The 144179-nt window shown below is 43.0% G+C and overlaps 3 protein-coding genes across 3 annotated transcripts in view; 1 reads left to right on the top strand and 2 right to left on the bottom strand.

The window, feature by feature from the left end:
* LMCD1 (LIM and cysteine rich domains 1) overlaps window positions 1–44372 on the top strand; it is a 57604-nt gene extending 13232 nt beyond the window's left edge. The window contains exons 2-6 of the mRNA XM_082210435.1: window positions 14545–14633; window positions 22975–23230; window positions 33293–33628; window positions 42632–42847; window positions 44213–44372. Of these exons, the coding sequence (XP_082066561.1) occupies window positions 14545–14633; window positions 22975–23230; window positions 33293–33628; window positions 42632–42847; window positions 44213–44371 (1056 nt within the window). The 3' untranslated portion in view covers window position 44372. The remainder of the gene's footprint in view (window positions 1–14544; window positions 14634–22974; window positions 23231–33292; window positions 33629–42631; window positions 42848–44212) is intronic.
* A 29939-nt stretch (window positions 44373–74311) lies between these two features.
* LOC309525039 (protein SSUH2 homolog) lies at window positions 74312–105763 on the bottom strand. The gene is made up of 12 exons (XM_082210383.1): window positions 105621–105763; window positions 98514–98612; window positions 96956–97037; window positions 95427–95556; window positions 93128–93188; window positions 89280–89404; window positions 88847–88909; window positions 87940–88040; window positions 84310–84402; window positions 83102–83207; window positions 81343–81450; window positions 74312–77153 (listed from the first exon to the last, which is right to left on the bottom strand). Exons 1-12 carry the CDS (start codon window positions 105700–105702, stop codon window positions 77007–77009), a joined length of 1197 nt encoding a protein of 398 aa, XP_082066509.1. The 5' UTR covers window positions 105703–105763; the 3' UTR covers window positions 74312–77006.
* Window positions 105764–111592: 5829 nt separating this feature from the next.
* LOC309525043 (protein SSUH2 homolog) lies at window positions 111593–137906 on the bottom strand. The gene is given in 14 exon segments (XM_082210391.1): window positions 111593–113697; window positions 115292–115405; window positions 117218–117323; window positions 119855–119947; window positions 120678–120760; window positions 121245–121307; window positions 123227–123351; window positions 125319–125379; window positions 128451–128580; window positions 129507–129588; window positions 130489–130590; window positions 135591–135607; window positions 135609–135641; window positions 137726–137906. Coding segments are annotated over 14 exon segments (1173 nt in total). The 5' UTR covers window positions 137749–137906; the 3' UTR covers window positions 111593–113556.
* Window positions 137907–144179: the final 6273 nt, after the last annotated feature.

Genomic DNA, 144179 nt, shown 5'->3' with positions numbered 1-144179 from the left:
TCAATTATTTCTGGCTGAACAAGAAATCAGCAAGAATGTCTTACCATTTTGTGAACTTGCTGCCTTTGCATGCCTTTTCCAGTTTCCCCCCACTCTCCAATGATATTTCCAATATTTTCCTTTTCTTTAATTCATGGGAAATTGGAATCGAAATCTCTACTGCATAAGAGAAGAATAAGAAACAGTGCATGAACAGGATAGTATGTTGGTTGGAAGTGGATTTTGTGCAAGGATTTTCTTGTGCAACAGAATGTTATCCCTCTTTCATTCTTCCCATGCACCTCCTAAATCTCTTCCAGGGGTTTCCCCAATCGTTTAGACCAGATTTGGGGGGTGTTGTTTTTTTGGGGGGACAGGGCAGTGAAAGCTGCATTGTGCTAGCACTAATCCTTTAGTGGAATACTGCCCCTGGCTCCATATTGGAGCAGTGCAACATTAAGAGTGGTATAGTGTTAATCTGGATTGGCCACTAATTCTAGCTGATGCCTGTTAACCTTATGACTGCAAACCTAATGACTTGTTTGGAGGAGGAAAGAGACTGGATGTCATGTGTGTGAGGGTGTTGATCCCTACATAGTTCACCAGCAGCTCCTATCTCTGGTTTTAGAAGAAGAGGAGCATCAGTTACTAGTACGGACACATGGTTGGGTGCGGAAATGCTGGATGACCTGACAATTGCTCGCTAGTCATAACAAGGAGAGCCCTGATAAACAATGCAGAACTGATACACCCTTGTTTCCCGCTTTAAAGAAATATTATATACAAGAAACCATGGGAATATTTATATTCTCTTTAAAGCAATGAGGAGAGAACCTGAAAGCCCATTCTGTGTTTATTTTGTATACTCATAACTGTTGGGCTCTTCTGGGGTTTGCCTAGTGGAATATACGAAGCAAGCTCTAATTCCTTCAGGCTTTGAATTCTGCCCCACTGCAGAGCATTTAGCAACTCGTTTTTCCCAAGAAGGCTATCTACAGCAGTGAACTGCAAAGAGAGAGAATGTAAATGCGCTGTAACTTAGAATAAAACTACACAGCATCCAATGCATTCCATAATAGTAATAACAGTAACCCTGAGTTTTTAATCCATTGCAATTCACTGCCCTGTCCACAAAGGTCAAAACACCCTGGAGATTTGCAAAGGTCCCACCAAGAACCTGGTTGTGTCTGGACATAGTAATAGCATGCTAAATTTTGGCCCGTATAAGATATGCTTTACACTGCTTGCAACAAATGTTGTGGTGCTTGAATGCTATTTCACAATTATTATTTTTTTTAAAAAACAACAACCCAGTAAATTTTCAGTTTCAAAATTTTGAATATTAATGTCCTGAAATTTAACCTCAAAACTTTTGACAGTATTTTGTGACCAGTCCTGAAATCTGTATCTGTGGATTTGCTAGAATGCTGTTAGTAGAACATGAACGTGCAACAGAATTTACTTATCTGTTGGATCCTAGCCGATGTTGTCCACTCCTGTCACATGCTACAAAATGTTGAACTCTATTGTAAACAATGCTGACATGTGGAAATAAAGCTAATGTGCCATTAGGATGTTTTTCACAGGCAGCTGATGCTTCTAAGTTTACTTCTGAGTAGGAATGGGCAATACATTTGATTTGGTTCACATTTAAAGGTGAATCTCTCTTATTCGCACTTTCCGAAATAATATGTGAACCGAGACACAGACATCCTTTGAAATTTGCACTTCTTCAAATTTTGCAGCCCTGTTCTGTGGTCAAATACTGTGTGCAATGCATATACAGTGGTACCTCAGGTTACGTACTTAATTCGTTCCGGAGGTCCGTTCTTAACCTGAAACTGTTCTTAACCTGAAGCACCACTTTAGCTAATGGGGCCTCCCGCTGCTGCCGCGCCGCTGCCGCATGATTTCTGTTCTCATCCTGAAGCAAATTTCTTAACCCAAGGTACTATTTCTGGGTTAGCGGAGTCTGTAACCTGAAGTGTATGTAACCTGAAGCGTATGTAACCCAAGGTACCACTGTACTGTACGAGGTGAAAGTGTGGCTGAAAACGCAGGCATTGGTGAAAATGACATACAGGAAAGCAGTATATACGTATGGGGAAATAGCTTTCCAAAAATTCACACTACAATGCTGAATAATTTTCATGAGGACTTTTTAGAAAACATTGCAAACCGACGCAAAGAACTGACTGGAAAAATTAGGGACCGAAATTGACAAATTTACCCATCTCTACACTTGCTGTTCAGAAGGTCGGCAGTTCGAATCCCTGCGACGGGGTGAGCTCCCGTTGCTCTGTCCCAGCTCCTGCCAACCTAGCAGTTCGAAAGCACAAAGTGCAAGTAGATAAATAGGTACCGCTCCAGCGGGAAGGTAAACGGCGTTTCCGTGTGCTGCTCTGGTTCGCCAGAAATGGCTTAGTCATGCTGGCCACATGACCTGGAAGCTGTATGCCGGCTCCCTTGGCCAATAAAGCGAGATGAGCACCGCAACCCCAGAGTCGGTCATGACTGGACCTAATGGTCAGAGGTCCCTTTACCTTTACCTTTACACCTGAGCAGACGTGTCAGCTCCAGAGCACTTAGCCTCCTTCAGATGACGTGATTTGCATGTGTGTGATGTCCCCCCCACACACACACTCTGGGCCCCCTCAAACTTGGGGGCAACTTGGTGCCTCTGCACCTGAGCAAGCATGGGTAGGATTGGACTGCATGGATAGCTTTTCCATAGGTCCTGAGAGCTCCAAAAGGGTGTTGAGTCACTCCACATCTTGACACATGATGGAACCAGTCCTGCTTCTTTCACACAACCCCAGAAGCGTGGAGAGAGAGAAGTGTTTATGACTTTACGATCTAAAAGTTCTCAGGGCAGGAGCCTGTTGGCTTGCATGCTGAAGACGAATCCTTTAGTAGTGGCTTAAATGAAATCTTGCAGTGTTTTCAGCTCTTCTCACACTATCCCCAGTCTTGGCCCAGCTGAGGAAATGCAGGAGTGAATGGGATTATTATGCATTGAAACAATTTGAACCTCAAATATTTGCCTTGGTTTTGTTCCTAGGAGCGGGTGAAGCCTTGAACCTAGTCCTTGGTTATTTTACCCAGACCGTTTTTGCCATACTTGTCACCTTAGACTCAAAGTAAACTTCGGTACAGCACACTCTTTGCATTCATGAATAGGTGCAGAAGTTCAAACAAGGATAAAAACCTCTGTAGACAAGGCTCTCCTGTTGCTTGTAGAAGGCAGCGGACACAGCCCTGACAGGAATGTCCTGATGTGTATTGGATTAAGGGCAAGTCTAGCAACTTCATTTGCCTGCGTCCCGCCCCGCCCCCCGCCCAATAGATTTGGGCTTGGCAAGCCTCCTAGTCCTGCCAACTCATCAGTGTTCTGTATGAATGTAACTGATCCACTATAGAGAAAACAAACTGATTCATTAAGGCTACTAATGGTTGCCAAATGCAATCCATGGTGGTTTTTACCATGGATGCTGCCTTGTTTACATTTATGCACAAACACTTGATAGCTCTCTGCTTGAAAGATCCTTTTTCTCCCTCCTTCCTCCATCCCCCCAAGTTGTAACAACCCTATCCAACAGTGTGGTACTGAGCCAAAAAGCAAGGCTTTGTTTATCTTTGATGCCTCAGAGTGATTCTGTAGTAAAGAGAGAGAGTTCATTATTTTAGATGTCTGCAAAAGACTCTTTTGTCCACATAATGTAGCAACTCTGAAGGTGAATGTTGAAAGAATCCTGGAAACTACTTTTGTTAAGATATTACAACTGGTATATAATGATGGATAAGCCTCTTAATAACCTGCTTATTGTATTTATTAAATTTATGTCCCACCCTTCCTCCCAGGGGAGCCCAGGTTTCTACATTCATTTCTTCTTTTTCTGAATGCAGTGGAACAGCTGCACAATTTCTCCAGCAGTAGATGATTTGTCACACAGCTTTTCTGGCCGGCCATTGCCTATATAGACTGTGGCAGCCATTTTATTCTTTATGGTCCATCGTTCCTTTCTATGAACATTCTATCGCAATTGTGTCTTTGTACATCTATTTTCTTCCCCTTAAATTACAATTATTGGGAGTACAGCAAGGTGGGGGGAGGAAGTATTGAACCCCCTCCCTGGTCTCAAAACACCACAGTCCCAATGAAAATTACCTTTATCTCCCACAACAAACCATTTGTGGCTAGGTGGACGTTATTTAGATTCCCGAAATCTGGCACCAGAGCTGCTATTCCACTTGCAGCTTAAAGTGGAACAAACGGTGGGGGGGGGGGGGTTTCAGCCGGAACTCAGTTCTGGCACATCTCTGGTAGGTGTCATTGCCATTCTAAGAAAACAAGTTGAGTTCTGGCACCTCTTTTTCTAGAAAAATAGCTCCAAGAACAGCAATAACTGGGTGCTGGTGATACAGTCCATGCACTGCCTGTGCAGTAGTCTCTTGCCCAAAACATAATTCTGTAAAAATGTGAAGTCACTTTTCTCTTGGGCTACTGCTCCTGAGTCCTGGCTGAGTGATATTTCTTAGCTCATTTCAACGGCCAAAAGATTCTCTGTGTTGTATATCTTCAGATATGTATACCTTTTAAAAACGTGCTTTACCTGACTTTCCAGATTATTGGAAATAAACATGGCTTGGGTGGATTATAGCCAGGAGTTCTATTTGTTCTGTGCCATTATTGTGCTTCTAAAGCCTCTTTATTCTCAGCTTCTTTGTTGTCAACCTTTCTTTCGTGTTTGTCTGTTTGTTTTGCTTGCTGGTAACTGTAGTCACTGACTTAAAGCTTCTTCTTTTTTTTAGGACAGTGTCTTATCAAAACATCTCACAAACATAATATGTTTCTTAGAATCCCCAGCCCTATATAGACCTGAAACTTGGAAATGCCCCAACCCACATCGGGACAATATCTTTTATTCCGCCAACCAAACTGTGGCAAAATAGCACAAAAGCTTTTGAATTCTCTGGAGCTCTTCATCGTCCTAGATGAGAAGCAAAGCAACACTAGACCTTTAATACAAATTGGTATATGTAATAAACAATGGAAGCAACTTGCTTTGCAAACCATTAAGGATGAGTGGGGAGTGCACGACGATAATGACTATGTCTTCTGGACATCACTTGTTCTCAACTAGTATCACTTGCTAGGAAGTTTGGCAGCTGTTGGCGTCTTGACCGACTCATGTGTAGGCTGACTTTAACTCCACTTGGAAACCCTGAGCTCCAGCTGCATTGCACTAATGATTGCCAGACAGAATATTTTTGGTCTGTATGGGACTGCTGTGATGTGGTTGAGATTTTTATACTAAGGGACGAGACCCATTCAGCTTTCTATGAACTGAGCACTTCTAAATAACTTCCTGAAAGAAGCAAGTGTGTGTGTGTGTGTGTGTGTGTGTGTGTGTGTGTGTGTGTAATAGTGGCACCAGCAGCTAGGAGCATGATACTTAAAGGGACAAGAGAAAGATTAAAGTGAAGGATGTCACTGTGTGACTAACGGGATTCATTTTCTAATGCCGTAGAATTGCTTCAAAAAGCAACTCAAAATTCTTTATAAATGTGTCTACTGCCTAGTACAGTTAGTTGGAAACTGGTGTACATGAGGATAAAAACTCATTAACATAATAAACTCATGATATAATGAACAAAGTACAGCTGATAAGCCAAAGGGACACCTTGAATAAACTCAGAATTAAACAGAGGGCAGTAGTATAGATCTGCCTGGATTCTAAATTGCTGCCAATATATGACTGTCCATTTATTGCACGTTTCCCAAAAGCTGTGTTTCTCTTCCCTCGTAGGCGAAGGCGGGACTTGAGTGGACAGATTGGCTTGCGGGATCTGCTTTTGGTTTTGTTTTGTTTTTAGTGATAACTTGAAGGCCAGCCATCAAGAGGCTGGTGCAAAAGATGTAAGCCCAGACATGATCAGCCCCCAAATCATTATTGTTTCCTCCCAATCATTCTTCATTTCCATTTCTTCAGTCACAAGATAATTAAGGAGAGGGTTTTTTTGTCGCTGCCATGGTTAAACAGATAGGGGCTGGGAATCACCAGTAGATCCAGATCTGTCTTCTTCCCACTTGGGGCTTTTCCAAGTGCTTCAGCAGGCTTCCAGGTTGGCTCTTGTGCAGTCCTGATCTCACTGCCGCCCTGACCAGCCCCATCCAGGTATGCTGCAGTGACCCTGGGGTCAAGAGGACAGCTTTGCAGTTCCACTTCGCCACACGGGCCACCACTGCTATGGAGAATTGACTTTCAATGATTCCCTATGCCCTTCTTTGTATTTTATGCCTAGGCCCTCTTAGTATGTCTTCAGGATGTTTGGGAAGGGCAGTGCATCCATTTGTATCATGACCGCTGAAATAAACCATTGGCTAAGGTGCACAGTCTGTAGCGCTTGCTAGCCACCATTTGCATGAGGCTTACACGAAGAAGAAGAAGAAGAAGAGTTTGGATTTGATATCCCGCCTTTCACTCCCCTTCAGGAGTCTCAAAGCGGCTAACAATCTCCTTTCCCTTCCTCCCCCACAACAAACACTCTGTGAGGTGAGTGGGGCTGAGAGACTTCACAGAAGTGTGACTGGCCCAAGGTCACCCAGCAGCTGCATGTGGAGGAGCGGAGACGCGAACCCGGTTACCCAGATTACGTGACTACCGCTCTTAACCACTACACCACACTGGCTCTCCTTTGGCATCTCTGCAGTCGACAGGGTCAGTGATTGTATCTGGCGGTGCCTTGGAGCCATTCATCAACAGAATACTCTGCTGGATGCATGCATGCCACACCACAAGATCCTGACTAGTAACTAGCCTCAAATCCATTGCAAGCCAATTGCTTAATATTGGGAAGAATGTCTCAGTTCATTCTGATTCTCCATAAGGGTGGAATAACTTTCTCGGAGGGGTCCTTCTTGGCTCCGGTTAGTACATGTGTTTAGCAGCGGGAGGTGCCCGAGTTCAGAATACTCGGTTGATCTGCCTGTAATCCACTTGGCCATTTCCCTCTCCCCCTCCAAAAGTTAACTCAATTGTTCTTAACACCACTTCTAAAAGTGCCAGCCAATTCTGGATTTGCTGTGCTAGCAACTAAGCACAATGGATTCAAAGTAATAACAGCTGCACCACAACACAGCATCGCAGACCAAGATGCTTGTACCTAGGGATGAAAAAAGCGTTGCCAAAAGGCATGTTGAGGCTAGATGCAGTCACTCGAAGGCTGTTTTGACAAGCAAGACTTACCAAGTCAATGGATTCTTTTCGCATTCCCCCACGTGTAACTAGGAAGTGACCTTCTACCAAGCAGGTGCATCTACTCAGTATTGGCAATATTCACTGGCAGTGACTCTCTCCAGGGTTTCAGGCAGGGGTGTCTCCCAGCCCCAGCTGCAGATATCAAGATGGAACATGGAATCTCCATGCAAAGCCAATTCTCTCCTCCTGAGCGACATCCATTTGTCTCTTAAATGAAAAACCTACATCGATGAGACTAGTCTTGCTCAACCTGATGTGCTCCAGATGTTTCAAATTGAAACTCCCATCATCCCTGACCATTAGCCATGCTAACTGAGTATTGAGTATTGAGAAGGCCCCTGGGATGACTGCCCCACTTCAGATGGTAGGAATACCTGCAGGACGTCCTCCACTGAAGTTCTTCATGATGATGATGATGATTTATTTATACCCCGCCCATCTGGCTGGGTTTCCCCAGCTACTCTGGGCAGCTCCCAACAAAATATTAAATACACGATAAAGCATCAAAATTAAAAATTTTCCTAAACAGGGCTGCCTTCAGATGTCTTCTAATAGTCAGATAGTTGTTTATTTCCTTGACATCTGGTGGGAGGGTGTTCCACAGGGCAGGCGCCACTACCGAGAAGGCCCTCTGCCTTGTTCTCTGCAGCTTCACTTCTCACAGTGAGGGAACTGCCAGAAGACCCTCAGAGCTGGACCTCAGTGCTTGGGCTGAATGATGGGGGTGGAGACTCTCCTTCAGGTACACCGGGTTGAAGCCATTTAGGGCTTTCAAGGTCAGCGCCAACACTTTGAATTGTGCTCGGAAATGGACTGGGAGCCAATGTAGGTCTTTCAGGACCGGTGTTATGTGGTCTCGGCGGCCGCTCCCAGTCACCAGTCTAGCTGCCGCTAGACTGTACATATGGAGGTATAGGTGGTCTTTCAAGTACTACAATCTTAGCTGTGAAGGACCTGAAAAGGTTAAATGCAGCACTTCTGAATTGTAGAGTTGGAAAGGGCCCCCAAGGGCCATCTAGTCCAACCCTCTGCAATGCAGGTCCAATGCAATCGGCATGGCAAAGGCTATGATCTTAATAGTTTCTGTATCCTTCAGTAACCCTTAGTAACAGCCTTCAAAGGCACTCCTATGTATAATACATTGCAGTAGTCTAACTTGGAGGTTCCCAGAGCAAATGAGGCCGAGCTATCTCTGTCCTAACATACCAGCTGGTGAAAATTACTTTGTGCTACGGAAGCAGATTGCGCCTAGAGTGTCAAAGACGAAGGAAGGAAGACTGCCTTTTTATTATTGTTATTATTTCAAAAACCTGCAAAACCCATTTGGCTCGGAGCCAAAAATGGACAAAGGGAATGAATACATACACCATGAGAGAAGGCAGTTTTCCGCTCCCATCTGTGTCCTGCTGTAGGATTGTGGTGATGATTGCCAGCTAAGGTTGCCACCCCCAGACCAGTCTTCCTTGGAACAAATTGTCTTGGCCCTCTTCTCCTCTTGTGAAGCCAGTCACCGCTACGTTGTCAAGCACCATTTCAAATATGAATTTCTAAGAAAAGATCTTAAAAATAAATGTTATCTCTCATCCGGATAAGTAGAGCTTATTTTTCTTCTGTTTTATCCACCAGACACCCAGACATCTAAATTTATCTAGCAGGATTATGCCTTTTTACAGTCATCTCTCATTTTCAGCCTATGAAACTTCACCTCATATTTCACTGCATCATTCTTTCAAGAACATTTGCACATGGGTGGAGCTGGAGAAACTCAAACCAGGATAACAATCCAGGCTTCTTCCTTATTTATCTCCCACAATGTGCTTTCCCCTGTGCCTAATTTGTCTTTTTCAGTTACTCCCTCATTTTCCCAAAGCTTGCCAGCAACTATTATGAGACTTTGGAACACGAACTAAAGAGACCCATATTTCTGGATAGAAGGCTCTTTAAAAAAAAACAAAAAACACCCTAAGTACAGTGAAAGTCTTGTCGTACAGAGAATCATTTTTGGCAGGGGCATTACGAGTGATGTTCTATAATCTACGGCTTGCAATTGTTGCCAGCTTTTTAGCCAGCCTCTCTAGCTATTCCTTTTTTTGTGCAGGCATTCGAAGGAGATAAGTGATAATGGTTGATCAGTAAAAAGGCACAGGGACAAAGTTTTTCTTGGTTAGTTGGCAACCCTAAGTTCTAGAGAACCATAAAATGCCGTGATTACTTTATAGGAAGATTGAGGCCCCTCCAGAGATATTTTGTGTGTGCATTCATGATGATTTGTGCTCATGGCGCTATTGGGGCAGTCACACTCAATCCAGCTTTCAGTACTGTTGGCTCCTGCAAAAGTTTTGGGGTAGTCACACTGCTTGTTTTTCCAATCAGTATGTATCCCATAATGACCTGCTGAAATCCCATAACTAACTTGTTTGTTTGTTTGTTGAATTTATATACCGCCCTATACCCGGAGGTCTCAGGGCAGTTCACAGAACAAAATCAAAATATAAAATCATAAAATATATAATCAAAATAAAAACAACCCAATAACCCCACCCCCAAAACCCCATAAAGTGGTACCTGGTTACAAACTTAATTCGTTCCGGAGGTCCGTTCTTAACCTGAAACTGTTCTTAACCTGAGGTACCACTTTAGCTAATGGGGCCTCTTGCTGCCACTGCACCGCCAACACACAATTTCTGTTCTCATCCTGAGGTAAAGTTCTTAACCCAAGGTACTACTTCCGGGTTAGCAGAGTCTGTAGCCCAAGGTGTTTGTAACCTGAGGTACCATTGTACAGTATTTTAAAAGGGCGTAGGATGTCAATCAAATCAACTCAAGGCCTGGTAAAAAAGGAACATTTTACCTTGTGCCCAAAGGTGTGTAGTGAAGGCACCAGGTGAACTTTCCTGGGGAGAGCATTCCACAGACAGGGAGCCACTGCAGAAAAGGCCCATTCTCATGTTGCCACCCTCCGGTTCTCTGGAGGATTTTATAACACAAACGTTCCGGTTTATATTTGTTCTGCTATTATTATTATTATTATTATTATTATTATTATTAATACCTCGCCCATCTGGCTGGGTTTTCCCAGCCACTCTGGGCAGCTTCCAAAAGAATATTAAAATACTGTGATACATCAAACATTAAAAGCTTCCCTAAACAGGGCTGCCTTCAGATGTCTTCTAAAAGTCTGGTGGTAGTTGTTCTCTTTGACATCTGGTGGGAGGGCGTTCCACAGGGAGGGCGCCACTACCGAGAAGGCCCTCTGCCTGGTTCCCTGTAATTTGGCTTCTCGCAGTGAGGGAACCGCCAGAAGGCCCTCGGAGCTGGACCTCAGTGTCCGGGCAGATCGATGGGGGTGGAGACGCTCCTTCAGATATACTGGACCGAGGCCGTTTAAGGCTTTAAAGGTCAGCACCAACACTTTGAATTGTGCTCGGAAACGTACTGGGAGCCAATGTAGGTCTTTCAAGACCGGTGTTATATGGTCTCGGCGGCCGCTCCCAGTCACCAGTCTGGCTGCTGCATTCTGGATTAGTTGTAGTTTCCGGGTCACCTTCAAAGGTAGCCCCACGTAGAGCGCATTGCAGTAATCCAAGCGGGAGATAACCAGAGCATGCACCACTCTGGCGAGGCAGTCCGCGGGCAAATAGGGTCTCAGCCTACGTACCAGATGGAGCTGGTACACAGCTGCCCTGGACACAGATTTAACCTGTGCCTCCATGGACAGCTGTGAGTCCAAAATGACTCCCAGGCTGCGCACCTGGTCCTTCAGGGGCACAGTTACCCCATTCAGGACCAGGGAATCCTCCACACCTGCCTGCCTCCTGTCCCCCCAAAACAGTACTTCTGTCTTGTCAGGATTCAACCTCAATCTGTTAGCCACCATCCATCCTCCAACCGCCTCCAGACACGCACACAGGACCTTCACCACCTTCACTGGTTCTGATTTGAAAGAGAGGTAGAGCTGGGTATCATCCGCATACTGATGAACACCCAGCCCAAACCCCCTGATGATCTCTCCCAGCGGCTGCATGTAGATGTTGAAAAGCATGGGGGAGAGGACAGAACCCTGAGGCTGTCCTATTCTTATGTTTGTTGTTTGTTTGTTTATTCTATCTGCAATTATTTTAATTAAATAATTATTTTAACTAAATAAAGCACAAACATGCATTAAAACCAGCATTTTTAAAAATCTAATTTTAAAAACTTGATGAAAACACCCCACTCACATAAAAAAGCCATAGATAATTAAAAGCCAAAGGGATGTTTTTGCCTGGCACCTAAAGGTATGTAATGATGGCACCAGGTGAGAGCCTTCCATAAGCAGGGAGCTACATCAAAGAGAGTGGCATTGCAAAGGAGCAGATGAGATTCAGAGCTTTCGCAAAGGAAAAGGGAACATTAAATGCAACTTGTTGCTGTGGCATCAAAGTAAAACTGATGCAGTGGGTGGCCTGGCATTCACTGGTGAGGATTAGCTTTGCGTAATTGATATTGTATGAGGGACAGAGTAGGGTAGCGCCCCACCCCCCGCCCCACCACCCATGTGCTGGAAAGATCTGAAGCAAGGGACATGTTGCGTATGTGTATGTAGGGCCCTGCAGGACCAGGGTTCAAAAATGCTTGGGGAGTTGATACAGAAGGTCCTCCCCATCGCCTGTCCCATTCCCCCACACTTTCAGGTTTTGTATTGATAGCAAGGTGTGAGGGTCAGCAGGAATGAGAGCAGTGAATACAGGCTTGCTCTCTCCTTCATGTGAGGGTAAATCACACGAGCGAATAAGCTGCTTGGATACAGAAGGGCTGTGCGATGTCTGTACCAAAATGCACTGTACTTCTGCCAGCTTGCTCCCTCTACACATCCATAGACACACACAAATATATTTCCTGTTAAGGGGGGGGGCGAGGAGAGAGAAAAGGCTGCACTGCTTTCAAGGGCAGACTGGCACCTCTGTGTATAATCTTTGACATGCAGAAGAATTTCTGCCAGGTCTGAGGAAATGGATTTTGGAGCCTGGAAAAATTCCTTGGGGGTGGGGGAGAGGGACAATGACAAGGCCGATTATGAAGTCGGCATTCCATGGTATCCATTTCTCTAGAATATTTCCTTTTAGGACAACTTCATTTTTGGCGCCACCAGTACATTTTTCCCCTTCTTTAAATACAGAGTCACACTGGATCATTTTCTGAAGATTAAAGGCAGGAATTTGTTAGGTTTTTGAGCACAATTACCAGAGTATTTGTGCCATGTCAACTTGGAAGTGTTCTTTGTTCTTCACCTTTTTAAAAGACCAACATTACATTTGAATTAATTTTATAGGCCCTTTTCTCAATGGGCCTGCCCTCTCATGAATGAACAGCAGAACAAGATTGCAGCGATCTCTCCCCCCCCCCCCCACCTTTCCTTCCTCCTAGGACACTTTTTATTTTTCACCATGGAAACCATCTACAAAGTATAGCAGCAAAGATGTGGAAACTAGGACCACATTCTCAAAATAACTCTTAGGTCTTTCTGGGTACAGAGCGCCTATAAAAATGAGCTTGGATATCAAGTCACCAGTGTATTGCAATCTCATGAATGCTCAGTTTATGTTTCCTTGTTTATCTTGCAGCAAAACAAATTCTTCAACAACCAGAACTAAGACAGCACTGTGTTTCTTTATCTTAACCTCTTACCAAGATAATATAGCTTTAAATGTGTCATTTATCATCGCATACTTTAAGCAAGTATCTTATCACAGTGAAAGATGGCTGCTCAGTTCCCTTCTAAGTATAAATGCGCTTTGGACACTTGGCTAGCTTACGGTCTTGATCTATCCAATTAATCTTTACATTTTAGAACCAGAAATGAGAACATGGGTATGAGAACATCTAGGAAAAGTGCTGGCCATTGTTTAGAGAGCACCAATCAGCATTCTTAATGCCATTCCTCTTCTGGAATAATCCCGGTTGTTTGCCATTATCATAACTGAGTTGTTCCTTGTTGGTTGACCCATCCTAGCTGCTTCTCATTCTACGGAGCTGTGATCACTGGTTTGCCAAGGTTAACACATTCATGTGGTTACAGAGCTTAATATGATACAGGGCTTAGTCTCTGGGATCTATTTTCAATGCTTGAAACAAGCTGTGTTGTTTTTATTAATAGCAAATGAAGAGCACCTTCCCTTTCCTAGCACTTGCCCACATATTTTGGAAGAGATGTTCAAATCGCAAAGCATGACTTCCAAGAAAATCTGGGCCTCTGCGCCCATAACTATGTGAAGACATATGGCATGAGCACTGCAGAATTAAAACCTTAACACAAGCTACTCACTTTAAGCCTCTGCATTCTGTATATCTGTGTTTCCTTTTCTGCACATTCAATCTGGCAAAGTCTATAGAACAGTAGCATAGGAAGCTGCCTTACACGGAATCAGACCATTGGTCCACCTAACATGGGATTATCAACTGACGTCACTTATCTGTCATTTCAGGCAGGGGTTTCTCTCATTCCTATCTGGAAATGCCAAGGATTGAACCTGGGACCTTGCAAATGCAGAGCTGAGCTACAGAATGCTATGCTGGAGTATAGTCCACCTCTTTCCATTTGTGACATGTAAACATCTGCCTTGTAGTTAGTGGCATTCTAACAAATATTTCAATGCAGTTAATGTATGGCCCTAACGGAACAAAGTTTTATCTCCTGTCACACATCAAAAGTGGTGAAGAAATTCATGGCAAAACAGCAAATACAGGTACTTGATTGGCCAGGGAATTCCCTGGGTGTAAGAGAATTGGTGGGTTATATGCAAAAGTCGTCTCCATGCTATATGGAGAAGCTGATTCAAGTGTGGTACAGGGATCCGAAAATCAACAATGACTGTTCAAAACTAGCAGATTCCATGCCAAACCGTGTTCAAATGCTGCTTAAAAATAGCAGAGGTCATATCTGTTACTAGTGTGAGATTTATACATGTATATGTGAGTTTTGTACAATAAACTACATTGTTTGTTTCAATTAATTTGCACAAGGGTGTAGGTCAAGAAAAGACAAGTATGGTGGTTCAGTCTGAGGATGTACCCAGAACATCATCTGCTCTGGTTTTGTGGCATGAATTTTGGTTGCTGTAGCCTCAGAAAGTATGGAGGAATATGACCTTAACGTTGGCTCCATTCTTTGTTTTTCATGGAACCATCATGCATCAAAGAAATGCGGATTGCCTGGCCTCATGCTCATTTTCTTATCGATTGATTTTATGCTGCTTGAACTGTTATACTTGTACACCACCCTGGAATCAGCAATGAAAATAACAGCATCTTCTTTGTTTTTCAGGTGTCCATCGGCCAGCAACCATCAGGAAGAGGTGTGCCATGTTTAAGATGCAGAGGGATGTGCAGTGGCTTTGAGCCACATTCTTGGAGGTAGTGCCTTTAATACTTGATTCTGCTTTTCCACTTTGGTTGTTGTTCATGTTCTGACTTGTCTTCTGATTTTGTGCAGCTGTGCCTTTTGTGCTTTGCAGTAGATAGAGAGACCTGCATCCAATAAGATCAATAATGGTTTTTGTAATGGGAATTGGGGTTGCTCGTGCGTAAAGGGTGCTGAAGCTCTAGGCCAGTGTTTCCCAAACGTTTTTGGGCAACGGCATACCTGTTTACCGGAAAAAAATCTCGCGGCACACCACCATTAAAGCCCCGCCCCGTGACGTCAGCGCGCAGCGTCACGCCAGGAGGGACGCACAAAAGTGAACGTTTTTTCCCTTCCCCTTGCCGGGGTGGGAGGAGGCAGCAGAGCGAGGGACTGAGGGACGGCGGCAGCTGTTGTGGTGGTGGCGGCGATAGCGGGCGGAGGAGGAGCCGTCGCCGGGAGTTGCTGCTGCTGCTGTTGCTGCTGCTGCCCGGACATGCCGGCCTCCTCCTCCTCCGCTGTCTCGCGCTCCTCCCTTTTGCACGCGCTGCCCCACCGCTCGGCACCACCACCGCGGAGCCGCCCCCGGCTCGACGCGGATCCTCGCCGCCGCCGCCTCTCGCCGCCCGACTCGCCCGCCTCCCTCCCACGGCACACCAGCCGGTGTCTCACGGCACACTAGTGTGCCGCGGAACACCGGTTGGGAAACACTGCTCTAGGCAACGTTGCCTGGCTAAACCTTTCCCTGGCTGGACAGCCCTTTCTCCATGACTGTGTCAGTCACTGGCAGAATCCGTCAGTGGGCGTTTCCTGAACTTCTTCCAACATAAAAATTCCTTGACGCCCAGTCTCCGCCTAGCCTCCCTGCGCGGAAGTTTCCTGCGCAGAGTAGGCGTAGCCAGCGGAGGTCCTGGACTCTCCCTGCTGGTCTCTGTGGAGGAGTCTTGGCGCCCTCTCTCCGAAGTCCTTCCCTGATCCCCTTCCTCCCCGGTGTCACGCTGATTACCTTCCCCAAAGGGAGTGTTCTCTCTCCCTCTACTGGTCCCTTCTCCTTCATGGTCGGGGAGCCTTACCTCCACTCTTGGCTCCGATGGCAGTTCCCTGGCAGTTTTGTTACTGATTTTCATTGTAATTTTACAGTTAAATTAACATGGAGGTTGCCATGGATACAAAAAAAGATGCAAAGCCCTTTCCCCCCCAAGTACTCAAAAGCAGCCTGACTTTCATTTCACAAGCACTCAAGAGAGTTTTGTATACACTCAGTAATTCTTACAACAACGTTGAAAGGTAGGCCAGCACTGTTCTCTTCCTATATAGATGATGGAGTTAGGATGTTAGAAAGCAGTGGCTCCTCCACATGCAGCTGCTGGGTGACCTTGGGCCAGTCACACTTCTCTGAAGTCTCTCAGCCTCACTCACTTCACAGAGTGTTTGTTGTGGGAGAAGAAGGGAATGGAGATTGTTAGCCGCTTTGAGACTCCTTGGGGTAGTGATAAAGTGGGATACCAAATCCAAACTCCTCTTCTTCTTCTTGAAGCAACCTGCTTAGAAAGCCGTCTTTTGCAGGAAGAAATTTTTTATTGACCTTTAGTAAACCATTGCTAGCACCAAATTAAAACTCAACTGAGTAGACTGTTCAAATATTGCTCAGCTGTTAAAATGAGTTACACTAAAGTTCCTTCAGTTTTTCAGACGTGTAGGATTCAGAGTCTCAACTGGTTAATCTTGAGCTTGCTGCTTTTGTTCTCCATCAAAAGGTCAGCCTATATAATTGTGTCCCTGACTCTTTTGGACCTTCCATTCCAGTCAAAGGACACCATTCTTTCAGCGGTGATGTCATCTTTTAAAAATGCCACATTCCTTGAAGTCTCCACTCTCAAGGGAACAGTTTGGAAAGACTCAAGTGACCCGTTTAAATGCAAATAGTCAGGCTTTTTGATATATCTGCCCGGCCAGCGTTCGCATAAGCTATCAGGCATGTAGTGAATCTGGTCTGTTTTGGTTTTGGTGGGAAAACATTTTCAGACCAGTGATCCAAGACACACATAAAAATACAGCAGTCCTTCCTGCCTGCTTTTTAATCTTACTCAGTCTCAGATAGCCTTTCTCCCACAATTAGGACATCTTTTTGCGGCAGGCTGGCAATGAAAGCATTGCTCAAATCTGGACCCACTTTATGATTCCTCCATCTGTGCATTGTACTTCTCTCTTGTTTATGCAAAAAAAAATATATATATATTGCTGGATTTCTCTCCTCCTTCACCATTTTTTTATATTATTATTGCGCCATAGATATTTATGTCTTGAACTCACACTTCCAGTTCAGCACTAAGGCAAAGAGCTGGGAGAATATTCCTTCTCCTCACATCAAAGATATTCAGGGACTTTTATTTACCATATTTACTCAAATCTAATGCTCATCTTTTTTGGCCCAATTTTGTTGCAAAAATCAAGGTGCACATTAGATTCTAGGGCACATTTACATTCGCCAGGAAATCCTTTTTTTATTTCAAGGTTCTGAAAACTGAGGTGCGCATTAGATTTGATGGCGCATTAGACTTGAGTAAATATGGTATTTATTTTGGTCCTATTTAAGTACTGTCAACCACATTCCACTCTTCTGGGTGGGGAGCAATCTGATTATTCTGTACTGCAGCCAGTGCAAGTAGATAAATAGATACCACTGTGGCTGGAAGTTAAACGGCGTTTCCATGCGCTCTGGTTCCGTCACTGTGTTCCGTTGCACCAGAAGTGGTTTAGTCATGCTGGCCACATGACCCTGAAAGCTGTATGTGGACAAACGCCGGCTCCCTTGGCCTGAAAGCGAGATGAGCACTGCAACCCCATAGTCACCTGTGACTGTACTTAACCATCCAGGGGTCTTTCACCTTTACCTTTTAGTACGATAGAGCATCATAATAGAGTACAAAGAGGTTTTCAAGATGCTAGTCTTCTCTGGCTTTTCCCTTTAGCATCTACTCAGACTTCCTTGAGTATATCTTCCTCCAAATTCTGCTCTGCGCAAGAAACCATAGACAATTCAGTGCCAAATATTTGCATTACCTACAAGTGATATATCATTGAAAAAAGATGAACCTCATTTAATCAAAAATCTCCCCCCCCCATGTGTACTACTTTTGAGATGTGGTTTCAGAAAAAGCTTTTAAAAGGAGTGATCTGGATTAGAGCTGTTGGGATATTGGTTCCATTTGCTACAAGCAACAGTGCCAATATATCATCCTACCCACAAAAAAACACATGCTCTGCTTCCCTTACATTAAGGCTACTGTGAAGCCAGGAAACACTTTTTAAGAACCATGATGGTGTTACCTGCTGTTAATGCAATGGTCTGCAAATATATAAAATCTGAAAGAATATAGTCTCTGGCTTATGATCTGCAAAGCAAAGGAATATAAAATTTTAAGACAGCTTGGATCCAAGTTCCCATGCCAAGTATGCTATAAATCTGCTGCTGTCTGGGTTGCATCTTTTCTTCCCAAACGCTTTAGCTACTTGGGGATAATCATAGTATTGTGACTAGGGCAGAGTGGGAGAACACATGCACAAGGTTCCCAGGGGTCAGTCCCTGTCATTTCCTGCGATCCATTCCACCCTTTGACCCAAGGCAATCTATTAAAATACACAGATCAAGATACAAAGCTAGCAATCTATACAACCAATACATGAAAGCGCTCTCTAACCAATAGGCTTGCAAAGAACCCAGCCTGAGACCATTGCCAGTCAGGTTAGAGATCACTGGCCTAGATCTTATAATATTTGCAGTACTATATTCTGTAATATCTGGTCTGGTAATCCGTTAGTCAAGCTTCAAAATGATTGCCACCAGCATAACAGGCTGTGCATTAAATGATATCTCAATATTTAGGTCTGTGCATTTCTAGAGACATTGCTAAGAGCGAAGAGCCCAACTCCTCAAGCAGATTGATTTTAGTGAGGTTCAGTAAGTTGGGTGGTGGTGAAGCATCTGCTCTTCTTTCCCCTGCTACTTGCCAGGATGACAATAGGACAAGGTAAGATGGCAATGTGGACATGGAAGCTCCAGCGGCACCTGCATCATGCCATCACAGATCTGGAGCTCCTCTAAGCTTATCACCCTTTCACCCTCCATATCCCTACCTTGGCAAATATCAGCACCACCAGCCCTGTTCATTCTTTTCATGTTCTGCTCTGCTAAGGTCAGAACTGGAGACAACGATTTCCAGGGAGAGCTGCCTGCAGATAGGGATATCTATGCTTTTAAACAGTCTGCCTCAGACTCTTTGCCTTTTTAAAGAACCTATTTAGGACAAAGAATGACTTTTGTAGACTGGAATTTGTAGAAAGACATTGAAATAGTTTCTCAGTTCTCTGCAGTGGTTCCCCCTCACCCAAGCCTCCGCATGCTTTTTATAATTTAAAATTCTTTCTTTCTTTTTTTTCATAAATGACATGTAATCACACTGACTTAATGCTCCTTGGGGAGTAGAAGAGATCAGGGATCCTAAAAAGAAAGCATTTGCCCCTCACTCTGTAATCCTAGTACTCCTTCTGAATTGAACTTTGGCAAGGCCAGTTGAAAACAGACATTCTTCTGTGGCATCAGCCAATTGGAGAAGAGCAACCACATGACTGGTTTTTATGTGCACAACAGGGGGAAGAGGGCAAGATGCCAAAGTAATTATACTTGACTTACCATCCAGCATCCTTTTATGCTGCATGTGGATTTATGCACTGTAATACCTTTCCCTACATCTGCGAGAGACTGGCTTCCAGATCTAATTATTTCAACACAGTTTAATAAACCCTGTTCTCCTTATTTGCTATCAAGATGGGGGCTCTTTAGCAAACTATTAAGTATATTCCATTCACTTTCCTCCTACTGGGCACAGCAATGTCATTTGTTGTTTGGCTCTGGAAAGGCTCTTGAAATTATTTTCTGAAAATTACTCTTTTATCAGTGCCGAAAATCTATTTGTGCGTTCACTGTCTGTTTTGTTTGAAATCTGAGCTGGGTTCATATTTTTATTGTGGTTCCACACAAAGCATAGCCTTTGAAGAATCTCTTCAAATGGACTTGCATCTAACTCATTAGTGGATAATTGTGGACATCAACTGTAAATGTTCCTCTAGAGGCTAGAATGACCTTGGTTTGTATAATTCCAAAGGGAGAAATGGATGCTTACAAAAACTAGGTGGCAGGGCTGGGCCAATACTTTTTGGTGCCTCAGGAAACCCCCCAAAATGATGCCTCCCCCACCAGGGAATAAGGGGTGAGTGAAGAACTACATCATGAACAAGTACAGAATAAAGACTGATGTCAAGATCTGCTGCCCCTGTTGATCCTTCTGTCTGAGGCAGTCATCTCACCTTGCCTCATGGGTGGGGCAGTCCTGCTAGGAGGAAGTCATTGGGTATCTTGCAAATAATGGATGAAAATTCAACACCGCCTTTCTACTTGCAGAGCGGTTCTTGATACAACAAATGTGTCCAGTAGCATAAGAGGTGACATTTGCTGATTTTACACCTCCCCATCTCATGCAACTCCCTACAGTTCAATAATTTCCCTCAGTTAGTGTTGAATAGTGGGTAGACATGGCAGACGACACAGCGATTTCTCCAAAGCAGCTCTTTATTTTGTAAGCTGGAACAGAACTGAACAGCAAACAGCTCAGCTGGCCTGCTTTTATAGGCAGCCGGCTGTCAACATTGTAGCAACAACAACCCAGGGTTTCCCGCCTAAAATAACTGACGTGGACCTGAGTGAAAACTATCTACAGTATCCCCCTGCTGGCCCAGGGTGAGAACTTCAGTACATAACAGTTAGTATGTATTTTGCATACATATAGATTTGAAAGCATTTCTGTTGCATTGCCCTTAAATCTCTTTTCACCCTTACTTTAAGATCTCGAGTATCTGATTGAATATATGTTTATGTGTGTGCACTCACCCTTCCTACCACTTTGCATTCCAGCTTCTTCCATTGCCCGGAGCTCCCTAGTAAATGAAGGGATTGTTTAAACTTCAAGGAAACAAAGGGAGCACTTGGGTGCAATTGTGTCAATGGCCCACCATGCTTCTCTATTCCATAGGAAGACTTGGGCTTCAGAATTGCCAGCACTGGCTATTGGCAAATCCCCCAGAGCTTTCAGAATCCCTTAGACCCCATAGGTCTCTGGGGTTGGACCCCCAACCCTACAGCAGCTTACTGGTACTGCTTTACCAGGGTATTAAGAATAAGAATATTTTAGAGAAGAGAAGGAAATAAAACAAAGACTTTGAATACAATGCCAGAAGTGTAGAAAGAAGATATGTGTGTTATTGTACTACAGGCGTTCTTGTCTTATTTTTATGTCAAGGCAACTGAGAGATTCTAGCTGAACTGCCTCACTGTAAAGAGGAAAGCACACACAATGCATCTTGTGGAACTTGTGCCCCAAACTCCATTCCTGTATCAAGGTTCTCCTTTCTCCACAATGTGTAGTGTTACTAGCCATGTGACCTCACTGTGTGACCTCACTGACTATGGCATATTGCTCCGCCACTTCTAGTGTCAGCCAATGATAAGCAGCAGAGAAACCTATTTATGTGACCACATCACTGTGAGGGATCAGAAATGCTGCTATCGCAGAGACGGGAACTAACTTAAAATGGAGAAGGTCTGTTGGTGGCAGACACATGACATGATTCTAGAATATGTGATTCGTTGCCCAGATTATGCAGTACTATGCCACAGAGCATACCCTCGACAGAGCTACAAGTCCCTGGCATGTGTATTTGTATGCTTAGACATATTGTAGATGACTGTTTTATATTGTGGGGATGGTGGTTTGCCTCTGTTTTAGAATCAGCCGTGTACTGTGAATGCAAACATGTTGCTGTTTTTATTTCTTATGTCCCAATACTTCATACCACAAGAGCCCAGAGCAGCTAAAAACAAATATACAGCCTTTAAAGCAAAGTTAAGGCATGGTACAAAGCACAGCAGGCATTAAATTATAGAAATGCATGTACAAAAGCAAGTGAGTTAATTTTTTATTTAAAAGTATTTCTAAGCCTCTTCATGCTTTCAAAGAGTCTCAGCTGCATACAGTGGACCAATGGTACAAGGCCCAGTCACATAGATCAAGGGAAGTCTGTGATGTTCTTCTTATTGTGCCCCAAAGGCCTGTGGGAACAAATAAGAGTTCTATCCAATAGGGCCAGTTGCCATGTGAATACTCCCAAATATAACCCTGCTCCCAAATATAACAATTTCCATGCTTTATATTCTTAAGAAACTGGGGCAAGGGGAAATAGCACAGAGACTCAAGAGGCCTATAGATATCACAACAGGATGTATTGGGGGGGTCTTTGTTTGACATAACCTACACTGACTAAACATTCAAGTCTGTATGTTTTGATCTTACCTCATCCTAGGATGTGTTGCAGTGATACACTAATGACAAACCCATTCATGCCATAGAGCTCTGAACTACCCTCATTCTCCCATTGTAGTCTTCCAGTAAAGGAGGAGAAATATTTAAGAGCAGGGTAACAATACTATTATATTTTCCTCAATTAGTAATTTACAGCTTAATCTTATCAATTTGCAGCCAAGACTCTCGTATGTTCTGTTTCCCCCACCCCATCTTATAAACTGAAATTTCCACAATCTTTTTATTATTATTTTATTTAGTCTTGACTTCAAAGAATCTTACACCCATATTTCCTGTGCAACTCTGCAATAAACTATTTACATATATCAGATGCCTTTAAACCTAGCTGCCAAGGCAATGCACTCAAAAATGACTTTGCTGCTTGAATCCTAATCCCTTGAAATCATATATTTAGCTTTGGAATCAGGACGGGGGGGGGGGGATGTGAATGTGTTCTTATATAAAATATTAGAAAATAATGCACCTTGCATGATAACACTGGGTTTGTACATGGATATTGAAGACTCGGGTGTTCTTTTCCAGTTTGGAAAAAAGGAGGGATATAAATACATTAAATAAACAAAGCAGTGAGACTCATGTCCTCATCTCTCAGGTGATTCTTTCCAAAATTGTGTAACTGACTAGCTGCATTCACAGCAGCTTAGAAGTAACACTTGGTCATTGTGCCCTGAGGCTTATTCTCCAGGGTCTCTGCAGTGTGGGTTTTTACAGTTTTATATTCCACACCATGGCAAATTCCATTAGTCTGCAGCTTACAAATTGAGTTCTTGCCAACAAAGGTCTTTTGTCCTACGCCATGATCCATTTCAATCTTTAACCTTCAGTGTTTTTGAAAGTTAATTCCTGAGCCTCCAAAAGAGCACATGCCTGTTTGGGGTTCAGCTTATATCAAAGGGTGATCTCATTTTGTCTCCCACAGGAAAATATGCAAGTCATGTAAATGCAGCCAGGAAGATCACAGTCTGAGCTCCGATGCAGAAGATGATCGGAAAATTGGCCGCTTGCTCTCCGATTCGAAATACTCTTCGCTAACTGCCCGGGTGAAAGGAGGTGATGGTGTTCGCATCTATAAAAGGAACCGTATGATTATCACTAATCCCATCGTGTCTCGGAAAGATCCAACATTTAACACTATTACATACGAATGGGCTCCACCTGGACTGACTCAGAAGCTGGTAAGATCACACACCTAATTGTATGTAAGGACTACTTGAAACTTTCCAAAACACACAGGGTTTCAGTAGCTGCTAAAGAATCTAGCATCTCCACTATGTGTCCCTTTCCCCTGACCCTGAACCCCCTTTCTCACATCTTCTTAACTTACTTATTTTATATCCTGCCTTTCTCTCAGTGCAGCACACAAGGTGGGTTTGCAACCTACATTAAAACAGATACACCTGAAAACACACCATGCAGGTAACCCTATTAAAACAGCACTGAAAATGCTTAAAACCATTAAAAACACACACACATGCACACAGTGCAATACCCACCCTCAGGAGACCCTGTCACAACAATCAGTCAGTGTCCAAAGGCTGTCAGAACAAAAACGTATTTGCCTGTCAGTGAAAGGAAAGTAAGAGAGGAGGTCAGCCTAGCCTTCTGTGGGAGTTCCTTTATCTGGGAGAAGCCACCTAGAAGGTACTCTCTCATTTTCTCACCCGATATGCCTGTGAAGGTGGTGGGACTGAGAGAAAGGCCTCCCTAGAAGATCTCAAAGGCCAGGCAGGTTCATATAGGGAGATATGGTCCTTCAGATAGTCAGGACCCAAACCATGTAGGGTTTTGTAGGTCATAACCAAGACTTTTGAAGCAGCTGCTGTGAGAAACTTGAAGACAGATGAATTTTGAATCAAGACCAGAAGATCCTTGTCTTGGACTGTTTTTAATCACGGTTAATACATGGAACTAGAAGCTCAGATCTAGTATCAATCTATGGTATTTCAAAATCTCCTGCATAGAGGATGAGTTGCAGTGATATCTCACTCTAAGCAATTTATTTTTCTTGCCTCCTGGGACCATTTCTGCTGTTGTAAAGGAGGGAAAACTTGAGAAAGCACCAAATAGTTATTTTTTTTACCAGAAAGATATGTCTGCTACTTGTTTCTTGATTAGTAAATAATGTTGAGGCAGCACATTCGCTTGAAATGTTTAGTGCTGAAAAATCTAGTAGGAATGAATAGATCTTTATTGGCTATGTGTGTTGTGCATTCTGGGGAAAAAACCTGAAGAATGGTGTGCTTTTCCTCTTTATATACGGCGTGAGGCCTTTGAATTTTCCCTCCCAAATTAAATCGGCTGAACAATACGGAATTCAGTACTGTATAAATTTCAAAGCCCATGTGATTAATATGTGATGTTTGGTTCAGCCGGCTATTTGAGGGAGTAAGATACAAGAGGAGGAGTTTTCCCCTTCGGTGGTCTAGTTTTCAAGAGGTTGGGAGTAAATACTAACTCGATGCTCTTGCTGACACAATGGGGTATTCTCCCCTCTCCTCCAGCACATGCCCTACACTAGCTCTGGAAGGTCAGAAGACCCCACAAAATAGCACCTTGGAGGAAGAGGAGAGGGATCGCCCTTCACCTTGCAGATCACCCAAACCCCACGTTTCTTGCCCTCCTTAAGCCCCACTGCACTGCCACTGCTGTAGGAAGCCAGAAATTGTAGGCTATTTTCTCCAGTAGCAGTGGGAGATGGGGTGGTGGATAAAGAGGAGAAATATTTTCTCCCCTTCATTCCCCATCCCAATGCCAGTTGAGGCAGCAACAGGAGACGCGCAGGGCAGGTTGAAAATTCCACACCACACTGATCCGATCCTGCCCACCTGCCCAACTCCGTCCAGCTCCACTTTAGCTCTTTCTCACAGCTTTGGCAGCTCACTTGTTCACCCGCTCAGGCAAACCTTCCTCCGCTTACAGCTCAGCCAAACCACGGCTGAGGCAGCTCACAGAGGAACAGGCCGGACTTGCCTGACTGCACTGCCCACCTGCTGTCCAGTAGGTGGCCACATGAACCGCAGCTTGATGACAGCTTTACAGTTTTATTATATAGTAAGATACACAACATTTATTTATTTATTTATTGCATTTATATCTCACTCTTTCCTCCAAGGAGCTCAGTGTGGTGTAGATTGTTCTTCCCACTCCTCATTTAATCCCCACAACAATCCTATCATGTAGACTAGGTTGAGAGTTCCAAGGTCAGCCAATGAGCTTCATGGCCAAGTGGGAATTTGAACCCTGGTCTCCTAGGTTCTGGTCTGACAATCTAACCACTGCATACATAACAGAGTAGATGTTTATCAATCTGTACACTTAGAAGTTTATAAGACATTAGTTGCTTTCTCCGCTAAACCATTCATATAAATGGCCCGGACTTCCAAGGCCAGACGTTTTCACCATGGCCCAGTATGTTGTCTATCCTTGACTAGCACGAAGAGATGGAGATGCTCAAGAACAGACAGAGGGCAATAAGAAGTGCCTTATGTAAGCAAGTATCCTAGAGTTGCCTTGGGTGACCTTCTAAAGTTACAGTTCACCTCAAACCTCCCTGTTTGTAAAAGTTCTTTGTCACAGGAAAGGAATGAAACTGGAATTCTTGGGAAACCTGTCAATCTCCTGCAGCATGCCTCAGTCCCAAAATATATCTGTTGCTCTTGAAAAGGGGGCAAGACACATGGACAAAGTGGTCTGGGATTGGCCCAGTCCTCTTGGTAACCAATACGGTGCTCTGGGACTGACTGTGTAATGCGTAAGATGGTTCAGTGGATAATGACAGCTGAGGTAGGTAGCCCAAGAATCTAGAATAATAAATCACAAATGTCCCCCACCTGGCAGTAGTCGATAGCTGCTTACTCATTGCGTATTATGAGAATCTTATTTGGGGTAATTGGTGGCTAGTTCTGTGAGGTGGAAAGTAAAAGATTATTTTCCCAAATACTGCAAATGTGAACCTGTTGTTCAGGTTCTGCCTGTAGGCTTCCTATGGGCACCTGGTTGGCAACTGTGAGAATGGAGTGCTTGGCTAGATGAGCCTTTCGCCTGATCTAGCAGGGCTGCTCTTATGTTCTGAAACCCCTTCAGTTTTGACACAACCCTCAGTTTCCAAATGCACAAACAGTTTACATTTCTCGGTAGCACAGTTGGATGGACTGAGAGAGTTTGGGATAAGAATTCTACTTTGAAGGTTCGTAATATGGATTGCTGCAACACGGGCATGCATCCTCAGATATGGGTATGGATTTATATATGTTTCTAAAAATGAACAAGAGCAAGTCTTGCATTCTTCAATATTTTGATGGATCAACTACTTCACTACTTCTCTTCCCTTAAAATTTCATAGATTTGCTTCAGGTGGTCATTAGGCATGTTTGCGCATGGTCATTTCGAACCCAATCTCCAATCCTTCCTCAAGTGGGGGGCAGTGGCCAAGACATAGGATTGGAACTAATGCTAGTTCTCTTCAGAGTAGACCCATTGAAGTTAACGGACATAGCTGACAGGTACGTTAATTTTACTCTAAGTAAAACCTAGTTGGCTGCCACCCTTAGGGCTGTATTCAACAGCACTAAGGCAGAAGTTCTGTCAGTTGCAAGGATTTTTCTTCTGCAGTGGAACCTTCTCCCCCTCTCCTCCCCCCATGCACCGCCTAAATGTGTAATGGGGGTTCCCCCAGCCCTCCAGAGCAGATTTGGAGCTGGCGCAGGGCATGTACAGGAAGAGGAGGAGACTGGGAAAGTCCCATTAAGGTAGCAGGAATTCTTCCAAAGGCTTCCACTAGCGTAGCAATTTAGTTGAATACAGCACTAAAGTTTTCTTCATGTCACTAGGAACAAGTTTTAATTACTGTATTTTTCGCTTCATAGGGCGCACCGGACCATAGGGCGCACCTAGTTTTTATGGGGGGGAAATCAAGAAACAAAATATTATTTCCTCCCCCCCCCCCGCCCCAAAGAGCAGCGTGCAGGCTGCACGACCTCTGCCTTCTGGAGGGGTTGCGCAGGGCTATGGCACAAGCCAAGGCAGCGAGCGGGATGGATCCCGCTCACTGTTTTGGCTTCCTTTTTAGCCCCACTTTAGCCCTGCCGGGAGAGGCTGCACAGCACTAAAGAAGCCATAGCCCCGTGCAGCCTCTCCCTGCCGGAGGGGCTGCGCGCGGCTATCCCTGAAGCCTGGAGAGCAAGAGGGGTCGGTGCGCAACGACGCCTCTCACTCTTCAGGCTACAGCGAAAGCAATGCGAAGCCTCCAGAGCGCGGAGGGAGAGCTCCCTCTGCGCTTTGGAAGCTTAGCGTTGCTATCGCTGAATCCAAGGAGCCTGCATTCGCTCCATAGGACACACACACATTTCCCCTCAATTTTTGGAGGGGGGAAAGTGTGTCCTGTAGAGCGAAAAATACGGTACTTATTTGAGTTGATGAAGTTATTTAAGCCCTCAATAAAGTTTCTGCGACCAGAATAAATACCTTTGTTATTCTCCTTCTATATATAGGCACGTGAAGCTCAGGAATTTGATATCCTATCGTTGTGAAAACAAGTAGTGCCCTTTAACTCAAGTACATTTATTTAATGCTTACAGTTTACATGTTTTGTTTAGAGTTTTATCTGTCTTTTGATTGTGTTTTCCTGTGATCCTTAAAGTTTTGGGTTCTTGTTGACTGTTTAGATGTTTTTAGTTTCCATAGGAGGGAATAACTTTTGTCACACAGAGAGAATCGGTCTCATTTATTCAGTCAAGTGCTCTACTCTATCCCTCATGCATAGCGATGAAACCTTTCATATCCAGCACTTCTGAATGATGTCATGTAACCCAAAGTATAATGCTTCATAAGGAATGTGCCAGATCTAGCCCCCAACTGCATTTAAATCACTATAGCGCCACTTGAAGCAGTCATGGATTCCCCCAAATAATCCTGTAAAGTATTGTTTCTTAAAAGAAACTTTCCCTACCTTTCCCCTTAAAGAACTTCCCACAGTTCCCTGGGGAAAACGAGTGATTGTCAAATCACTCTGAGAATGGTAGCTCTGTGGGGGGAATAAGGTCTCCCCACAAACTCTCAGCACCCTTAACAACTTATACTTCCCTTTAAAGAATGACTCTTTAAAGTGGTATAATACTATTTTAAAGCTATTGTACAGATGGGACCATATTGTTTGCAACTTAGAAAAACAAATACTACTATTGAACCTTCGGTGGCTTTGATAGCATAATCTTCTGCAGCATCTGACTGGAGCCTAACAAGTTCCGAAATCAGGTCCAGCATTCCTTTCCATGCCCAGTATTTGGACTTGGCTGACTTGATACAATTGTGAGAACACATGAAAATACATTCAAGATATCTGGAACAGGTTTAGCAAGCGAGATTTGATTTAGCTGCGTGCCGTGATATCTACACTTTAAATAAAAATACTTTTTTCTTCACCTTCAAACTGACTTAAGTTGATTTCTAAGCTGTTTCCCAGAACTCTGTTCTACATGCCAAGAGGGATTTGGAAGTGAAAGTGATACAATTCAACAGCTTAAGAGGCAGAGTACACCAAAAATAAGGACATTTCCTCAATGTGAGGTGATGGATTAAACTCCGGGTGGCCAATTTGGTGCTCTCCTGGTCCTGCAGGGCTGGGAAAGGGAAATAATCTCTGTGAAACAGGCTGGAGACTCCACCTTTAATTTCCTCTGCCGCCTCCTTTTGTGGACTACAGCACCCATTATCCCTGGCCATGCTGAGGGGAGAAAAGGAAATTAGTTCATAAAATAACTGAAGGAACTATTGTGAAATAGCGAAAAGAATTTTCTTTTCATGAGCTTCTCCCCAGCAGCCCAATATGGTAAAAGCAAGTTGTTTCGGCATACATTTAAACTTCTGCATTTTTTCCTCAGTTATGAGAAGATTGTGTTGTGCTGCTGGTTTGGCAGATGTATGGTGGCATTCTGTCTGAGAGGAAGAAGACGCCCATAGTAACCCTTAATGAGGCATGCTGGGTAGCCATTCCCAATTTAGAAGCATTTGCATCCATGTTTGTATGGACAGTTTGTCCAAACAGGGGTAAAGGCCATGAGTTGCCCAAATGTGGATTGGAATGACTGCTGTCGCACCTAATCGATCACTGGTTACAGCATTTCCTTTCTAGGAAGGAAGGAAGGAATGCTTGTGTGGTGTTCACCTTGTTCACTGTGCTCTCTAGTTTCTTTAGGGTTTACTTTCATCAACCTCAGCCAGCGTAGCCAATGGTGGAATTGTAATCCGAAACAACTAGAAGGGCGCCAGTCGGATGGGGAAGGCTGGCATGGACAATGTTGAGCCAGTTGACCATCTGACTTGGGATGAAGCAGCTTTCTTTTTAAAATAAAAAAAACTAACGTTGTTGTTTAGTCGTGTCCGACTCTTCGTGACCCCATGGACCAGAGCACGCCAGGCACTTCTGTCTTCCACTGACTCCTACAGCTTGGTCAAATTCATGCTGGTAGCTTCGAGAACACTGTCCAACCATCTCGTCCTCTGCATAGATAACGGTTAACATTTTAGGGATAATCCAGACATGCATTTGTGCTGTATTTCAGGCACACACCCACACTTTAAAGCTCCCCGTGAATTTGCACAGGCCCAGTTTTATGCAATGAAATGGGCCTGCCTTTATTTTGTGTGCCAGTTGATAGCTGTGCTATACGAACATTGTACTTAATCAGTCACAAGAGGTCTGGCAGATTTTGCTTGTGTAACTGCATTGGGCATATTGTTTAAACATTTGGGGAACAGGTCTTCTATTGCAAAGCACTAGTGGGTTATGTTGCATGTTTCAAACAAGCAGTACTTTAGCCTGCTGAGGTATTTAATATACACCCTAACAGTTGTGCTGTTCATTAGGCAAGTGCTGACCAAGGTGGAAATTAATTGAACTCTCCTGAAAGCTGGTCTCTAAAAAAAACCAACCAGTGAATGTTCAACTTGGCTGCCTATGAACAAGTCACGCTACGAGAGGGAACAGTTCCCTGTCAGAGAATCTCTCTCTCTCTCTCTCTCTCTCTCTCTCTCTCTCTCTCTCTCTCTCTCTCCTAAACTCTGTTCCATAAAGAGATTAACTGCACTGAAAGTTCTCAGCATCCTTTTTGCAAATGTTAATCTTGAATGGGACCAGCCTTTTGTCTCCAGCTATGAATTACAAGCCAATGACTAACTTGATTACAGTACTTACAAACTACTTTGTTTGATTTGAAACATGGGTCTCCAAATAAAGTGCAGACTTTTCTCATTCCCCCCCCCATAGCATTGGACTGTGTGCTTGAGTAATAAAATGAGTTGGCTACTGGCCGCTGAACTTGGTGGCCACCCCCTGCCACCAGCTCTCCTGTTTGGCACTTGAAAAAGCAGTAGAGATTGCAAGGGGTGGTGGTGTTCAAAGGTGTAAACGCAACAAAATACTGATTTATAAATTAGCTTACTTAGGTTAACTAATGGCTTTACAGAAGGGAAAATGGAAGACCTTCCAGACTGTATGCAACCCTGCGTAATTTTTCTTTTTGTTGTTCCCTCCCCCCCCCCAGCACTAAATTAGAATCATTAACATCTCGCCCAAGTGCTGTTTGTGTGCTACATGTGGGTTTATAAGGCATTGCAGCTGGTGGTTAACTGTTAACAAGCTTGCCTTTCCATGGCTTTTAGCCAGCTAAATTTTGGCAACCACTTGAATGTAATCTTTCATAAATAGGAAGCATGTCTCCAGGCACATACTTAATATTTGCTAGACACTAGGGATGCCAAAAAGGTTAAGGGAGATTGAAGTTTTGGACTTGTGCCTTTGGTTTTTGTGACACCTGATGTGTGCTGGGGCTCTTTCTTAATCTGTTGTGTTTCTGGGATGTCAATCAAACTTAGGCTGGAGTGGGGCAGAGATGGGGCATCTGTGTCCTACCCTATCTGGCAGGAGCAAGGTATGTTGTCACCAGGCCAAAAGCAGTGAAAAGGAAACCCTGACTGATAGATAGATAGATAGATGATAGATAGATATATATTGCATATCTATTCTGAGTGGTTCAAGACTAGGCCCAATACTCCTTACAAGTAATCATCCCAAAATCCTCAGGGGGCCTGTTGTGATGACTTTACGAGACACCTTAAAAGATAAAGTTGCTCATATATTTGCTTAGACCTTGATGCCTCATTTGCAGCAGTGTCTGAGAATGTTAACAATATCATCTGGTCTGATTTTATGGGGTGGGTTACAGTTTCTGTGGTCCAAGGATGTAGACAAGACTTGTGTTCAGGCATTCAGCTGAATACAAATGTTTGCATGAGTCACACCCCAATGTCTCTGCCCACTCAGTTCCTGACCTTCCCCATGTCTGCAGGCTGATTATATTCCTGTTTGCTTCATAATCACCTCATGTGACTAGAAATCCCGATAAGGCATAACTGTGCCCCAGTGACCTCTCAGTTGGACCACTGTAATATGTTATACATGGAGCTGCCTTTTGAAGTTAGTCTAGAAGCTTCAGACCTTTGTCAGAGTAAAACTGCTCGAATTTTGACATGTACAGCATAGTTGTATATTTTGCAAGTGTTCAGAATTTTGAGAACCTGTTTTTTCTCCACCAGTCGTCTTGTGTGTGGCTTTTTTGGCAATTTAATTGTATAATACCAGCAATTTTGTTGAAGAACAGTATATAAATACTTGGGGAAATGCTTCAAAAATATTTGAAAATGTGAAAAGCCTTTGACATGATACAGCAAGGATGGAGAACCTGTGGCCTTCTGGTTGTTGTTGGGCTTAGACTCCCATCAGCCCCAGCCAGCATTGCCAAAGTCTCAGGAAAAACAGGACTTGTGAGCCAGCAACACCTGGGAGGCTCCACATTTCCCTCCCCAGTGATACAGTATCTCTGCTGCATGCTCTGTACATGGGTATTGCATCATGAAAGGATGCTCTCTTGACTTGACTAAACCTGACATACAGTTTGGCTGCACAAGACTCACATCAGGTGGCAGTGGTGTAGAGCCACTGGGAAATTCCTTACTGGTTGTCAGGGCAACGTGCTGCCATTTGGGATGCAAGCAGTAGCAGATGACACAGGTAGTGTTGGTGGCATCATTCGCCTGACCCCTCAGCTTTGGGAGTAGTAAGGTAGGGGAGCCAATGCGGTGCTCCTGCCAGCACATTTGCTCACCACTGCCCTCCCCTGCCCTCCACCACCTTGCCCCTTGCGCTCTCCCAGTAAGCAGCAGTGACTCTGCGACCTCCCAACCCCACCTTTGCTACTTTGCTACTGAATGCAAGGGAGAAACTCCTAAGATCTGAGTCATCTGCTGTGTTGCGTGGAGAGTGGCTTCCCTAGGGAAATGGTGGACAAAGTCACAGAGATGGACAGCCTTAGGCATTCTCGTTCCTTCTGGTGTCTATATGCCGCTTGATGCATTCACAGGTGGAGATGAATCAGCGTACAGGGGGGAGGTTCAAAAAGTTTCTACATGGTGCTATGAGAATAACTTGCACCTAAATAGTAGCAAGACAAAGGAGATGGTGTTGGACTTCCGGAGGAAGAGAGGGGAACTAGCCCCATTGTATATTAGGGGGCATTGTATGGAGAGAGTCTCTTCCTTTAAATTTCTGACAGTTTACCTTAGTGAAGACCTCACTTGGAAAAACAATATAACTCAGGTGGTTAGGAAGGCCCAACAGAGACTTTAATTTTCTCAGGGCCTTGCGAAAGAGCAATGTGAAACAACAATTGTTGACCTCCTTCTACCGGTCCACAATAGAAAGTGTCCTCTCATATTGTATCACAGTGTGGTACGTTGGCTTGACAGCCACAAACAGAAAGTCTTTACAGAGGGTGGTGAAGACAGCACATGATATCATGGGCAGTCCCCTGAGCCTGCTAGATGACATCGCAAGGGATCGTTGCCTTAGGAGAGCGAGGAAAATTCTCAGGAACGATTCACACCCCGGCCAGCACCTCTTTAATCTTCTACCCTCGGACAGGAGATATAGAGGTATGATCAGTCGTACCAACAGGCTAAAAAACAGTTTCTATCCGTGGGCTGTTAGGCTGCTGAATGGAAAATAATATAGTTCAACTGACTTTGGGGTTTGGTGTGTTATGCAACAAGCACACAGAGTGCAATGAGATTGAGTGTTTGTGGGGGTGGGGAGGCTCAGTTAATTTCATTGTACACAGGTTGTACATTGACAATAAACGTATCATTATTATCTTGTCTCTCTCTTTTTCTTCCACGTAAATCAGGCTACCCAGTACATGGAACTGATTTCGAAAGAGATGCAGCCAGTGGCTGGTACAGAAGGTGCTTATTATCGTCGCAGGAGGTTGATGAGACAGCTTCCTATTTATGACCAGGATCCTTCCCACTGCCGGGGCCTTTCAGAGAGTGAAATAAAGTTGATGGAGGACTTTGTGAAGAAATACAAAGATGGCGTTCTTGGCGTTGGGGAAGTTGCACTGCCAGGTCATGGAGGAACTGCCAAAGATGATGGGAAACAACATGGTGAAGGCATTCCTGCAAGTAAAGAAGTTGTTTCTACCAATGGAACCCTGGGGGACGTGCCTAAAGGGCAGGAATTGGTAAGTATGCAAAGGCTTCCCTGGAGGCATATAATCGGGATACATAGTGCATGGAGTTGCATAGGAAGGAATGGAGCATATTTCTGTGTTTGGCCAAATGTGGTTTAATGAAAGAAAACAATCTGTCTGCCAGAAGTGCTTAAAACAACTTAAGTGTATTTTTCGGTATAGACTCCCCAGTAATCTTGGAAATCTTAGTCCTTGAGTTCACGAGGCCGTCATGCTCACATACTTACTAATTTCGGAGCTTCTTCTGAAAAACCTTTGTAACAAACTGGTGGCATTGTCTTTTTTAAAATATTTTTATTTTCCAAGGATTTTTTAAAATGACAACACTTTTACATTCAATTATACACCAAATTCCTCCCACTTGCCATGGCTTCCTAATTCAATCATTCATCATCTTGCATATAATTATTTTTCCTTTGTTATTTTCAAATCTTAATTATAAATACGTTGTCCATATTTAACACATCGTAAATGTTACAACAACCCTGCTAATGTTTTAACATATTTACAGTGTTCTTTAACATATTCTATAAATTTTACCCAATCTTGTAAGAATTTCTTCTCGTCTTGTTGCCTGATCCTCATGGTAAGCTTTGCCATTTCGGCATAGTCTATCACAGGCATAGGCAAACTCGGCCCTCCAGGTGTTTTGGGACTACGACTCCCATCATCCCTAGCTAACAGGACCAGTGGTCAGGGATGGTGGGAGTTGTAATCCCAAAACAGCTGGAAGGCCGAGTTTGCCTATGCCTGCTCTATCATCTTGATTATCCATTCTTCCAAATTGGTGGCAATGCCATGGATGTGTGAATTGGGTGAGCTGGTAAGTTGAATAAGTGGAGAGAGGTGGGGGAGAGAGACAGATTGAGGAATGGGTTGGGCAGAAGTGGGTTGAGGACTGCCAAAAGGTGGGCTTGGGGAGTAGAGTTTGCAGGTATGAGCTCCTTTCTTTTTTTCTTTCTTGCCCTATGCTCTGTAGCAGTAGTGGAACGTACATATTGGCTCTGAAAGAGACATATCTGATAGTGTCTCAGTCCCTGCTCTAATTTTTGCTAGAGCAAGGGTAGGTGGGGGATTGTAAAGGGCAAGCTATCAAAAGGGGGAATATTACAAACAGTGAAAACCCTTTGCAAGTTCATTGCTAGACCATTTTGCAGCGACTCAGTCTGGGAATGATTTTTGTTACCCATTCTAGGGGGGAAAAATACACACCACCCTTCCTATCTGAAGGCTAAGACTTCCGCTTAAAGGCATTTGTAAAAACCATCTTGGCAAGGGAGGTTTATTTTGACTGCAAGTTCTTCCCTCCAAGTAAATACATACCTGTGGTGTTTATTCTCCAGAAGAATTTAATGCTTTATTTTTTTCCTTTGGGCACCAGTGGAAAAGCTAAATTCTTTGAAAAGCAATTACAAAAGCTCCATTTGTGCAGATGTCGTGAGACTGCTAAACTATGGGGCTGCTCTGCAAAATTCCATGGAAGGTTCTGACATTCCAAAAAAATGGAACATTTAAGCTTTTGTTTGGATTAGCAAAATGGCACCCGTGTTAAGGGCTGTGGGTGGGTGGTTAGATAGATTGTCCTCAGGCTATTCAATCAACAAGTGTTAGGATGTTGATAAAATCTTGTAGAATTTAAAACAAAGTACAATGCAAAGTGACTGCTTCTCACTTTGGTTTACAACTGCAGGTTCCTGGTGTTCTCTCAAAAAAAGATCTACTTTTTAAAACTTCTTCCATGTTCAAATTGTTTAGAATACATCTCAATACTTGGCAGTAAGCGTACCATCACACTGCTGAAATCCCTATAATTTTTATCTGATTATCTTGATTTTTTAAAAAAATAAATAAATTGGCAATTACACGTCTACTCTATAATTCTCCGGGAAAATTGAATTGTGTGTGATGTGCCAGCACTTTGCTGTGCCAGGCTGCCATTATGAAGCAATAAGTGAGAATCTGCAAAGCCACAAAACATTGTTCACAGACTAGTTTCCTTCAGTGCAATAACAACCCTTTTCTATGACACATTGAGTGTGGTCCCTTTGCACGTACAGAGGTTTTGACCCTCCTGTTAAAAAACTTTTTGCTATTCACACTTGCATGTTCCCTACTTCTCTGAGAGATGAGGGGAAACCCAGGGACGGTGATACAAGTTTGGACAGGGTCTTCTAGCATCCTATACAGTATAACATTTGCTGGCATATTTGTAAATAATTAGGTGCAAAATTGCTAATTCTGCATTGGGTTCTCAAACAAAGAAGCAGTACCCTAAGACTAAATCAGTTTTAGCCATCCCTAGCCCAAACATTTCAGCCCTCTGCCTAACTCAAACTTAGCAGTGACAACTGGTTATGACAATTAAGTTTGTTATGAATAAAAAATCGTTTTAAGTTAGAGCTTAATAATTATTTCACTATAAATATAAAGGTAAAGGGACCCCTGGCCATTAGGTCCAGTCATGGACAACTCTGGGGTTGCGGCTCTCATCTCACTTTATTGGCCGAGGGAGCCGGCGTACAGGCAGGTGGCCAGCATGACTAAGCCGCTTCTAGCGAACCAGAGCAGCGCACAGAAACGCCGTTTACCTTCCCACCGGAGCTGTACCTATTTATCTACTTGCACTTTGACGTGCTTTCAAACTGCTAGGTTGGCAGAAGCTGGGACTGAGCAACAGGAGCTCACCCTGTCACAGGGATTCGAACCACCTTAATTGTATTTCAGTTCAACAATTACTTTGATAAAATACATATTTTGTTATGTGCAAATGGCTTTAGATACCTATTAGGTCCATAAATTACCATATAGCATATATTCAACATGAAAAAACAGCAAGAATTTGTTGTTGACAAAGGACAGCTGGACATATAAAGGGCCCCATTACCTTCAGTAGCTTAGGGCCTCATCAAACCTAAATCCGGCCCTGGTCAGGACCAAGAATGACTCTCTTTTTGCATCCCTTGCAAAACTACAGGACAGGTTTCTTAATGCAAACTCGGCCAGCTTGTAAAAAATACAAAATCCTGCATTTGACAAAGTGAGCTCTGGTCCACAAATATATCTATCAGTCTTTAATGTGACAACATAGCTATGCGTCTAATTTTTGCATCTCTGCAATTTATAAGGATTTTTGTGATTTTAAGAATGCAATTGTTAAGAATACAGTGGTACCTCGGGTTAAGTACTTAATTCGTTCCGAGGTCCGTTCTTAACCTGAAACTGTTCTTAACCTGAAGCACCACTTTAGCTAATGGGGCCTCCCACTGCTGCTGCACTGCCGGAGCCCGATATCTGTTCTCATCCTGAAGCAAAGCTCTTAACCTGAAGCACTATTTCTGGGTTAGCGGAGTCTGTAACCTGAAGCGTATGTAACCCAAGGTACCACTGTACATACTACAGTTTGGATTTTAAAAAAATCATGTTGCTTCGAGTTACAAGTTAACTGCACTGTTGGGTCAATACTGTACTATCTTAGTAAATTAGTCAGATTCACCTGAATGGTTACAGAACATTCTGTGCACTGGTGGAGAAGTCCCTCCTTTGCCCATTTTACCCTGGCTGTGTTAAAAGAAAACAAACTGTGCAAAGAGGAGGCTGAAACATAAAAACCTCCAAGCTTTCCATCCACTACTAATCAGAATTCACCTCTGTTCCAGAGCATTCTTTGAAGCCAACAGCAGTCAAATAAACACTCGCTGAAAACGTACCCACATTTGTTCAACCACAAGGACTTCAGCTTTCAAGACATTAGAGAACACCAGTATTAGTGCCAAACATTGAAACCATTTGGATTTGGGGGGGGGGGGACTGAAGCTTTTTGCTGTTATTCCATAATTTTGGTGGCTCAAGCTTCAAGCATTAAAATCTGAGATAATGGTGAACTAGCACAGTTTATACTGATATTGGCGGGGGGGGGCTTGCCACAGTTCATGGGGGAATTCCTGTTGGGCATCTATACACAGTGCCAGATTTACGTATAAGCTAAACAAGCTATGGCTTAGGCCCCCACTCTCTTGGGGGCCCCAAAAAAATTTAAAGGGGAAAAAACTGGATATACATTTCCAAAATATGATAAAAAACAAAATCATATATTTACAGCTATTATTATTTCATGTTAAAGCAAGTTTCTAGAGACTAGATTATGAGTCTTTGTAAATTGTGTTTCTAAAGGAACTTTTGTTATTGCCAAGTGCCAATGTGTTTGCATTATTAAGTTTGTTATGAATAAAAAATCATTTCAAGTTAGAGCTTAATAATTATTTCACTATTAATATACTTCTTTTAAATTGCATTTCAGTTCAACAATTACTTTGATTAAATACATATTTTGTTATGTGCAAATGGCTTTAGATACCTATTAGGTCCATAAATTACCATATAGCGCATATTCAACACAAAAAACTGGCAATTTGTTGTTGACAAAGGACAGCTGGACATATAAAGGGCCCCATTACCTTCAGTTGCTTAGGGCCTCGTCAAACCTAAATCCGGCCCTGTCTATGCAATTAAATCTAAGGCCAAAGCAATCCAAAATTTCTGCCACTGCAATTGCAGAGCAACATCCCCAGTCCGGTCCCTTGTAGGGTTGCCATACGTACGGAATTTCCCGGACATACAGTCATACCTCTTGTTACATTTGCTTCAGGTTAAATCTTTTCAAGTTGCGTCTTGCGGTGACCTGGAAGTACCGGAAAGGGTTACTTCTGGGTTTTGCCGCATGCGCTGATGCTCAAAATGACATCACGTGCATGCGCAGAAGCGGCCAATCACGACCCATGCACGTGCAGACGCGGGTTGCATTCTGCTCATGTTGCGAATGGGGCTCCAGAACGGATCCTGTTTGCAACCAGAGGTACCACTGTACCTGGAATTCTGCAGTCGGAAGCAGAGTCCGGCAGAAATCATCAAAACGTCCAGGGAAATCCAGGCGTGTAGCAGCCCATGTCGGCATATTTCACTTTTTGAAACATGGCAAACCTAGTTACTTACAGCAGCAGCACCAGGAGGAGGAGGAGATTGATTGTGTCCTGATCTCTGCACCAACTCCATACTGGCACTGTGATCATTTCCAATGCCAGCTGTGACAGCAGCCTGAGCAGCCAATGGGTGCTCAGCCCCTTCCTCAGCTCATCCCCTTCTTCAGAATGCCCTGTGCCAGGGCTTTCCACCCAACCCCACTAGCAGGGATACTGCAAGCAGGCCTTCCACATGCACACTGAGTGGGCAGAAACTGGGAGGTCTGCACAGGCGAAGTGCTGCTTGTGTTACTTGACTGGCAGGAAACTGGCTAAGCTGCCAGAAGCAAGTATATCAATAGGAGTATAGCATCTAGATCAAGGGAAGTAATAGTGCCACTGTATTCTGCTCTGGTCAGACCTCACCTGGAGTACTGTGTCCAGTTCTGGGCACCACAATTCAAGAAGGACACGGACAAACTGGAACGTGTTCAGAGGAGAGCAACCAAAATGGTCAAAGGTCTGGAAACGATGCCTTATGAAGAACGGCTAAGGGAGCTGGGCATGTTTAGCCTGGAGAAGAGGAGGTTAAGGGGTGATATGATAGCCATGTTCAAATATATAAAAGGATGTCACATAGAGGAGGGAGAAAGGTTGTTTTCTGCTGCTCCAGAGAAGCGGACACGGAGCAATGGATCCAAACTACAAGAAAGAAGATTCCACCTAAACATTAGGAAGAACTTCCTGACAGTAAGAGCTGTTTGACAGTGGAATTTGCTGCCAAGGAGTGTGGTGGAGTCTCCTACTTTGGAGGTCTTTAAGCAGAGGCTTGACAACCATATGTCGGGTGTGCTCTGATGGTGTTTCCTGCTTGGCAGGGGGTTGGACTCGATGGCCCTTGTGGTCTCTTCCAACTCTATGATTCTATGAAGTAGAGGCCTCTTCTCAGTCCAAACCTCTCACAACTCGGTGTAAGTGTCTTAAGACTGGACACACAGTAACTACCTCTTGGAGTCTCATTTTAAACCTCCCACATTCAGCAAAGCTCTCCCCACCAGTGCAAAACATCTCTCCGTAGGCCTTCAGTGATGTGGTCAACTTGCATAGCAAGCTCGTAATAAAGGAAGAGGCTAAAGACTGCAGATTTCAAAGAGTTTAGGGAAATCCATGTACAAGTCTTGGCTTTCCGAGTCCTTTTCTTGAGATTCAGCTTGGGGCTGGAACACAAATATTCCACCGATGCCAAAGCTTCCCTTCACAGGAAAAGAGTGGTTTGTGTGCTTAAGGGAGGGATTCTTCGGGGAAGCTGTTTTTGTTTTATTTCATTTCAGTGGAAATGGAAATAAAAAGCTGTCAGTATTAACTAAGGAAATATTCATTGGCATGCAATGTGATAAGCCACATATTGAAAATAAGTTCTCACCGTGGAGACTCAGGGGGCCAACAGCAGCCTTTCCTTATGGTTGCAATAGCAGACTTAAAAGCAAACAAACTAGCCTTATATCAAAAAGAGGCAATTTTTTTTCTTCTGCATGCCTTCTAAGATCAAACTAGAGCACCCTCAACTCTTAACCATATAATGTTTAATTGTATTGTTCTTTGAATGGCTGGGAAATCCCAGCCGGATGGGTGGGGATAAATAATAAATTATTATTATTATTATTTTATTATTTGCATGGCAGGATGGGGGGAAGTTCATAATGGGCAGGGCAAACCAGACCCTGAATCTGCTATGCTAGAGGGGGCTTCAGTGGAGTAGAAGCTGTCCAGTTCCACCAGCAGGGAAGCTCCATTGGTGAGGGGTACCCCAATGAGTCTGGAGTGAGCAGGCAAAAGCTGCCACCACCAGTGTCCGTCCGTTCCTCTCCCCCCGTTCAGTAGCCAATAGAAAACCGGAAATGGTTTTTTGCTGCCATGGCTAGCCAGGAATTAAGATTACAGCCCAAGACTATAAAAGGCTGAAACAAATACAGTGGTACCTTGGGTTACATACACTTCAGGTTACATATGCTTCAGGTTACAGACTCTGCTAACCCGGAAATAGTACCTTGGGTTAAGAACTTGGCTTCAGGATGAGAACAGAAATCATGCTCCGGCGGCGCGGCGGCAGCAGGAGGCCCCAATAGCTAAAGTGGTGCTTCAGGTTAAGAACAGTTTCAGTTTAAGAACGGACCTCCAGAAAGAATTAAGTTCTTAACCCGAGGTACCACTGTAATGTCATAATTCAATAATTTAAGGTGATCGGTAGGATCTATATTTGAATGTCAACGTTATAGCTTGCTGAATCTTTCCCCTTCAACCTGTCATTAAATACTTATGTGAAGCTAAAGAGAAGGGCGGGGGATGTCTTAGGCCACAGTTATCTTGGGAGGTCCCCATGATCACACAAGCCCTGTTGAACAGCAGCCATACAAGACTTCACAAATGCTGCTAAAAATTACTTGGCAATATTTGCTAGGAAACAGGATTAAAAATCCCAGTAACATTTTATTAAAATAAGAACACGAGAAGAGCTATCTAGTCAAGCATCCTCTTCTCATAGTGGCAGCCAAGTGCCTGTGGGGAGCATAATATTAACATGAAATTAAAATGTAACTTAAAAACAAAAAAACCCCTTGAATTTTAGTTTCGCAGGAAGTAACCATTTTCTTTGCCATGTTGTATAAAGTGCAACTATTTTTCTAGAATTTGTTTCTATATTCATTTGCTATTTGCACTCATAAATGAGGTGTTATTTTTGCTGCTTTAGCCAAATCTCAAACTTTATTAAGCCACTGTTTCCAGGGAGGGTATATGTAACTTTCCATTTTCAATCCAATAACATTCTTGCAGCTATTAACAAGTAGAAGTTAATAGGTAAATAAGTTATGATAGGCGAAGAAATACTTTCTTTTGTTTGTCCTGGAACTTCTAACATTCATTGGATATCCCTGAGTTCTGGTGTTATGAGAGAAAGAAAAGCTTTCCACTATCCACTTTCTCTGGCTGATTTTATACACTTGTTTCATGTTTTCTCTAAGCTAAGAAGCCCCAAACGTTGTAAACTTCCCTCAGAGCGGCTCCATCCTGTTTATCACCCGCTTTTCAGAACCTTTTCCAACTCTACAGAATACTGTTTTGATTCATATCCCATCTATTTTTTAAAGCAGACTGTCTGCTATATAGCTTGCCATCTGCGTTGTAATCCATCACGGGAGATCACAATTGAATTAATAAAACAAATAAATATTACAAATATGAATCTAATTTCTGAAGATTGTTCTTGGCGTAAAGAACAATTAGTATTTTATTATTTTAAAATGTATTTCTATGATGCCTTAACATGACCCAGAAGAGAGAGAGACTTCATTGTAGTCTACATTTTGCTCAGTTCGTTGGTTTTTTTTTGTTGTTGTAGTTTTTTGCAATTGAGTTGCAATTGGAATACTTGCTGAAATACCCTTAGGGCACGTCAACACGCTTTGCCCTCCCTCTGTAGCCACGGACCAACATTGTCCCGTTCTCTTGCCAATGCTGGTGGCAGAGCCATGAAGAGTCTCCATGCAGTGGTGCCGATTGATGTGTTGAGCTACAGCATGCAATAAACTTGCACACTGTGGCTGATGTAAATGCTTCCACTTGCAGGGCCTAAGGCAGGAGATCCTAAAAGCTGGCCCTGGGGTTAAGGTGAATGGGAGCTGGCTGACACTAAGCATGAAATTGTACCTTTGGCTGTGAATTGGTTGAGCAGTGCTTAAAAGAGCCAGTGTGGTGTGGTGGTTAAGAGCGGTGGACTCGTAATCTGGGGAACCGGGTTTGCGTCCCCGCTCCTCCACATGCAGCTGCTGGGTGACCTTGGGCTAGTCACACTTCTGTGAAGTCTCTCAGCCCCACTCACCTCACAGAGTGTTTGTTGTGGGGGAGGAAGGGAAAGGAGAATGTTAGCCGCTTTGAGACTCCTGAAGGGGAGTGAAAGGCGGGATATCAAATCCAAACTCTTATTATTATTCCTTGCAAAAGGGTGGATGAATATTCATTACGGCCTTACTTTCTTCTTCAGTTCTGCGACCTCTGCAAGCAGGTGCTGCCCTCAGAATCCCCTGTGGTATATGCCAGCAGAGGAGGCTATGATCGTCAGTGGCATCCCGCATGCTTTGTGTGCTGCAAGTGTTCTGAACCGCTTGTGGACCTGATCTACTTCTGGAACAATGGGGCCATCTGGTGTGGGCGTCATTACTGTGAGAGCGTAAGGCCACGCTGTGCGGCCTGTGACGAGGTATGACAGCTGGGGAAATGGAAGTCTCTTCTCCTGCATAGCTCTGAATTTCTCTGCCTATAAGAAACTATCAGCTCTGAGAGATTGCATTTGGCCGAATGCCTCTGCAAAATGAATACTTGCCTCTAGTATATGAGTGCTTTTTGGGTGGGGGTGGGGATTTTGGTGGATTTGAGGAATAGAAAATGGAACAGGTGAATGGGGGTGGAACCATAACTACTCACGGAGGAACCTGCTTAGCACCAGGTACAGAAATATAGGGAGTGGTGTGCAGCTTTGAAAAAAGTGTGAGTAGAATGACTTCTGCTTGCACAACTGAGCTTTCCTGTCCCACACTGTCCCCAGAGGGTTGGAGGAAACCCTAGAATAGATGTAGGGGTCAGGTGAGGGAAGAGGAGAAGGGGAAAGTCCCATTGCACAGCAGGTCGTTCTGCTTGCACAAAGGACTACTAAGCACCATGTTAAATTCAACTCAGTGGTCTGATCTGCCTAACTTGGTGAACTAAACTATGACTTACCAGGACCATGTCAACATGCAAGCTCTTGGAGATGATCTCTCAGCCACTCTACTCCTCCCTCATCCTTTTTGCTCCAGGGACTTTTGGATTTGTGTTAGCCTTAGCTTGTTATCTGAAACTGGGCTGATAGTTAACCTCTCTCCTCGCTAACCATGAGCTGTTTGAAATATATTTAAATCACGGAAACCAGAAGCATTTTAAGGTGCTCTTTTTTTTGTTTCAGTTTTATTTTAATAAGCAGAGGTTCTATAAAAACCGAAAGCGGAATATAAACATGCCCTACAGCTTTGAACTAGCTAGGCCAGGGGTCTGCAACCTTTAAGACAAAAAGAGCCACTTGGACCCGTTTCCGAAGGAAAAAAAACCTGGGAGCTGCAAAACCATTGCGACATTTAAAACGAATATATCTCCGGAGCCGCGATCTGACAGCGGGCGGGAAGGTGACGTCGGGACGGTGCGTGACTAACGCACGCACCGCCCCCATGCGACATCACAGCCAGTACAGCGCCCGCCACAGTGGGGAGTCTCGGGGCGCACAATGCGCCTCCTCCCCTCGCTAGTATCTGCCCCGGAGCCGCAGCAAAGGTGTAAAAGAGCCACATGCGGCTCTGGAGCCGCGGGTTGCAGACCCCTGAGCTAGGCCAAACTACTTCCATAGTATATGTTGAGAGATATCCTCTTTTGGTGTGTTGCTAAATAGTTATGATGCAAACACTGCTTTGTTTTATATGTGTTTTGGCTTGCCAACTGCTTTGTTTGTGTGTTGCTTCCATAATGAAGCAGTTACAGGACTTGGCTGGCTCTAGGAAGAAAGCGACATGATAAATGGAGTTGTTTACTTCCACAGATAATATTTTCTGAGGACTACCAGCGAGTCGAAGGCCTCACCTGGCACAAGCAACACTTCACCTGCCTGGAGTGCGAGACCTTGCTGACAGGCCAACCATTCATCCTGGATGCAGCCAACCTGCTATGTACAACTTGTAGCAAAAACAAGCATCCTTAGTCGGCATGAAGTTTCTCAAACCAAAGTTTTCATTTTCTGATGCCATCCAGATTTGAATTAATGGGATAAAAACACAAGGAAGGGGGGGGACAAGTGAAGAAAGTCACTTCATAGTGGCTTTGGACTACTATAGCTATTTACAATCATGTTATCCTGGGAAATGAGGTGGGAAATGATGACAGGGTTGCAAACACATCGGGGTGAAATCTAGAGAATGGAATGTTCTAGTTCTTTCTAGAGAGATAAAACTAACGTTCTGGAAACCAATGCCCATAATGTTCAATTACTGATTGCCTGCATGTTACAATAACTAATCAAGGGTCTCTAGAAACATGCAGAATTCTTAATTTTGCTGTCGGGGCTCACTACCTTTCTTGTTATGAAAGTGTTATATTTATAGATCGAAACCACCACACTAACTCCAGCCAAATTAGTGGCTTTAAAGAATGGAACTATGTGGCAAAAGGTATATAACCCCAACGTTCACAAGAACTTTCTCTTCTTTGTTGTAATGACCGACTTCTCAGATGCAAGGGATCTGCTTATTAACTTGTGTTTACAAGTCAAGTACTGTTAAGATTACTATAGTAAACTGTTTGTCTTCATGTTTGTCAAGATATTGGTGTAATAATGGCTTGTACAGGGTGATTGGAACAGATGTATATTGCAACTTGCATTCAAATAATTCTAGCTATAGCTGTTCTTTAAACAAAATGTGTTTGCCTTATGCTTAGCTTTCAGTGGGCTTTATGGCGATGGATAAATAGTTTGTGTTGGTTGTTAGTCTGTCCCGTATATTCTTTTTCTCATCCCAATTAGTTTTTTACCCAGTTTCATACCTATTAAAATCTGCCATGTGGAGCAGTTCTATTGTGACAGCCAAGAGACAGGAAGGAGTGATGAGTAACTGGTTTGTGCTCAACAGTTTCTTGACTCTCTTTTAACTTCACTCCCTCTATTTATTTTCATTGAAACTGGAGGATGAGCTCAAATGTTGGCATAAACACACTTGCTCATATGCTTTGGTGACTTAGAAATAATAATGAACCTGGGCATTATGTCAACTCACTTACTACAGTGGTGCCTCGCAAGACGAAATTAATTCGTTCCGCGAGTTTTTTCGTCTAGCGAATTTTTCGTCTTGCGAAGCACGAAATCCTATAGGAATGCACTGAAATCCAATTAATGCATTCCTATGGTCAAAAAGGTCCAAACAAAGCCAAATTTGGTACAACAAGAGTTTATTAAGTGCTCTTTAAAGTCACACATACTGTAAAGAGCATTTCAAAAATTGAAGGAACAATAAATTAAGTTTCTAAACATGACAGGAAAAACATTTAAAAATCAACAAAGTGTACATTACATTTTCTAAGACTCTGGGGGACCACTCGAAGAAGGTTCCTCTTCCACTCTTTGCTTCTTGCTGAAGAACCTGTCCATGGTCTGCTGCTTCATCCGCCTTTTCAGCACCTCCCTGAAAGGCGACATGACCGTCGTATCAAAAGTGTTTGCAAGGTCATGTGCCACGTGCTTGTTAGGGTGGTTCCGCTCTGCAAAAGCCTGCACATACTTCCACTTCATGCAAATGTCCCTCAGTTCTTTGGAGGACAGCAGTTCCTCAGTTGCTTCCTCCTCTTCCAGCGAGGCCTGCTCCTGCGCAGCCTCTGCCTGCAGTTCGAGCAGCTCCTGGGTGGTCAGCTCGTGGTCGTGCTCCTCCACCAGCTCGCAGACGTCCTCCTCTGTGACCTCCAGGCCCATGGTCCTCCCCAAGGCAACAATGTCCTGCACCACTGTTGACTCTGGTGCATCAGAGTCACTTGGTGCCACACAGTCCGGCCACAGGCTGCGCCAAGCGCAATTCAAATTTCTCTGGCTGATCCCTTTCCAGGCCGTGGTGATCATCTTCAAGCAGGTGACGATGTTGAAGTGGTCCTTCCAGAATTCCCGCAGGGTGATGGTGGTGCAATCAGTCACCTCGAAGCATCGACTGAAAAGCTCCTTGGTGTAGAGTTTTTTGAAATTGGCGATGACCTGCTGATCCATTGGCTGGAGCAGTGGTGTGGTGTTAGGCGGCAGGAACATGATGTTGATGAAGCTGAACTCCTCCAACAAGTCCTCCTCAAGGCCTTTAGGATGAGCAGGAGCATTGTCCATCAGAAGCAATGCCTTCAGCAGCAGGTCGTTGTCCAGCAGGTACTGTTTGACAGCAGGGCCAAAAGCAAGATTGACCCAGTCCACAAACAGCACACGTGTGACCCAAGCCTTACTGTTGGATCGCCACATGACACTCAGCCGCTCCTTGTCGACCTTGTGTTTCTTGAAGGCCCGTGGGTTCTCCGAGTGGTACACCAGCAGGAGCTTGATCTTCAGGTCGCCGCTTGCGTTGGCACAGAAGAGCAGGGTCAGACGGTCCTTCATGGGCTTGTGGCCAGGCAACTTGGACTCCTCCTGAGTGATGAAAGTCCTTTTGGGCATCCTCTTCCAAAACAGCCCAGTCTCGTCGCAGTTGAAGACCTGCTGTGGAACGTAGCCCTCCATCTTCACAGCCTCCAGGAACTCCAATGCAAAGTCTTCAGCCACAGGAACATCAGAACTGGCAGCCTCTCCATGCCTGACCACGCTGTGGATTCCAGATCTTGTCTTGAACCGGTCAAACCAGCCTCTGCTTGCCTTGAAGACTTCTGGCTCACCTGAGGTTCCTGGCTGTTCCTGGACGAGGTCTGCGTGCAAGGCCTTGGCCTTCTCACAAATCACGGCTTCAGTCACTGTGTCCCCTGCACGCTGCTTCTCTTCTAACCAGATGAGCAGCAACTTCTCAACCTCCTCCAGAACAGCTGGGCGGTTCTTCATGATCCTGGTGACTCCCTTGGCTGCATCAGTTGCAAGGATCTTCTCCCTCAGGATGGTGCCGATGGTCGATGGGTTCCTGCCGTACTCCCTGGCGAGGTCTATCACATGCATCCCACCGTCGTGCTTCCGGATGATCTCCTTCTTCATTTCCAGCGTCACCTTCTCCTTCTTCCTCTCGCCGGCCTCTGCAGCAGCAGTCTTCTTGGGTCCCATGGCAGCACAGCTCCTAACTTCGTAAACTCAGAAAGAAAGAAAAAATCAGTGCTTCACACCCAAAAAATTCAAAAGCACCCAGCCACCCACCACACAGGAATTCAAACCCAGAACCAAGTCCTTGAATTCCAAACACCCAACCCAAAATAAAAAAAACCCCAAAAAGTTTTAAAAGTTTAACTTACCAAATGGCTGCAAATCACCAAAGTCTTCCAAATCCTCAAATGGCTGCAAAAGAAGTTTTGGAAAAGCTTTAAAAATCACCAAAGTCTTCAAAAACCTCAACTGTTCCCCCAGCCACCCACCCACCACACAGAAATTGCAAACCCCTCCCCAACTGTTGCAAACCCCTCCCCAACTGTTCCCCCAACCACCCACCACACAGAAATTCAAACCCAGATTTTTTTTAAAAAAAAAACACAGCAGAGTGCCCCAATGGTCACAGAAAATCATAAAAATTCAAAAAAAAACCCCACACAAGCTCCCAGATTCTTGCAAACCCCTCCTCAACTGTTCCCCCAGCCACCCACCACACAGAAATTCAAACCCAGAATTTTTAAAAAAACAAAACAGCAGAGTGCCCCAATGGTCACAAAAAATCATTAAAATGCAGGAAAAACCCACACAAGCTCCCAGATTCTTGCAAACGTCTCCACAACACCAAGTCCTTGAATTCCAAACACCCCAACCCAAAATCCAAAAACCCCCAAAAAGGTTTTAAAAGTTTAGCTTACCAAATGGCTGCAAAAGAAGTTTTGGAAAAGCTTCAAAAATCAGCAAAGTCCTCAAAAACCTCAAAAAAGGCTACTACACCGCATGCAATGTGTTGCTCCGCGAAGTCAAGTCGCAACTGCACCTCTTCAAGCAATGCACCCTGGGTATTAACGGTTTTACGAAAAAGGAAACAAACTTGCAAGACGTTTTCGTCTTGCGAAGCAAGCCCATAGGGAAATTCATCTTGTGAAGCAGCTCAAAAAACGGAAAAACCCTTTCGTCTAGCGAGTTTTCCGTCTTGCGAGGCATTCGTCTTGCGGGGCACCACTGTATTTGGTCTCAGCTACTGGATCCTATTATAGATATGGAGACCTTCAGGTCCTTCTGAATCTTATTCTGCCTAATGTTTATGATGAGACTCTCATCAGCTTAAACTGTACGATGTTAAGAAAACAGCATGTGATCATGAACATTATCCAAGGCACATCCAACAAGATGTGCATTGACTCTTGTGATAAGAGTACATTGGAATATGTAAAGTCTATCTAGTTCCTAATCATTCATTTGCTTGGGCTTAGCAGCAAGGCCAATATTAGTTGCATGTCTTTATGAAGCTGAAACTTTAACTCAGATTAAGCCCTCAGAAGCTATAGAAACTATTTTGTCGTTACTAGTTCTGTAAATATTTGGTTTGGTTGACTAGTCCAGCAACAATCGCCAATGTACTGTGATCACCTGTCAGGATACAGTGGGAGCAGAAGTTACTTGAGGTGAAGAACTGGAAAATAATTTCAATTAATTCTTCTGATTTGAGACATAGCACATATTAGATGCTTGTATTTTGCTTTCAGACATATAATCAGCGTGGCTGTTTAAAGAATTTATGGAAACTAGGTATGCACAAAGCATAAGCTTCTTCAGTAAATTTAGTTTTGGACAACGTTTTTTGGCAGCACAGGAGAACTCCATTCGGCCTGTTATATATGCACAGTGAGTTTCTGGGTTGAAAATAAAAACTTCAATCCGTTGATGCAACTATGCTGGCAAATCACCACCAGTTATGACTGAGAAATGTGTTCCATTGTAGTATCTCCAGTTGACACTCCAAGTAATGTGTAAATAAGACATAATGGCTTGTGGAACACAAATACCTGCTCAAGAGCCATTGCAGTGTGTGCCTCTGAACTTGCTTGGGGTGCACTGATTTCAGTAGTGCTTACCTGTGACACCTACCTGTGGCTGTAAATGTAAATGCACCAGTGAATATATTCATTTATTTACCCTGCCCCTCCAATGGGAGTACTTAAAATCTGAAGCAAAAATAAAATGCACAGCTTGTTTGGCCAATGGTAACTGGTAAAAGAAGGAAAAATCCCCACAATTTTATATATGATTTCACCTGGTATAAAAATAATTACTTTAAAATCAATGCAGGACTCTTAACACTTTTTAAAAAAAATATATTTTAAAGAAGCCTATTGAAGTGTCAATACAGCTCCAATGCAGACATCTATAGGGATGGTATTTGGGTGTTCAGCCAGTATAGCCAGTGTGGTGTCGTGGTTAAGAGGGGTAGACTCGTAATCTGGTGAACCAGGTTTGCGTCTCCACTCCTCCACATGCAGCTGCTGGGTGACCTTGGGCCAGTCACACTTCTCTGAAGTCTCTCAGCCCCACTCACCTCACAGAGTGTTTGTTGTGAGGGAGGAAGGGAAAAGGAGAATGTTAGCCGCTTTGAGACTCCTTCAGGTAGTGATAAAGCGGGATATCAAATCCAAACTCTTCTTCTACTCTTCTTCTCTTCAACACATAAACACATGCACTGAAAACCTGTGACCTTCCAGTTGTTGTTTGATTCTTAGTCCCATCATCATTTTTGACCATTGACAGGGTTGGTTTGGGCTGATGGGAATTGTAGTCAAACAGTATTTGGAAGGCTACAGATTCCCCATCTCTGCTGCAGAGAGATGGACCATGTGGTACATGGGTCAAAGGAGCAATAGCCTCATCAAAAGCAGGCTGGACTTCCTATAATGCCTCAGAATGGATTGTAAAGATGGCGTCCATGGTTTTGTAGCATTCTGCCACATAGCAGTCTGTGAAGTCAGCTGCATCAAGTATGATCAGATTTGCATGTAATCCCATTGCACATGTGTTGCAATGGATGCTACCACAGTCACTGGCATATGAGGGGGGGCAGGGGAGCACACCACCGCGGGCACCATTTGGGAAAAGGTTGCCATCACGGCTGCCCCCCCCTCCCAGACGCACGCTGCGGCCTCCCGGGACACGCACCACACACTGTGCAACCCCAGATGCACATCATGCCCCTGCGCCGCTCGCCCCGCCCCATCATGTCCCTGAGACGCACGCCGGCCACACCCTCGCCTGTTCTTCGCTCCGGGGGCTGCAGCATGTTGCTCCACCATTGACCACAGTGCTAAAAGAAGTAACCCATTGCATAAGTTTGGCAGGATGTCTTCAGGCGAATCACATAGTTCTGATTGGACAGTCTGGGCAGTCGGTTTGATGGGGACAGAATTCACCAAACCCTGACCCCCCCCCATACAATCCATCCCCCTTTTTCTTTTAATGGGGACTGCAGGTGAAATAGCACATGGAGAATTATGCCCATCACCTCAGCGCAGGTAGTTTATATGTGTATAGTGTGAATAATAAAGAAATAGTCATGTTCTTTTAAGTTGTGGGGCTTAGAATATCTAATACCTTCCCCTAGCATTAACTGACAAGACATGGAAAAAATGTTTCTAAATGCTTAAATATAAAGTATTCGAAAAAATAAAATGTAAAGAAATGGAAGCCTTTTGAGACGTGTCTTCATCACTTTTTTATCTTGGCCTTTAAGCAACTCAGATGTTTTTAAAAAGTTTTTCCTGAAAGGAATATACTATGCAGAAGGGGCAGAGTCAGAAAGGGGAGAAGGATAGTGCTGGCAATGCTTTCGCTCTCAGATTTGGAAGGCTGGAGTTCAGGTCTCGGCCCTCACCTTGTCTAACCCTAACCTCATAGTTGAGAGAGAAGAGAAAGCAATAACAGATGAGCGGCATGTGCTTGAAACTCTGTCTTTTGGTCACATTAGAATGTGGAATTCATTTAGAGTCACCTTTAAATGTGAACTTACCTGCTTTGCTCTTTTCAGAACACTGCCATACTTCGAAATTTGCACATCTCTGAATTTTTGCAGCTCTCCAAGCAAGGAATGTGTACAAAAAAAATAAATAGACTTGAGGCAAAGTGTGAATAAAAACGAATTCATTAGTGAAAATAATGTTCAAAAATGCATTATTTGGGGGGAAATTGTTTTCCAAAAATATGTATATTAGGTAGAAATTGCATTGAAATGTTGGTGCATTTTCACAAGGGCTATAAAAGAACCTCACCCCACCCCTGAAAAAAACACCTCAAGGCTGCTGTGGAAATGTGGATAGCTGAACATAAAGCTGGACTAATGAGAAACTGAAACACCACTGCAGCCATATGCCCATCCCATGGAAGATGTGAAACGATGGAGAGAATGCATGGAAAGAGATACACTGCTCAAATAGGAGACTCCCTACCCTCACCTCCATCAGACAGTTGCTGAGGGTTCGTGGTGTATACAGATCAGTTCTGGGACCAACCCTGTTTTTAATAACATCTCACAGCTGGTTCTCTCTGTGTAGTTATACCTAGATTCAAAGATAAGCCGTTTTACTTTAAATTCTACCACAGAACCACTCTAAGAGCTGTGACATAAAACCCAGGCTGTGTATGAATGAGTGAGAGGTGCAAAAATTCTAGCAGACCTGTGCTGGACGCTGCTTCAACTTTGTGAATAAAGTCTCCTTTTCTGTAAAGCAGACATATTTGGTATGTTGCCAGCTATATTCCGAGAGCCAGGCAGAACAAATGGTCTTTATAGTGAAGACAGGAAAAGGCCCTGCAAATTGTTTTCAATCCTCTGAACCTGATTATCCCATTGGGTTTGAAATTCTACTTTTTTTTTTCCTTCTGTGACAATGGAAAATTAAAATTAATGGCCAGTTGTCAGCAACTCTTGTTGATTATTAGTTATATGATGATGAGAATTCTAAATTACTCAGAAGGTGAGCCACTAGACTTTTTTTTTTTTAAGAAGAGAGTAAGCAGCAATATCTGCACAACAAGGCTACTTATCCCTGTGAAGGGGGGCTTTTAATTTTCTCCATTTTTTATGGTCCTCGGGCTACTAAAAAAAGGGACCAATATGACTAACCTTACTGGAAATTAGATTCCTCTTAAGCAATGTTGTGTCAAACAGTTGTTATACCACACTTTCCAGTGCATTTCCCCATAACTTTCTTAAGTCTTTTTTTACTTATAAAGAAATGTTTTCAAATGAAAATCAAGAGGAGGGACTTCCCTTAAATCAAATTAGCAAGTACATCAATCCCAGCCACTTGGTAGCCAACCTCATTGCCTTCTGAACTTCAATTAAAGGCCAGGGGACTGCAGAATGCTGGGAAAACGTTGAAGTTAAAACAGACACAAAACCTGCCACCTCACAGTAATAAGGAAAACTCCATGCTGCATCCAGGAAAAGGCTAAAGGAATTCTAAAGTAACCTGCAAATGAGGGAGAAAAACAGAAGATTTGTTTGCAGGGCAAGAAAACGGAAGGACAGATTTTGCCATAGCCATAATCTCTGTATTTTGTATTTCCCTTACCTGTCTGCTAGCATATCCTTGCTTTCTGCTTAAGTATTGATGGCTGCTAGTCTGAATGGCTCTCTGCCACCTCCAGAATGAGAGACAGCATGCTTCTGAATAATGGCTGCTGGAGACAACAGGAGAGGATTGCCTCTAGTCTAGCTTGTGAACTAGGCTTCCCAAAGGTATCTGGTTAGTCACTGTGGAAAACGGAGTCCTATGGATTTATCCAGGAGAGCTTTCCTTATATACTTATGTTTGATCTGAACCCCATTCCCCCAAGCTTTATTTCTGGCTACCCCCCAAAACTCACTGATTTTGGTACTCTTGCCGCTGCCCCCCCCCCAGCAGGAATGGCGGACACCTCTGCCTGGCTCAACATGCTGACGGGGATAATTATTTATTAAACCACAGAGCCTAGGACTTGCCAATCAGAAGGTCGGCGGTTCGAATCCCCGCGACAGGGTGAGCTCTCGTTGCTTGATCCCTGCTCCTGCCAACCTAGCAGTTCGAAAGCACATCAAAGTGCAAGTAGATAAATAGGTACCACTCCGGTGGGAAGGTAAACTGTTTCTGTGTGCTGCTCTGGTTCGCCAGAAGCAGCTTAGCCATGTTGGCCACATGACCCGGAAGCTGTACGCCGGCTCCCTCGGCCAATAAAGCAAGATGAGTGCCGCAACCCCAGAGTCAGCCATGACTGGACCTAATGATCAGGGGTCCCTTTACCTTTATCTATCTATCATCTATCATCTATCTATCTATCTATCTATCTATCTATCTATCTATCATCTATCTATCCCACCCACTCTGGGCGGCTTCCAACAAAAGATTAAAAATACATCAAAACATCCGTCATTAAAAACTGCCTTCAGGTGTCTTCTAAAAAGTCAGGTAGTTGTTTATCTCCTTGACATCTGATGGGAGGACATTCCACAGGGTGGGCGCCACTACCGAGAATGTAAACTGCCTGGATGTAAACTGCTCCTTCCTCAGCCACCAGGGATAAATCAATAATCTCCCTCCATGGATCACATGAGGAGAGCTGCTTGTGAGAGTAAAGGATGGTCTCACCCACTTTTGGCCAAACCAGCCATGGCAGGTGGTACGTAGAGCTATGACCCAGGAATGAATGCAGCCAAAACCCGTTAGCTACCTCTGTTTTAGAGACCTTTCATGTCAGCGTATAGAGATCTCTATGACCAGTTTAGATATTTGCCAAGGCTTAAAATTGAGGTCATGCCCTAGATGATGTGTATTTCAGTACACATAAGGTTAAAGCATACTCCTATCACGTAGCTGGGTTATTTTGGTTTGTCTAAATTGTTAGGAGGACATACTAAATGAAAACTCTAAACCAAACAACAGATTTATTCAGTAGTGTGGAGCACTCTGGGGCAAATTGTGCTGGGGGGCAGGGAATTAAACTAACTGGCACAGCTAAATTAATCAAAGGAAAGAAATGCAATACCCTCATCTGTTTCATATTGGCCACTGCAGACAGGAATTACAACCAGACTCCTTTTTTTTTCTTTTTTTTGGTGCTGTGTGAGACAGATTCATTGCACAGTAAGAAGAATTGACTGATTGAGAAAAGGCTGGTTTAGGTCTCGCTGCAGGTAATTAAAATGTGTGGAAACAAGGAGGTATTAACAGAAAACCTAGAAGTAGTTTTTTAAAAAATATTATTTTATTAAGCAGCAGAACAGCGCTTGGTTTTCCACCTGATGCCTGATGGTTTTACAAGAAATGATTTATTGCGCTGAGTTGCGATTAACAATGTATTTTGGAGCCACAATATTAAAAAGAGTTCTTCATAGGCTTTTGGTTACAGCCGATCCTCAGTAAAACATGGCTGGCTCTCGAAGTGTCAGTGGGAGAGCTTGATGCCATTGTAAATATACTGGGTTTGAACATAAAGCATAAAATTTCTAGGAAAGTGAACATGGGAAAGTGTGCTGCAGGGAATTGTCATTTAAAAGCAGTGGTTTGGTTTACAAGAATTTTATCAATTTCAAAAAATGCTAGGTGTATCCAGTGCTAGCCCTACGCAGAGCAGACACATTGAAATTCATGAGCAACTTAGGTCCATTAATTTCAGTGGGATTACTCTGCATGTAATCTAGTTGGAGAAAACACTGTATCTTGGAAGATCAGTGTGCTGCCATGCTGCTCCAATAAGAAGAAAAGAGGGGGGACTTGCAAACCAAAGGTTTTTGAGGCCTAAAGTCATGAATAGCCACCTGCGCAGGTGAAGAAAAGGCCCTGCCCTTTCTGGATGCTAATTAGTGGTGGGTGGTGCCGTTGTGATTGGCAGGACAGGAGGCCAACAGCAGGTGGAGACAGAGCCAATGGCAGACAGAGCCAGCTAATTCAGGTTTTGTCCCCACCCACTTCCCCGCTGAGTTCTGCAAGGGCAACATGAGACTAAGGAGGAGAAAAGTGACAGACTGAAATGGATTTAGGTAAAATACAGGCAAGTGGGCAGAGGTCTAGACTACCTGCAATAGGGTTGGGGTTGGAGGGCTGGGCAAAATCTAGGCAAAGAAAAGATGTTGCTAGATGATGCTAACTCCCATCAGCTTAAGCCAACAACAGTCTGCATGGAAACGGCAGTCCAACAGGATCTGAAGGGTTGGTCCCTCATGCATTAGATATGTGACAGGTGATCCTTTCTGAGCAGGTGATATCCAGATCAGACTCCTCCCCTCCTCAGGAGCTGCCTTGTGGATGTGTAGTGGGTGATGGGCATGTCAATGTATGCGGTTTTTCCTATGCAAGAGAAGTAAATAAGCAAATCCCATTGCGTCTGGTTCACTGTTTTGATTCTTAGAAGTAGAGCTAATTATGTTCAGATTTTTGGAAGTTATACTGAAGTTGTAGTAGATATTTATCAGCCAACACTGTTAACCGAAAGCCAGAAACAGTTTTATACTACTTGGTCTAATCCGTCCTTGGCATGCAAAATTGCTAGACTGCAGTACATCTAAGATAGTGATAAAAGTACTCTTTTTTAAAAAAAAAAGTTAGCAAAATTTCAGTGCAATAGTAAATTATTCAAATAAACATGCTACCGCATGAACTACAGTTATGTTTGTAAAGTGTGGCTCCCCAACTCCAAATGGACCAGAAGACTCACAAAATTATTGTTTGCTGGCCTTTTAATTTAGCCAAAGTAAGGCTTCATTTCACAGGCCTGCAGTAGGAGTTGCTCCATTAAAGCCACACTGTTCTTCTCGAGTGTGGATTTTCCATGGTTGTTTTTCCATAACCCATAACTTAAAACCACATCCCTGGAGTAGATTCCAAGAACAAAAATAAATATTATGAAAACTTAGATGTCTTAACTTGGGAGGGGAAAGCATGCTTTCCGTTAATGAAATGAAAAAAAAATTGGGTCAGTTAGGTGTGCCAGCTCGCAGCTTTCGGCCACAGTTTTTAATTCATCTGCAACAGGATCACTCTGCAATCCTGTGGTCTCTGGGAAGGTACCCCAAAGGGGCTTTAGGGCAGAAGAGATCTCCTGCTTCAAGTGGAGAGGGGAGTCTGCCTTTCCAGAAGTAGACCTGTCTTCATTAAGTCCTGCCACCATTGAGAGTTCCATGGCTTTTGTGTCAGCAAAAGTGGAACTTGAATGGTGGCAGAGGATTGGGGGAAGACATGGATCCAAAGGAAAGAAACTAGAACAGCCCTGGAGAATTTTCATCTCACTTCCCACTGGGAGGGAAATTGTTAAAGAGGAGAGAACATACTTAACAATTGAATATGGAAAAGGACAGCTTTGCCTTCTTATTTGTTTTCCTATATTTATATACCATTTAATACCAAAACAGCTTCTAAGCGGTTTACAAAAAATAACCAAAAAGGCAAAACAAAAACCATAAACATATTTCATCTAAAATACAGCTCACTGTATGACACAAAAAAAGAAGAAACCAAAAAACAATGCAGCATACTTTTAAAACGTCTTCCAAGTCAAAGAAGACTACCATTGTTGTTTGAAGCCCATCACCCTGTACTGCAGGAAGGAGGTCTAGAGGGTTCTTAGTACCACAGGGAACTCTCATTTTCATAAAACCATGAAACCTACTGGTATGGTCAGTAGGATGTTCAGTTAGGCATATAATGGGGAAGGTTGTCACCTAGGTACCCAAGCCTCAAGATACAGTGATACCTTGGTTCTCCAATGGAATCCATTCCAGAAGTCCGTTCTACTTCTGAAACGTTCGAAAACCAAGGCGCAGCTTCTGATTGGCGTAGGTACCCCGGAAACAATAGCTGACAACCGCATTGGACGATCAGCTTCCAAAAAAATGTTCAAAAATTGGAGCACTCACTTCTGGGTTTTCGGAGTTCAGGAACTGAAAAGTTTGAGTACCAAGGCGTTCGAGAACCAAGGTTCCTCTGTATATCAATGATAAAACCTTGAACATGATTTGTTAGCTAATTTGAAGCCCATGCAGTTCCTTCAGTGCTGGTGAAAGATGTGCATTGCTGAGTGCTTCACTTAGCACCCTAGCTGCTGAAGTCTGTACATCTGGACCAAGCACAAGAGCAGACGTTGGATGTGGTGGCTTGTCTGCTTTGGTTCTCCCTCATCCCCCTCACCCATGCCTTAAGGCTGCACTCCTCTGCACACTGAGGGCTCCTCCAGAAGATCTGTGTATTCATAATTCTTCCTGATCTGCTTACACAAAGTTTATGTGGTGCTCAGACTGTTTCCGGTCTTTAACGAGCATTTGTTGTATCCGCTGGCTCTGATGCTCAAAGCAGTGGCGGACTTTGGGCACTCAAATTTCAGTGGCACCCTGTGCAACATTAAAATTTGGCACACCCCCACGCACGGCCTCTTGCACTCTGTTCTAAAGCATTGTGTTGTTGCCCCCTACAGTGTAGCAACTTGTGCAAGCACACCAGTCACACTACCCTAGAACTGCCTCTGCTCAAAGTGGTGACAAGCCATCATCTCCAGCACTAGAATAATCAAATTTTAATTTGGACCTGATGAATGGTGGAACAACTGCTTTGCATACAGGAGGTAGCGGGTTTGATTCCTGAATTGCCAGGTAAGAGTATGGGAAACCCTGATCTGGAACTCTGGAGAGCTACTGTCAATCGGTATCAACTGGTGAGTCACAGCAGGAAGAAGAAGAAGAAGAGTTTGGATTTGATATCCCGCTTTATCACTACCTGAAGGAGTCTCAAAATGGCTAACAATCTCCTTTCCCTTCCTCCCCCACAACAAACACTCTGTGAGGTGAGTGGGGCTGAGAGACTTCAAAGAAGTGTGACTGGCCCAAGGTCACCCAGCAGCTGCATGTGGAGGAGCAGGGAAGCGAACCCAGTTCACCAGATTACGAGTCCACCGCTCTTAACCACTACACCACACTGGCTCCACCATGCAAATAGATGATAAAAGAATCATAATTAGGTCCCCAAATGCATGTTTGGGTTAAATACGAGTCCGTAAAGGATGAAGACTATTGGTATAGTCAGTACTGAGCTCTGCAATAAATTCCTGAAGGCAGGTAGTTCTGCCCCACACATGGCAGAAATAATAGAGTACAACTTGTTTTTTTTTTTTTTTTTTTTTTTTTTATGCGTAATTTTTTATTGTTTTTACAAAGGTTACAGTACATAATAAACTTTATCCAAACTCATATCCATTCACTTAAAGAAGATAATTTGACTTCCTTCAGTCATTCCACGAATCGTCCAAAATAACATTAATCAACAAATCCGCAATTCCAAATTTATAAAGCCGTACATCCTTCTCATCCATCCATTTTTTTTTGGCTTTACCCTTTACCTCTTACAGAGCTCCTTGGAAACCTACTAGTGTTGTCTGTTCATCTATTAAACTTTCCAGATATTTCGTAAAACTTTCCCAATTTTCAACAAACCTCTGATCTTTTGTATATCTAATTTTACATGTCATCCTGTCCATCTCCACATATTCTAATAATTTACTTCTCCATTCCTCTATTGTTGGAATACTCTCCTGCTTCCAATTTTTTGCTATTAGGACCCTTGCTGCTGTTGTTGCGTATTGGAACAATTTATAGTCTTTCTTCTTGATTTCCTTTCCTACCATACCTAGCAAGAATGCCTCTGGTCTTTTATTAAAGGTATATCTTAGCATTTTTTTCATCTCATCGTATATACTTTCCCAGAATTCTGTAACCTTTGGGCATTCCCACCACAGGTGGTAGAAGGTACCCTCCCTTACCTTACATTTCCAGCATTTATTGCAGGATCCATACATTTTGGCTAACTTAACCGGGGTTAGATACCAGCGATAAAACATTTTCATTAAGTTCTCCTTGATTAACACACAGGCCGTGAATTTTAAGTGTTGTTTCCAGAGTTTTTCCCACTCTTCAAAGTAGATGTTGCGGCCAAGGTCTTTGGCCCAATGGATCATTACCCCCTTATCCTCTTCGTCAGCTAGGTTCCAATCCAGTAAATATTTATACATTTTTGATAATATTTTTGTATTACTCCCTAGAATCTCTGTTTGAAACCTAGAATTTTTGCCGGCGTAACCTTTCTCTTTTACGTCCTTCCTAAACATATCGTTTATTTGGTGATAGTGTAGCCAATCGTGTACTTGGGATTTTACCTGGTCGTAGGGCCTCATTTTCCATTTTCCTTCCTCCTTCATAAGCAGTTGTTCGTACGTTACCCAGTTAGTACCCATATTAACCTTTTTAATGGCCATTACCTCTAATGGAGATAGCCATTGGGGTGTTCTGGGTTCTAGCAACTCCTTGTATCTTTCCCAGACCTCCAACAGGGGGCCCCTGAATATATGATTCACAAATCCTCTGTGGCTCTTCTTCCGCTCGTGCCATAGGTAAGCGTGCCACCCATATCTATTGTCGTGGCCTTCTAGGTCTAGCACTTCCCCGTCTTCTAGTTTTATCCATGTCTTTATCCAGCATAGACAAGATGCCTCGTAATATATCTTTAGATCCGGGAGGGCAAAGCCTCCCCTTTCTTTCGTATCCGTTAATATTTTGAACTTTACTCTCGGCTTCTTCCCCTGCCATATGAATCTAGAAATGTCTCTGTGCCAGATTTTGAATATCTTGTTGCCTTTAATAATCGGAATGTTTTGGAAGAGAAACAGAACTCTTGGGAATACCGACATTTTGATTGTAGCTATTCTGCCCCAAAATGACAGTTTTAACCTACCCCATGTTTCTATATCTTTCTTAACTCCTTTCCATACTGTTTCATAATTGTTTTTAAAAAGATCTATATTTTTTGGCGTTACCCATATCCCTAGGTATTTCACCTTCTTTGTTACTTCTATTCCTGTTTCTCTTTGTATCTCCTCGATTTCGGCTGCCTGCATGTTTTTAACTATTATTTTTGTTTTCCTTTTGTTTAGTTTGAAACCTGCTACCTCCCCGAATTGGTCAAATTCTCTAAGCACCTTTTTTATTGACTCTGGTGGTTCTTCCAAAGTTACGACCAGGTCGTCTGCAAAGGCTTTAGTTTTATGCTCTTGCTTACCAATCCTGATGCCTTTGATTTCTTTGTTGCCTCTAATGGTTTTTAGTAATACCTCTAATATCGTTATGAATAGTAGTGGGGACAGTGGGCATCCCTGTCTTGTTCCCTTAGTTACTGTTATTTCCTCCGTCTCTACATTGTTTATTATTAATCTTGCTTTTTGTTCCGTGTATATTGCTTTAATGCCGTTGGAGAATTCAGTACCTACTTCCATATATTCCAGTTGTTTCAATAGGAATTCCCAACTCACATTGTCGAACGCTTTTTCAGCGTCCACAAATAGCAATAAGCCTTGTTTGTCACACCTTTCTGATAAATATTCTATAATATTTATAATATTTCTTAAATTGTCCTTCATTTGCCTTCCCGGCAAGAAGCCGGCTTGGTCTCTGTGGATGCTGTTTATCAAAGTGGCTTTAAGCCTACTTGCCATAACTCCGGCAAAGATCTTATAGTCTACATTTAATAGGGAGATCGGCCTGTAGTTTTTGATTTGTTCTAATTCTGAATCTTGCTTTGGTATTAATGTAATCAGTGCCTCCTTCCACGTCTCCGGTATTTCTCTTTCCTTCAAAATGTTATTCATTACTTCTTGTAGAGGATGTAACAGGACCGATTCCATCTCTTTATAGTATCTACTGGTGAACCCGTCTGGGCCCGGGGCTTTCCCATTTTTTAAGTTTTTTATTATTACTTTTATTTCCTCCACCTCAATCGGAGCATTTAGTTTCTCTTTGTCTGTCACGGGGATCTTATTTATATTCTTGGATATTAGATACTTCTCTATTTCCCTCGTTTTATTCTTTTCAGTATTTCTAAAAAGTTCTCCATAGAAGGCCAAAAAGGCTTTCCTGATTTCTTTAGGTTTGTTTATCTCTTCTCCTTCCACCACTACCCTATTTATCGTATTCTGTTCCTTTCTTTTTTTCAATTGCCAAGCTAATATCTTCCCCGTTTTGTTAGCATATTCGAAATTCCTCTGTTTCAATCTTTTGATTTTCCATTCTATCTCTCTGTTTATCAGCATTGTATATTGGGATTGTAAAACTTTAATATTCTCTTTTATTTTCTTATTTTTTGGATTTTCAATTAATTTCTGCTCATTCTCTGCTAATTGTTGTATTATTTCTTTTTTCCCTTTTTCCCTTCTTTTATTCTTGATTGCACTCTGTTGGATAAAAAATCCCCGCATTACCGCTTTTCCTGCATCCCATGCCACCTTAGGCTTTATATTATTTCCCCAATTGTCTTCAAAATATTCTTTTAATCTGTTTTGAGCCTTTTCTATTACCTCTTGGTCATCCAACAGGTAGTCCTTCAATTTCCATCTTAATAGTCTGCTTTCCTGCTCTTTCAATTCCATTTTTATTGGGTTGTGGTCTGTAATAGTTCTGACCTGAATCTCCACCCGTAGAGATCTTGAGACTAACTCCTTCGAGACCCATATCTGATCTAATCTTGAGGAGGAGTTGTTGGGTTCTGAATGGAAGGTATATTGCTTTTCTAGTGGGTGTTCAAACCTCCAGATATCCACTAAATTACAGTTCTGAACCAGAGAGAAAAAAGTTCTGGGTAGTTTCCCTTCTTTGCCTTTAATGTCCCTCAGTCTGTCCCTTTCTAACGACACCACGCCGTTCATATCGCCTAATAGTATGATTTTTTGATCTGCGTAGTCAAATAGCTTTTCTTCCAACCTTTGGTAGAATTCTGCCTTATTTGTATTGGGCGCATATATTCCAACTATAATAATCTTTTCTCCCTGCCAATTTATTTGTATTGCTACTGTCCTTCCTTCTTCGTCTTTGAAGAGGTGTTTCGCTTCAATTTGTTTCTTTATGTAAATAACCACTCCTCTTTTTTTACTCTGATCTGAGGATATAAACTCATTCCCCAATCTTGGATTTATTAGAGTTCTTTTATGTTTCCTTGCTATATGTGTCTCTTGGAGACAGATTATATCTAGTCCTTCCTTCTTCAAGATATGTTCAATTCGGTTCCTTTTCCCCTTATCATTCATCCCATTAACATTCCAACTAAATATCTTTAACACCATTGCGGTTTAATTAAGGGAAAGCGAAGGAAAGCGAGAAACAAAAAAGAAATGGGAAAAGGGAAATAGCTGTTGGTTCTTTTTAAACTTCCTCCTCAGATCCTCCTCCCCCCCCCTCCTCCCCCGTCTCCCCCCCCAAGTCTCCCCCCAAACCCAGCCCCCCCTCCCCCTCTTCTTTTTGCGGTTTCAACTCTTTGTATTTCCTTAAGAATTTGTCTGTTTCTCCTGGGTTTGTCAGTTTTTGTCTTTTGCTCCTGTATGTGAAAGAGACTCCTTCCGGGAACTCCCACTTATACTCGATGTTATTCCTTTTTAATATCTGTACTAATTCTTTGTAAGCGTCTCTGCGTTTTAGAAGCCTGACTGGAACGTCTTTGAAGATTATTATATTGTTTCCTCCAATATTTAACCTTTTCTCTCTGCTCTTATGTAGGATCTTGTCTTTTATCTCCTTATCCTTAAATATAATTAAGCAGTCTCCTATGAATTTTTTATTCTTTGGAGGTTTTGCTTTTAACCTGAAGGCTGTTTGGATTGCCTTTTCTACATCTTCTGTTGGTAATTCCAACCAGAGGGCTAGTTCTACTGTTATTTTCTCTTTTATATTTTCCCCTTGAACGTCAGGTATCCCTCTCATCCTAAGGTTAGCCTCCCTCTGTCTTAATTCATTCATAGCAATCCAATCTTTTAAATCCTCTTGATTTTTGTTTAGACCCAGTATCTCGGCTTTAATTCTTTCTTCCTCACGTCTTACTTCCTTCAATTCTACTTTTGTCTTTTTCAAACCTTCCTCTACTGTCTGTGTCCTCCTGAATACCTCTTTCATTTGACTTTTCAGTTCACTGACTGTTTCCTCTAACTTCTTATCTACTTCACCAATTCTGTGTTCTACTTGTTCTAATTTGCGTTCTACATTTTTTTCGCTCTCTTTTATCTCCGCAAACATTCTCAATATTTCTGCTCTGAAATCCCCTTCTTGCTTTGATCCCTTCCTGTCCCCTGGCGTCCCCCCTTCAGGTCTTTTCCCAATATTTGACATTCTTAAATTGAAGGGTATCTCAACCTTAAAGAAGGACAGTGTACTTGTAATACTCCACAAGCAATTACCTGTATGGTTAGTCAATCTTAACCCTCGATTTTAGCAGTCTTTAAATTGTCAGAATTCGGTTCAATTTACAGTCACTTAACAGTCTCTCGATTCCAGAAGGTCGTCTTATTTCGTTCCGCTGTTCTGTGACCCTAGTATTGTCAGTAGTAGTCTTAAAGTCTCAAACTTCTGGTAGTTCAAAAGGTTGAGCTACAGAAAGTTCAGAAATTGGAGGGCTTGTATTTATGTTAGGCTGCGATGTATTTTCTCCAATCTACACCGTGAGACTTAGAGATTTTCCAGGAGAGTCAATTTTGTAGTTCGTAAGTAGCAGTTTCGGAGTACAACAGTTCCTCATCAGAAGCCTTTATGTTTTTTGCCTGTAAAAAACCATGTTGAATAGAAAAGGAGGAGAAAGGAAAAAAATATGTAAGGGTAGTGGGAGGGGTAAGAGGGGGGACGAGGGGGGCGGAGAGAGAAGAGAGAAGTGGGGGATCGGGAGGGGAGCAGGGGGAAGGGCCGTCCGAATCTAAATAAGACCGAGAGAGAAAAGAGGCTTCAAAATAAAGAGTTCTAATTGCAATAATCGCTCTGGCCACTAGATGTCTCTCTTTCTGCTGCTGCCTGACTCTAGAGGCGGAGCGCGTCACACAAGCAGATCGGGTACTCCAGCAGTCCTACACAGAAGATTTTTGCCTAATCGTTTCCAGTTGTTAAATAGACGGAGAGGAGTACATCCCTCAAGTTTCCAGATCAAATATATCCAAAGAGCAGGTACCTCCGTTTATATATTGTAAATTGTGGTTATGTAAGTTCCGTGTATTCTGCTCTTGCAAATGGCGCCGCTGGCACTTCCCTTCCACTTTTCCGCTTTCCGCTAAGCGTCCTGAGGCAAAGATGGCGTTTTGGCGTCCCTCCGCTTCAATAAATGGGTTTTAGAATAGTAACTGTGACCTCTGTTCCCTGTTTGAACATCTCCTTTTAGGGAGGGTCGTAATTTCCTTTAGAGAGTCTTTCAGGGAAACAAAATCACCACTGGTGGTAGCTCCATATAATTGTCTCTGCTCTGCAGTTTCTATGCGGTTTTGCCGACCCCTGGTAACGGCTGAACCTCAAAGAATTCACTTTCTTCTCACCCTGGGTTTTATTTTCCGGTTTACAGTTTCTCCTTGCTTTTTAAAATTGCAAGACCGACTCTTTGATTCCGCCCCAGGGTTTCTTGCTCTTGGAGTGGAGCGCTAATCTCTAGCGAGGACTGGGCTGTCCGCTGTTCGGGGGGTGGAGTAATGGCTGCCTAGGACCTGTTGCCCGACACCGCTGTTTCCTCACCTCTCTGGGTTACCTTGCAGCGGTGGGGGCCGGTCTCTGCTGGCTCCCTGTAACTCCGGACACCCTCCGGACGTGTTCCTGGGGTGCTGCCGCCCTCTAGCACCCCCCTGGCCCCCCGTTTACCGGACTGGGTTCGTGCTCCTGGCCGAATCCCTTCTCGCCTCGAAGACGCGCACCACCGGAATAGAGTAATAGAGTACAACTTGAAGGTTCCACCCCACAATCTCCTTCATAATGATTGACATTCTATCATGTCAGTGCAGCGTTTGAGAGCAGAAGCCAAGCTATAAGCAGGAAGGCTCCAGTTGAAATCTGAGCATAGCCATGAACTCACTGGGTAGCTTTAGCCTCACTTCCCAATCTGTAATAAGGCAATAACTGATCTCCTTTGCAGAATTGCTGTAAAGGTTATTGACATTCTGTATAGAAGCACTCTGAGAATTGAATATAATGTAAACTGTATTTTGCTTATTATTTTCTATCAGAATCACAAAAGCCTGATGACAGTGCATTAAAAGATCGAACATCCCTAAAGAGCAATCGTCTGTCCTTGCTTAGGTTGCATAACACAGGCAGACAATTAACGAGCTCTGGGCATTGACCCAATTGGCTCACATCAGTCGCACATTATGGCAATCAGCACGCACCCCTTATCATCCTCAAAGCACTCTTGACCTCAGACTCTTAAAGCTACAGCCAGCCTTCATGGCTCTGCAAGAGGTACTGCCCTAACTTTTGCTCACTCCCACTGGGATAGTTCCTTTCATTCAGTCAAATATAGGGTGGAGCACATGAAATGTCCTTCCCTTCCTCCAAACATCTGGCTATCATTACTGCACTGCGCTGCTCTGAATTTAAAAGAAACGGAGACAAGAACTTTTGTTTTTAATCAGGGATGTGGTGGTCCCAGCCATTCAACGTCGAGTATGTCCAAACAATCTGATGTCTAATGGCATACACATCAACTGATACAATCATGATACAGAGAACACTAGCACATGTGCATTAGCATAGCATGCAAAGGAATTCCTATCACCACAAAGATGGAGGGATGAGTTTATGCTTTCACTCACTCGGTCTAGTTTTTAAATGTAGGCACTCTAGAGCTGGATGATATATCAATATCTCATCCAAAACTGGTTTGAAGTCCATATCTTGATATCGGTTTTTATAGTTTTCGACCTTGCAATATATTGTGAATCATGATATGTGTTTTTTTGGGGAAGGGGTGATATTTGTCAAAACCAGTTTCAAGTCCATATCATGGTATTGGTTTCATAATTTTTGACCTGGCAATATACCACAAATCATGATGTGTGTATGTGTGTGCTATGCAAAAATCACCATGTGGGAAAAACTGTGAAGCCAGCCAATGCCTCTATATACAATGGTACCTCGGGTTAAGAACTTAATTCGTTCCGGAGGTCCGTTCTTAACCTGAAACTGTTCATAACCTGAAGCACCAGTTTAGCTAATGTGGCCTCCCACTGCTGCCACGCCTCCGGAGCACAATTTCTGTTCTCACCCTGAAGCAAAGTTCTTAACCCAAGGTACTATTTCTGGGTTAGCAGAGTTTGTAACCTGAAGCATCTGTAACCTGAAGCGTATGTAACCCGAGGTACCACTGTAGTTCCATCCTTATTTCAGACATTGTTCTATACTGGTATTTTGAAATGTTTAGCTAGTGAGGTATCTCAAAGTTGAAAACCAAGTATCGCCCAGCCCTGCTATACAGCAGCCTTCCACTACCGGGCCCCCTCCAGAAATGTTGAACTACAACTCCCATCAGCTTGGTCAGTGGTCAGTGATGATAGGAGTTGGAGTCTAGCATCCTCTACCCCAAGGGGATCCATTCTGATGCACAAGAGTTCTGATCAAGAAGAATTAAGTGAAATACTGTCAGAGTGCTATTTATTTAAGGAACCTGGCAAAATGTGAAATTATGTTGTTTGTGCAGAAAGCCTTCATTCTGCATTTTGCTAGCTTCAAGGACAGCAATATAGTCCCAGATAATAACAGAGCCCTGCAGTTGTGCCTCCACACCAATGAGAAGATAAAGCTTCCAGCAGCAGCTCAAGTAACAGAAAATGCCATCTGCCCTGGGAAACCGAAGAAGGCTAGGAGAAGATGATAAAGCAAAGAAATAAAGCTGGAACACGCACGGTTTCATATCAACTTCCAAAAACATCTGAAATGTGCTTTCATGGCAAAAGAAAAAGAAACATTCTTATGTTCACTTCTAGTAGTCCTTCTTTGAACCAGCACATGTAAGGAAGTGAGGAGAAAAGCTTTTTTTTTATTTACCACATTCCCTTGATCCTCCCCATTTTCTATTTCTACAGATAAGTCAGTTTCAGGCACTAGGGAATCTGCCAGAAAGACAGGACTAAAACAAATATTTTGATAGCTAGAGCTTGGTCTAAACTAGCAAGGTTGTAAATGCTGCTACCATAAATAAGTTATTTTGACTTTATTGCAGTGAAATTTCTGAAGCGTACAACTTCCAGAAAGGTAGCACCAGGGGGGTGGGGCTATGAAGATCAAATTATACTGTGGATTCAGGAGAGAAGGCATTCAAACAGCCAAGATGTGAACTGGTGGTGTGAGATGACAGTTTCCTTCCTTGGTTTGCTAGAGCTTGCCGTTCGCCGGCTCAGAATGGCTAACTGCATAAAACATGAGACTAAACATCTTAAAACAACAATCCAACCATAAAATCCTAATGGTAACAACAGCAGTTGGCATGGCGCATAAATCATATGCCAAATAAAATGTGAACCTCCAAATACCTAGCAGGACAGACCAGCCTTTCAATGCTGCTTATGAAAATTTAACAGTGATATGTACCTATTAGGTCATCCTCCTGACCTGGAGTCTGTAGCCCTGGAACAGTTGCAGAGAAAGAACCTCTGCAGTTTAGGCTGACAATATTACAGCACTATGCTTTGAGAGTGTGATAAAGTGGGAGAATCTCATGTTTCTTCTTTGCCAGAAAATAGCCAGAGAGATAAGGGATTTCCTTTAAAATTCCTTATAGAACAGCATGTTATTAAGGAACACAACTCTCACCATAAATCCTTCCAGGTGCCCGTTTAACATTCTCCCATCTGCAAGGTGACAGCTTAGCCCCCAAGAGATCCCACACAGCTGGGGGAACGTCTAACAATGCAATCCTGTCTTTTTCTATTCTTTGAGACCATGGCACTTATTCAAAGTTTAATGACTATAGGGCTGCACCCTAAATGATCCCAACATGTAGACAGAAACAATTGTGTGGCTCTTCTCCATGGAACGGGCAGTGCCCTCCCCGTGGGGTGCCAATGCTATGGAAAAGACCCATGCAATTGATGGCACTGACATGGCCAAGTTAGGGACCAGGTGGCACTGTGGTCTAAACCACTGAGCCTCTTGGGCTTGCCGATCAGAAGGTTGGCGGTTCAAATCCCTGCAATGGGGTGAGCTCCCATTGCTCTGTCCCAGCTCCTGCCAGCCTAGCAGTTTGAAAGCACACCAGTGCAAGTAGATAAATAGGTACCGCTCCAGCGGGAAGTTAAACGGCGTTTCTGTGCACTGCTCTGGTTTCGGTGTTCCGTTGCACCAGAAGTGGCTTACTTATGCTGGCCACATGACCCAGAAAAACTGTCTCCAGAGAAACGCTGGCTCCCTCGGCCTGTAAAGCAAGATGTGCGCCATAACCCCAGAGTCATCTGCAACTGGACTTAACTGTCAGGTTAACATGGCCGAGTTATTTATTTACTTATTTTAAGTATCTGCACCCTGCCTTTCCACTTTGAGAAGTTCTTGAGGTGGCTCCCAATATAGAATTTAAAATCCCGACAAAACATTTTTTATTTTATTAAATTTTTTTTTTAAAAAAAAACAGCTGAGCCTACATTGCTATCATTGCCCTGAGCCCGGCCTTGGCTGGGGAGGGTGGGGTATAAATAATAATAATAATTATTATTATTATTATTATTATTATTATTATTATTATTACTACTACTACTACTACTACTACTACTACTACTATTATCATTATTGAGGCAGCAGCATCACTACAATAAAACAGGGAAAGCCATTAAAAACTCAGCCAGTGCGGTGCCTAAAATATAATAATGGTGCTATCAGGTTTATCTCCCAGAAACCACAGTGGATGTGCAATACCTACCTAACCTCCAAAGGCTGCAGAAGAAGAAGCCCCCATCACTTTCGATCCACTCACAGATAGATGACTCCCACACAGCTAGGAGAACATTCAAAGGCACTCAAGTCTACCAGTAATTGTGTGACTGTGTTTTTGTGCTGCAATCATAGGAAATAAAACAGGAAGCTGCCTTCTCAAGTCAAATCATTGGTCCATCTAGCACAGTACACCATAGCCTACCTATAAAAACACCGCCGCCACAAACAGCATGTAGCACACAGAATTTGCAAGCAGCATTTGAGGAAAATGGTTGAAAACTGCCGGGACTTATTCTACACTTGCCCTAAGACTGCACTTAGAAAATCCTATACATGTCGGCTCAAAAGTAGGCCCCATTCAATGCCTGAAACAATGAGAAGCTGACTGCTGGTTTCGAAAAAGGAAAGAGGGTTGGATTTTAACGCCTTGTCCAACTCCTTCACAATAAAGATTGTTTCTCGAAACTTCTCTAACACTTTTTCTTTATGATACCCAGAAAGCTGAAGGAGTAATTATGTACTTTATTGGTATCGTTTCCGGATTTTTGTTGAGAAAGCGACATTTGATATCACTCTGTGCTACCACTACAATAAATGAGATGTTTACTGTTCCGACTAACAACCAGCCAGGGTAAAGTAGGTTTCTGAATCAACTGCTTTGTGGATGATGTAACCATGTTTTGTTTCACTAGGAAGAAAATGTGTATCTTCAGAAGGAAAAAGCCAAATATGGCAATAAATTAGACTGAAGCTATGCCCTAAAATGGGATTTTGGACTGAGATTAATTAGGACAATTCAGAAAGGGTAGACCGCATTGTAAATGCAAAATCCCTTAAATGTATTTACTACTGGACAGTTGGAAGTGGGAGGGAACCCACTAGGCTTTGGAAAGGGGAAAAACCAGCCCAAATCAAGGAAATTTTCTCCACAAAAATGAACTATGTCAGGGGGTCAGTATGTGAAGAATTTCAGAGCTAGATGAGTGGATAGACCAATACAGGAGATGTTTCACATGGCTCTTCTTTATATTTGGCATTTCAGGACTGAAAGAAGGAATCCTTTTAACACAGATCTAGGGGCATTTCTGTGTGTTTGAGTTATTTTATTATAATTCTTTTTTATTCAGTATGGGGGTTGTTGTGTAGATACTGCTCCACACAGCAATAAAACAAACATTCCTGTGATCTTCCCACATGATGGTATGGTGTGTTGTTTTTTTAACAGAGATTATCTGTGTGCATGTGTGAATCAGCCCAGGATTAAGGTGTTGCTCTTATTCACTAAACCATTTAGCACAAAACTGTAGTTTTCCCTCAATCTGGAGTCATTCTCGCTCACCTTGAACATGCTGCTTTCGGACCACATTGATCTTGGGTGGATGTGGTTACTTGACAACAATTTAAAATATTCTCCTTGGTTGGATTACCTTTGCCTTTTCCTCCCTGAACATGCCCCAAGTGAAGGAAGAAGGAAATGGTAATGTTGGTTTATTCCTACCCACAATGTCATTGTGCAGATACACCACCCATTGCTGAGACTGCCTGCATCTGTTTCCATACAGACACACTGTGGGGTAATGCCAAATCAGTCTGCAATGAGCTTTTATTTTCAGAACGAAACCCATTGTTCAAAAAGTGCTTATGCAATATATCTAGATTGTTTGTGGGCTATGTAGAAAGAACAAGTACCCAGTTCCCATTGATTCTAAAATAAAATGCTGTGTGTGCACAGCCCAAGAAAAATGAGATAAATCCAGATGTTCAGCGGCAAAGAACGTAGGGTAGGGGAAAATGTTTTTCCCCTCATACACCATCCCTTCCCTCACCAGGCACCTGATTCACCTTTACTTCAGAAGTCACCAACTTGTCTTTTCACATTCATGCTTGATGTTCTTCAAAAGCTACAAGCAGTCTGTGGAACACATTTATTATGGCACAGGTATTCATGGAATACAGTCTTCTTCCCCAGACACATGAAATGTTATTGTGAGTTACAGGCATCGACTTCAGCATTTTGACTTAAAAATTTAATAGATAAATCTGCATGTTCATATTCTTATTGATTAATATTGACTACAAGATGAAATAGGCAAAGGAAAAAGGGGGCAAAAACCCATCTTGAGAATATCTCGTATACCCTGTTAAGGACCAAAATGAAATTATCCATTTCTAGATTCCAGGGAGAAAGTGTTCTGAGAGCACGCAAATATTATTAACCAAGGGGAAATCTTATATCCTTTGCCTGAAAGGCTCCACCTCTGAAAAGAATTTCCTCAGGATCTTAACAATATTTAGCTGCCCAGGCAAGAGGGAGAGTCCCTTGTAGCAATCCAGTCAAAACACCTCAAGAGAAAGGGAATTGGCTTCCTCTCTTTTGGTGATATGTGCATTTTCACTATAGGCTACAGGAGACCATACATGGAAAGCAGAGCTATGGTAATTAATTTATCTTCCTTGTTAAATGAAATCACATCTTTGATGTTTTACTAAAAGATTTAATATTGGAATAAGCCCAAAGGGGGAAGAAATCAGCTGGCCAAAGAAACACATGGTTCTGGCACTTACAAAAAATTAAGTGTGTTATTAATGGATTTGAGAAGAAGGGCTTTCCCTCTTCACCAGTAATAGGATCAGTGGAGGGAGGAATTACAATTCAATTACATACAGCACAGGCTGAAATGCAAAAAAAAGTCATTTTTATTAAATATGATACATTTAGGTAGTAAAACGTTATGCCAATGCATAGAATAGACAGCTTAGATTGTAGGATGGCCTATAAATTGTTATGTAGCAAATACATATATGAAATAATACTTCCTACAGGGAGCCTCATGGATGTGTTCCAGTGGGTTCTAAAGTCCTAGGTCAGGCCTATATAACATGATCCCACAAAAGGAATCCAGCGATAGTGTCCAGATCATAGAATTGTCACAAGGGAATGCACACATCTACAGTGGTGCCCCGCAAGACGAATGCCTCGCAAGACTGAAAACTCGCTAGACGAAAGAGTTTTCCGTTTTGGAGGTGCTTCGCAAAACGAATCTCCTATGGGCTTGCTTCGCAAGACGACAATGTCTTGCGAGTTCCTGCTGGGTTTTTTTTCCTCCCCCCCCCTTTTTCTAAGCCGCTAAGCCACTTATCAGCTGATCCGATCAGCAGATAAGCTGCTAAAAGCAGCTAAAAGCCGCTAATAGTGCTAAGCCACTTATCAGCTGATCCGATCAGCAGATAAGCCGCTAAAAGCCTCTAAAAGCCTCTAATAGCGCTAACAGCGCTAATCCACTAATCCTTCAATGGGCTTGCTTCGCAAGACGGAAAAAAACCGCTAGACGAAGAGAATCACAGAACGGATTCTTTTCGTCTTGCGAGGCACCTCTGTATCAGCCCTTGTATTAACATCCTTCACAGTCCGCATCTCTGTCAGGCATTGCTTTTTTCTGGGGGGATGCAGGGGTACACATGCCCCTAAACATTTTGTGAATCTAACGGCAGAAGAGATTTAAAATTTTTAGTTTCTTCTCTAGCACGGTGAATCATCAGTTCCATTGCCAGTGCCAAATTTAGGTTTGATGAGGCCCTAAGCTACTGAAGGTAATGGGGCCCTTTATATAGCAGGCGGGGCCCATTACTTACATCATAGGAGCCTACACAGCACAAATCACTGTTGCTGTATGTAGGTTTTACTATATTTTATTTGTTTTTTATCTTATATTTTGGAAATGTACATCCAGGTGTGTTTTTTTTTCTTTATTTTTTTGGGGGGCCCCCAAGAGTGTGGGGCCCTAAGCTATAGCTTGTTTAGCTTAGATGTACCGTATTTTTCGCCCTATAGGACGCACTTTTTCCCCTCCAAAAATGAAGGGGAAATGTGTGTGCGTCCTATGGGGTGAATGCAGGCTTTCGCTGAAGCCTGGAGAGCGAGAGGGGTCAGTGCGCACCGACCCCTCTCGCTCTCCAGGCTTCAGGAAGCTCTGCGCAACCCTCGGGAGACCGGCGTGACTTTGCAGAGCTGCCTGCAGTCTCGGGCTTTGCGCAGCTCTGCGCAGCCCTAGAGAGCCCAGCGCAAAGTCGCACCGGGCTCCCGAGAGCTGCGCAGAGCTGCCTGCAGTCCCAGGCTTCGCGCAGCTCTGCGCAGCCCTAGGGAGCCCGGTGTGACTTCGCGCCGGTTTCCCGAGGACTGCACAGAGCTGCCTGCATTCTGAAGCCTGGGGCGCACTGAAGAGCGTGCCCGGGCTTCGCACAACTCTCAGCAAGCCTGGGGAGACTGTCGCGACTTCCCGCTGGGCTCCCTAGGCTTGCGGATAGCAGGCTGTTCTCGGGTCTGGGGTCGGGGGAAGGTCGGGCTTCCCCCGCACCAGCCCCACGGCTGGGGGGGAAATAATTTTTTTTCTTTATTCCCCCCCCCCAAAAAAAACTAGGTGCATCCTATGGGACGGTGCGTCCTATGAGGCGAAAAATACGGTAAATCCAGCACTGTCCATTGCTACCCCCAATGGCGTCCTCATTTCCTGTCACGGTGTTTCCTGAGTCTCAGATGGAAGTGAGCGTTTACTATGTGAAGTAGGAGTTGGAATCTAGCACTTCCAACGTGGAAGTTACTGTGAGCTGTCAGCTGTGTAATATGAGGTAATGCATGTTCTTTGTACTTTTGTCCTTTTATTGTATTTATTTTTCCCAATTTGAACTATAAAATGGTGATTTTCTGGAGTCAAAATGAGAGTACCCCTAAACATTTTTTTTTAATAGAAAAAAAGGCACTTCTGTCAGGAATCTGTCAGGCATGAGCCCCTTTCAGGCATTGGTGACACCAAACTAACAGAAGACACTGAGAAGAGAAGACCACAGTTTTAGTTCTCCCAGGGAAGGACTGTAGCTCCATGGCGCAGCATCTACTTTGGATGCAGAAAGTCCCAAATTCCATTCCTGGCATCTCCAGGTAGAGATGTTAAAGATTCCTGCCTGAAATCCTGAAGGGCCACTAGCAGTCAGTGTAAACAATAGGGAGCTAGATGGATCAATGTCTGACTCAAAATAGTTTCCTGTGTTCCTACGTCCCTTTAACGTCTGCTGCAACTTTTCTAAGAGATAACTTCTTTAGATGTGAGTGACTCTTGCTGTACCTTTTCTCATTGTCTATGAAAGAGCGCAGATCTGCATGGTATCTCATTGCCATGGATTCCAGAGTTGCCTGAGAAGCTGGTAATACCTCACAAGATATTTATTCCCACATCTTATCCTCCAAGATTTCGCAGATGAAAATAGAAACACTCCTGTGTATGTGTAACATCATTACTCCCAGACTCACTGTCTGAATGGCTTCACCCCTCCTGCTATAATATATTGCTAAAGACCTTTTTCTGCCTGCTGTGTGTATTCATTAACTCTGCAATAGCGTGCACTGCTTTGGCTTTTGAAGCCTGGTATCAGAGGATGCCAAATTGAAGGTGCAAGCTGGCTTGAAAAACCGTGTAGGAAGTAAAGATGTGTCATCTTATGATCACAGCATTATTTTTTTCAAAAAAGATATTTAATTTCACAATGCAGCTTCTTTCCAACTCATACATATCGAACAGCATTTAGGACTGTATTTGGTTACACAGTTAAAGGGAGCAGTGAACAAACATTTTGTGTCATGTGCATGATCTTGCCTAATTTTTATTTCTTTCTCACTCCATATGCCCCTTTATTTCAGATAAAAGAAATGTGCTTAATGGCACCTTAAGTCTAACTTATTAGAAGCTTTTTATTATAAAACAGCATACACTTTCATAAATGGCAACATATCATATGTTGAGCTGGAATAGGGAAAATAAGAAAAGTCTGTAAAAAGCTGACTTAGAGAAAACGTTTAGAAGTTCTTAAAGGGACTGTAATAGTGCAAGTTATGAGAAATCTTTATAATGTGCAAGGAAACCCTAATCCAAGATTAATGATGTTCTTTATTTTGGTTCACCACCATATAGTACCTGTTTGAAGTAGCTATTAAATTTACATATATAATAGAACGTTTGATGCTGTTTCTGGATGTATGTCCTTTGAACTTAGCTGGCACCAAATTTATGGTTCATCATTTCTTCATAAAACACACATCTTTCACTCTCTGTATTAAAATTGTGGCTAGATGGTGAAGCAAGGTTTTAAGCCTTTTAGGGAATTGACTTCATACACTGACAAACTGTCTTCGGTTAACAGGTTGCAAATTTAAGAATGGTTATTTGAAAGAACAATTCTTAATAAACCTGATTAGGACCCAAGCGGTATAATTTTAAAAATAACAATGACAAGATAATAATAAATGCAAGAATGATGCCATAAACACACAGACATAAACACACGGACACACTAAATAAAAACAATTCAGGAGGTTGGTTTTTTTGCCACTGCTTCCCTCTAGTGGACAGTCTTCAAAAGGGGAAATTCTCAGTCCTTTCCTAAAATAAGCATTAATAGCAGCAATCCTGCGTAAAGCATTTAACAAAGGTTTGCTGTTAGTGTAAATATGATTAGTACAGTAAACAAGAAACCTAGCAATGAAGCACCCTCTTTTTTTCTTCTGTATCATAAAACAAGATAAAATAGGTAAGCAAGACAAGGGGGATTCACATATTACAAATGTGTACAATACTCAATAAGAGAATTTTGGTAGGTAATTTTGTGACTCATAAAAATAACTACTTGGTGCATGTGCAATACTGGAGATTGTTTTGGTGGTTTCTTGGAATGATTGCTCATAGTTGGCCATGCATTCATGAAGAGTAAACTTGTATCAGAACTGCACTTTAATAGAGTCTCCTAGACCTACCTTTTGAGAATACTTCTTTCTGCAGAGCATACTGGTCTCTGAGATCCAGCATGAAACCTCCATTTGCCTCCTCATCATGGATCCCATCGTCCTTAAAACTATTTTAAAACTAAAACTGCATGCATATACTGTAGACTAGGACTGCCATACGTCCAGAATTTCCTGGACAAAAGCTCAACAACGTTTGTGTCCGAATTTTCCCTTTTTGAAATGTAGACCTAATGATGTTCCCATTCTGCCCAGTCCTGTAGCCCAACCATTAATCCAGTGTGACTTTGAAGCAAAAGAAAAAAATATACTCATACAAAAAATACAAATATACTAATACAAAAATATATTCTACACAGTGTAATACACTCTGCTAACGCAACATCTTTTAAAGTCCAGCTTGCATTTGAGACCCTCCAAGGTAAGTGCTACATATTTCCATATATTTTAATCAGCCTCTGAGCAAGATCTAGCAATCTTCTTTGGCCTTTCCCACTAGCGACCCCAAATCAAATGGAAGAATCTAAATTTCAAATCCTTGCAATCAACATATTGGATGGCATACAGGTCTGAGTAGACACACTGAAATCAGTGGACTTGAGTCCCTTGGTTTCATTGGGCCTATATCGAGTAAGTATGACTTAATTGGACACCACCAAGAATATACAGCCTTCAATGGATACCAGTCATGATGGCTATGGTCTACCTCCATTCCTGCAATATGCCTTTGAATACCAGTTACTGGGAATCACAGATGGAAAGAGTGCTGTGGCACTCAGGTCGTGCTTCCAGGGCCTCTGGTTGGTCATTGTCAACCAGGCCTTTGGCCTGATCCAGCACCCTCTTATATTTTTATCCACTGTATTCCATTTAAGTGCTTTTTCTCCTCCATAGTTTATTCCAACATTTTCTTCCTGGAGTTCTTCCTAGTTCCATCACTCCACCACCCAATTTCTCCATCTATGCAATAAATTTACCAGACACTTAGATCTCAAGAGGAACAGTATTAATAATGGCTGAAACTGTAGCGTAAATACAATTAGGTTATAATAATCACTATGTCTTTTGGTGGCCACTGTGGGCAAGCGAAATAAGACGGGGCTACAGATGGGTAAAAAGATGAATTGATTTGTACCCACAGACACCCGTGGATAATTAAGCAAGATGAACAGCTTGCTTCGTACTAGGAATCCTCCTTGCAAAGTGTCCCACTGTCAGATGATGGTACAGCCACAGCAATACCTCTCTGGATAGTCCAGGGCATGGACCTTGTTCTCCATTCCATAGACGTAATACATGTATGTCTTCTCAGCATACTGGTAGTGGACTTCAGTGACTGGAATTAGCTCTATCGTCTGCCGCTGAGGGACAAAGCCAGAACAAGAATTTATTTGTTTGTTTCTAAAATGTCTTGCTTGCTCTTAACCACAAGGTCTCCGGTCTGCTTATAAAACGTGTTCTCCCTAGCAGAGAGCGCGTGTTGCGGTGGGGGATACAAGCCACCCCATTGTTGCAGGGCGGATTTGTGGAGGGACCCAGGCAGTGAATTGGTTAATCGGGTCGCTGGGGAGAACTGCTTGTTGCCGATTTTGAAGGAGGGGTCAGAGGTTTTAAATACTGGCTGCCCAACTTTGAGCGTTCTCTTGGCTGCTTGCACCGGATCACCTGCCCACCCTCCCTGTATTGGGGGGGGGGTATTCACTTGACCTGGCTATGCCTGTCATGGGGTTGTCTGCTTTGAGGCAGGGGCCTGGTAGGAATTTGCCCATCTGGCTGATTGGCTGGTGCCATTTGCTTTTGTTTTTTGTTTTTTTTTGTTTTTGTTTTTTTAAATAAAATTTTTATTGGGTTTTCACAATTTATATAAACACACACAATACACAATACAGACATACAAACACAAAAACAAACACATATAATTTCCGGTCCTTAATTTCTTAACCACTTTCCCTGACTTCCCCACACCTCCCCTTCTTGCATCCCAATTCCATAATTAAATCAGCAAGTTCTTATCTCCTACTTTTACCTTATTAATATTTTACTTAATTCTTCTTAGTTAACCAGATTTAACTTATAAACCTCCATTAAACAACAATACCCATCTTTTACCTCCTTTTCTAAGTTCGACCCAAGTTCCCTTCCACAAATTTCCCAATTTTTATATTAATTACAAAACAAAATAACAAAAAACAACATATAATTATATACCCTTTGGATTCCAAAACTCTCACCCCCCCTTTCCCGGTTTTGATCCCCAAGGTGCCATTTGCTTTTGCCTACTGTGTAGCAAATCGTCACAACTTGTAAGGTTGGCGGTTAGGCATTGGTTCAAATTGGTTGGTGGAGGGGTAAGTGCCTACCCCTCCAATAGTGGTGCGGAAAGGGAATTCCGTTAAAGGAATCCAGGGGCTTGCCATTCTTTTCGTCCTTGTCCCTGGCATCGGACTTGAGCTGTGCAAGCCACCAGGAGCAGGAGGGTGAGAAGTGAGGGACTGAGGCCCAGCTTCATTTTCTCCCCAAAATTTGTTTCCCGCACGGGCTTTCGCTGGAATCCGGAAGTCAGTTCTGTCCCCTGGGCAAGGACAGATAGTTGGAACCAATGCCTAAGCAACCACTCACTTGGATGTATTTAAATAAAGTTGTGGCCAAAATCGTGCCAAAAACCCAAACCAAAATTGATGTGTGATGTGTGAGTTATTGGGGGGTGGCTTGGGGACCTCGACACGCAAGTAGCAAATATACAATTATAAAAACAGCTAAAAGTGTTGCAGTTATAAAACACATTAAAAACATTTGAGAGGCAACAGAAAAATATGAAATTAATGGAGGATGCAGAAATGGTGAAACTTATCGGAAGAATAAGAAATCAAGACAATAAACTCTTTGGAAAGGAATGGAAATGTTTTATTGAGTATTTACAAACAAACTGTAAACAGATTATTGGCAGGATTGTTGTATAGACCTGCGATTTCAAAAGTGTTTATGAGATAAATATGAGAATAGATAAATAAATAAATAAGATAATTTGAAGTATGCAGGAAATGACAAGAATAAATGCAAAGAACCACAGAAAGAGGGGAAGGGAGTTGAAGTTTGAAATGTTAGAATGTTTGTTGAATAATTGTTGTAATGTATATTAACAAAAATTTTATATGGAGAGAGAGAGAGAGATTTTACATAGGATTGAATCTGCATGGCACGAATCTTTCTCACAGAAAAAACCCATACCAATAATCTGCAGCCATTTACTGGTATCTTTTTTTATCAAAAGCACTTAGGGAAGGTGGGATACTTGATGTAAACATAACTAGTATGTCAGTTCTGGCCTTTGACACCCGAGACATGTGTTTTGGGGAACAACCCTTTTCCTGAGACCCTTTAAACTGTTTTTCATACTGAATTTTAAATTGTTGTCACCCGCCCTAGCATCTGCTGGTGAAGAGTTTGGTGATTAATTTACTTAATAATAACAGCTGGTATTGACTGTACAGACAGTTTTGTGGAGACACACACACACACTTGATTCCTGTGCCTGCAGCCTGAAGGAGGACAGTCTGGCAACAGAGATACCATGTAAAGCTGTAGATCATCCCTCTACCCGCCAAGATGCAGTTGGGAAGGTGAAAATGCCAAATCTGGAAGGAAAGGAGGGAATCCTACTTGATTGACACGCAGAAGTGGACATGGCTGTGAATGTGATTGGAATGGAGGCAGAACATGGCCTGTTTCAGCTTTTACTAGGCCAGCTGCTAAGGATTACCACCAGTGTTATACAATATGCATGTACCTGACCTCTACAAGTGTGCTTCCTAACATCATCATAAGTTAATTTTACCTCACTCCTCAAATGTAGATTTTATTGATGGGGCCCTTATGTGTGGAAGAAAGGTTTATCACAGCAGGCGTGTATTTTGTAATGCACGCATAAAGTGTCCCCTCACAGCATCATTGTCTTGAACATACCGTAGATCATATTTATGCATACAGTGGTACCTCAGGTTACATACGCTTCAGGTTACATACACTTCAGGTTACAGACTCTGCTAACCCAGAAATAGTGCTTCAGGTTAAGAACTTTGCTTCAGGATGAGAACAGAAATTGTGCTCTGGCGGCGTGGCAGCAGCGGGAGGCCCCATTAGCTAAAGAGGTGCTTCAGGTTAAGAACAGTTTCAGGTTAAGAACGGACCTCCGGAACGAATTAAGTACTTAACCCAAGGTACCACTGTATATTCTTTGAGGCAAGTTGCCTGGAGACCTGCTAGGTGACAAGTGACTAATAAGTCTAATAAATAAGTGAAGTTGAAGCAAGCTAGAAAAACGTACGCATGCACTGTTGTGGCTGAATGCAGCCTTCCAGCGCTGCTCCGATCATGTTAGGAGCTCTCTAAGGTTATTGGGAAGAGCCTGCAAGGTGGCTGTGTTTTATACTTGTCTCCCCCAACCCTAAGCTAACATTAGAAGTTTTCTTCCATAGTGGAAGAGGGCGCAAAGACTGGATGGTTATTTCATTCATAAATATGAACTTCATGCCTAAACTCCAGAATTCTCTACCGGGTTATTGCAGGAACTCCTGGGACAATGCATCAAGCTCCTGAACGCTTTATGTGTTAAGGTTTATTATGGTGATTAATGTTTCTCAGACATAGTCTGCTGGTTATATTTTAGCAATGAGAGAGTTTCAGGGACAACAAATTGGTTCAATTGATTCATCAGTTGAAAACATGCTTAAAAACCAAGCATTTAGTCAAAATATTTGACTACATAATTCCTTTACCATTGAGGTTGGGAATGAACCCTTTATGAAGGGTGCAGAAGTTAACTAGCTGCATAGATGATATGTTGTCTCTATGCCACCTGGTGCTAAAATGAAATAGTGCAGCATGCTATTACAATACAATGTGATTCAATACAACAGGTTCACTTTCAGTATTTCAGTATTTCCCCGGAATTGTGGCAAAGGAATGCCTGAGTAACGCTGAGGTCTGTAGCATGGCAGCAACCTTAGTACATTTTTAAAAGAAGTATTAAGAATAATTATCAGATAAGAATTGCCCTTTCACTACAAAGTTTTTCAGCTCAAATCAATTGGCTTGTATAATTGGCTTGTATTCAGAATTCCTGTGAGTGGAACTCTACTCATAGGATGTTCCCACCATTGCAAACAAAATGGGGGAAATGATTTCTGCCTATTCCTCATCCCCCGCCCCCCGTAAACCTGCTCAGAAGTGTTGGGGAGACAGAATGGAGGGCAGCAGAATGGAAATCACCTCCTTCCTTCTGCTCCAGCAGCAGCCTTCTCTGAATCTCGATGCCTCTTGCAAAGAGAAGGCGCCTTTCCATTCACAGATTATGATGAACAACAGATAGATTCATACAGATTCAACAGCATAGAATCAAAAATGAAAAGAAAGTTGACCAAAACAAAAACAAAAAACCACACATATTTGATTCTGTGAAATTTCCTCACAGTTTCAAAGTTCCCAGTATTTAGCTGGGGTTAAATGTTTGTTTAAATAAAAATCAAAGAAACACATGTCTATTGTGAATACCTGTTGCAGAATGCGGGATGTGTTGGTGAATGTGGCCCTGTGCTCTGCAATAGCTCTTTCAGATGCCAGAGAGATCTCAGGGTAAGGGAAGTCAAGAAGGGGATACACCTGCAATTTCAAAAGAAGCAATCAGAGTCATTCTCACCCTCCTTCACCCATCTCCTTTCTGACCATCCCCACCTATCCTCCCAACCCGGGACTCAGCAACATAAGTAAAAGAAAAGAAAAGAAAGTGTGTGTGTTTTAAATGCGTTACAGCATTATGACACCAGATGGCGCTGTAGAGTCTGCTCCTTCAGCAACATGATTTCCCATTATGAACTTTGCAACACGTTTCCTGAAATGTTTTTTTGATGTGTCCAGATCCAGCCCTGGTTTATTAACACACTAGGCAAATGAGTTAAGGTGATGGCTATTTCACTTAGTCTGCTGGAGCATTGTGTATAATGCATTGTCTAGCAAGATGAAATAAGAGCAACCAGCCACTTTTCTAGTCTAAGCCTGTCCATCACTTTCATCAGTTGCAGGGGATTTGCTCAGCATCATGCTCTGTTAGAGCAGCATATCAGGAGCTGTAGAACCAAAGCCGTATCATTTACATACTATGAATATGAATGAGATGAACATGGTGGATGTGAAATTGCTGGATGTGGTGCATTTTATTCTGCCATTCTGGAATTGTTAATACCAATAGGAAGAACACTGAATCTTCATCAACTGCTCTCAAAAGGCAGACACAGAAATCATAATAGATGATCACCTAATAGCTGAGCTGAGCTTTCGTAGTGCCTGAGTCTTTGGTATATAATATTGCCATTATGTTTTCAGATTTATCTCTACCAGCAAGAGGAAGAAAAACATGCATGTAAAAATGGAATGTGACATTATCGGAATATGGGAGAGATGCGGCGTGAATGTTATCTATAGAGAGCAAATGCATTGAACAAATACTTAGTGACATACTGGTGGCTTGCTATCAACATCAAACTGGGGAAGCAGCATGGCTCAGGGGAAAAGCACATGCTCTGCATGTGAAAAGGTCCCAGTTTCAATCCCAGGCATCTCCAAATAGGGCTGGGAGAGAGCCTGCCTGAAATCCGAGACAGCTGCTGCTAGCCAATGTAGACAGTACTAAGCTAGGTAAAGGTAAAGGGACCCCTGACCATTAGGTCCAGTCGTGGCCAACTCTGGGGTTGCGGCACTCATCTCGCTTTATTGGCCGAGGGAGCCGGCGTACAGCTTCCGGGTCATGTGGCCAGCATGACTAAGCCGCTTCAGGAGAACCAGAGCAGCGCACGGAAACACCGTTTACCTTCCTGCCAGAGTGATACCTATTTATCTACTTGCACTTTGACGTGCTTTCGAACTGCTAGGTTGGCAGGAGCAGGGATCGAGCAACGGGAGCTCACCCCGTCGCGGGAATTTGAACCGCCAACCTTCTGATCGGCAAGTCCTAGGCTCTGTGGTTTAAGCTAGAGGTACCCCCAACAGTCTGACTCAATATATAGCAGCTTCCAAACTTCCTAAGTACAAACAGAAACATTAGCTCCAATGTTAAGTAGGTAGTCTGCAATCTTGAGTAGGTAGTCTGCAATCTCATGAGATTTCTGAGCAGATTTCCATTGTCCATGAAGGTAGGGGGCAGAAAGATGTGAGTGAGTTATCGTGTTAAGCAGTTCGGCTGCTTCCAGTAATTTTTCACCAAGGTTTCATATGGCAAATACCAGGAGTCATGTTTGGGGGTGTGTATTTTACTCACAACAGCGTTCTCATCTTTAAATATGTTATCTCCCGTAACTTTATTGAGTAGTTCTCTGGGAAAGTTCAACTGATTCTCATAAATGAATTCATATACATTGTTCTTCCTGCAAGGTAAGAAGGATTCAGAGCACTGTGTCAGTCTATATTGATCAATGTATGGATAAGGCTTTCAGTGTTTACTAGTTATGATTCTACCTCCAATATTGGCAACAGAGGCTTTGGAGAACGGTTGCTGGTGAACACAAACTGGAGGTTGCTGCTCACACATAAACATTCTGAAATCACTTTTGGTCTTCCCTTGACAGACAAATTATTGTTGCCCAGAGGGGGGAAAACATTGAGAAGTTCAGGATTTTAGTGGGTCCACCAAAAATCAAAGATAGCATGAAATCGTTTATGCTCTGTGGTTTCATTTAATCCAAAAAACCTACTTGCTTTCATAGTCTGCAATTAAAAAAATAAGAATACACCACCATTTATCTTGTCAGTTATCATGTTACCTGTGTATAGCCCCTGATTGGTGTGTGTGTGTGTGTGTGTGTACGCTTTCATTCCCCCATCTTATACTTTCAAAGCAAGTAGGTCAAAATGGTTAGACATATTAGATGGACATGTGGAAGGGGGTGTGATAAAAGAACTTCTTTTTAATCTATCTGCCTGAGACAGGTGTCTCTCTGCATCCCATGTTTCCAGTGCCAAGTTCACTACTCCACGTTTCGACACAAAACTGTTGTTTTTGTTGTTTAAAAAAAGTCCTCATGGAAAATCATCAGTGACTCCCTCCCTATACACACACACTTGTATGCAATTTCCCTGATATACCCATATTAGCAAAGGCATCTCCCCTAATTTTATACATACGGTATTTAATATAATTTCCATTACATTCTGCCCTAATATATGCATTTGCGCATACATTATTTGGTTGCAGAACTACATTCCAAAATCTGGAGAAGTGCACATTTTGAAGAATGGCTTTGTTTCAGTTCACAGATTTCAGAAAGTGTGATTTAGGTATATTTGCCTTTAAATTTCTCCCCCACCCCTCCCTATAGGGTCTAGTCTAATTAATGTTGCAAATCACCCACAGAATCTTAGTATTAATAAACACTTCACACATATGAATTTAAGAGGCTTTGGCAGTCAAGGCAATTAATTTCAGAGAATGATGACAAAAAGAGCAACATCACGAAGAAGAGAACATACCAAGTTATTGTTAGCTGGATGTAGTGTAGCAACTTTTTCTCTCCATGGCACGTCGTACAGGTTTTGCTGCCTCTTCCAGAACAGGTGCTGCACCTTTTAGATGTAAAATTGAACTTTGTGCATGTATTGATTTATTCAAAATGTGATCCACCCCATTTTAAGCAGGAGGACAGTATAAAAAAGCACAGCCTAAGAAACTAAATACAAAATATAAGATAAAACCAGTAGGCAGATATATAATGCTTGTGACTTGAATTACCACTAAATTTCATCTGAAGGCAAATTTTGAGGCAAATTCCAAGCCTCTGTTCTGGTGAAATATTCAAGAACTGTTGAAGGCACCCAAAGAAATTTTAATAAGCTGTACACTTCCCGAGAGACTAATCTAGTTTTGTGGTCAGATTTCCTAACATCTCAAGATAAAAAATAAAAAAGCAGTAGCTGTGCCACAATTGGGTCAGTTTGCTGATGTCTGGAAGGGGAGTTAACTCTTTAGCTTGTGTTCAACTTTTCTGATCTGAATCTTCCTCTTCCCTTAAAGCTGCTATTTGCCCCAGTGTGGAAGGCAAATTGATTTAGGTCAGTGGGGGGAATGGCATTGAAGAAAGAGTTGCACCCCACTCCAAAACCATAGGCTTAGTCAAATCAAAGATGGGCATGGTTCTCCATTGCCTCACCTAGATTGGCCCTAAAACTAGTAATATTTCTCAGGGAGTTTTCATATATGTCTCCTTTGGATCCACATAGGCCATCAATGATGGCATCTAGTGAGTAGCATCTGGTTATCCCAATGACCCACTAGACCCTTTAAACTGTGTGAGAAACAGGATAGGAAATCAGTTGTCAGAAGGGGAAGGGCTGGAAGTATTATGGTCTTGCTTTGGTTTAGTTCCATTATGAGCCACCCTAACTACCAATATAAATGTTTAGGAGCTAAAAGGGGGGAAGTGTTTTTACCTATTTAACTTCAACACTCAACAGCGAGTCACTCGAATAGCATGATTTGTGCCAGCACAGAGATCACTGAGTAACAAAGATGTCATTGAAGGAAATGAAATGCTCATCTGCACAAAATGGCCGTTTCCCTACAAAGCTATAGAAGACTAGGTGACCCTTTTCAAGGAAAGTGCCATTCTGCCTACAACAGATGTAGAAAGCATATGTTTGTTCTTGGCAAATTTGGATTGCATCAACATGACGCAGATTAGCAGCAGTTAACAGCTGATTTATGAAAGCACTTTAAGATGTTGCTAGCCCCAATGGATCCCACTTTCAAAATTATTGCCACGATTATCCCGCAATGCCATCTCTGTTATTTTAAGCGTAATGGAGCCTAATAAAAACAGTTTAAAAGAATGGTGAGCTACTTTGTATCACTTAAAGATCATTTGTAAAGGCAATTAGTTCAGCAGTCGGAGAAGCAGAAGGGCAGCGGTTCTGCATACTGCAGACAACCTGGGAGGAGAAGGTGTCAGAAGAAAACAAGGCTCTGTAAAATATGGTACAGTCGTACCTCGTTTTGTGGCCGGGATCCGTTCCAGAGCCCCGGCCACTAGCCAAAAAGGACATAGGGCAAAGCACCGCATTTGCGCTTCTGCACATGTGCGAGCGGCAAACCCAGAAGTAACCCGTTTCAGCACTTCCGGGTTTGCCGCAGACGTTTGCCAGAACGGACACTAGACAAGGCAGACGTTCACGGAGGTATTACTGTAAATGGAAAATGGAAGTTTTTCCATGGGATTAGGTGAGATTTGGATCCCTCAACCAGATGGTGTCATCAGCCTTGTTTCTCAATGATAACGTGCATATCAAAACCTATCAAAGTACCTCTGAGCCCTGAGTACCTCTGTATAGACATAACCTTCAAAAATATTTTCCTTGTATAAAAAGTTAATGATGGGCTCAGAGGTTTTGATATGCACATTATCATTGCACAGATGAGATTTAGGAAGTCACAGCTTGAGGGTGTCAGACCTATTTGGAATGGAAATCTGTCAATTCAGTACTTAATCATTGAAGTTTGGCTGGTTTGCATTGCAGGGCAGTACTATGCTGTTGCTATTGCTATTGCTATTGCTATTGCTATTGCTATTGCTGCTGCTGCTGCTGCTGCTGCTGCTGTTACTCTTATTCTTATGCTTATGCTTATTGAATAAGTGGATAAAAGCCCCAAAATGTAGAATCTGTTGCGAAGAAATGAACTGGGTTTACATTTTTCTTATCCCTTTTGTTCCTCCTTCTCTGTCTCCCCTGTGTGCCTGCAAATGCTGCAAGGATGCCCCCCCTCCCGAGTTCAGGAGAGCCCATTAACTCCCTACTTTCGTCCTTGCCAGCCCCAATCTGGATGGACATAGTGCTTGCCTGCCAAGTGTACTGCAATGTTCTCAGCCTTTACCTAGAATGGTCAGCCTATCCATGCCTTCCATAAATAGAAATCCAGTTACCTTGCCCTTCCCTGGAGCTGGGCATGCAGGCTACTCAGGTTCTGTGCCTGCGCACATAGCAATAGAAGAAGAAGAAGAAGAAGAAGAAGAAGAAGAAGAAGAAGAAGAAGAAGAAGAAGAGTAGTAGTAGTAGTAGTAGTAGTAGTAGTAGTAGTTTGGATTTGATATCCCGCTTTATCACTACCCTAGGGAGTCTCAAAGCGGCTAATAATCTCCTCCCCCCCCCCCAACACACACTCTGTGAGGTGAGTGAGCCTGAGAGAAGCAAACCCGGTTCACCAGATTAAGAGACCACTGCTCTTAATACCAGGGAGTCATGGGACTGCTGGGCTCACACCTAGGAGGTGCCTGTAGACCATCCCATACATGCAGTGTCTGCATGTCTAGCAATGCATTTGATGGATCCAAGGGGTTCTGTTGAGCCGTAGGGAGATCTTGCCTCCATATTGCCACCACAAAAACTCAGAACATGGCCAGCATGCAGAGGTGCTCACCATTTCTTTATTTCCCTGTATGCCAGTGTGGAAGAGTGGTCACAGTGTGAGACTAGGACCTGGGAGATCAGAGTTCCAATCCCACCCAGCTATAAAGCTCTCTGGGTGACCTAGGGGCAAGGACTGCCTCTTAGCCTAACCTACCTAACAGGGTGGTTGTGGGGATTAAATGAGAAGGGGGAGAACCATGCCTCGGCTGAGCAGAGGGCATGAAATCATCCTCATTCCTTCTCTTCTCTTTCTGGGTTAGAAAGCTTCTGTGGGTGACCCTCCTTAGCTTACGAATAATCAGCTGCAGGTGGGATAGTAGCACACCCACCCCTCACCCCAATTCGGCCAGCCTTCCTTCCACGGAAAGAAGCATCTTTGTCACCATGGCAACACAGTCAAGCCTCCCTTTCATGTCAGCTCTTCCTTTCAGGTAATCGGTGGTTCGGCTAATGGGGCAATCACTGCAGGAAAAGCCTCTAAGAGCTCCTGCGATAGATATACGTATGTGTGCATATCTTTACTTTTGGATTTCGGTTTATCACTTTATAGTAGGACTCCCTTGATTTATTTAATTCTTAAGTTCCTTTGGTGTTGGCAGAAATTATCCTAAATATTTAATAAGTAAAGTAATATCTATCAAGCTGGTTTAGCAGAGAGAGAGAGAGAGAGAGAGAGAGAATATCCCACCTCAAAAAACTTACCTCTTACGTCCACTACCTGAACACATCTGGCATCGCTTTTGATGTTTCAGGTGTTTCGCTTTTGCTTTATGTCTGGCTCCACTGCATGTCACACACCTCATCTAAAGGTGCACCACAACAACAACAGAACAGATTACACGATTCTACATAGCTGTCAACTGTCCCTTATTTGGCGGAAAAGTCCCTTATCCCAGCGCCGTGTCCCGCTGCTGTCCCTTATTGATGGATGTCCCTTAAATTTCCCAGGTTTCAAAGGAAGCATCTCCTCTTCCTCCCTCCCTGCCAGCCAGGGAGGAGGGAGGCTCCAACTGGGTTGCTTGGCTGCGTTGCTCACCCAATAAGGAGTCTAAGAATGACTGGGGGTGGAGCTTGCATGCCTTGTGCCAATCAAATCGGCCGCGTTGCCTGGGGACTCGTCTTTGCTCAGCGCTTCCCAGCGGAGAGGTGACAGTGGTTTCCCTTGCTGCATCCCCTTTGCCGGGTTGCTGTGCTGTGGGAACCACCGCTTGAGGCTTCGTTTGGCTGCTGGATGGGCTTTCTGCCTTTGGCTCGGAGGGGCTCAGAAGTTGAACATACCTGTGCTCGGAAAATCCCTTATTTTGGCTGCTGATCCCTTATTTTCAAGGCTGCTGGTCCCTTATTTTCAAATCTGTAAGTTGATAGCTATGCGATTCTAGAAGTAACAGCTTTTCCCCAAATGTCAGAAATGTCTGCCTGAACATGCCATTCCCCAACACATTTGGTATTTTTAAGTATGCAAGGCACTGCTTTCCTTCTGGTGTATATATGGATTTTTCAACACAGATTACAACATGAAATGACTAAACAGGATTGCTGTACAAGTGGCACAAGTGAGAACACAGAAGAAAGAAGGAATTGAACTGGAGAGGACACAGCCAATACTCACTCTTCCGGCACCATGACACCCACTGCATTTGTATCGGCCACGACCATGACACTTGTGGCATTCCTGAAATATAAATGGTGCACAAATACAGATTTCTGCCAAGTATTTCCAGCAATTGCATGCCATTGTCTTAAACAAAATGAATGGTGGTGCCTTAACTGGGGAAGCAGAACAGTGCAATCCTATGCATGTCTACTCAGAGGTAAGTCTCATTTAGTTCAAGGGAATGACTGTGGCAGCCTAACTGAACTACCAAGGGCAACAGAATTTTTTTACCTACAGCAAATGAAAGCAAAGGGTATGTAAATGAAAACCACCTACAAAATATTAACCATCACAGAGCTGTGTGATAAAGCAGATCAAGAAACCAGCATAACTGAGGTATAATAATGTGACTTAATGCTTGATTTTCAACCCATGATTGACAAATTACCTTTACTAAAGAAGAGTGAGGAATGCGAAACTTTTTTGTATCTTCCTGAAACATCTGTGGAACTTGGACTTTAATATCCCATGGTTGAGGAGATGCGCCATTTTGTGGCCCATCTACCAAAATATCTGATAGAAAGAAACAACATAAACACAATATTTTAGCAAGCCTAGAGACCATAATCCAAACCCAAACACCACTTAAGCCCATTGAAATCAAATAGTAGATGGAACAGGGAAACCTCTGCTTTGTTTACAGGGGGTCCTGTTTTGCTTCGCCCTGATCAGCATATTGCTGCTTACTCGTCTTATTATAATTAGAAGGAATACTAGAATTATTTTGTAAAAATGTTGCTTAATATGAATAAAAATTGAGTACCATGTGTATATATATAGTTCCGCATTTTAGATCCTTGATTAATATATTCATTGAACTAAATTATCTAAAGAGTTCTCATTTGAAATAGATAAGACAGCTAGCTATTCAATATCTATCTTTTTTCCATGCCGAGTTAGATTTGTCTAGTGGACCCAAGATCCAGATATAATGTTCAGGTTTTCTAGGGGTTCATCAAGTTGTGCAGAGATTATCTGTGCAGTTTCTTTGTCCAGACTGCTCCTTTGGATCAATAAGTGAATTCATTCTTTCGAGGGATGTCAGTCTGAGCTCCTTGACAGGCACTGAGGTATTTCACACATTGCAAGAAGTTTCTAGAGAAGAGTTGCCTTTTTGAATAGCAATAATGGCTGCCTCCAGCTACCCAAAGACATCACAAAGCCCCCACAAACTGGGGAGGGGGATGAAGTTAGTAAAGAGAACCTTTCAGCTCTCTTCAGCAACTCTCAGCTGCTTTGTACAACAGGCCATGCCAATCACTTTAGTAGGAGTTTATTACTTTTCCAGGAAAGCCATTACACTGCCCCTTCATAATACTGATAGTACAAGCAACCTTTTTTCTTTTAGCTTTGGGTTCTTTTATGAGCCCATGATAACTTGAAGAAAAGGCCTTTTCCTAAAGTAAGTGGGAACTTTTCTGTGCTGAGTCAAAGTTCAAATGATCTGACAATCCTATGAAGCAGTGCTTTTTTCTAAAAAAAAAAAATGCTTAGGGTTACTCTCATTTTGACTCAAGAAAATCACCGTTTTATAGTTCAAATCGGGAAAAATAAATACAGTAAATGGACAAAAGTACAGATATTCACAAAATGGACAAAAGTACAGATATTCACAAAATGTTTAGGGGTATGCGTACCCCTGCATACCTCCAGGAAAAAAGCACTGATATGAAGGAACATATTATGCACAAAATGAACAAAAACTGAAGGCTTTATGAAATGTTAGTGGCATGGACGCAATCTATTTGAGAGGCAAGAATCATCAGCTTCTGAAATATTTAGAGATATATTGATTGGCATATGAGATACCAGTTTCCCTTTGCCCCCTGTTGATTATTTTGGAAGTGTTAACAGCATTCAGACTGTCTGTTAAATTTCTGGTGTCAAAGGGCAGGACTCATCTAACTTCTGAAGTAGACATGTATACCACTGTACTGTAAGTTGTGCAGTGAATTCTTAAAGCGTGCCCGAACATCAGCTCCCGCACAGCAGGATATCTGTACAGTGGTACCTCAGGTTACAAACTTAATTTGTTCTGGAGGTCCGTTCTTAACCCGAAACCCTTCTTAACCTGAGGCATGCTTTCGCTAATGGGCCTCCGGCTGCCGCAGTGCCACCATCCTGGGGCAAAGTTTGCAACCTGGAGCAACTACTTCTGGGTTAGCGGAGTTGGTAACCCGAAGCGTTTGTAACCCAAGGTACCACTGTATAAGCTTCTCTGCAAAGTTATCACGTTTTGCATTTGCCATTGGGGGAGGGGATTGCTTAACATTCACTTCCCACTTATTCTGCAAACAGTAAATTTTAGGGAGTACCTGATCTCACATGAACCCTTCACAGGAAAAAAACACACCCTGGTTGCTAGGAAGAATGGAAAGGCGAAGTATGGAAATTCCAAGGACTACTAGAAAGCAAGACAGATGCAGGAAAAGTGCACTAAATCGGGTCCTCCCTAAAAGAGAGCATGTGTTGTGGTGAGACCTGGCAACCAAACCCTGTGCTGTGGGTGGGTACGTTTGGATAGCCACAGCACCCAGTTGGTAGGTCCCTTGATGCTGGGTTTAATCAGGCCAATGGGACTCAGCCTAAACGGATCAAGGGACCCAGAGCTTCCTCTTTCGGTTTGTGCATCTCCCTACTTTCAGGGCTTGTTGTGTTTGACCTTGCTATGCCGTCTTGTGTCGTCTGTCGTTGGGACTGGGGCAAGGCAGGAATTTCCCCACTTGGCTGATTGGCTGTTGCCATTTGGGTTTCACCTGCCACATAGCAAATCATCACAACTTGTAAGGTTGCGGATAGGCTCTGGTTCAGGTGATAGGGATGGGGGAACACTCTCACCATCCCTGTATGAAGGGTATTCTGTTAAAGCAGGGGTCTGCAACCCGCGGCTCCGGAGCCGCATGTGGCTCTTTTACACCTTTGCCGCGGCTCCGGGGCGGATACTAGCGAGGGGAGGAGGCGCATTGTGCGCCCCGAGACTCCCCACTGTGGCGGGCGCTGTACTGGCTGTGACGTCGCATGGGGGCAGTGCGTGCATTAGTCACGCACCGTCCCGACGTCACCTTCCCGCCCGCTGTCAGATTGCGGCTCCGGAGATATATTTGTTTTAAATGTCGCAATGGTTTTGCGGCTCCCAGGTTTTTTTTCCTTCGGAAACGGGTCCAAGTGGCTCTTTTTGTCTTAAAGGTTGCAGACCCCTGTGTTAAAGGAATCCAGGGACTCAATGGTTTGGTCAACCCCTGAGGGGGTTGTGCCCGTGCCTGAGTCCAGGGGGACATTTGGTTGGTGGACATAGCCTGTTCCCGACTTTCCGCTTATCCAGGTGTCCGCCCTAGGCTGACCTATGCTGGTGCCCTGGGTCAGCGCTGCCTGCAAGGGTGCAGGGAATTAGTTGAACCAGAGCCTATGCAACCACTCACTTGCTGTAATCAATAAAGTTGTGGCCTAAATTCTGCCAAAAACCAAACCAAAATTTGAGTCTTGTCTGAATTTATTTAAGGGGAAGGTTTAAAGGTCTGAACACGCAAAGGGAAGAGGAAAACACAAGCTCTTTAGGAACCCAGGGGTTCCTGTTGCCTGGTGTTCACACACCTCACTCATCAATGACAGCTCTGACTTCGCCCATTGGCTGAAAACACTGACAGGTAGAAGCAACCAGGCTCACTTATTTCCAGAAATCACTTAGAAGGAGAATTGCACATTTTGCTTCATAGCTTTATTTCTAGGAATTCCTTTTTAAAAGGAAAAAAAAAAAGAAATCCCTGAGTCTGCCTCCCAAGCTTGAGGGCACCACTGAAGCCCTTTGAAAAACCACAGCCTAGTGTGTGTATTTTTCTGCAAGGAATTCTCCCTTAATTGCATGCATTTTGTATGTTATTTTCATTTTTTCACTATTATGCACATTTCTGTGCACATTCTTTTACTGGAGAATTACATTACAAATAGTTTGGATTTTGAAGGAGAAGTTGTTTTGATTCATATATTGATTCTGTGGGTGTGGTAGGTTCGCTTAAAGTGTGAACAAATTATTCTGATTTCATGGACAGGTGTTACAGGGAATCAGCCATCCACGTGGCTGTGTGCTCACTATCAGTTATGACAGAATGGCTGTAAGTAAAATGAAGCTAGATTTTTTAGGGCTCTGTACAAAGCATGATTAGGTGACAAATTACATTGGATTACAGTGACACAGCTGCAATCAAAATGGATGATTCACTATTCATGAAAATTACTCACTGGCATAAGGCTCAAAAGTCCATTCGCATAATCTTGTTTCAGTAAAGGTTTCTAGCCGATACTGTGGAGAAATAAATATTGTAATTAAATGCAATTACTAGAAACTGTAATTATCACTGAAAGTAAATAGGAAATATTTTGTTCACTTTAAGCCCTGTTCAGCAAGTAGAGTTGTCTGGGGACATTTTGAGATGGTAGTCTGTGATGGACCAGTGGCCATGCCATGCCATCCCACATCTCCTGAAAGTAATTGAACAAGGAGCAAATCTCTCCCCACCTCTCTGCTTCATTGCCCTCCTGTTCCTCATATTCTTAGTCATCTCACAACACTAAAGTAATCTCAGCCTCTCACAAACCAAATTTGGCATGTTCAGCTTGTACCACTGGTCACCAAGACTCATGTACATGAACCAGTTTTTATTTATGAGACTTAAGTCTCGGCAAGAGTGGCCCACCCATGAGGCAAAATGAGGTGGCTGCCTCAGCAGCAGGATCCACCGAGTGGCAGATCCAGTCTGCAAGGACTGCGTCACCTGCCACAGTGCTAGAGACAGCTGCAGCTCCTTGAAGGCCACATCTACCACCTCCTTCACAGCCTCCCCCCGCCGCCCTAATGTTTCCTCCACAATGGCCTCTCAGTGAATAGGAGGCACTGCTGGTCTTCTCCCAAACCCTGTTCCCAATGTTGATCTTTATTTTTCCCCTTGTTCTGATGTAGATATTCACTCCCCTTTTCTTCCCTGGTGGGGGGTCATGGACTGGCTGGATGCAGAGGAATGGTGGGAGGCACCAGCTGGGGAACCCCAGGGGAAGAAGGCTCAGAGCTGGAGGATTTGTGGTGGGACGATGACGAGTGGTAAGAGGGAGCAGACTGGGAGGAGGTTGTATCGGAAGCTGAAGAGGTAACAGGACTTAGTGAGCAGGAAGAGGTTGTGGTAGAGCACTGTTCAGACTCAGAGATGGCAGCAGGGGCTGGAGGGAGTGGGGCCAAGAGGTGGAGAGGCCTGCTGCAGAAGAAGCCAGGGAGTCTCCCCTCCTCCTGCGTCCAGCTCCCCTTCCCCCTGGGATTCTAGAACACACTGAGAAATGAAAAGGCCAGAGCAGAGGGTGGTTGTGCCCAGACGCAGCTTGGAGAGGAAGAGTCCTAGTCAGCACTAGAAAGGTGGGGACTTTCCGCCCTCGCAACTGCTTCATCAGGGCAAGAGGTCCAGGAAAGGGTTGCTGAGACCACTGGGCTGGAGCTGCAATTTGTTTCCTTGAATAAAGAGTCACTGGCCTTGGTTGATTTATTGTTTTATTGCTGACCTACAACTGACTCCATAGGGACGCGGGTGGCACTGTGGGTTAAACCACAGAGCCTAGGGCTTGCTGATCAGAAGGTTGGAGGTTCGAATCCCCGCGACGGGGTGAGCTCCCGTTGCTCGGTTCCTGCTGCTGCCAACCTAGCAGTTTGAAAGCACGTCAAAGTATAAGTAGATAAATAGGTACCACTCCGGCAGGAAGGTAAACAGTGTTTCCGTTCACTGCTCTGGTTCGCCAGAAGCAGCTTAGTGATGCTGGCCACATGACCTGGAAGCTGTACGCCAGCTCCATCGGCCAATAAAGCGAGATGAGCGCCGCAACCCCAGAGTTGTCCATGACAGGGGTCCCTTTATCTTTACCTTTACAACTGACTCCAACTGACTTTACATCCTGACACAGGGTGAGGGGCACCATTTTGTGGTTCGCCCCCGGTGCCAAAATGCCTTGGGCCCGTCCTGGCCCTCGGGTATATGAAATAATCATTAAGAGGTTGCAGCAGTGGGGGCAGGGTGGGGCAGCAGTGCTTACCTGGCCTCCTGGCAGCACAATTGCTCCTGCTTACCAAGAGGGAGAGTGGGAGGATCAAGATGCCAGGGTGGCTGGAGCTGTGCAAACACATCAATGGAGCCAGCATGTTGTTCCTGCGGGTGCATTTGCACAGACTTCCCCACCGCCTTGCCCCTCCCACTCCCATTCCAGGCAAGCAAAAGCAATTCTGCTGCCAGGTGAGGTAAGCAACACCCTGCCCCACCCTCTGCTCCTGGAAGCATGCCTCTGAGCAAATGCAGACTGAATAACCTGCACACTGAAGATTAAAGGGAAGAGACCTCAGTGGAGAGCATGTGCCTGGTAAATATTTTTAGCTATGAGATGCTGCTAAAGTCCCACTGAAATCAATCAGACGGATTGGAGTGCTTACCTATCTGCATCAAGCCACTTCCCTCCCCTAACTCTTGTCTAATTTACACCTGTTGGAAGCGCATCTGGGGATACTCACCCTGTACAATGTTTGCGGCTTCAGTTCCTGAATGACAAGCTCTCCTGCAGCTCTGTTGCCATAGCAACATTTGGAATTGACAAAGCTGAAGAGCGCATTTCTGGCCATGTCATCTGTCATTCTTGGGATCCTGTGGATTAACGGCACAGCACACACTCATTTCTAAACCATACATAAATGAATTTAATACCCGTAGCAGTCGTTCAGGAGCTCCAAAAATGCAAACATGGAATGAAGAAGTGAATGGCAATCACATCTCTTGGTGCGATACACGGCCTCTATGACGTTGCCGTCAGGGCTCTCTCAGTGTCCATAACACAATAATGAATGGGTGGGGAATAAAAATCACTGCCAGCCTCAAGTTAACCAAAACAAATTATTAAATAACATGCCTGTTCTTATCTAATATTCTTGTGCTCTAGGCTGGTTGCGGTTTCCTTATCTCTGTCAAATTATATTGATATGCCTTTTCTCGACAGCCCCGTTCTAAAGATTACAGGCAGCGCAAAACCTCTGAAACACACAGACACGTATAATCTTGCTCCTTTTATGTAGAGGCAAATGGATCCTAACGATGGAGTTTTGAAAGCCCCATCCATTCTCAGCAGCTGGTTCTGTGCACTTTGCTCAAAACAGGGCCATCACACAAACCACCTGACCATTGCTGCCTGGAACAAAATGACTAGAGGCAAACAGCATGGGCTTAATGTAGTGGCTGGGGGAGAGGAGTGGCTGACTCTATGGAGTAGCAAGTTCCTGGTGCAAACATGCCCACTGTGGTCCATGGCCAGTGTGGTGTGGTGGTTAAGAGCGGTAGTCACATAATCTGGGTAACCAGGTTCGCGTCTCTGCTCCTCCACATGCAGCTGCTGGGTGACCTTGGGCCAGTCACACTTCTGTGAAGTCTCTCAGCCCCACTCACCTCACAGAGTGTTTGTTGTGGGGGAGGAAGGGAAAGGAGATTGTTAGCCGCTTTGAGACTCCTGAAGGGGAGTGAAAGGCGGGATATCAAATCCAAACTCTTCTTCTTCTTCTTCTTCCATTAGGGCAAATTGGGTGCTGCCCCACTAACCTCAGTCTGCCTTAAGCCAGCATCCCAAATGCCTGCCCCCCTTTTTTATTACAACTAGCCTAGGGGTGGCCCTGGCTATCAACTTCCTCCTGCTTAGCTTCCACTTCATCCTTTTAGAGATCAGCAGTTTAGAGGGTGGGAATGAAACAAGGAAAACCTGTAATTGCCTTTGCATTGCAGGGGTTTGGACTAGTTGACCCTTGGGGTCCCTTCCAACTCTACGATTCTATGATTTTATGACACTAGCTACTGTTGGCCGGCCAGTCTTCTGCCCTAACCATCTCAACAGGCACCAGCCACCAAAGAATTTTTGTTTGGCCCAATCCTGTAGGCTCAGGAGATTCAGTCTGTGGGTACTTGCACCTTTTTTGCAGGGCGTGGGGTGTGATTCATACCAGTGCTAGGACCTTAGAAAGGCAGCTTTCCAAGACAAGGAAAATAAACAAACATTTCTCACCTGCATTGCAGAAACACTGGGTTGTTTCTCTGTTCGCTAAACTTTTGCATTACCTCTGGAGGCGGAACTAATTTTTTTCTGCCTAGATGGGAGAATTTAAAGAAGAATTAGTCTTCATCGTCAATGATTTCCTGGTGCTGACAAAGCGGGTGGGGTGGGATAACAGTGAAAACCTGAAAGCTAAGGAAAATCCCCCATAGAGCTGATGCGAAGAAGAAGAGCCCCATGGACTGCAAGAAGTCCCATGGACTGCAAGAAGATCAAACTTATCCATTCTGAAGGAAATCAGCCCTGAGTGCTCACTGGAAGGACAGATCCTGAAGCTGAGGCTCCAATACTTTGGCCACCTCATAAGAAGAGAAGACTCCCTGGAAAAGACCCTGATGTTGGGAAAGATGGAGGGCACAAGGAGAATGGGACAACAGAGGACATGATGGTTGGATAGTGTTCTCGAAGCTACCAGCATGAGTCTGACCAAACTGCGGGAGACAGAGGAAGACAGGAGTGCCTGGCGTGCTCTGGTCCATGGGGTCACGAAGAGTTGGACACAACTAAATGACTTAATAATAATAATAATAATAATAATAATTCTCATCATTCTGCTTTCTATCTTCTGGCCATTGGCAACTAAATGAACTAGGGAAACATATGAAAAGACATTGATACACATTTTTAACTGTTGTAATTAACATGCAGCATCTATCTGTCAAATATATATTCTGTCTGAAAATGGAATCCCACCTTTCTCTAGTTCTTATGGCTGATAGTCAGTGAAAGGGTTTTCTGCACAGATTCTCAGCTAGGTGAGTTCTATTGGCCATGGTTACAGATGTGCTATGGAGGCAGCCTTGGGTACTTCCATCATACAGTGCCAGCCCAAGACATTCCGCGGTAGCAAGTGGAAACTTACATTGCATTACAGTGGTACCTCTGGTTACAGACACTTCAGGTTACAGACTCCGCTAACCCAGAAATAGTACCTCAGGTTAAGAACTTTGCTTCAGGGTGAGAACAGAAATTGTGCTCCAGCGGCACGGCAGCAGCAGGATGCCCTATGAGGGTTTCAGGTTAAGAACAGTTTCAGGTTAAGAACGGACCTCCGGAACGAATTAAGTACTTAGCCCGAGGTACCACTGTATAACGTATTGTTCTTTGGCAGTAATGCATCGATTGGGTTGGATCCAGACTAGTTCTAGGGAGAACTCTTCTCTGTTTGAGGGAGCAGATCGTTGCTGCTGATTCTGCATTGCAAAACTCAGGATCCCCTGAAAACCTGCTCCAGAGGATTGGGGGACCTTCAGGAACAGCGGAAAGTTGCCCTGCCTTTCCTTCAGTGGGACCCTCCCTTTCATGAATGGAAGGAGCCTCCATTTGCAAGAGGGCAAGTCTGAATCCATCCCCAAAGTCTTTAGGCTGAGATTCTATTGTTTGTTTATTTGCTTATTTATTTAATTTACTTGTCGCATTTTTTGCCACTGCAGCTCAAAGTGGCTTACAATATTTTAAAGCGACTTAACAATATTTTTCTAGGGGGGCCCTGATGTCAGTGCATACTTACCAAGATCTCGGAAAGTCCACTCATAATGACCCAGTGGCTCTAACAGATCTGCAGGAGGTGCTAAAGGACTTTCAGGCTCTGATTCCAGTTCCAGGGTAGCTGTTTTAGACATAAATATGAGTGGAATATTTGGTCAGATTATCGTGTATTTTGGGTTTCTTTTTTGTATAATCATATGTTCTGAATTCTATGGTCTCAGACTTTATTTTTTAGCAACAGTCATTGCCTTTTTAATGCAAGAGTTTAGAATTGCCCGAAAGTAATCTTAGGGCACCAGATGTTTCTTTGATTCATGTGCTCTTCTAAAAATATGCCCTTTGCTGAGCTGTAACAATAGGTGCTCATGATTCCTAATGCAGAAACAATGCACTCAGTAACCATCACGCTAGAGTGCTTTGTGCCATTTTGAAGGTCCATACAAGAATATATATATACATGCAGAAGCTCCAGGAAATGCCACTTGCTAACAATGTACAATTCTAACACTGGGGAAAGTGACTTGATGACATCATTCATCAATTTGATAAAGTGGACCTTTCTGCTGAAAGCATTCACAATTATTCACTAGGACAAAAATAATCTCTCTATTCTTCTACGTACAAAAAAAAAAATAAGATGATACACCAGTCCATTTCTCTTGCTTTAATACAATACTGTGGTCTAGAGGTAGAGGGCAAAAAAAGAATTGATCCGGACACAAGCAATTTCTAGGTTCCTTTATTACAGATGATCTCACTAGACCAGTGGTACCTTTTGACACCAACACCCATCACCCCTTGCTCATGTTGACTGCAGCTGATGGAGTCCATCAACATCTGGAGGGAACTGCAATAGCTACGCTTGCCCTAGGCTAGAGAACACAAGTAGGTTATGCTGCGGGAGGTTTTGATACCTTAAAAAAAAGAACCCAAAACCTTTAATCAAATCAATTTTTCCCTTGCTTAAAAAAAAAATGTGGACTCAGAACTGCTTCCAGGTTTTCTGAGTCCAGCAGGGCAAGAGGGAGCTAGTAGCCTATCTCGTTTCCAGAATCTGTTTAGAAAAGGCCTGCGCTACTTCAGCAGTATTGGTACTGAAAGTCCCTAGTAATGAACTGTGGTCTGTCAAATGCTCATCAAGGGACTGTAGTACTATCCAACACATACCAAGATTTATGAGCTCTTTGGTGGAAATGGTCAAGCTGGAGTCTATACAGAAATTTAACTGAGAAGCCACATCTCCCCTCCATAGCCATTTGACTGCCATAGTTCTCTGATGAGGTTGTCCTGGTGGTGCTTCATAGTCCTGCCATCCATCTTTAGTGTGGTGGCACAAGTTTTCTCAAAAGCCTTCAGTGGCTCAGGACCACAATACCTCCAAGACCGGCTCTCCCCATATGAACCACCCCAGACCCTGCAATCGTCATCTGAGGCTCTTCTTTGCGTGCCCCTTCCATGGGAAGTCCAGAGGGTGGTAACGCAATCATACTTCTTACCTCCAAAGGAATGTGGCTTTGCAAAACCAACAGGCCAGATTCTGTGCACCTGAGAATGATGTTTGGCTTATGGATATCCTGGCTGATTTGACATGTTGCTTGTGAGTAGATTGGCGGCGAGCCAGAATTTGGACCAGCTCGTGTGGCAGGTAAGGCATTGAGTAAAAGCCTTAGTTCTGGTCGGAGAGAAGGTGGTAAGCCTCTGCCTGTCCCTCCAAGGGAATGGGGTATCCTCTTAAAGGGACCTTGGAGGAGGTGCTTCTGTCCAGACACCTGGGCAAGGGCAAGGGCCATAGCACGTCTTGAGCCGGCGATCCTGGCATAGTAGCACCTATTTGATGTATGTCATAGGACCTCCTTGGCACTGTTTCGACCCCTTGGTCTACCATTCAGCAAACCATATCAGTTACAACCCAATGCCTATGCCAAGCCCTTAACATCTGTAATAAATAAAGTGGTGGCCTAATTTGAACCATACGGTGTTGGCAATCATGAGTGATCTTTCAGTCATTGGTACTCAGGCTCACAACACCTGTGCATGCAAGGGCCTTTCTGCAATGGCTTCCCATTTGTGGAATGCTCTCCCCAGGGAGGCTTGCCTAGGGCCATCATTCTATGTCTTCAGGCACCAGGTAAATACTTTCCTTTATAACCAAGCCTTTAGTTTTTAACCATCAGTGGCCTTTCAGAAGGGGGTGGGATGTATTTCCTCCCCTATTAGTTTTAATGTATCTGGGGGTGGGGGTTGTCTGTTTGGTTGGTTGTAAGTCACTTTGGGCTGGGCAGGATAAAGCAACTAACAAATTCAATTAACAACAGCAACAACAACAACACTTTCCCCCTGGAAATTAGGCATGTGCTGACAGTTACCTATTTACCGTGAATGCTAAATGCCATCCCACCCCCACCCCCCGCCACCCAGCATTTCCTTGATTAATTTTACTGATCTACCCTACTGATAACCACTATGAATGTAAGCTGGTGATGCTGTGTTTTAGATTGATTTTATTTTATTATGTTGTGTATCTGTATTTTTTACAGTGGTACCTCAGGTTACAGACGCTTCAGGTTACAGACACTTCAGGTTACAGACTCCGCTAACCCAGAAATAGTACCTCAGGTTAAGAACTTTGCTTCAGGATGGCACAGTGGCAGCAGGAGGCCCCATTAGCTAAAGTAGTGCTTCAGGTTAAGAACAGTTTCAGGTTAAGAACGGAACTCCGGAACGAATTAAGTTCTTAACCCGAGGTACCACTCTACACCGCTTTGATATTTCTTACATTTAGCAGTGTATATATTTGTTAACTAAATAACCCATTATTCAGACCTGAAGGGTCTCTAGAGTGACCAAAATTGGAGAAGAAAACAACATTAAAACTGCATAGAGAACTTGTAGAACATGAGACACTTAATTTCAGGGTCACTGGTTGGAGCCCTACATTGGCTGAAAGATTCCTGCATTGCAGGGGATTGGACTAGATGACACACATGGACCCTTACAACTCTACAATTCTATGATTTTATGATAACAGTCCATGAATGCTAAAACCACACTATCTAGGCCTGATTTACCATCGGTGAGCCAGCTTTGCAGCCCTCACCTTCATTATCGCCAGGTTTAGTGGGTGCCAATTCCAACATTTAAGCAAAAGAAGATGAACTCAAGTTGTTATTTTTCTTTAAGCCTCCCCTCCCCTCCTTCTACGGTCTTTAACTACTGGTTTGAAGCTGGTTGTATAACAGTGCTCACAAATCTGTCCAGCTTGCCTTGAAAGTTAACTATAGTTTGTAAATGCCATAGTTAAGGTCAATTTAAAAGGAAGAATATGCTCATGTGTGCCAGATATTGGCCCTGAAAATAATGATATAGTAAATAACCAGAAAAAACAAAGTTATAAATAGTTCTTGTTTGTAGTCTGCAACTTGCAGACAGACCTGTTGCTATAGCAATCCAGTTGGAAGTCACAATAGTGTGTAAATACAGCCTCCTTGTTCTAGGTTAGCGGAACAAAGAAGTTGGGTGTGCTTGGACAATGGAAAAGGGTGTATTCACATCTATTCATAATATTCATTTGACCGCAGTTGTGTGATACCTCTGTCAAAACCCATAGAAATAAAGGGTTCATTTCCATTAACTCTGGGTGAAACACATGAAGATATTGAGAGTTGTTGTGCCATTATGCATGTCAATGAAAACTGCCCCCTTCATTATCATTATAAGACATCCAGAGAAAAAAATAAAGAAATGATGTTATGTGCGACAGAGGTACATGTGAACCCAGCTTCAGGCCCATTACAGTCAAGGAGTCTGCGTGGTATAGTGGTTACAGGGTTGGACTAGGACCTGGGTTCAGATCCCCACTTGGCCAAGGAGTTCACCTGGGTGACCTTGGGCCAGTCACTGCCTCTCAGGCTAACCTGCCTAACAGAGTTGTCGTGGGGATTAAATGGTAGGTGGATAACCAAGTATACCATCTTGAGCTCCTGGGAGAAATAATGCAATAATGAATAAATAGTGGAAAATAAAGGAGTGAAATGGCATGTTGCCTAAAGCATACATGTTGCTGAATGCTCTTTTCTGCTTGTTTATATGAAACAGTGTGGGTGTTTGTGTCTTTAAAAATTGTAGCAGTATGGATACAGTTGAACTTACTCTAAAACAATTGCAAGTCAAGCAGTTTGGCAACATTTGCTGCATGGATGAGTGGCTATTAGGGGGGAATGGGATGGAAGAGCTGCAGCAGTGTGGTAGCATCATATGCCCCTCTAGAGAACAGGGGAAAGAGCTGAAAACTTAAGCTATTCAATATGTTGTTTCTCATTCACAATGTTTATAAGACATTCTCAGCATCTTACCAAATGGCACACTCTAAGAAAACAGGACCAGTGAGTTACCAGGAACAATCAGAAACTAAGGTAATCTGCCTGCTGAATTGCCTGCATGTGGGTGTTTGAGCAGGCTCAAAGATGTAGAAGAAGGCATCTCAGAGCAATTCAGAAATTGCCCCAATATCATCTATTCTGATGCTTTGTCAAATTTTCAGGGTTTGTCCCATACATCTTCCTGCATTTAAGGAATGGGGTGAACTTTAGTTATAAATAAAATCATAATCATATCCCCCTGTAAGCAAGTATTTCAAGCACATTGCCCATATAATCCAGCAATATGCATGAGCCACGTCTTCACAGTATTTTCCCCACCCTTCTCAAATCTCTGAGCTGCCATTAATTATACTCTTCTAGTTTTTAAAAAGCAGCTTGTTTCTGGAAGAAGAAACAGCCCAAGGAATATAACCGTGCATGTGTAGCCATTGCAATCTTGCGCACTACCACACAAGATTAAGGCCATTTATTTTCTAGGTGCTGCATGTAAAAAGGCAAATCACATAAATTGTCCCGATCTATAATATTCAGGTCACGCCAGCCATTTCTTTTCTGCAAGAAAAACACCTCCCCATTTCCCACTTAGGACTACTGATTTGATCTGTAATAACTGTAATCTTGCAATAGCTTTTCTGTGTCCGTGATGGATCATCTTTGACAAATACAGCTCAGCCCCAAATTGCACATCCACTTTCATATTCTCCAACATTTCAGAGATGAAAACAGGGACACTCTTGTGTGCTTAATTTACTCTGCAACAGTCTGTCCGGCTCCGGTTTTCAAAATAGGTTATTTTCCTAACAGACCATAATAGAGGTCTATTCTCTTGTTACTGGTATATTTAAGAGTGTTTAATATAATGCTCAATACCACCATTGATCTGTTTGTGCTCATTAGAGAATAGCAGCAATTGGCTATTTTCTTTACTACATTCATCCCCGCCTTCCCTCGAAGCATTTCAAGATGGCGTACAATGGCGCTCCCTAATTGTATTTTTGCAATTACCCTGTGTGGTAGGTTAGACATAGACTTGTTGCCAGTGCTAGTTGAGTAGGTCCACTGATATTAATGGGCCCAAATTATTTCAGTGGACCTACTCTGTGTAGGACTAATGTTGGGTGCAACCCACAGTGACTGACCCTAAGTCATCCAGGGAATTTCATGGCTGAGTGGGGATTTGACCTTTGGGATCTCCAGTCATAGTCCAGCACTAGACGAACCACTATACCACAGTGGGTTTTTAGAGCCCTCCTCACCTGAATAGTTTCAGAGGGAGAAGAAGGAAGGAAGGAAGGAAATTGGCACTTTCTGTCTATATACAGTGGTACCTCAGGTTAAGTACTTAATTCGTTCCGGAGGTCCATTTTTAACCTGAAACTGTTCTTAACCTGAAGCACCACTTTAGATAATGGGGCCTCCCGCTGATGTCGTGCCTCCGGAGCCCAATTTCTGTTCTCATCCTGAAGCAAAATTATTAACCTGAAGCACTATTTCTGGGTTAGTGGAGTCTGTAACCTGAAGCGTATGTAACCTGAAATGTATGTAACCCGAGGTACCACTGTATAATGCTTGGACACTGGTATCATGACGAATCTGCCAGTTCCCACTCAGAGATTTAAATTCTGGAATCCCATGGGAGGGATTAAAACCTGTGGGTTGGCCACTTTAATAATTTACACTAACAAAATATGGTCCTGTACTATATCCCAGGAGACAAAACACAGGCAGTCTTTTTACCAGGGCAGAGTACCGGTAAACATGGTCTTTTATGTATTCATAGATGTGTAAAGGGACAAGATGAAACAAGATTCCCCTTAGAAGAGGGATCAGTTTTAAATTGAATGGAATAAGGCATTTATACTTCTTTAAGTACACTAGGAAATTGCTTTCTTTTGTTTCTTTCTCAGAAAAAGCCTCTGAAGCAGAGGAAAATGGAGCCTTTAAACCAAGTTCTCAACTAGATCTTAACTATATGTATGAAGCTGCTGAATGATATCCCCTTGGACAGAAATACCAACTCTTTCTTAAACAACCATTTAATGTCAGCATCAAAATAACCAGTGCATTCATTTACTAGCAATGGGATTTGGTTATTAAGCCTCCTTGTAAAGGGCTATTTGACAACCTTCTGCAAAACAAGAGCAGGAGGTAGCTTTAGATGATGCTTCTGTTAATTACACATCATTCCCTTATGGGTTAGAGAAATGACCATTAAGCCCAAATCGCCTTCTATGGACTCTTGCTGTCAGAAAGTGCAAAGCAACCGCAAGGCAGAATTCAAAGGTTAGTGAAAAGTCAATGAATGGCTCCAACTCAAATAGAAATCCAGGGAAACCATGCACCAGGCTTTCAACCAGATATCAATATTATTCTACCTGCTCTCCCATTTCTGAAAGAAATTGCAACTAGCCAACTTTTCATCAGGTTGTACTAGAAAACTTGCATTTATTTACCACAAGCCACACACTGTACTTCAAAGCCGAGTCTAAGGCTATGAACACACCATACATCAAAAACAAATTTCCCCATTCTCCAGAGAACCCTGGGACCTGTAGTTTACCCCTAACTGAGCTACAGTTCCCAGCATGCTTAGCAAACTACAATTCCCAAGATTCTTGTGGGGGGAGCTTTAAATGTACAGTGTGTACAGCCGCTGATTTTGAAGAACGACTTCCCAGAACAAAGCATGCTTTCAGACAAATTGCCTGCTTTTGCAAGGCATACTGAACAGTGTGACTTTGTTTACTTACTGTCTTCGTCTCCGTTCTGTCCCTGATCCATTCTCATGGTGCAGGATGAAGTCTCTGAGTCCCACTCCAACAATTTCCACATATATTGTTTACTGAGGATTCTGTGTTAGGAGCAGATAAAAATCCCATGCACGCCCCTGGAACCACTCCCACTTTATAAAACAATCTGAAGAAAAGTATGTAAAGTGATTCATCAATCTCTGTTGAAATGAAGTCCAGGCTACAAGTTAAGATCTCCCATTGATACCTGCCCCCGATTCTAAAAATACATTATTTCACTGTCTGTTGGATGTGATTGTGGGTAAAAAATTCATCTTTGTACTTTACTCTTTTTCATTCTGCCTAAAACACAGGATGCATACACACTGTACATTAACACACACACACACACACACACACACACACACAAAAGAATCCTGGGAACTGTACTTTATCCCCAAAGGGCTACAATTCCCAGCACCCTTAACAAACTACACTTCCCATGATCCTTTGAGAGGGGGAAACAGTGCTTTGAATGTGCATGAAATGCATGGTGTGCATGTAGTCACAGTTTAGATCAATGTCTAATTCATTGCTGCCAAAGGGAGCCTAACACTCTCCTAGTGCTTCTTTAAAGGAATTTTCACAGGTGAGGAATAAACTCAAAAAGGCACCTTTAACCACCCAGAAAGGCACTTTCAAGCTGTCATAAAAAAATACAAATAAAGCAATACTATAATTATAATAAATGTGCTTTAACATTAAATGCGATTTAGGCTCCCTCCAGACAGGGATTCAGCATTGAAATCTACTTACTCAACTATCTCAAACAGGTTGTTGGAAACAGGTTTGTTCTTCAAGTTAGAAAAGGTAAATCCTGATTAAATGGGGGAAATGGGGGCTGGTATTTTGATGCCAACAATGTCGTGTAGATGCTGCTTTAAAAAAATGCACAAAGAGCATACCATTCTCAGTGGTGGCTGGTCCCCATTGGGAGCCCAACAGGAGGTGGCGCTAGAGGCAACGGCAGGCCGAGTTAATGGATTTTAGCTGTCTCCTCCCTTCTGAGTTCAACTAGTGCAACACTAAGGCTAACAGGGTTTCTCAGACATTTTCCAGGAAAATCCGGATGTTTGTTAGCCCATGTCAGCAGTGCTGTTTTTCCTCCCCACTGTATATGGGCAGCATACCCATGTTTTCCCCATTCCCCAATAGCCAATCAGTGGCTCAAACTGCCGGCGAGGAAAGGTTGCAGCATTTGTGACTTTTTAGTTTACAGAAAAGGGAAATAAGAGGCGACATGATAGCCATTTATAGAATTATGCATGGCATGGAGAAAGTAGATAGAGAAAAGTTTTTCTTACCTCTCTCCTAACTCTAGAACTCGAGGACTTTCAATGAAGCTGGCTGGCTTCAAAAGAGGATGAGACAAACTCATGGAAGATACGGCTATCTGTGCCTACTAATCCTGAGGGCTATGTTCAACTTCCATTATCAGAGGCAGTAGCCTTCTGAGTGCTGTTGTGCTCAGGGTCTGCTTGCACATTTCCCACAGGCATCAGGTTGGCCATTGTGAGAACAGGAAGCTGGACTAGATGGGTCTTTGGTCTAACCCAGCAGGGATCTTTTTATGTTCTTATTTTCCTAACATAAACAGTTCTCAGGTGTGTCTTTCTGCTCTTTATAGTGTACTCAAGTCTCTTGATCTTTTTGCGTTCTTTTCCAGCCCTGTGCCTTTGTGAGATGAGGTGACAAGAACTAGGCCCAGCAGTTGTTGATGTCAGCCAAAGTTTGTTTCTGGAAAGCACCCTGGAAGCTCTGCTGAAGTAAATCTTTTGACCAAGCAAACGAGGCAGAGTGGAGCATGATCTTCCCCATTTTGGCACTAACAGGCTAATTACGAAGTTTGTGGTCAGAGCATAGTGAACATAGACAAACAATACTGGAAGTATTCACGCTTCTTATATGTGTGCTAAACTGAAGCAGGTGAGATGGTGCTCAGATTCCACAGTAGACACGTCAAACACAGAGCATTCTTGGAGGAGACTACCCAAGGCAATGTGTGGGAGAATCAATCCAGAAGGCCAAGTTGAAGGAAGCGGCAAGGGAAAGGAGACCGGCAGCAGTTGGGTCCCAAGGAATATCAACATGAACCCTGAAAGCACCAAGGAGCAGAGTGGGAACACTGTAGGAGAGGATACCTTCCCACCTACAAAGCTTTGGCCCACCAAGGGTTAAGAGATAAGGATCTGGCCTTGTGGCCAGAAAATATTTCCCATCCCTGATGTACAGCCTGGTTTACAGTTCAGTTTCTACACCCATTCCCATGTAGGCATAAATGTGGACAAAGTAAGTGATATTGTAAATCTGCATGAATCAGTCCAAGAAAAAGTGTTGCCTGCCTGGTATGTTCCAGTTATACTTGTGGGCGCTCAAGCAACATTTGGTTTCAGTTTGGGATCTTCTTCTCTTCATTAAGGCAGGCTTATTCTGATAAGATATGAGAAACCAAAAAATTCTGTGCTGGAGTCAATAAATTAAACAAGACCACCACCCAAGAATATATAAAAAGGAGGGGAAATTGGGAATCTAAACTGGCTTGCTAATGGCGATAAATTTAAACTGGCAAAAAGAGATGCAATTTCTCATGCTGAAATTGCACCAGAAAAATCACAACAGCCTCCAGCGCACGCAGAGCATTTCAGTAAATAACAGCATCTGGTGCTCGTTGCAGTAGCACTTTGCAGCAGCGTAGCCTAAACTATTCATCACTATTAATATGCATGACTAATATAGTGCTCACAGGGGAGTGATTTGACACTACAATTCATCTTGGTGTTTATCAGATACGAGTCATGAAAATCTCCCCCCCCCATAAATTTTCCCCTACAGAACTGTGATTAACATCTGTTGTAGAAAATTGTATAAAATTAGCACACTTTGGAGCTATGCATTAAAAAGATATGGCACTCTGGTTATATATTCTCCACTTGCTTGCCGTTGCAACGAAAAGTCATCACCTGGGTGTGCTGCTTTGAGCAGGTTGTGCAGAAATGTTGTAAGGGCTCAGGTGCGGGCAATTTGAGTCTGTCTGTTGGACAGAGTGAGTCTGCGCAGCATCATGGAACCTGACAAAAAGAAAGCAGTTTTGCACGCAGCACATAGTTCATCCACGGAATTTGCTTCTGCAAGAGGTAATGATGGCCGCCATGTTGGGTGGCCTTAAAAGAGGTTTAGACAAATTCATGGAGGATAAGGCCTCGAAGGGCTGCTAACCATGATGGCTAGGTTCTGCTTCCACTGTTGAAGGCAGTATGCTTCTGAGTACAGTTGAACTTCGGTTTTCAAGCATCTCGGAAACCGAACGTTTCGGTTTTGGAACGCCGAAAACCCACAATTAATTGCTTCCGTTTCTGAACGTGCTTCGGAAGTTGAACAGCTTCCGAGGCGTGTTTATCAATTCTCTCCATTGACATTTCCAACTACCCATAGCACCTCGGTTGTCGAACGTTTTGGAAGTTGAACAGTCTACCAGAACAGATTATGAAGGACCAGGTGCGCAGCCTGGGAGTCATTTTGAACTCACAGCTGTCCATGGAGGCACAGGTCAAATCTGTGTCCAGGGCAGCTGTTTACCAGCTCCATCTGGTACGCAGGCTGAGACCCTTTCTGCCCGCGGACTGTCTCGCCAGAGTAGTGCATGCTCTGGTTATCTCCCGCTTGGACTACTGCAATGCACTCTACGTGGGGCTACCTTTGAAGGTGACTCGGAAACTACAACTAATCCAGAATGCGGCAGCCAGACTGGTGACTGGGAGCGGCCGCAGAGATCACATAACACCGGTCTTGAAAGACCTACATTGGCTCCCAGTACGTTTCCGAGCACAATTCAAAGTGTTGGTGCAGACCTTTAAAGCCCTAAACGGACTCAGCCCAGTATATCTGAAGGAGCGTCTCCACCCCCATCGTTCTACCCGGACACTGAGGTCCAGCACCGAGGGCCTTCTGGCAGTTCCCTCACTGCAAGAAGCCAAGTTACAGGGAACCAAGCAGAGGGCCTTCTTCGTAGTGGCACCTTCCCTGTGGAACGCCCTCCCACCAGATGTCAAAGAGAACAACAACTACCAGGCTTTTAGAAGACATCTAAGGCAGCCCTCTTTCGGGAAGCTTTTAATGTTTGATGTATTATAGTATTTTAATATTCTTTTGGAAGCCGCCTAGAGTGGCTTGGGAAGCCCAGCCAGATGGGCAGGGTATAAATAAATTATTATTATTATTATTATTATTATTATTATTATTATTATTATTATTATTATTTCGACAACTGAGGTTCCACTGTACCAGTTGTTGCAGACTCCAGGAGGGGTGTCTGTTGTGCTCATGTCCTGCTTGCAGGCTTTCCCCAAACATCTGGTTGGCCACTGTGAGAACAGGGTGCCAGATTAGATGGGCCCTTGGTCTCATCCTGCAGGTTCTCCCTAGATTCTTATTCCAAATTGTTCTCTTATTCATACAGCTTTCTAGTAGTAATGCCTATCATCTCAGTTGCACCGTCCTTTCAAATCCTGACTACCCAGTTATGCTCACATCCTTAAATGCATGCTAATAATGCCTTATACAAAACAGCCTGTAATACTCTGATAACATTGTTATCAATTTATCAGATCCCGAGGGGGAAGAACATATTACGATATTTAATACTTGCAAAGGGAAACACTACAGTTGCACAATAAAATAATATAGCAAAAAATAAAAATAGCTAGGGAAAGAGCCCTGCGTCTTGGAAACATTGGATTGAGAGCTTTATCAAGACAGTGTTGCAATATTTCCTTCTGGAGTGAACTGAGATAACAGTGGCAAATACCAGGCTTGGTACCAGTAAATGGTCTGGTGTACATGATTGTTGTTTGTTCATGTTGCTTTGATATATGGACTACATGTCTAAAGTTTTCAAGTCATAAGGTTCAGGTAAAATGATGCCCCAACTGTTTTAATTATGTCTTTTGTGTTCTCATTTTGTATTTTTATGTTGTGTACCACCACCCTGTGATCTTTGGCAGTAAGCAAATTTAACAAGGAATAATAATAATAATAATAATAATAATAATATCATCATTCCAGTTGGTAGATGTTGTTTATGTCCATTACTTCCATTCAGAACTGTGTCCTGCCTGTTACACAGTCCAATTCCAACTACAATGTCTTGAGAGAATATCATTGTTTGTGATCTACTGACCTTTAACATTGGCAGTCATCCATTGTATCTGTCTACTACTTTAACTACTTATCTTATGTGGGAGCAGTTCCAGCGACCCAAAATCTTGTTAAGAAACTTCCTATTGTTCTAAACTCTCATATGAAAGGCTTGGTCTGCTCAGTGACGTCAGTACAATGCCCCAAGGAGCTGTTCGTTTTCTGTAATTTTGCTCAAGCAAAATTCCTCGTGGAACTTGGCATCTGGCATAGGATCTTGGTTTCAACTTCAGCATGTTTACCTCTTATGACTATGGGTGTGTGCGTGCGCTTGCATGTATACCAGTATACCAGCCTGAGCTTATTTACTCATAGTAGAGTCATAGTACAGCCAATTATTTGCATTACCACAGCTACAATATCATTCTGTCCCTCCTAATGCAACTTCCCACTTCTGCATCCATTTCTCCCTGTCAACCTGTGCTGGAAAAGCAGCTGTGGAGTCCTATGTAGTTTACACAGGTTATTTGTAATCCAGCTCCATTCCTGTCCCTGAATGCTTATTCACATTGTAGTACCACTGTGACAGGACACAACAATACTGCAGAACTGACTAGTGACCTTTATTTGTTTAAGACAGGCTTAAGTGGTCCTAGGGCAAGGACACGATCTGAAGCATTTCATCGGCACTGGAATTTATTATCAAATCCCAGTGAGCTACAATTAAATAAACACATTTTTATTTTGGTCTGGCTTCTTTGCCAATAACATCATCCCCAAAGAAATTAAGCAGGCAGAACTTTGATTTATGTTATTTATTATAAATATATATATATATGGCCTCTGACAGAAACTATTCAAAGGCAACTCAAAAGTTAAAATGAAAATTGCAAATAAGACAAAACTGTGAAATTATTAAAATAGCAGCAGTTAAAAACATGGTAAGAGAGGTGGTAGAGTGCACACTTTGCATGCAAAAAGTCCCAGGTTCGGTTCCTGGCGTCTCCAGGCAGGGCTACGAAAGACTCCTGTCTGACATCCTGGCTGTCAGGGAAGAGACAATATGGAGCTAAAAGCATCAATGGCTGGCCTGAATGGGCTTTCTATGCCATGTTATTTAACTCACAGACAATCTGGATGGCTCTAGGTATGTCTCCCTAGGGAGGCTCTTCCACGGTCTGGGGGCCACAGCACAGAAGGTGCTTTCTCTATTCAAGTCCCCCACCCAGGTGGCAAGAGGACATGGAGAAAGGCCTCTGACAAGGGAATGACTTTTCTGGCTGGTTCACAGAGCAGCAGGAAGATAAGGAGGTGATGGATACTCTGGGATATTTTGGTCCCAGGTGGACAAGGGCTTTCCTGCATCACTTAGTTTCACATCATGCTGGGAGTAGCTTCACTTGACTAACATCTGTATGTCATAAGGTCCTTAAATGTATAAGAGCAGGACCTATATAGAAAATTGGCAGATGTAGCTATAATAGAGGGTTTTTTTCTTAGTAATTAACCCATTGTGAACTAATGAGTATCATGGTTCAGTGGAAATTTCAACGTGGGTTTCCTTGGACTAAGTCCAGCATTCTGACTGCTATACCACATTGTTTTGTGCAAGTATTAGGACAGGGGAGGAACCCACCATTAGGAGACTTGCTCATTATTCCCCTATAGCATAGCATTCCAGCAAATCTGATCAGTTTTGTACGTAATCATTTTCTACGCAATGATGTAAGTTAATTTAAAAACAGAAACAAAATCCAAAGGGTTGCTTAAATGTATTACACCACTTGAGACGTGTTCTTAAATAAAAAAAAGTTTCATCCTGCAGACTCACACTAATTCTTCTCTGGGGTGATCCTGATATTTCTTCAGATAGAATTCCATAATGTAACCCGAGGTACCACTGTAGATGCTAGTTGCCTTAATACTGGTACTTAAATACAGAGGTTGTTGAGCACCAGGTACTGGGGCATTTGATCACAGCTAAGACTCAGTTTTCAAAATATTTTCTCATTGAATTCTATGTTTACAATAACATCAGAGCATGCTATATGGTGGCTTCAGTTATGATCCTTCAGATCCTGCATGGAGAATCTGTGATCCTTGAGGAGCTCCTGGACCACTTCCAAGCAAGCATGGCCAATGGTAAGGGATGGTGGGAGTTGTAATCCAGCAATCCCTGGTGGGCCACAGCTTCTCTGACCTTGCTATAGACCTTGCTAAATGTGGCACTTGTACAATCAGATACTGAAATGGCAGCGAGAGGGGATCTGTTCTAGTATAGGAGACAAATGAAAAATCTGTCCAATGTATCCCTCACTTACCTGACCTTCTTAATTAAGAGGAGGAATGCAAATCACTGCAGAAATTCGTGCAATATGATGCCCAGTGCTGGAATATATTTCATTCTGAACTGCTTATACTTCCACAAGAAGTTTACAGGATGCTTAGCTTGAGGCATCCTAATGCACAACCACAAGAAAGCAAATGCACTGAATCCTCTTTTGTACATTAGAACAAATAGTTTCCTTCATCTCCCTAATTGAAAAGCACAGCCAATGCAGTCATGTATTAGAGACAAATGTCCGGTGTACAGGAATAGCACCCACAAACAACTTTGACTGTGCTGAACTATGGCTGAATCCCTAAATATCATACAGAAAATGTCCTTCAGCAAATAAAATAAAATAAAAATCTGCAAGTTGCTGTGAAGAACAAATAACAGGGAGCAGCTGTGTTGCTGAATGCCGCCAAAACTGTCCTCGTGTCACATGATGGAGCAGCAGCACTTTGCTGGATAGTCTTTGGTATATACTTTATTCTCATTGCCAAAGATGTAGAAGGAATAGACTCTCTCTTTCCATTCATAGTCAACCTTTGTGAGTGGCACCAACTCAACTGTTTGTTTCTGAAAAAAAGAGATATATAATTTACTGAAACACCTGCTCCAAAGAGCAAACAGGGCCGGCCCTACCATTAAACTCCTTCAGGTGGCAGATGCTGAGCAGCAGTGGTAGCAGTCCCCTGGCTGCTCCTTCTAAGCACCCCTGAACACCAGACATTCCCCTGTGTTGGAAGCCACAGTTTGTATGCCACATGGCCTGTTCTCAGTGACCTAAATTAGCTGGCTACTTCAAATGCTGTGGAGGATGCCATCCCATTTCTGGTTTTGTAGTAAGATTAAGCTGCCAGTACAATTGGCTTCTACACATCAAACAGGGAGGATGTTCCATCTTGTCCTTTGCTTCAGGCAGCATAATGTCTTTGCCAGACCTGAGCTCAACTCTGTTTCTTTAGAAGAACTTTTATGCCCTGCCTTTCAGTTTGGAGGGTCATCATTTGTGTAACACTGTAATACCCATAGTTCTAGTATGCTGTGGAATAGTTATTGAATGACTCCATTGTTCATCCCCCAGCTTGTGGTGATGCGTTAAAACTCATATGACTTCACATGAAATTACATTCACTGACAAGCCTATTGTGCAACTGTTCAGGGCCGTGACAATTTTGACCTTATTGATACATACATCACAAGGAAGGAATTTCAGAAAAGCATTATGTGAAAAACTATTTCCTTTTGTTTTGGAATATCTGCCTATTGGTTCTCACAGGTCCCTTCCTCCCCCCCCCCCCTTTTTAAAAGATTTTTTATTGATACAACAAGAAAAAAGAAAAAAACACAAATTCCAAATTACACACAGGAATAGACACATAATTTTCTTAGCAAACAATATAACATATATTGGTCTTAACACTAAAGACCCAACCTCCTGGCTATTCCATATTCCATATTTCAATTTCATATTACTTATTGCCAATACACACTTTTATCATAATTAAACTTATTCTTAATATATCTAATTTCGTGTATCTACCTTACAACTATTACTGAAGTTCCTCGAATGCTGCAACATTTCCCCCTTTTTGTTTTACAAAGGCAGAGGATAAACGAAAACAAAAACTGTTCCCTATTTGCAGTCGCCATACAGTTCACCAGCATGCAACTTCCCTTTTAAGTTTCCTAAAAAGTATTGGGCCCTGGTATAGCCAGCAAAAATATTGCTGAGAGTCTGCCTCTCTAAGTTAAAGTTACATCTCTCCCTCAGAAGTTCAGTAAGGGTGTGTGACCTGGGAGAGGGCATTCTGTGTGGCATCTCCTAGATTGTGGAATTCCCTCCTCACAGAGGTGTATCTGGCACCTTCATTGCATAGCTTCTGATGCATGCTGAAGATTCACCTCTTCACCCTGGCCTCTGAAACATGTGTTTTCAAGACCCACTCTATTCCTACGACTGTAATTCGTTTTAACCATTTCTTGTTCTGATTTTTAAATTGTTGTATCCCCTCCCTGGGACCTGCTGGTGAAGGGTGGGTAAGACATTTAATAAATAATAATGACATAGTAGAATAAAAAGAATAAGAAGAAGTTATGCCAAGTGACTGACAAGAAACAAACCCTAATCCTTTATTACAGGTATCCATTGATTCCATTTTCCACCTACCTGCCTCAGGACTCTGTGCAATCCTTCTGAGGTAAACTGCATATTGTGTTGCGCAATGAATGCTCGGGAATAGTCCTCAACTAATGGCTCTGGGAAATCAACTATGGGAAATACCTAGAGAACGAATAAAATACACGGCTATATTCACATTTGTAAAATGTTGTTAAACTCCCAAGTAAAGCCAAAAAGTGGTGGCGTTGTTGTTTTGGGACAGAGATGAGGAACCTTGGGTCCAGGGGTCAAAAGTCAGCCCTCAGAGCCTCTCTGTCTTACCCATGGGGCTCTTCCCAGTGGCACACCCCTCACCGACGCTGCTTTGCACCTTCCTTGAATTTTTATGATTGGCCCAAGAATGGCCTTGGGCTCTTTAATGCTCCTTGCTTGTCCGCATGGAATACAGTATAGAAGCAGGGCGGATTTAGAGCTGTGCTAGCAGTACACACACACTGGGTGCTGAGCTGAGGGGACACCGTCTGAAAGCCCGAGTCGCTTGGCTTTGGGAAGGTGGTGTTGGGCTCTGATAGAGTCCTAGAATCTTCCTGTCTCCTTCCCAAAGCATAGTTAGTGCTTTCCCAGCTTTGGGAAGGAGGTAGGAGGGCTCTAGGACCCTGCCAACCCCTCGTGCTTCCTTCTCAAAGCCCAGTGACTTGCTTCCCTGCCTTTGGGAAGGCAGTGCAAGGATGGAGGGGGACAAATTTTGGTTTTGTACAGGGCACCATCGTACCCAAATCCACCACTGATAGAAGACAGGGTTTTGCCGCACCAAATACTTCTGTATAAGTGGGAAATTTAACAGGTGCTGCTTCTCCTGCCATTGTGAGCCAAGGAAAATGCACATTGAAAATTCCCTTTCAATATAGCATTCAAATTCACAGTCAGTTGTTCTTTCTGGCAGTATCCTGTGATTGCCCTTATCAATCTTTTTAGGCCCACTTTTGTTTGGAATAGGAGTACCACATCATCTGCATATAGTAGAACTGAGATGGCCATGAACACTTCATTTGTTCTTTTAGAATGGCAATGGCACCCACATGAGAGGTGCCAGAATCCATGCGAGAGGTGCTGGAACCGAGTTCTGGCAAGTGCTGGCTGGGGGAAAAACCCCTGAGTATAGGGCATATAAACACCAAAACCAACCCAAATACTCTTCCTTTGCATGGGACAACAACAAAAAATTAGCAACATAGGAAATTCCCATCAATATTTCCTATTAAAAAAACAAATCCTTCTCACCTTATAGTTTTGATAAACACACATTTAACTGCTTACCTGGAGCTTATATTTAAGCTCCTATTTAAAGTGTTTCCATAACCTGAATGACCTAACTTTCAAAAAATGTTTATGCATTATGTTTGGTATGGTAAAAAGGTAAAGGATGGTTAAGTCCAGTCAAAGGCGACTATGGAGTTGCGGCACGCATCTCGCTTTCAGGCTGAGGGAGCTGGCGTTTGTCCACAGACAGTTTTCCGGGTCATGTGGCCAGCATGACTAAACCGCTACTGGCGCACGGAGGACGAGTGCCAGAGCCCACAGAAACGCAGTTTACCTTCCCGTCGCAGCGGTACCTATTTATCTACTTGCACTGGCACGCTTTCGAACGTCTCAGGGATTCCAACTGCCAAGCTTCCGATCAACGAGCCCAAGAAGCTCTGTAGTTTAGACCACAGTGCCACCCACATCCCTATGTTTACTATATACACTATAGCACCTCCATTATGTGGCTATAGAACTGCACTGCAACATTTAGAGAAGTGAAGGTTTTGAAGGAGGGCTGTGTTTTAGTTCACAGATTATTTCAGAAAGTGTGAATTAGGTAAGTTTAAATGTGAACTGAATTGAATTTATCCCCCATCCCGAGTATATCCACACCCCACAAAAGAAAAACAGCACCCATGTCCCCAGGCTATTTGGTTGAATGTGGCTTACCAAGGAACCTTCATCACTAACAATTTCTTTCCCAGTCACTTCTTGCAAATGGTGAACTGGGAAGCCAGAATTCTTGTCTGCTACATGTTCTAAAACATTGTTCTTCCTGTTGAGAAAACAGAAACGAAGAAGACATATTTGCTTTCTTTTTCAGGCACACGTTCAAGGACAAAGTAGGCTGGGCAAAGCGTAACAGTGCTGACCTCACAACATCCAGCTCCTAGACAGCACTGAAAAGATAAATTAATACAGCAAACCTGCATGTCTTCCCACTGATTGATTTCAGTGAAACTTAGTTCTAGGTAATTGTGTATAACTGCAATCTGAATGAAGGCTTTGCTTGTATCCTGATACCACAATTTCCCACATTGCTTTTGGATGACTCGGAAAATGTGTTTTGCTTAGCAAGGAATTTTGGCTCCAGTGATTTATGATGAGGTGAGATGAAAGTGGAGGGGGGGGGAGAGACTGGTCTGTGTGTGACTTGGTTGCTCGGTCATTTGGAGGTTTTTTTGTTGGCTCTACTAGCATTGCTATGGGAAAAATTCATGGACCACTAGAATAGCCTCGTATTTAACTATTTGTCTGGTCTCTAGACAAGAAATTAGATGCAAGTGAGCAGGGCCAATCAGAAGATGGTAGCATAAGGGCCATTTCCCCTGGGCCTTAAACACAAAGAGAGCCTCAGATTTATACACTAGTTAATCTTTTGGTAGGGCTGCCATACGTCCAGAAATTCCCAGACATTCGAGCCAGGAGGGGGGGGGGAGCTAAAAAATTCTGGCAACACTATTTTTTGGCATTTGATGCACAGGTTTTTTTTTATGAACCTCAGACCATAATGTGTCACACTCAGCTCAGAGCTGCAAATATGAATTGTGATTTGGAAAAAGACACAAAATTGTTAACTGATGTAGATTTTGTCATTTTTAGAGTTTAATAAAATCAATTATAAAATTATTATTTCTGTTTTTACATATATATACATCTTTACATATTTGCTTTCGTAGATTTTCACGGGTACAGGAATGCAGGTTTTGGTGTCTTCGGGTGTCTTCCCGTGTAAGAGTCGGGGTGTCTGTGCGACGTTTCGACGAGGTCTCACTCGTCATCTTCAGGCTGGTGCTTTCGGCTTCTTGTTACTGGAACAGAGCAGAGTCTGGTCTCAACAGTATTTATAGGAACTCAAACACCAGACTCTGCTCTGTTCCAGTAACAAGAAGCCGAAAGCACCAGCCTGAAGATGACGAGTGAGACCTCGTCGAAACGTCGCACAGACACCCCGACTCTTACACGGGAAGACACCCGAAGACACCAAAACCTGCATCTTTACATATATATATATATTTATACATAATATATATATGTTAGAGAAAGGGGGAGAGAGGTTCTCACAGCACAAGATTAAACCATTGATAAACATGTCCTCTTAGCTCAGCTGATTATTATTTTTTTTGGGGGGACCACAATAAAAACTAGTGTTTTTATTATGGTTTGGGGCCCTGAAAGTGGCCTGGACCTCTCTGGAATTCTGGCAGGGCCTGCAGGTGAGTGAGCTGAAGTAGGGACGGATCATCCAGCCCACTTGGTTTTAACGCTGGCTTAGGATAAAGTGAAGCATCTTGCTCCATGGCCAACAAGGAAATATTGTGGGTCTGGCAGAAGACGGATGGAGTTCCCTGTTCCTCATCTACCAGCCCACTTCCCTCCCCTGCTGGCTGTAGAGGAAGACCAGCGGGGAAACCAAGTGGGCTGGTGGGCAAGCGATGGAGAGACCCGTCCCTTCTAGGCAAGCCCACTTGGAAATTTTAAAAATCCTAGCAAGATGCTAATAAAAAAATAACAACAAAACAGTCAAGTAACTTTCTTGGATTTCAAGTCCAGCAGTCTGCATGGTGAAAAAAGGAAAGAAGTGTCAATTGATGTTCTCTGTTGATGTACACTGGGCATTCCTAGCATAAAGCTTAATATAGCAAAAGCTGCAGAAAGTAGGGGTGTGGTAGTGCAGCTGCCTTGCATGCAGAAGGCATCAGGGTCAATCCCTGGCATCTCAAGGAGAAACCTGTGTTTGAAACCCCGGAGAGCCACTGAAAGTCAAAGCAGACAATACTGAACTAGATAGAGTAATGGCCAGATTCCATATACAGTGGTACCTCGCAAGACGAATGCCCCGCAAGACGGAAAACTCACAAAATGAAAGGTTTTTTTGTTTTTTGAGCTGCTTCGCAAGACGATTTTCCCTATGGGCTTGCTTCGCAAGATGGAAACGTCTTGCAAGTTTGTCTCCTTTTTCTTAAAACCGTTAATACAGTTGCGACTTGACTTCGAGGAGCAACTCATAGCACGCGGTGTGGTAGCCTTTTTTGAGGTTTTTAAAGACTTTGGTGATTTTTGAAGCTTTTCCAAAACTTTTCCGACACCGTGCTTCGCAAGACGAAAAAAATCGCAAGACGACAAAACTCGCGGAACGAATTAATTTCGTCTTGCGAGGCACCACTGTAAAGCCGCTGTAAAGATTCCTAGTACTCGGTGATGATCTCTGCTAATACCATGCCAAGGGATCACTCGAAAATGTTCAAGGGTTGTGGCAAGAGCACACCTTCATGGAACTCTTCTTCCTTTGGCTTTTCAACTTACCAAGTTATCGTAAGTTCGGTATGAAATAGCAAGACACCGCTTCCATTGCAACGGTAACACTTCAGCCAGCCATTGCCACGGCAATTGAAGCAACTGCGGAAGAGGAAGGTGGGAAAACAGACACACACAAAAATGGGAAATAGAAAATGCGCACATACTTAACATTTAGAAGCAATATAATTCTTTACTCTGCATATGGCTAGATTTTTCTAAGTTGAATAGTTTTTAACAATTTCATCGTTACTATGGACCAATGGGCACGTTGATACAGATGATCACAGGGGAGGTGAATGAGGCAGAGAGTGCTGAGAACACTGCATGTCCCCCCCCAAAAAAAATCACAATTGATCACAAATTCCCCTTGCTGAAATAACGGGGGGGGGGGAGCCAACTCAATAATCTCCTGCCATGCAACTTACTACAAGTGGTGTAAAGGGAAAGGTAAAGGGACCCCTGACCATTAGGTCCAGTCATGACCGACTGGGGTTGCGGCACTCATCTTGCTTTATTGGCCAAGGGAGCTGGCGTACAGCTTCCGGGTCATGTGGCCAGCATGACTAAGCCGCTTCTGGCGGACCAGAGCAGAGCACCGAAACACTGTTTACCTTCCCGCTGGAGCGGTACCTATTTATCTACTTGCACTTGGATGTGCTTTTGAACTGCTAAGTTGGCAGGAGCAGGGACCAAGCAATGGGAGCTCACCCCGTCAAGGGGATTCGAACCGCTGACCTTCTGATCAGCAAGCCCTAGGCTTTGTGGTTTAACCCACAGCGCCACACACGCCCCTGATACAAGTGGTGTAACTTACCACTTATTTACTTACCGATTCTTTCCTGAACCTGCGCACCACGAGCAGATATGGCTGTCCTCCTGTGAACCAGTCCCACCACAAGCCGAACACTTTTTCTACATTAAAGGACAAAACAAAATAATCAGGCATGCATGTGTGTATATCTTTGAAACTCGCTCTTTCCATTTGGAGAGTTGAGTGCACATTTGCCACATTAAGTAGGTTGTGATTTTACCTACAAACAGAATGCAACAAGTGTGCCTGCAACCAAATGTTGCAGTGTAGCCTCCAGTGAGTGCTCCTGTTCAGGGTTCCACTCTCTCCAAGCTGGGCATGTTTCATAAGAAGAGCCTACTGTATCAGACCAGTGGCTTAGTATCCTGTTCTGAGAGTGGAAGACCAGATGCCTTTGGGAAACCCAAAGCAGGACCAGAGCATGAGAAAACTCTCATTTCCTGTGGTTTCCAGCAAGTACATTATTCATATAATTTAAATAAAAAACAGCTCTTTTACGTTTTGAATCGAAAGTAAATATCAATTGCAAAAAAAACTCCCAGAAATTTCAGAAAAGAATTCGGCAATGTTTCCATCATACAATACCTTGCCAGTTCCTTTACAAGGCTGACACATAGTTTCACCACGTCTTTTGCAGTTTGGACAGTCCTGAAATCAAAGCAAGGAATGCAGTATAACTGAAAATGATTTGGGAAACTTATTCATTCATTCATTTAAGCTGCCCTTCATCATATGATCTCAGCGCGGTTCACAGAATAAAACACAGGATGAAAAACAAGTGCATAAGTAAAGCAAAACAGCAAAACGAAACATCTGCAATGCGGAAGTGTGGGGAAAGTAGACAGGGAGGAGTAGTCTCCCTCTATATATTCTACTATCTATGAAAAAGTCTATGCTTGAATCAACCCAAAATCTTTTCTCTTCTCATGATAGAAATCCCTAAACTACAGTCAACTTGTTCAATGTTATGATCTCGTTTTAGCAAGACATCCTATAGGTGGCTTTATTTAAAGGTGTAATAAAAGGGGGAGAACCCCCAAAGCAGGTTGCAGTAGTCTGCTCTGACTTAAATCTGGCACTTCTGTTTCTTGATATCAACCTTTGGTTTCCACTTTCCACATTAAAAGAAATGACATGGACCAGCAATGCTATAATAAAAGCAATTGTTAGGAGCAATGAGAGTGGCAGGACATGGTTCAGACTGAATCAAGTGCTCAAATATTTCCAGTTTCTTCAGCATGGAGAAACCTATTGAAGTGAGGCATAAGATGTCATTCACATAATGTTACTGAGCACTCACTTACTTTCCGTTGAAATTAAATGGTAGATTTGCACTTCAGCACCAACTTAAGATACATTTATATCAGTTGGACTTACAGCTCACTTAGAGGATGTACCTAGACTATTGGATTTTAGCATGGAGAGACCACCTAAATAGTTTTGTTTTTTGTTTTTGCGCCCGCTTTAAAAGAAACCACACAGCCTATGTAAAAAAATATCCATGCTTTGTTCTTCTGGGTGGATACAAATCAGTTTTTCATGGCAACTTGCCCATTTGAAATGAAATACACACACCAGACTATATAAACCAAAGGGGGGGAAATACTCCCTGCCAAATCCCCATGCGTTAAAAAAAATACACCAACAACTTTCTCCACTAATATATTATCTCGCAGTAAAAACAATGCTCTCTGCCAAGATCATAAACTGCGGGAAGAAGCAATTAATACCAGGCTGGGGGACGCTGTTTGTTTCAGAGTATTTAAAGTAACTGGTTTCAGAAGGGGTGCAACTTGTGCTAAGTTAAGCCAAAGCACTTTGAATTTCTCAATTCTATTTTATTTTACTTTTTATGATCTATTTTCTACGGTGCTGCTGTAATTTCAGTAAGTTCTGACCCAGTAGTGGGCCCTGACCCAACAGTTCAAGGTGAATAGATCAGGAAACCTGACTTCAGTTCAACTACTGATTGCATACATGGCTTTAGTCTTGAAGAACCAGCAAGGCAGAAAGCAGAGCCGGCCCGCCCATGAGGCAGGGTGAGGCAGCCACCTCAGGCGTCACCCCACAAGGGGGACTGCTCCACTGCTCAGCTTCACCGCTGGTTTCCCCAGCCTCTAGGGACAGAGAGAGACTAGTGGGAAAGCTCTGTGGAACACCTCCCCTCCTGTCACCTGAATGGAGGAGCTGATGGGAAGCACCACTGCTTGGGTGGGAGTCAGGATCTGAAAAGGATGCCCCCTGCCCAGCAGGGGAGACTCTACACGCAGTCAGGGAAAAGGCCTTACAGAATTTGCACCCTCACATCACAGAGGACGGCAGCAGGACATTTCACCTCCAGAGCAGAAACGCCTCAGGTCTCCCCTGGTGGAAAATGTCAACAAGGCCGTAATACCATGCATTCTTCTCCATCTTGTTCTATTTGCTGCCTGCCTTTTAGGGAGACTCACAGAAATAAGCCCTATTGAACACGGTGGGCCTTACTTCGGAGGAAACATGCACAGGGTTGCATTGTAAACTCCACTGAACTCCTGTGTAGAGCAGCCAATGGCTTGTTGTTTTCTTACCTCAACTGAGTACGAATGGGGCACTGGAATATGCATTTCACAGTCCGTAAACAAAGGAGGTTCATCCACTGTTATATCCCATGGGAGAGGTGGTATTCCAACAGCAAAGGAGTCTACAAATCCACCTGGAAGAACAGAAGCCACCATAAAATTAGTAAGAATGATGTACCCCACCTTCAATGGCAAAATGACAGGTTGACAAATGACCTGCCATTACTAATGTTTGTCTCAAAGGTGGTAGATATTCTGGGATTTTTCAACCAGAACAGCAGCTTCCCTGAATCATCGGTGCTGGTTAAATGTTTTTCAGCAGTACAATACAATAGTACAAGTAAATATTATGGTTTTCTCCCTTGAGAGGCCCTAGAGCAGGAGAAACCAACATGGTGACCTCCAGTTATTGATGAACTACAATGCAAATCATCCTTGACCACTGTCAAAGCTTGCTAGGGCCGATAGATGTCATGGCTGAACAACACCTTTAAACCCATTTTTCACGTATGCTAGCGTCTCCCAACCTTGTACCCTTCAGATCTTGTTGGACTCCAGTTCCTATCAACCCCAGCTAGCACAGCCAATGGTAAGGGATGATGAGAGTTGGAATCCAAAATATCTGGAGGGAAACAAAAAGGGGAAGGCTGATCTATACAGATACCAGAATGGTATACAGAGGCATAAAACAAAACAAGACAGTACAATAAAACAAATACAATATAAACATATTATGGCAACAGCAATAGCAGAGCAGACTAATAACCACCAGTGCAAAACTTTAAAAAGCATAGATTTTAATCTGGCACCTGAAGGATTTCAATATTGACACCAGTGGTACTCCTATGGGGAGCATGGTACTACCACAAAAAGGCACTCTCTCTCATTGCCATATAACAAACTTCCACTGAGGAACTTCCTTCTCTAAAGAAATTAAGGCAGAGGAATGTAGCGAAGGGACTGTGTTGCCTTCAGATATTTTGAGTCAACAGCTCTAAATAATAGAGCTGTATGAAAAGTAACCCAAAACTCCCTATTCTCTGGTCTCAATACGATTATTATTTTTAAATGCTCTTTTTATTATGCATTTGATGTTTGGTGTTGACTGCTTTCACACTTGATATTTTTATCAGCTTTTTTTTATAAAAAAAAAATTACAATTGTTGGTGTTTTATCATATTCTTATTGTCGTTGTTGTAACAACACACTGCCTATGTGTAGAAAAGCAGGATTTAAATTAAAATTATAACCAAATAATTAAATAAATATTTTGAGAGGTATGGGAGGCCTTTGGACTACACTGTTGGGTACTGTTTCCTTCTGTGTCTTTAGAGAGCAGAGAATGGCTGAATCGGAAGTCCTGTTCTGTGGAAAACCTATGAAGAGCTCAAGAATCACAATGGGAACTAAGGAGCCTGTACTTTTCAGTCTCCTCTGAATAGCGTGAGATAGTACAATGTTAATTATTCTTCTGCTGCATTAAATAATTTGCTCCCCTCCAAAGAGGAATATGAGCAGTCTTTGTTTTCCTGAAAGGAAGGATGTCTAAATCCTTCACACCCTGAGCTCAAAGTAAGCTAATTTCATTAAAACTGGTTGTATATGAGGAAATATGACTCCTGTCAGCAGCTGCCCACAACCTCACAACTTCTGCTGGAAATAGAAAGAAAAGAGCAACCTGCTTTCTAAATTGGAAGATGTGTAGTAATTATGTTAGCTTTACTTAATTGCAGACTTCCCTCTAGGAGCTCAGGGCACAAAATATAAAACGACCTTCAAATTAGGACAAAGGAAAGAACAATGGGCCCAGGTTCACCCAATTCACCTACATTGCTGAGGGGAATTTGAGCACAGGTCTTTCCAGAAACTTCCATGTGCTAATCACGATGCCCCTCTTTATTTGGTAGCTGGAAAGGTACACAGTAACAAACTACCAGAGAAGGAAGCTTAATTTGGAAGCTGGAAAAGTATGAGGTGCCAATCTCTCTGAGAGAAGAAAACTCAATCTGGCCCTGTTTGGTAGCTGGAAAGAGATGAGGTGGCAATCGCTCGGAGAGTAGAAAGCCTGGCCTAGCAATCTTCTTTTTCATGTGTGACTCACCATCATAAAGCTCACTGGCCATGTGGGTGTCTCTCATTTCCGTGAAAGTCTCCAGACGATACTGAGGACAGGAGGAGGGGGAAAAAAAACCTATCAAAATGATAACGTAAGGGTATGTGGAAGTGGACTTGAAATGGTTCTTTTTAAGAAATGAAACCTGCAAATGAGAAGTGTTGCATGGAGAGCTGGCTTCTCAATTGAGCTCAACAGGGTGCAGCTCTGTTCTTCATATATTTAAAGATTCAACCCTAGAGTACGTGAAGGGATTAGACCAACTTCTGAGTTTGTGCAAATACTTCCCTTCACCGTTAAATAACTACAACACATCTGGAATTAAGAGCAGCGGTGTAAATTATTGAGCTTTGCCTTGTCAACCCACAGCTCATCCTTTAACAACAACCATTTTGTATGAGAAGTAATTTGAAAAAGAAAAGAAAGTGTTTATAGAAGCAGAAAGGGTCCTATAAAAATACTTGTTCTGCATTAGATTCCCAGAAAACGATCGTATGGAGACCATCCTGGGCTTTCTCCAGTCCAGCACACTTCAGCTTCAAACGCCCAACTCTTCTCTTTGGATTCAAACAGCAACAAGCGTTTCTCTTCATGAACTGAAGGGTGTCACCTTCTCAAGGCAGCATGGAGAGATTTCCAACCATGCATGAATATTAATGTTCTTTTGTTAAATTCTCTCACCACCCATTCAGTTATCTGGTTGAAAGCCTGCACACACAGCAGTTCACACAGTCAAACTTGTGACAATTTTATATTTTGGCAAAAGGGGGAAAGGTCTAGAGATGGTGCTTGGCCTGTACTTAAACTGCACAAGTGCTCACAGCCAGAATCTATTTTCAGCACTGAGCCTAAGCCCCAGACTTTGTGAAATAATGCCTCTAAGCATGCACAGAATGAAAGAGGCCTATGTACTGTCCAGGGGTCTGCAACCCGCGGCTCCGGAGCCGCATGTGGCTCTTTTACATCTTTGCTCCGGCTCCGGGGCGGATACTAGCGAGGGGAGGAGGCGCATTGTGTGCCCTGACACTCCTCACTGTGGCGGGTGCTGTACTGGCTGTGACGTCGCATGGGGGCGGTGCGTGCGTTAGTCACGCACCGTCCGGACGTCACCTTCCCGCCCGCTGTCAGATCGTGGCTCCGGAGATATATTTGTTTTAAATGTTGCAATGGTTTTGTGGCTCCCAGTTGTTGTTTTTTCTTCAGAAACGGGTCCAAGTGGCTCTTTTTGTCTTAAAGGTTGCAGACCCCTGACCTAGTCCTAACCCAAGCTGTCTACTAGCAGCTAGGAATGGATTAAGCTATCTATTTCTGGTCCCTATTGCTTTTGCATATTTTTATTCATAATCCTCTTCTATTCCACTTCTGCATTATTATTATTTTTGGAGGGGGGAATTTAAAAAGAATTTCCCCCCAAAATATGCATTTTTTCCCAGTATACATAGATATATTTAAATGCATACTACATTTAAAAATATTTATCTCCTCAAAAAAAAACCTATGCATTTAAATAATATATTTTGATACATTTAGGCTGCAATCTTATACATGGTGACTTGCAAGTAAGTCTTGCAGAAGTCAGTGGGAGTTAATTCTGTATCCATGCATATGGCATGAACTGTGCTACAACATTTGAAGAATAGATAAGGGAAATTCCATTCCACACGAAAGGTGCGATCAGATCATTTTCTATAGGGATTTGCAAATATTGAATTCTACCTGCTACTTTTTCTTTTTTTTTACTGGGACCTTTTGCTGCTAAGCTGTTGTCCCTCTCCAGTCCCTCCCTAGAGATGGAAAGAAATGTGACCTTCTTCCCTTCTCATTTTAACACAACCTACCTAACCTGCACTCCCAGAAACAAATATGGAACTATTCTTTGAAATTCTCCAAATTTTGCAATGCAGTTCTCCAACACAAAAATGTGTACCGAAAATGCATTCGCAACAAGAAAGTGTGCATTTTAAAATGTATATATAGGTGGAATAACATACATTTAAACAAGCATTGTTTTATGCAAAATGGCCTACAGAAATAGGTATAATTAGGCAAAATGCTGGAGAATTTCCATGAGGATATTTAAATGAATAAATTGCAAACTAATATGGGAATGTGGCAAACTGAATTTGAGTTTGGAAAAATGAGAGACGGACAGAAATAAAAACTGACAGAATTCATCCATGCCAAGTCCCACCGCAAGCTGACATGCCACTACTTGGGTCCCTACACCAGAAAGCAAACCATTAACATACTGTGCAACTGTAGCTTGTACCCACAAAATTAAGGAGAAGGGATTTCAAGACACGTGCCTTGGCTCTCCTGAGTTGTTGGAAGTCACCCAGAGTGGCTGGGGAAACCAAAACAGACGAGCGGGGTACAAATAAATTATTATTATTATTATTATTATTATTATTATTATTATTATTATTGATTTAGATACTACTTACATTTTCATTCTCAGAATTAGTTATAATTTCAACATAACAACTAAGTCAAAAGTGTGGCTCTATTTTTTTTATTTTTAAGTAATAACCACATCTTTTGGAAATAACTCTCGCACCACCACTGACTCTTATATGCGTACTCTGGCATTTTCACAATGAGGAGTAAAGGTTTTTAAGAATGCATAAGAACATAAGAAGAGACCTGCCAGATCAAGCTAATGCCCCACCTAGTCCAACATCTTGTTCTCATCATGGTCAGCCAGATACCTATGGGAAGCCCCAAAACAGGACCTGAGTGCAACAGCTGTCTTCTCCCCACTTGTTCCCAGGAACTGGCATTCAGAGACAAACTGCCTCCAACAGGTAGCTAGAACACAGCCATTGCATAGACTTCTCGTGCCAGCAAATCCCTCTTTAAGAATTAACTATTGGTTCCCAACTGAAAAGATACCTGCTTTTTTCCAAGAACATTTCCTATACCTGACAGTCATGGGGCATACCGAAAACACAGGGAAATGCAAAGTGGTGTGATTTTGGGGAACCTGAACGTTCAATTATCTTGACCTGAGTGGCTCCTAGGGAAAAGCCTGAGAGCAGCTAAGCTAAACCTCTGGCTTGAAGCTCACAAAGCCTGATTTTCAGGAACGGTCACTTCGGTTTATACTACTATGATACATACTCTGTATATGTTGAGAGGAGTGAGATTCTGGACTTTCATTTGCTTTGCAGGGGCTGTGCTATAGCAACGCTTACTGGCTGCGTACTGTAGGAAGGCTTCTTTAACATCTTGCTCAGAAGCAAAGAGGACACTGGGAAAGGAAATCAAGACATGTTTCAGTTTGTAGTACTTGCTAGATAACTTTATACTTGGAATTTATAGCCTTAAAAATGCCTGAACGTTAACAAAATTGGAACAACTTCAAGGGCTGCTTTGGACACTTAGGATGTGTATTTTGAGGCCCACATTATTTCTGCGATTGTAAGATGTTTTAAACTGTTTATAATATTGTGTTTTAATGTTGTGAACCCACCTCCGGACCTTAGGGTGAAGGGCAGGTAAAAATAATAGCAACATGAAGGTGGTAACACATAGTCAACCCTTTTCAATAGTGATTGCTGTGAGGGCATTGGTCTATCTAGCTCAGTATTGTCCCTCATGGGCTTGCCGATCAGAAGGTTGGTGGTTTGAATCCCTGTGACGGGGTGAGCTCCCATTGCTCTGTCCCAGCTCCTGCCAACTTAGCAGTTCAAAAGCATGCCAGTGCAAGTAGATAAATAGGTACCGCTGCAGCGGGAAGGTAAATGGCATTTCCGTGTGCTCTGGCTTCCATCACAATGTTGCGTTGCGCCAGAAGTGGTTTATTCATGCTGGCCACATGACCCAGAAAGCTGTCTGTGGACAAACACTGGCTCCCTCAGCCTGAAAGCGAGATAAGAGCTGCAACCCCATAGTTGCCTTTGACTGGACTTAACCGTCCAGGGGTCCTTTACCTTTACCTTTACACCAGAGGTGCCTTTCAGGTGTTGTTAAACTGCAACTCCCATCAGCACCAATCAGTATGGGCTAATGGTCAGAGTTGTAGTCCAACAAAATCTAGAAGCACCACATTGATTATCCCTGGTCTACACTGGTTGGCTGAAGCTCTCCAGGACTTTTCCAGTCAAGATTCCACCCAATAGTTTTAACAATCACTCGTAACAACACCCAGAAACAATGATTAAAGAAATGTCTTACTTTCCCTCTCTTAGATATGGAGGGAGTCCCTCATATTCTTCACAGGACATGTGAGCAGGTATATCAGAAATGGACCGGTTCTCTGCAATGGAATAAAAAAGATATATTTGTAATGTCTGTCCTTTCCAATTAATTTGTTTCCTAGGTGCAACTTGAGGTGCTAGTTATTACCTTAAAAGTTTGAAGCAGCTCGGGCCAAACTACTTGAAAGACTGTATTTTTTTCATGAGAATTTCCCTGTCCAGTAAGATCAGTGCCCACCCCCCAACCAGACATGTGCTATTGCTTTCCAAGGCACAGTTGGCGGGAGTGCTTTTTCTGTAGTGGCTTCCAATAAAGCAACTTCAGGAGTAGAGTGGTGTTAAGGAGATAATGATTCAAGATGGACCACAGAACACTAGAGCAGACAGCGCCCCAAGAGGATGTCATCATCCCCTTTGTCTTTGTCAGCAACTGTAAACAATCAACTAGCTTTTGGTTGTTTTGCTCCTAAATATATTGATTGTGAGTGCAGACCTGGTGATTTGTCAGTTCTTATTTTGTTTATTAGGCCTAGAACTTCCTCTCTCATCACCATTATCAGCCTCAGTTCCTCAGACTCCTCTCCTGCAAAAGTTAGTTCAGGCACTGGGATTTGCCCCATATCTTCCATTGTGAAGACAGGTGCAAATACTTAATTCAGCTTCTCCGCAATCTCCTTATTCTCCTTTGGCATTCCTTTGATTCCCTTGTCATCCAAGGGTCTAACCATCTCCCTAGATGGTCTCTTGCTAATATATTTAAATAATTGCTTTTTTGTCAGCCTTAATATTTTTTAGCAATATAGTCCTCAAATTCTTTTTCAGTATCTCTTACTGTCTGCTTGCACTTTTCTTTTCTTTTGCCAAAGTTTGTGTTCCTTTTTGTTCTCTCCATTTGGACAAGACTTCCATCTTTTGAAGGAAACCTCTAATAGCTTGGACTCATGTAAATGTCAACTCACCAGCATCTGCAACGGTTTCCTTTTCATCCTCAGGGCTGTTGTCCATCATCTCACAAGGAGGGGCAGAGACTCCTTCCCAGAGAGATGAATTACAAGATGCACCTAAAACACAGAAAGATGATACAGAACAGGGCAATTCACAGAAGGTTCCTCCAGATGGGTTTCTTTTTGCAAGTTGTTATTATTATTATTATTAACTTATGTATTTATACCCTGGCTTTTTCTCTGATGGGACTCGAGGCACCTTAGAGATAAAAATAAGAACTGCTAAAAACATAGGAAAAACCCATCATTAAAACAAACATATATATATATGTGTGTGTGTGTGTGTGTGTGTGTGTGTGTGTGTGTGTGTGTACTGTAATCATTTGTATTGGTTATGTGTGTGTGTGTGTGTGTGTGTGTATAACAAATGATTACAGTAAAAACAGCACAGCACTAGCCCGTTCATTAAAAGCAGTCAGTTCCCCAAAGCCCATTAGCACAAAGGCATCTTCAGCAAGGAGGGAGCCAGTCTAGCTTCTCTAGGGAAGGAGTTCTAAAGTCTGGGTTTGTGATGGTTTGGTCCTGGACATCTGCTGCTCCTCCCATTAAATAATTGTTCTTCAGTACTTCCACATCGTGGAGTGTGCACTAGCTTCCTTTGGTTCCTTTCAAATTGTTATTGCCATCCTTCCTCTTATTTTCAACAATAGAGGTTAGTTGTGCTTTGATGCCTTGCCACCCTGCTCTTTTGTACAGTCCTCCATCGGTGGCAGATGTGCTGCTGCTCTTCTCCTTTGCCTGCAGCAGGAAATCCAGTTTTTGATGCCTCCCTCTCTGCCCCCAGCAGCTGGACAAAGATGACGGAGGGTACGGAGGAGGGAGAGATAGAGGGAAAGAGCTACCTGTTCCCCACTCCTCAGTTGCTTCTGTACCCCCACTGATACACACACACACACTCACACACACATACCTACTTCCCCTTACTGCAAAACAAAACCTTAACAGGCTCAGCCAGCCACAAAGCTTCTTCTTTATGCTCCTGACGCAAGCCAAGCAGCAAAAGAGAGTGGGCTATTTGCACTATGGCACCATGCCAACACCACACTATTGCTCTTGCATTTTTAATGCTCAGGCTCTGATGGCCGCGCTTAAGCTGTGTTCAGTTCCACACACACACACAAAAAGCATCAACAGGAAGTATGTGGGAATGGCTGCATCATGAAGAAGCAACTTCAGCTTGGCACGTTGCTATGAAATGTTTCTGGTGTTAAAAGTTTTGGGATCTTTGCTGGAAGCTACTGACCATGCGTGGATTGCTATTCATACCATGAGACTGTTCTGAAAATTTTGAAGGCAAAAATTAGCTTGGATACAGGAGTGTGTGTGACCGCCCCAATAGCATCATGAGCACAAATCATCCTGAATGCACCTGTAAATATCATCTGTAGGGCCCAACATTTCAAGAACTCGTCTCCCTTCTTAAGTGCATGTGATAAACACAGTGCAAAGATGATTACTACTGGCTTTGTAAGTCCAGTGTTTTCCAACAGGTGATGTTTTGGACTTGGATCTCGAAAACGGACTGTCAAATCAACCATCTACAAGAAAATCCCTTTTTATCTGTCAATTGTCAATTTGTAAAATGGAGCCAAATAATTCGTGAGGATGAAAAGGTTCAGGAAAAAAACCTCTATTAGAATTATTTTAAATGGACAGTGTTATTGAAATGGAACAATGAAAAAATAGAGCCTGCCAAGTCAATTACTAAACTTTGTTCAGCACCATACACTTTCTTAAGTCATGCAGCCTTGGGAACGCCTGCAATCTTTTTGAACACCAACCACAGGTAACAACAATGCTATTTTTCTAGAAAAAGAGGTGCTGGAATTCACCATGAACACCTCCCTCATTCTCTTAGAATGGCAATGGAACCCACCTGAGAGGTGCCAGAACTGAGTTCCTGTGAGTTCCCCCTGAAAAAGCCCTGGGATTGATCCTGACTGTGAACACAGTTATTAAATTCCTGTGCTGAACAATCAAGAGATTGATCAGAAGATAGATATGGATTAGATAGTCCATAGAACATACTGGAACAGAATGGGAGAGGTTAAAATGAAGTCAGAGGCAGTTGTTTCAATTGATGCATAAGTCCGAACACCACTCATTTTTGGAAAATAATATACAGATATTGGTGTGATGTGAAGATTTTCTATTTTAATCAAATGGAACATACTGTCAGCTCCCTGAATCAAAGTCATGATTCCATTTTAGTCAGCTTATGCCGAACCCTAATTTGTTTGGCTGCAATCATATACACACTTATTTGGCATCAAGCCCCACTGAACTGAATGAGACTTATTCCTGAGTAGACATAAAGGATTGTGTTGTTAGTAAATAAAATCTCTCCCTCCCCTCTCTCTCACACACAGTTTACATACAGAAACGCCAGGTTTGACTTACTTTTTCAAGGCCTCTGTGAGGGGGGACTTATTTGTGAAGCTCAAAACATACAGAAGAAAAGGAAACATGCTAGAGAATGTTATTCTTACTTACATAAGCTTCTGGACGTGTTATGGAGTTGATGCTTCTTTCCTTTATTTCAGTGCCTGTCTAGTTCACACCAGTTAGTACATCCTTTTTTTTTGTTTTGCACAAGCTGCTGTTGCTAGAAGGAGCGCTGGATGAATATCCCCAGCTCTCTCGGTTTTGTTTTCGTTTCCTTACTTTGATTTCAAATGGAAGGTCCAGTCTTAATCAGCTCTGAGTCTCCCACCCTATTTGTGTGGAACCGTTTACCAGCGGCACTCCAGAACAACTCTGAAGTCTAACTCCAGCACGCTAGTAGATACCACTGCTGAATTTTGCTCTAAACAATTCCTAAAGAAAAGAAGATGTTTGGATTTAAGCTCCTCTGTCTCACATACCAGGCATGCCTTTTCTGTTCCAGCTGCCTCTCAAACGCTCTGTTCTGCGCATGGAAGATTCCTCGAATAAAACTCTTGTTTCCAAAGAAGCCTAAGGCATTAGCCCAGAGAGTGTGAGTAGGCCGATTGCTGCTATGGCCAAAGTATCTTTCACAGCGTCAGAGGATGAGTAAATATTTGAGCAGCAACTCCTTTTAACAGCTTTGTAAGGTGCAACGCTTGAGGAGGAATGTGTCAGTGGAACTTTCTGGAGGAGAACCGATTAAGTATGTGGCATTTCACAACACACGTGGTTAGAGCATTAGAGGAAGTGCTTGAGAAAATATAGGTGGAGCTTTCTGTTCATCATCCACAGCAAACAGGGGGCATTTCTGCAATAGCACAGGCATCCAAATATTTTGTTCTGAGAGCAGACAGACAAAATGGTGAGAATCTCATTTTGAAGGTATGAATGTATTTCAACTCTCAGAGGGAATGTGCTTAAATTGTCAGATTTTCACAGGAAAAGTCTGTCCCAATTCACATATGACTAGAAACTATGGTTTTCTGCCACAAGAATGTGTGGTAGTGAACCTCCCTCCTCACTGTGCATTAGGGAGCAAGATTGAAAATGTCTACTTTCCATTTTGAATATACAGTCATACCTCATGTTACGTTTGATTCATATTACGTTCTTTCAGGTTACGTCCTGTGGTGACCTGGAACTACCGGAAAGGGTTACTTCTGGGTTTTGGCGCTCGCGCATGCGCAGAAACACAAAATGACATCATGCGCAGAAGCAGTGAATTGCAACCCACATGTGCGCAGAAGCGCTGCTGCGGGTTGCGCTCTTTTCATGTTGCAAACAGGCCTCTGGAATGGATCCTGTACACAACCAAAGGTACCACTATACTGCTGTTTCTCATTGGCAGCACGTACACTATACATTTAAAGCAGATTTAAATCACACGCACACACCCCAAAAATATTGGGAACTGTAGTTGGTTAAGAGTGCTAAGAGTTTTAGCTCCATGGGGGGCAATCTACATTTTCTAGGATCCTTGAGGTCATGTATTTTAAATGTATGGTCTATATGCAGGCATTATATCCAAACTCAGAAAAGTGTAGCATATTCTAGCTGTAGTTAGTCCAACAAACAAACCAAGTTGCACTAACATGCTCAGCGCTATACTACCATGGAGTAGCATATGGATTCAATGTTTTTGTATTCTTAGAAAATAATATTTGGCAGCAATAGTAAAAAAAAAAGCCAAATCTAATTAAGCAATATTGGAGCTTTTCTGTTTGTTGGGATGCCATTTCTATCACTGATATTTTGTCTAGGAGAGAGGCATAGAAATTGGGGGTGGGGAAAATGCTGGAAGGAGGAAGTTGTTCTGAAAAGTGCCAGCTGACATTATAGAAGGGACGCGGGTGGCGCTGTGGGTTAAACCACAGAGCCTAGGACTTGCCGATCAGAAGGTCAGCGGTTCGAATCCCTGCAACAGGGTGAGCTCCCGTTGCTCGGTCCCTAGCAGTTCGAAAGCATGTCAAAGTGCAAGTAGATAAATAGGTGCCACTCCGGCGGGAAGGTAAACGCCGTTTCCGTGCGCTGCTCTGGTTCGCCAGAAGTGGCTTAGTCATGCTGGCCACATGACCCGGAAAAACTGCCTGCCGACAAACGCCGGCTCCCTTGGCCAGTAAAGCGAGATGAGTGCCGCAACCCCAGAGTCCTCTGTGACTGTACTTAATTGTCAGGGGTCCTTTACCTTTAACAGTATAGAACAATCATGTTAAAAATATAAAACATAGCTACTGAGATATAAATGAAATTAAGAATAGCATTTTAAAAATTATTATTATATATATATTTGGGCTATAGCTCTGTGGTAGATTTTGCATGAAGTTTCTTCTGCCCCAGACATATCCAGTGAAGGAAAGGAATTTCCCCTGTCTGAAATCCTGGGGAAATTAAACAAGCACCAGCAGCCATTCACGGCCACTTGTGCCCCAAGTCAAACAAAGTTCAGTGATTTTCCTATACAATGTATACGTGTATGTCGGCTGCACTGCCACCAGCCTCTTCTCTCATCTGTTTTGCACAACAAGAAACTCGGAGACTGTAAATACCCTGCCCATCTTGTAGATTTTGCTTGGAAACTGTTTTCAGATCTTATCTCAGCCTAGGGCTGGCTAACTCTAGGTTTGCCTTACCTTGTGCAATCTTTGGAACCGTCACTTCCATAACTTGCACAATTTCCGTCTCTGTTTGAAAGAAGGCAAACAAAAGAACGTCGCTTAACTTCTTTTAAAAGAGTTGGATCTTTCTGACTCAACGTGACAGTCAGCTGTTCCCCAAGGCTATAAGGTAGGGCAGTTAAGCATGCCAGACTGACAGGGCACCTTTGGGATATTCCTGTCCTGTGACTGACGGCGCTGTACGCCTTGAATGTACAGATAAGGAGGCATGGATTTTTCCATAGTGAAGAAACACAATTGCTTATTGTACCACAAATCATTACTGACTTCCTGAGCCTGTGCAGATGGTCAACCTGGGTAGAGAGCTGGGGAGGGCTGGGGGGAGACAGAGTTTCATCTGTAGCCCTATCCCCACACCCAGCCCAACCTTCTCACAACTTCTACCCAGAAGCCTGTGCACCTGCACCCAAAAGGGGAGTCTCTGAAGGTGTAATCTGGATCCTGCAGGAGCCAATATGCTTTCAGGTAACAGTCAAACCTTGGTTCCCGGACGCCTCTGTTATCGTACGTTTCGGCTCCCGGACGCCGAAAACCCAGAAGTAAGTGTTCCAGTTTCCGAACATTTTTTGGAAACTGAACATCCAACACAGCTGCCACTTGAGTGCAAGAAGCTCTTGCAGCCAATTGGAAGCCATGCCTTGGCTGTCAAATACTTTGGAAGCCTAAGGGGCTTCTGGAATGGATTGTGTTCAACAACTGAGGTTTGACTGTACAGTGGTACCCCGGGTTACAGACACTTCAGGTTACAGACTCCGCTAACCCAGAAATAGTACCACGGGTTAAGAACTTTGCTTCAGGATGAGAACAGAAATCGTGTGGCTGCAGCAGGAGGCCCCATTAGCTAAAGTGGTACCTCAGGTTAAGAACAGTTTCAGGTTAAGAACGAACCTCCAGAACGAATTAAGTTCTTAACCTGAGGTACCACTGTATATGAATACACAGACCGTTTCCCACGCAGATGTTACAATCAAGGGCAGAGGCTAGGGGTTAGGGCTACCAGGCAGAACTACAATTCACAGAGCAGTTTAACAGCTGACCCCACTTTTCAGGGAACTCAGGGAATCGTAGCACAGTGAAGGGAATGGGGGGGGTCTCCTAACAACTCCCAACAACCTGTAGTAAACTACAGTTCCCAGGATTCTTTGAGAGGAGTCATGGCTGCTTAAAGCACTATGATACTGTTTACAATATATAGTGCCGTTGAGGCCTAAGAGAGAAGGCTAGGCTAAAACCCTTCTGTCTGACATCGAGTTCTCTACATGCAGGTGGTCTGGTTTTTTTCTATGGAGGGTCATTCAGCCACAATATTCCCCCACCTGCTGTCTAAGTATGGGAGCATGTTGCCCAATTCACCTGCTGCTTATCTGAACCACCGCTGAATATTTGAGTTAGCTAAAAAATTTCCCTTAATAAAAAGAGAAATCGAAAGCCATATTCTTAGCTTGAATACTATCATATATACCACCAGTGATCACAAATCCCCCAAATGTGGTTCTTATGTAGCCAAAATCACACCATCTACACATATGAGGGAGAGGTATCTGCTGGCTGAACATACAAAAAAATCTTGAGCGAGGAAACACCCTCCCAGTCCAGGAAGGACTGAGCATGCTCAGTGGCCACAGAACGCTGACTTGGGGAAGGGGGTAAGAAGGGACATAAAAAAAAGGAAAGGGGTGTCTGGAGTGTTTGGATTCCTGAACAGGAGGACTCCAGACTGTAGCATTTTGTTTCATTTCCCACGGATTTGCTCTGTCCTATGTAACAGATGATGAAAAAACAAAACAAATCGACAGAAAATAGAACAGAACAGACTGTTATACCGGGAAGCAAAAGCATTTCCAGCATATGGGTAAAAAAGAAAAAGAAAAATCTGGCATAGGGTTCCACTTGCAACTCTATTAAGAAATACACTGTGAATTGTATTTTATCAGTGCCAACTAATGTACTGGAAATGATGAGTCCTCTTTACCTCCTCATCTGTTGCCGTTACTGTCGGATTTGTTTTCAACATTTATTTTTTTAAAAAAATGTATCACATATGGCTTTATTTAGTAGAACAAAATTGTTTTTGTTAAATAACAACTCACCCCATAAGCAGGTCTTTCTCCATCGCTACTGAAAGGCAGCTGTTGTTGTTTTGCTGGGTAGCGGGGAGAGAGAGAGAAAGTTCCTGCTTCCCAGAAGGCCTCTCTTTCTGCAGAAGTTGGTCTGTTTGTCGGAAGTTTACAAGGACACATGTGCACAACCCCTGTCAAATGGCAGCTCGCTGCTCAATTGCTACAGAACGCTGGAGAAGAAGCGGCGGGAGGGAGGCTGGATTGTACTTTCTTAAGCAGGATGTTGATTGTGTAATGGCAGTTCCTCTTTTCGCTGGCATAGAAAACCTTGGAAGATTCAGGATCGAGTTAACTGGCCTTGCAGTTAATTCCATGTTGTTGCTGGCTCTGGAAAAAACCAATTGTACACTTAGAAATCCAGTGACATCATTAATGACCAAATACTTTTAGGAAGAACACACATACGGAGTCTTGAGAGCAAAGAGGGCTCTTTTAGTTTTGCAATGCATATTTATTTCTTAAAATCCTAGTTGTTTTAAATGTTAAATGTCAGGCAAGCATCACTCATGCTTCATGAAGTATTTTATTCAAAGCTGTGCTAGAATATGGGTTGGGTTGTCATTTCACATGTACTTCTGAAAGTACATCCTTTGAGTTGGATCCTGAAGAGCTTCCTCCAGGCATGGGAGATGGCTGCCAGTCCAGAAGTGTGTGTTGTGGTCCCAAACACAGAGATGTTGAATTCCAGAGCAGCAAAATAGGAACAGAGGGTCCAGATGCAGGTGAGTAGCTAAAACAGAGTAGCTAAAACTGGATCTACCCCACTGAAAGCAAACTGCACGGACAGGTGGTATCCACACTCCTGTGTACATTCCAGTGCACACAGATTAATTTTGTGGCTGTTCAAAACCTCAGAGACACAAGAGCTGTTGTCACACAAGAGCTGTTGTCAGGCCCTAGTTAGCCAGGTTTTGAGGCTGGCGGTAACGGGCTGGCAGTCCACATGAGCCAGAACCTATAGTGAACAAATATCAGAGGGCCAGAAGTAAATGCTTGGCACAGACAGGGGTCAAGGTTCACAGAAGCAAGCAGGGATTTGGGCAGTGTCTCCACACCAGGAACAAGTTGGTCAGACTGAGCAACAAGTTAGGTGGAACTTTAGTGGGCCTAGAAGACAGGGAATGATTCTGGAAGTCAGCTGACCCAGGCAGAGTGATCCTGTGACCTAGGTGGTACCATCAAAGCAAAGGGTTTAATGGTTCAAAATCTAATGGTTCAGAATCCAAGGGAAGCTTTATGGTTGACCAACTAAATGCATTTCATAAAGTGTTGGCAGTGTTACAAATTAACTATTCAAAATCAACAATCCTTTTCTCTAATAGAGACATAGCAGGAAAAACCAACAACAAAGAGTTTAGTTTGCCAGACTTGCAAACAGGGATATCTCTGGGCACATAAAAGACTTGAGTTACATTTGGCCAAGAGATTGAAAAAAGTGTTGATGGAAGAGATTCATAAAGACCAAGCGGGCTTTCTCCCGGGAAGACACTTGTCTGACAATTTGAGGAATATAATTGATATTTTGGAAAAACTAGAAGTGAACATAAATACTAAAGCAGTTTTGATATTTGTGGACGCAGAGAAAGCTTTTGACAACATTTCTTGGACTTTCATGAAAAAAAAACTTACAGGGTATGGGGGTAGGCCAAGGTTTTGAAAATGGTATAAGTGCAATATATTCTGAACAAAAGGCTAAATTAATTGTAAATAATGTGGTGACGGAAGAATTTAAGATAGAAAAAGGGACACGACAAGGTTGCCCAATCTCCCCATTGCTTTTTATATCAGTCCTGGAGGTTCTGCTGAATATGATAAGAAGGGACCAGTTGGTTAAAGGTATACAGGTCGGAGCCAAACAGTACAAATTGAGAACATTTGCAGATGACTTAGTATTGACGTTACAGGAGCCAGAATCTAGTACCAAAAGGGTTTTAGAACTGATTCAATAATTTGGTCAAGTTGCAGGATTTAAATTGAATAAGTTAAGGACCAAGGTTTTAGAGAAAAATTTAACACCAATGGAGAGAGAGAGGTTTCAGAATGAGACAGGTTTAACAGTGGTTAAGAAAGTTAATACCTGGGGATTAACATGACAGCAAAAAATGGGAATTTATTTAAAGATAACTATAAAAAATGCTGGGCTGAAGTGAAAAAAGATTTAGAAATTTGGTCAAATTTGAAGCTTTCACTGCTGGGTCGTATTGCTGCGGTAAAAATGAATGTATTGCCTAGAATGTTGTTTTTGTTTCAAACACTGCAAATTGTGGGCAAAATGGACTGTTTCAAGAGGTGGCAGAGAGATATTTCTAGATTTGTCAGGCAGGGCAAGAAGCCTAGAATAAAATTTAAAATATTAACAGATGCAAAGGAAAGAGGTGGGTTTGCCCTGCCAGACTTTAAACTTTACTATGAATCAGCAGCTTTTTGCTGGTTGAAAGAATGGCTGCTTCTTGAAAACACTGACATTTTGGATTTAGAAGGTTTTAACAACGTATTTGGATGGCATGCATATCTGTGGTATGATAAGGTCAAAGCACATAAAGTATATAAAAACCATATTGTCAGGAAAGCATTGTTTAATGTTTGGATAAGATACAAGGACTTATTGGAAAATAAAACCCCAAGGTGGCTGTCACCGATGGAAGTGAAAGCTCAGAAAAAGCTCAATATGGAGGTCAAGTGGCCGAAATATTGGGGAATTTTGGAACAGGATGGAGATAGACTGAAATTGCAGAGTTTTGAAAAACTAAAAAACAAAGTGCGAGACTGGCTTCATTATTATCAGATAATGGAGGCATACAATTTGGATAAGAAAATTGGCTTCCAGGTGGAAAAATCAAAATTAGAAACAGAATTGTTAGAACCCAAAACTAAGATTTTGTCAAAGATGTATAACTTGCTGTTGAAATGGAATACTCAGGATGAAACAGTGAAATCTGCTATGATTAAATGGGCACAAGACATTGGATATAACATAATGATGGCTGACTGGGAACAGTTATGGACCACAGGTATGAAGTTTACGGCATGTAATGCCTTAAGAGAGAATATTATGAAAATGATATACAGGTGGTACATGACCCCAGTCAAGCTTGCAAAAATCTACCATTTGCCCAATAATAAATGTTGGAAATGTAAGGAAACTGAAGGTACATTCTTTCACCTATGGTGGACATGCCCAAGGATTAAGACTTTCTGGGAGATGATCTATAATGAATTAAAAAAGGTATTTAAATATACCTTCTTGAAGAAACCAGAGGCCTTTCTCCTGGGCATAGTCGGCCAATCGGTGTTAAAGAAGGACAGAACTTTCTTTATGTATGCTACAACAGCAGCAAGAATACTTATTGCAAAGTATTGGAAGACACAAGAACTACCCACTCTGGAAGAGTGGCAGATGAAAATGATGGATTACATGGAACTGGCGGAAATGACTGGCAGAATCCGAGACCAGGGAGAAGAGTTGGTGGAAGAAGATTGGAAGAAATTTAAAGACTATTTACAGAAAGACTGCAAAATTAATGAATGTTAGAATGATGTTGGATTGAAGTTAAGTGGTTTCTAGCTGTAATGGTATAAAAGAATATGAAAAAATTGGATTTTTAATAGGTAAAAATTTAATGTTATAATATATTAAGATTAAAGATCAGGATAAAATAAGGAGGGAAAGGAATTGCTGAACTTATAAATTGAACTGGAATACAAAAAAGGGAGGTATGAGGAGGTCCGGGAAACAAGCAAATGAAAGATAAGTGACAAAAAGATGGAATTGTTTTTAACTGTTTTTTACATTGTATTTTTTCTTTTTTCTTTTTCATTATGTAATATTGTGAAAACTTTAATAAATATTTATAAATAAATAAAAAGACTTAAGTTACAAGCCCATGACACACAACTGCCTAAAAATTGTGTCTGCTGATTTATGTGTTTGGATGCAGATTTAGGCTGACTTAGGTGGGAGGACAGCGTTCTCGAAGCTACAAACATGAGTCTGACCAAACTGCGGGAGGCAGTGGAAGACAGGAGTGCCTGACGTGCTCTGGTCCATGGGGTCACGAAGAGTCGGACACGACTAAACGACTAAACAACAACAAGGTGGAACAAAATTATGGCTCTCACTATCAGGGATTTCTCTGAATGATGGCTTTCCTAGCCCCCATCCACTGTCTGTGGATTGGGTTCTCTGCAAATGAAGAAGGAAGATGCTTTAGCTAGCTAGGTTCTCATGGCACTGTGATTTGCAGTGTGCCCAACTGCCATGTAGGCAAAAAATAAAATAAAATGTGAGGGTGGCGAAGAGTGGGAGATCCAAGACCACCTGCAAAAGCCGTGCAGCGTCTTGATCCCTTCACCAGGGTGCACTCCTTGCTTGCAGTGGAAACAGAGCTTTTGTGTTTCAGATAGGAAGTCACTGGGTTTATCTGCCAGGAGCCATGGGCTGCTCAGTGCCTTATAACCATCTGCCTATCTGCATATTTATGCTTACACAAATGTGTTCATGTACGACAGCGAGGGATGAGGGGAGATTTCGTGTGTAGCTCGTGATATGGAAGCCCCCATTGCCAACAACTTTTGCCCAGTTCAACCAAACTGTCAGAAATACAAAGAACCAACCCCCTTTCCCCCTAGAATTCAAAAGGACAGCTTTGGGTTCTTTTAGAACAGTGGGAAAGTAACTATTGCTGTTAAAGAAAGAGAAACATTTTTATATTTTGACCACAGGGTGGCACTGTAGAACTGAAAAGCAGTAAGACAAAAGCTGTACAATAACAAGGACGGCATTGAATGGGAGCCCAACTCTTGTCTGCCCAGTTTTAGGGTAGCCTTTTAAGCATTACAAAATGTTTAAGTGCAGTATGGTCCCTCATAGCTTTCAATATCAGATGGCCAAGAGCTGAATCAGTGACACCTTCCCCAGGATACCAGGGTTTTAGTGTGGAGGATGCTAAGGGTACAATCCTATACATGTCCAGTTAGATAAAAGTCCTGCTCAGTTCAGTGACGCTCATTCCCAGAGAAGTGCGAATAACACTGTAGTCTCTCCTGCCATTACTGCTGGCATCTCATGCAGAACACCAACAGCCTGTACCAGTCTAGTACAGTGGTACCTCAGGTTAAGAACTTAATTCGTTCTGGAGGTCCGTTCTTAACCTGAAACTGTTCTTAACCTGAGTTACCACTTTAGCCAATGGGGCCTCCTGCTGCCGCCATGCGATTTCTGTTCTCATCCTGAAGCAAAGTTCTTAACCTGAGGTACTATTTCTGGGATAGCGGAGTCTGTAACCTGAAGCGACTGTAACCTGGAGCGTCTGTAACCCGAGGTGCCACTGTGTATGCATTTTCTGTTCCCCTCTTTTTATGTTGTGAAGCACCCTATGATCTTCGGCTGAAGGGCTACACATTTAATAGTAAAAATAATATTAATAGCAGACTCACTGAGCAGCAGTCTAGCTGACCTATTGACTTACCAATTGAGAAGTGGAGCAAGTGACTGAAGAGCCACCTGAGCAGGTGACCTAGTGCTGGAATGGGTGACTGAGGAGCAGCAATCCAGTCTTGAGGTTAACAATGCACTGACTAGTGGTCCAGTTATTTGTTTTTATTATTATTCAGTTTTACAATATAAATTTGAATTTGAATAATCATAGACTTCCCTCCATTGGTTCCATTGTCAACCTTTTTCTACTGCATCATATAATTTCTCAATTTTTCTTAAAAATTAATTTTTACCTTAGTTTTCATTACAAGTGTTGTTATAATCCTGCCGAAGTTTTTCGTCCTTTACAGTGTTCTCTTAGGTAACTTATAAATTTCCCGCATTCCTTATTAAAGCTTCTATCTTCTTGGTTTCTAATTTTCATGATCATTTTCACCATTTCGGCATAGTCCATCTTCTTTTTCAACCACTCTTCTCTGGTCGTGACTCTGAGCCAGTAGTATCTGCACTGCTGTCATCGCATACATGAATAGTATGCTCTTTGGTAGTGGTCAAGTTATTCTTGGCCAACAGACAAAGCTAGTCACAGGGGCTACCAATGACAAATATGAATCCAGGTGTAACCTCCAGCTATTGACCTACCCCTTGAGAAGGAGTACAGCCCCTCCATCGTGCCCTTTGTCTCCAGTGCGTATTGTTGTGCTCGTGTATCTGGAGCCAAAACTGCACCACCCACAGTAAAGGCACAGGCAGACTTAGGGTATCCCTAAGGCAACACTAGGTTTGCAGAAAAGCCCTTGTAGGAATAAATCCTATCAAAGAGGGGGGAAACCAAAACACCCCATAAGAACTCAATGACACAGAATGTTTAGGGGTGAAAGGGGAGAGCAGAAGGGAGGGAGGGAAGGAGAGAGAGAGAGACTACAGAGATCTATACGAAGAGTAGAATGAATTGTTTATTTGGTGATTTTCCTGGTTCACTTTGAA

The sequence above is a fragment of the Podarcis vaucheri genome (assembly GCF_965113315.1).
Source record: "Podarcis vaucheri genome assembly, chromosome: 2".
NCBI classification, from domain to species: Eukaryota; Metazoa; Chordata; class Lepidosauria; order Squamata; family Lacertidae; genus Podarcis; species Podarcis vaucheri.
Note: the sequence above shows the minus strand (reverse complement) of the source record. Positions and strands in the feature narration are given on the sequence as shown.

What these genes read in the sequence shown, in the direction of transcription:
- LOC309525039 (XM_082210383.1), bottom strand. Translation starts at nt 105,702, where the DNA reads ATGTGGAAATTGTTGGAGTGGGACTCAGAGACTTCATCCTGCACCATG. An exon ending in ACAGAACGGAGACGAAGACA is followed by an intron (nt 98,613 to 105,620) that starts GTAAGTAAACAA and finishes TGTCTAAAACAG; the next exon opens with CTACCCTGGAACTGGAATCA. An exon ending in ATCCAGCTAACAATAACTTG is followed by an intron (nt 83,208 to 84,309) that starts GTATGTTCTCTT and finishes CTTACCTTGCAG; the next exon opens with GAAGAACAATGTATATGAAT.